This window comes from Apodemus sylvaticus, chromosome 20 (assembly GCF_947179515.1).
Source record: "Apodemus sylvaticus chromosome 20, mApoSyl1.1, whole genome shotgun sequence".
NCBI classification, from domain to species: domain Eukaryota; kingdom Metazoa; phylum Chordata; class Mammalia; order Rodentia; family Muridae; genus Apodemus; species Apodemus sylvaticus.
The window spans coordinates 38,556,758-38,700,936 of NC_067491.1; positions in this window are offsets into that span (position 1 = coordinate 38,556,758).

Here is a 144,179-nt window from a genome sequence, read left to right on the forward strand (position 1 = left end):
GAGGCTCGGGGGATATCATGGAAGATGGGGTAGGATGAATGCAAGAACCAGACACTGGGGAGGAGTGCCGAGAAACACTGTCTTCCAGACATGCCATGGCCTTTGCACTGTTGCACTTTGAGCTCATAGCAGCTGTGGCTGCCTCTACAAGCACCACATAAAATATGGAGGTCAGCATTCCGTCAGGACACCCCACCCCTCCTATCAGCCATTAATGGCCACTGAAGGAGGACGAGCTATTTTTCTTCAGTGTTATGGCTACTTGTAAGTATCCCAGCTCCAATAAATACGCACACACATGTACTCATGTAAGCAACCCCAGGAAAACTCAGTGCAGCAAACAAAGGAACAAGCAATCAAATACATACGCAAGAAAGTTGAAGAGGGACTTGAGAAAGAAGAGGGAGTCCAGAAGGAATGTCAATAAGAGAGGGTACGCTAAATATGACCAGATCAAATTATATACATATGTGTATGACATTACCAAAGAATATTTAGAAAAAAATTAATAAGTAAACCCCCAAAACAGAGTTAGCAGAGACAGAAATTAAAGCTTATGTCTCTTTAAGTTCAGGGGTGATATGGCTCCATATATTTTAATGAGCAGCTATTATGCTTCACCCATGGCTAAACTCCTCTCTCCTCTCTCCTGCTTACCCTTTAACAATGTCATCTTCACAGCCCTTCCAGCACCATTTTCAGGGTGGAAGGGAGTGTGTAACAAAATGCAGAGGCATCCAAACTTTCCAATCTGTCCCAATTCATCCTCTGAAAGCTTAGTACAGAGGGAATAATGAGAAAAGAAAAAAAAAAAACAGTCATTACAAACAATGGTGACAGCACATTGTGGTCTTTTAGCTAATGTCACCGACCTCATCAGTTTGACCGATTCAGGGTCGACTGAGAGTTGGATGCATCACCATCAAGGGTGCATCCCTTGAATACTCAGATTAAAACTCAAATTGGTTTTGAGATTCAGAATTATTTTGATATTGGATATTTTCACGGTTAATGACACCGAAAGACCTCACTGTATAAATGCTTTGACCTCAGAAAGTTGGTGAGCTGCAGACAGAGATTACCTGTGTGTCCTTATTACTTCTGGCTGTCTGATGGAGAAAGCAGATGATTGACCTCTGCGATGGAGGACATTTCAGTGAGAACACAGCCATTAGATGCTTCATGGAGATTCTCTGATGGGGCAGCCCAAGTTTACCAAAGACGATGTTTTCTTCAGGATCTTCAGGGAGGCACCGTGTATAAGCACCTTTCTTTGGAAATACTTTCAAATATGCCCAAAGAAGGGCATATTTGGGGACACTTTCTTGTGGGACAAAGGCAGCGAGGAGCCAGTTTGGGAAGACTATTTTAGGTCCAGAGATCGTGCCAGCCAGAGGCTCACAAACACATCACTTGCCATTATGCAGAATGAAACAAATTCACATCACTGCCTGTGTGTCCTCTGACAGCACTGTGTTTCTTGTCTGCACCAGAGTTTCTGTAGGCTGGAAACCTTCCAGAGGGAATTACTGAATTCAGGTCATTCCTTATGTCCTTGGTTTCCTAGGTGTGTGTGTGTGTGTGTGTGTGTCTGTGTGTGTCTGTGAGTGTCTGTGTGTCTGTGTGTACATGTGTGTGTGTGTCTGTGTGTGTGTTCATGTGTACACACGCTTAAGGAGGCCATAGGAGCCATCCACCTTTTAAATTTTGAGGTAGTCCTGAAACTCACCTACTAGGCTAGTCTGGCTGGCCAGCGAACCTCCAGACAGCCCCCAGTCTCCAGATCGCCTGCACTGGGATTATAGGTGTCCTCTACACTCCCCCCTTTTCAATAAAGGTTTTGAAGATCAAATGCATGTTCTTATGCATGTAAGGCAATCGTTTGAGTTGTTTCTCCAGCCTCCAGATAGTTTGATACTCATTTCATTGCAAGTGCTTTACAAACGACTGCATTATGAACTAGGTTTTGCAGTATTTGTTCTAAAAACAATGGCTGCCAAGCTGTTCTTTAACCTTAGACCTGCAGAAGTGCTATCAGGCCCAATACACACATTCATTTGTCCCCTGCCCTATGAGTATATGTGTATTTGTGTATATGCATATATGTGTGTTTGTATATATGTATATGTCTGTATTTGTATATGTATGTGTGTTTGTTTATGTAAGTGTGTATGTTTGTGTGTTGTATTATGTGTGGGTATGTTAGTGTATATGTTGTGAGAGTGTGTATGTGTGTATTTGTGTGTGTTTGTATGTGTGTTGTATATATGTGTATGTGTATATATGTTGCTGGAAATATTAAAAAGATCCACAAGTTCCTGCAGACCAGCCCCTACACCCAGCTACTCTCCGCCTTGTAGATCTCACTGCCTCTGCCCCTGGGCTAGCCCCAGCAGGAATGGATTGTGGTTCAGCCATCCAATCCCTGTGGTCAGTAGTCACAAATACCCTTAACCAAGTAAATCAAAACTCTAGATGCTTATAATTAATCAGTCAGATTTATATATCAATAAATTCTCAATCCACAAGATGCCCACACAATAATTTCAGAGCCAATTGAAAATGATACGAGCTGTCCATGTAGATTAGATAAGTTATCCCTATATGATATTGCAGCTACCTGTGGCTATTTAAAGCCACACAGAATCTGAATCATCCTGTTTGTCCTCCATTTTTCTCCTTCTCCTCTGTCTGTCCCTGTTTTTGAAGTCCCTAGCTCTGCTTCCCTTTCCCCTGTCTAATCATGGGCTTCTTGTTGTATTAATATTTAAAGTGATTGGACAGGGAAAATTCTTCTACATATGTATGTGTATTTGTGTAATGTGTATATGTGTGTTGTATGTATATGTGTTTGTGTGTGTTGTATGTATATGTATATATGTATTTGTGTGCATATGTGTATGTGTGTTGTATGTATGTGTGTTTGTGTATATATGTTTGTGTGTGTTGTGAGCATGTCTGTATGTGTGTATGTGGGTGTGTATGTTTGTGTGTGTTGTGAGCATGTCTGTATGTGTGTATGTGGCTGTGTATGTTTGTGTGTGTTGTATGTATGTATATATGGGTGTATGTTTGTGTGGATGTTTATATGTGTGTTATGAGTGTGTGTGTGTGTGTGTGTGTGTGTGTATACACCTCAGTAAAAGGATCAGGAACTTGGTGATAATGAGTCTGGAAACCAAGAGCTATAACAAGTGAGACTCCTCACTGGTGCCTTTGTCCCAGTTCCTTTGGCTCTTGACAGCCTTTCAAGTGGCAAGCATGTCTCCAGGGAGATCTCTCAACCAAGAGTTTGAGAAACAGCACATTTGGAAGTCCTGGCCTGCAAGAACGAATTGAGCTCATTACTTGGTTGATTGGCCAGTATCTTTGTTCTGTTGGTAAATGGCATCAGTGAATAAGGAAAAGAAAACAAGTTTTCAGATCAGAAATTTGACTCAGTTCAAAACACATTGCGCTGGCTGTCGTGTTCCTTGAGTTCTGGTAAACTGGGATGGGGGGCCACTGACCCTGGTGTCTATGTATAGGGGTACATGTAGTACAACTGGGGGGGGGGGCGAGGGATGTGTCACTGTGCAGCTGGGCATCTGGAGGGGGGGAAATTCATCCAGCTGTTGCCGAACAAGAGTAGGGCCTAATTCATGCATAATTCATGGAGTTATGCATGTCCATGCATAATATCAGACATGCATGTCTCAGAGGGAACAAACAGTCACTTTCCACCTCAGTCTTTCTCTGGAGCACAGAGTGAAAGGCCTCTTTGTCCTTTTGTGTACCTAGACAGTGAGCCTGGAACTAGGTTTACAGGTAGGGCCATGAGAATGACCCTGGCTCCCCCTGGGACCCCCTCTCTGACCAGTGTGGAAGGGAAACATATTGACTCCTATGTGCACAAAGAATTGGTCTGATTTTTAACTCAAGTCCATGGGAAGCGTAAGCCTGCTTAATTTCTCTTAGGATTTAATGTACCACGAGGTTAGAAAAAAAATGTATCTTAAGCTTTTTCATCTCATCTCTTTCTGTTCAATCTTCCTCAGCCATCCCTGCCAAGAGGAAATTAATTTCCTGCATTGCTAAGGGGGAGTTTAGCTTGCAAGCTAAACCTGACTTTGCTTCCTATCTTTTAAACTCCATTTCCCTCGAATCTTCCAAAGAAGAAATTCTGTAATGAGCAGGGTGTAAGCCAAGGTTTTAAACCTCAACTGCAGTGGTTTTTCTTTTTGTTTTGTTTTCTTTTGTTTTTGCAGTGAATCACTGAGCTGGGTGGTGAGGGGTTTAAGAGCCAGTGAAAGAAAACCAAAGTGTTTATACAATAAAACAAACATCAATACCACTGAAATAAGGTTACTAAGCCAATGAGGTAACATACCCTTCCATCCAGCCCCTTTTCTAGAATAGTGTCTCTCTTTGTTGTTTTTAGTTATAAGATGCCTGTGGCAGAGATGAGCCTGTTACATTGTAATTCAGATCTTTGTGGTAGTGGCTGGTCCGGGACTGAAAAATAAGTAACATATGTATCCAGGACTCCTCCCTGGAACTAAGAAGTCAGCCTTACAATACTGCAACTGATAGAAAACTAAATCCTGATACTCCTGTTGTCGTCTTCTCCTTCCATGATTTTGGTTTTGTTTTGGCTTTTTCTTCCTTAAGATGGAGGCCATACATAGTCTCTTCTCTGTCCTGGGACACTTCTCAGCATCTCTGTAGTAAGTCATCTTCTCTCTGTTTAAATCCTGTTTGAATGGAGTCACTTGCTAGGAAATGAGTCTCAGGCAACGCCTTCCAAAACCCCTCAAACCTGGTATGGTTTTGCTTTCCTCACTGGACTGGCAGAACCTTGACTCACTGAGGGGGGACAGGCAGGGGTGTAGAGGCCAGGGTGACTCCCATCTCTTGCTTGCCTTTCAGTCACTGAGGTCTTGGGTGGATCGCTTAGCCTCTCTGATATTACTGTTTCCTTTGTAGTGTTGTTTTAAGAGCTAGACACCACAAGTGTGAATTAGCAAGCACAATAGTGGCCTTTAGACTCTAAAAATAGCGGTTACAACATGAAAAGTGCCCCTGAGAGTGGGAAAGTGTGACAGAACCCGGGGTTTCTGGGTCGTCTCTTTCATCCCTCTTCATCTCTCTTCTTTCATCTCGCAGTCTCTCTTCTTAACCCACTCTCCTTTTCTTTCCAGTCCGTGGGGTCAAGCTCCGAGACCCTCACATACTAGACAAGCGATCTGCTGAGCTGCATTCCCTTGTTTTCTCTTTTAATCTTTCTGTCCCCTTTCCCTTTCTGTTTATTTTTCCGTTGGAAGTCCAGATATTCACCCATCTGATTACTAGGAAACAGTTACAGGGTTAGCAGAAAACTCCCTTTAAAGGAGCCACGTTCAGGTCGTGGCTCCTGTGTGGAGATCAGAGAACAATTTTTTGAGGTCTGTTCTTCCCTTCCACCAAGAACCATCTGCTGAAACATCTCGCCTGCTCCATAGAACTTTTGAGTACACTTTCTCGCTGGAATAGTTTTCTTCATCCTTTCAAAGCCATTCTATTGTGAGGTCCAGGACTTTCCCTATGACCCCCCTGTCTCAGGTTGAGAGTCCCAGGGAGTGAGAGGTAAAGATGTGCACATGTGTTTAACTGAGGAGTGTCGTGGGAAGCCAAGCTATTGAGCAAGTGCCAAGACGGAACTAAAGATAGTCTGATTAATGTCTCAACCCATGTCCTACACAAACCTCTGCAAACCGAAATACCTATCAGAGTTGTCCTGAAAGAGGGCAAGGAGGTCTAACCTTCCACCCTCTGCCTCCAGGAGGTCTTGCATCCAGGACTGGGCAGCTCCGTTCTGCCAAGGGCAAGTTCTATACGGAGGCTTACCTGATAGGAACCAGCAGTGTTAACTCTGGGCATCTGGACGAACCAGGGTTTTAAGTGGAAGTATCTGACTCCTGTCCAGGGTTCCTGGCATTCTTCACCTTATCCTTCTCCTTCTCTTCTCCTCTCCTCCTCCTCCTCCTCCTCGTCGTCTTCCTCCTCCCCTTCCTCCTCCTCTTCCCCTTCCTCCTCCTGCTTCTCTGACTCCTCTTCTTCCTCCTTCCATTTTACTTTTTGCGAACTTTTTAATTGAAAGTAGATTCTCCTCACATACAATATGCCCCTATCACAATTTCCTCTCCCTCTGCTTCTACCAGTTCTCCCTTTCACCTCATTTTCCCAGATTTCCCACTCCCACTAATTTCCTCTTCAGAAAAGAGTGGGGCCTCCTAGAGACAACAGTCAGACAGGATAAACCAAGACACAATAAGACAAAGGGAAAGCTCTTTGTCTTACTATTGAGACTTGACAAGGTAACCCCATAGGGTTGAAAAAAAGAGTCTCAAGAGCAGGCAGAAGAGTCAGAGATGGCTCCGGTCCCAGTCTTAGGAGTCAACTGAACAAGAACATGAAGCTAACATCTATACCATATACACAAGGGCTCTTACAGGCCCTGTGCTTGCGGTCGGTCTCTGTGAGCTCATGCGAACCCTGCTTAGCTGATACTGTGAGCCGTGTTCTCCTGGTGTCCTCCATCCCCTCGGACTCCTCTGTCTTTTCTCCCATCTTCCATGGGGCTCTCTGATCTCTGAGGAAAGAGACCCAGTGGAGACCTCCATGAGACTCTCTCCTGATAAGTTCTGCCTGGGCACATGCTTGCTCAATTTTATTTTATTTTTATTTGTTTTTACCTTTAAGCTTGCCTTTAACTCCATCAGTTTAGTAACTGAACATTGAGTTCCTTACTCATTCGAGGATTCAACTGTAGGACTCAGAAGAGGGCAAGCGTCACCCATCTTAGAGCTGTTGGCTTCTCTGATTTGGGCAAAACATTCCTGAGCCACAGTGGCAGAAAGTGATACTAAGGTTGTACTAATTACAGTCTGCTTCCTGGTGGCCAAGGAGGTGCCAAGTTCCACAATTTGCAGCTCAGGTTTTTTGGTTGGTGCATCTTAAAGCCCTTGTTAGGCTGATTCTGGGGAACACATCCACTAATCTTTGTAATACAATAGGGCTCTGATACAAAAGACTTGCTCTGTCAGCACCACATCCTCTTGCAAAGGTCTGATGTGCTAAAGCCAGGAGCCATGAAATTCAGGATTTTTAAGGGCTGGATTGAATACATTTAAAAAAGAACAAGAGGAGAGATAAGAATTGAAAATTTTACCCTGCCCTGTTTTGTTTATCATTCAAAAGAGGATGGTAACTTACCTGATCTTTATTTATTTATTTATTTATTTATTTATTTATTTATTTATTTGTCAAGTTGAAAATGTTTTTTGAAGCTTTTTCAGATATTTATTTATTTATTTATTTATTTATTTATTTGTCAAGTTGAAAATGTTTTTTGAAGCTTTTTCAGATCTAGGTCCCAAACTGGGGTTCCTACCATCCAGCAATGTGTGTCTAGGGTCTTGTGAAATACCTGATCTCTCTTTCATGCCTTGGGTTCCTGTGACACTGAAAGTCCTGTATGTGTTTTCTTTTAAAATTAACAAACAAAAAACAACCAAAACCACTCCCTTATTTTTATTTCTGTGGTGGCTATACACACATGATTGAAGGTGCCCAAGGAAGCCGTGGAATCAGCTCCTTCTGGCGTTGGAATCACAGACAGTTGAGCGGCCCTAGTCAGTGCTGGCAACTGAGCTCAGATTCTCTTCTAGTGTGGTAGACACTCTTAACTGCCAAGCCTCTCCAGCATCCCTATGAGTGCTCTTCAAACTTTTTTATTTAATTTAATTAATTTGCTTATTTAGCTACCACTAAAGTCAGGTCAAGTGACTTAAGTTCAGAGTGGGAGAAAATATGTATTCAGTGATTTGACATCAGGTTCTAAGAATGTATTGAGAGAAAAATTAAATACTCACTCATGATCGTTTCTGTATCATGGGACGTACTTCTTTTTTCCCTACGGGAAACAATTTGCTTAATAATCCCAACCATATACTTGTATTAAAGGATACATTTTTTTTGTATTGCTATGATGTTCTGGGCTCTTACCAATGCTGGAGTCCATCTATGTAGGATTTCCTGGGACAAACACTCTACTACTGAGCTATAGGCAGCACTGGAGCCGACATCTTATAATTGTCCCTATCAGCAATTTCTTCCAGATGTAAACTGGAGACCATAGGTGAAAGAATTAGTCTTGGTCTTCATGGTATGGAATTACCATCCTGTAGACAGAATAAAGAGCTAGTGGGTAGGTGGAGGACAGGCAATGTCTAAGTACCTGTTTCTGCTTTTAAGTTTCTAACTCTTAAAAAAAGTGTTAAACTTCGCAATGTTTGACTGCACAGCCCCCATTTCATTTACCAAAATACCCTTCTCATGAATGTTCTTTTCCGTTACCACAAACTGAGTTCCTGCATCTGTAATTAAATAAAGATCACAACTAAAGATATATGCAAATTACTTTTTCTTTCTTCCTCCTGTCCCCAAGAGATAGGATTTTTCTGTGTGGCCCTGGCTGTCCTAGAACTCACTCTGTAGCCTGGCTATCTTGGAATTCACAGAGATCTACCTGCCTCTGTCTCCCAAGTGCTAGACTAAAGGCATGCACCACCGTTGCCCATCGCAAATTACGTTGTCAAGTGTGTGGGTTGTCCTGGGATGAACACTCTGTTTCTCTGTCTTTAGATCTTTAAGCAATGTTAGGATTGTCTTGATTGTTATGAACACTGTTTCCGAGAGTCCACTAAGTGTAAATTCACACCATCTGGACAGATTTTTTGTAATCTCAGAAGCTAAGCAGAAGCTAAACAGGGTCTAGCCTGATTAGAACTTGGAGGACAGAATCCACTAGTTCGTACTAATATAAGCAAATGTGTTAATACATAAAGAGTTAAGGACAATCCCTCCTTTCAGTAGAATGTCCCATGCTACAATGAGAAGGAAACTCAGGGAAAGCATCAATGGGTACAGCAGCAAGAAGCTACAAAACCTTGATGAGCAATGGGGTACCTAGTTACAAAGTTTCTCTTCACACCTGGATGAACCCATTACAAAGTAAAACATAGCTAGTTTGCAGTAGATAGTCTGCAGAAGTCGCTTTACTGTTAACAACATCGGGACAAGACATTACTTACTTCCTCATAAAACCACAAGGAGAACATAATGTCACTTTTGCTACTGCTCTTGTGTAAAGAGCACAGTGTGTATCTAAAGGGCAACTTCAGATAAAACCCGGTGAAGGGAAGTCTATAATAGCTGGAAGTCTTCACAAACTTCAGTGTGTGGCCAGTTCCGTGATCCCATCCCTTGAGAAGGAGAATCTGGAAGAACAGGAGTTCAAGGCTAGCCTGTCTGAAGCATGGCAGCAGTAGTAGTAGTAGCAGCAGCAGCAGCGGCAGCAGCAGCAGCAGCAGCAGCAGTAGCAGTAGCAGCAGCAGCAGCAGCAGCAGCAGCAGCAGCAGCAGCAGCAACAACAACAACAACAAAACCCTCTAAATAACCCCCCCCCCAAATAATGTATCACTAAAAATCAACAACAAAAAATGTTTCCAGATTGAAGAAAATGAAAAAGACAAGAGGCATAGGTACAGTATATGATGTGGATAGGACAATTAACAAAAGCTGAATGTAACCAATGGATTACTGATACATTAATATTACATTTCCTAATTTTACTGACTACAGTTATGTAAGATAGTTCTTTTTATGTAAGATTGTTATTTTTAGTATTTCAGGTTTTGCTTTCTAAACTCTATTTTCAAGTGCTCTGAGAGCAGTGGCTCTCAACCTTCCTAATGCTGAGACCCTTCAATACAGTTCCTCACGGTATGGTGACACCCCCCCCCCAAAGCCATAAAATTATTTTCGTTGCTACTTCATAACTGTAATTTTGTTACTGTTATGAATTGTAAGTATCTCATATGCAGGATATCTGATAAGCAACTCTGTGAAAGAGTCTTTTGACTCCCTAACTGCTGGTCTAGAGAAAGAAAAAAATACCTATTCATTTCCCTATCCAGGGAGATAAATAGGTAATAATGAAGGAAATTATATTAAAATATAATATCTTTACATATTATTACAATTTTCCTTTAATTATAAAATTAATTGTACTATTAATTAATGTAATTGTACAATCAAATAGAAACTTTATAACAATGATCTCACTCTACTCACTTTGGGAGAAATAACTGCTACTTATTCATATATTGCAAAAAAAATAAAATGAAAGTAGTGAAAGTAATTCATAGAGTTGTAGTTTTATTTATGATATTTTAAAGTTTATTTTTAACTTACTTAAAGATAATCAACCTCCTCACCACCAAAAGCTGAGTCTGTTACTCCGACTGTTAGCTCACTAAATGCAATAGAGACAGCTTTGAGGTAAGGCCTTTGTAAATGCCAGAGTTCTAAGGCTCTCATTTACATAAAAATCATAATGAGATTCTGTTAAGTAAATTCTTATTGACCTGGTCCAGAGTGAGACCTGAACATCAATCTCCCCATTTTCCCACTTCTCCGGATGTCACACATTGGCTTAGAACTCTCTGTGTCTCAGCCCCCACTGGCCTTGAACTTTTAATTCTTCTACCTAAAACCCCTGGTGCCAGGATTGGAGGTGATGTGTTTATAAGGAGAGGCACAGTGTTTCTAATGTTCCCGGGACTCTCTTGCACTGGACCCCATACTGAAGACACCAATGTTAACGGTTTTCTGACTTGCTTTGTGGGCTTGTAATGTTTTATTGCAATATCTAGTCTTGTATATCTGTTTATACGTTGTCTGTACAAAGCCCACTAGTTGCCACAGATTCCACCAGTTTTATTTATTTGTTTGTTTATTTATTCATTTTTTAACAGGGATGTCTACAGACCCCTTGTCTAGAATAGCTACAAGCACAGCATCAGGACTCAGGGTGTCTGAATTTGTATGCTGACATGGCTGTACATCTGGTGTGGGTTAAGGAGCCTCTTTGGATCGGTTTCTTGTTGGAAGAGAGGAGAGTAACAGCCCGCCTTTCTCACAGCTGAAGGTTTCGTTTCTTTTAGTTGTTAGTGTTATTGATTATTCCAGAGAATACTTATTAAGTAGTTATTGCACTAAGTGATAGGTCTTTTCTGTCTTAGTATTAGATATTAAGTAGGTTTCTGGCTTAACTGATCTCAACGCTTCAAAACGATGGGCTACCTACATTATGATATCATCATGCATATGTATTGTTGAATATTGTTTATGTTCGACCACCACCCTAACTTCCCCCACACTCGTCCCTTTCCTCTCTCAAAATAGTTCCCCTTCAAATCACATGTCTAAGTGTACAAATACTATATTTAATACGTTATAGTATATCATATATTAAATAGAAATGTAACCATGTACTGTGTATTTAAATCTTGATCCTTCATATAAGAGAACCTCAGAATTTCCTAAGACTGTTTTCTTGTCTCTCAAGAATTCAGTGATGTGTGAAATGTTTCAACTCACATCAATAGTTAGCTCAGTTGTGAATCAAACCATATTCTGAGACTTTGAATAGCCTCAGATCACCCTTTGTCATCAGGGACTTGAGAAATTAAAGAAGCCACTTCTGAAGACAGCCAGAACAGTAAAGCTCATTTATAAATGATTCAAGTCAAGAATTTTTAATATCCTTTTTTTTATGATCTAGAGCAACTCTGACCCCAGATTAAGACCATTCTGAGTTTGAGCTCCCTGTCCCTCTCTGTAAAAACCATGTCATCCAAAAGGCCATGATTAGCAAGTGTGAGACACTTAATTGTTTTCTTTCGTTGTTGCTGTTCTGTTCTAGTTCACAGGAAGCCTCAAAGTCACAATGAGGACTTTGCAATAAACAAGACAGGTGGAAAACCACTGGAAGGATTCAAACCAAGGAGGGCCATGGTCTTCATTAAGCTTATTCACGTTTGTTTTTAAATTTTAGCGTCACTGAAAGGAGATCGGGACAAATGTTCTTTGATGTGTGAGCTCTTCTGTGAAGCACCCATGAGAGCTCACCTGAGCAATGTGAGAAAGTAATGTCGCATGAAGGTTTGTTTCTCTCTGATACTGTTACATTGAAACCTAAGCCTCACAGTAAAGACATTTGATAGTGGAGGCTTTCAGTGTTAATTAGATCGTAAAGGCAGAAATGTGTGGGAGGAATGCTCTTATAAAGATGTGTGAGGGGGATCCTCTTGCTTTTCCTGCCATTTGAAGCACCAGTGAGATGGCGGTAGCCATTGGTCAGGAAATGGAACATTTCCAAACATGACTGTTGGTGACTCCGTTTTGGTCTTGGCAGCCTCTAGGACCGGGAGATAACAGTTTGTGGTGATGGTGATAAGCGTCCTCCTCCTCCTCTGTGGTGTTCTGTGTTAACATGACTGATGGACTAACCCAGGGAGGTGTTGAGGGTTTGGGGAAAGTCAGCCTGTGATATGAAGCTGTGTTTAGTGTGGTCTGGAGCAATAATGCTTTATTGGTTGCAGTGCTTGGCTTTAACTGTCAACTCAGCAGAACCTATAATCAATAGAGATGAGAGTCCCAATGAGAAAGTACCATGGTGGCCTGTGGACATGTCTGGAGGCAGGGGGATTGATTCTCTTAAGTTAACCGATGTGAGAGGATGTAGCCATTTATAGGTGGCACCCTTCCCAAGGCAGGGGACCCTGACTGCATCTGAATGGGGAAATAGAGCTGAGAGCAAGCAGGTGAACCTACAAGCATTTATATCTTTCTGGTCTTGGCTGTGGATGTGTTGTGACTAGTTGTTTGAAGATCCAGCCCTAACTTCCCCACAGTGGTAGACTGTAATCTGGAATTATAAACTGAAATAACTCCTAAATTTAATTTGTCAGAGTATTTTGTCATAGCAGGAGAAATAAAGTGAGAGCATTAATAGTAACTCAGCTGTTGAGCCTACAACAACAGTTCCTTTGCTTTCTAAGAGTGAAAGCAATTGGATTGGAAATGTTCCTAAGAATCTTGATGGAGCCGTGGAAACACCAAGAATGTGCAGGACCAGCTGCTCCGTGTAGGGTCTTGTCTTTTGTACACGGTGAGTCCAGAATTCAGATGTGAATCCGATAAGTTATAAACTTAGAGGAACCCACCGCCCCAGCTGCACTGAGGTACAAGAGACAAAATCAGGAGGCAATAGCTTCATGAGCAAGGCCAATGAAGCCTTCTGGTAGCCTGTTGATGGTTTGCTACAAGTTCTACTGAAATGTGAGCTGTCACTGTCCTGGAAATAGGTGGCATCCTCAGGATGAATAAGCACAAGGTAAAAAATAAATAAATAAATAAACTATTGAAGTGTTTTAAATATTCTGCACCACTCAAGAGATTACCCAAATCGGACTATACTGAGTCAAATGACCACCCATGTTGAGAGTGGATAGACCCTGGGGTACCATTGTCATAAGAAGAGCAGCAACACTAATTTAAAACAAGAAAGGAAAATTGACCTAAATATAAGAACTAACTAGCTTCCTAAGTAAAATAAAATGAAACCATCTCCTAAGAACAACAGGGAGCATTTACATAAGAAAAATCAAATTCTGTCTGTTCCACTGATTCCAAGAAAAGCCCAGAACTGATATATTTTTGTCATAAAGAAAAAAAAATCTGTTATGTTGATATTCCTATTTAACACTTTTTGTTGCTTCTGAGACAGACCTCGATATGCAGCCCAGGCTGGAACGTGTATTCTTATGTCACAGCCTCTTAAGAACCAGGACTGGAGCTTTGTCATATCACACCTGCCATTTAGAATTTTAAAAAATGTTATAAATATAATCAAGCACGTGCAAAGCAGAAAACAATAATGCCCAAAGTATTGGTTCCTTTAAAAACTGAATAATATGTCATGTGTTTCAAACTAGCCCTATTTTACGTTCTCAACCCAAAGAAGACGAATACCTGTTCAGCATTTATCATTATATATGTACATATTGAAATAACATACATCATTGGTTCACAATGGATACAACTAATGTGCCAACTCTTTTATTCATAATTTGAGATAGCTTCTCATTATCACTGGGTGGTCTGGAAATTTTGCCTGGAACTTGCTTTGATCTTTACCTTTTTTTAAAAAAAAAAATTAGGTATATTCTTTATTTACATTTCAAATATTGTCCCCTTTCCTGGTTCCTCCTCCCCTGAAAATCCCATAAGCCATCTCCCCTTCCCCAATCAACCCTCCTCCACGTCCCTGTCCCTGGTATTCCTCTACACTACAGCATCAAGTCTTTCCAGGACCAAGGGCCTCTCCTCCCTTTGATGTCCAACAAGGCCATCCTCTGCTGCCTATGCATCTGGAGCCACGGGTAACATTGTGTGTGGTATCTGGTTGATGATTTTTGTCCCTGGGAGCTCTGGGAGTACTAGGTGACTCATACTGTTGTTCCTCCTGTGGCACTGCAAACCCCTTCAGTTCCTTGGGTCCTTTCTCTAGTACCTCCCCCATTGGGGGCCCTGTGCTCATCTCAGTGGCTGGCTGAGAATGTCCCCTTCTGTATTTGTCATGCACTAGGAGAGTCTCCCAGGTGATAGCTATATCTGGCTCTGGTCAGCCAGCACTGCGGGCATCCATAATAGTGTCTGGGGTTTGCAACTGAATATAGGATGCATCCCTGGGTGAGGTAGTCTCTGGTTGGTCTTTCCCTCAGACTCTGCTCAAACTTTTGTCTCTGTATCTCCTTCTGTGGGTATTTTTCCCCCTTTCTACAAAGAATGCAAGGATCCATACTCTGTTCTTCTTCCTTCTTGGGCATCATTTGATATGTGAATTGTCTCTTGGGTATTCCAAGCTTCTAGGCTAATATCCACTTATCAATGAGTGTATGTTTGTGTTGGGTTACCTCACTCAGGATGATGTTCTCCAGTTCCATCCATTTGTCTAAGAATTTCATGAATTCATTGTTTTTTTTTTATCCAATATATTTTTTATTTACATTTCAAATGATTTCCCCTTTTCTGGCCTCCCACTCCCCGAAAGTCCCATAAGCCCTCTTCCCTCCCCCTGTTCTCCCATCTACCCCTTCCCACTTCCCTGTTCTGGTTTTGCCCTATACTGCTACACTGAGTCTTTCCAGCACCAGGGGCCACTCCTCCGTTCTTCTTGTACATCATTTGATGTGTGGATTCATAAAATTACAAAGTTTCTGTAAGGCAAAGGACACCATCAAAAGGACAAATTGGCAACCAACAAATTGGGAAAGGATCTTCACCAACCCTACATCAGATAGAGGGCTAATATCAAATACATACAAAGAACTCAAGAAGTTAGACCTCAGAAAGCCAAATAACCCTATTAAAAATGGGGTACAGAGCTAAACAAAGAATTTTCACCCGAAGAACTTTGAATGGCTGAGAAGCATCTTAAAAATGTTCAATTTCATTAGTCATTAGGGAAATGCAAATCAAAACAACCCTGAGATTTCACCTTACACCAGTCAGAATGGCTAAGATTAAAAATTCAGGAGACAGCAGGTGTTGGCGAAGATGTGGAGAAAGAGAACACTCATCCACTGCTGGTGGGGTTGCAAATTGGTACAACCACTCTGTAAATCAGTCTGGCGGTTCCTCAGAAAACTGGGCACCTCACTTCCGGAGGATCCTGCTATACCACTCCTGGGCATATACCCAGAGGATTCTCCAGCAGGTAATAAGGATACATGCTCCACTATGTTCATAGCAGCCCCATTTATAATAGCCAGAAGCTGGAAAGAACCCAGGTATCTCTCAACAGAAGAATGGATGCAAAAAATGTGGTATATATACACAATGAAGTACTATTCAGCCATTAGAAACAATGAATTCATGAAATTCTTAGACAAATGAATGGAGCTGGAGAACATCATACTAAGTGAGGTAACCTAGTCTCAAAAGACTAATTATGGTATGCACTCACTAATAAGTGGATATTAGCCTAGAATTCATTGTTTTTAATTGCTTAATAGTACTCCATTGTGTATATATACACCACATTTTCTGTATCCATTCCTCTGTTAAGGGACATCTGTCTTCCTCTTAATTGCTGGGATTAAGGGCATATGCTACCATACCTAGCTTCAATGCATATGTTTCAATGAGAAAGATGCCCTCACCTGGAAATGGAAATGCATGTAGAACTAGTGGATTTTCTGTGAAGAGTACCACTCCGGTGATACCTGTGGGAAACAAATGGACGTTAACACTGTTGATGTTGTAAGAAAGCAAGCGTCCCTGACATGGTCTCATCTCCACGTCTGTTTTCTTTTTTCTGGGGAATGAATGGAAAGCCCCTGTGTGTGTACGCAGCTCTGTCTAGGGCTAGTGCAGAGCCAGGGTCTGGATTATGTGTACAGTTGCTCACGTGGCTCCTCTTTCACGCGTGGGCATCAGGTAGGTCACTCTGGCATGTCCTGTTCCTTTCCTCTCATGAGCCATGCTTTTGATGCACTGGTGTACACCCCATGGCACCAGTTGACTCTTCCCTTGGTTAAGCGAGCCTGTTATCTTGTTTTCTGTCACTAGGACACTTCGGGCAATAGCTTATGTTTATTTATTTATTTATTTATTTATTTATTTATTTATTTATTTATTTATTTTTTACTTTTTATTTTTATTTATTTTTTTTATTCGATATAATTTATTTACATTTCAAATGATTTCCTCTTTTCTAGCCCCCCCACTCCCCGAAAGTCCCGTAAGCCCCCTTCTCTTCCCCTGTCCTCCCACCCACCCCTTCCCACTTCCCCGTTCTGGTTTTGCTGAATACTGTTTCACTGAGTCTTTCCAGAACCAGGGGTCACTCCTCCTTTCTTCTTGTACCTCATTTGATGTGTGGATTATGTTTTGGGTATTCCAGTTTTCTAGGTTAATATCCACTTATTAGTGAGTGCATACCATGATTCACCTTTTGAGTCTGGGTTACCTCACTTAGTATGATATTCTCTAGCTCCATCCATTTGCCTAAGAATTTCATGAATTCATTGTTTCTAATGGCTGAATAGTACTCCATTGTGTAGATATACCACATTTTTTGCATCCACTCTTCTGTTGAGGGATACCTGGGTTCTTTCCAGCATCTGGCAATTATAAATAGGGCTGCTATGAACATAGTAGAACATGTATCCTTATTACATGGTGGGGAGTCTTCTGGGTATATGCCCAGGAGTGGTATAGCAGGATCTTCTGGAAGTGAGGTGCCCAGTTTTCGGAGGAACCGCCAGACTGATTTCCAGAGTGGTTGTACCAATTTGCAACCCCACCAGCAGTGGAGGAGTGTTCCTCTTTCTTCACACCCTCTCCAACACCTGCTGTCTCCTGAATTTTTAATCTTAGCCATTCTGACTGGTGTAAGATGAAATCTTAGGGTTGTTTTGATTTGCATTTCCCTAATGACTAATGAAGTTGAGCATTTTTTAAGATGCTTCTCCACCATCCGAAGTTCTTCAGGTGAGAATTCTTTAACTCTGTACCCCATTTTTTAATAGGGTTGTTTGGTTTTCTGGAGTCTAACTTCTTGAGTTCTTTATATATATTGGATATTAGCCCTCTATCTGATGTAGGGTTGGTGAAGATCTTTTCCCAATTTGTTGGTTGTCGATTTGTCCTCTTGATGGTGTCCTTTGCCTTACAGAAACTTTGTAATTTTATGAGGTCCCATTTGTCAATTCTTGCTCTTAGAGCATACGCTATTGGTGTTCTGTTCAGAAACTTTCTCCCTGTACCGATGTCCTCAAGGGTCTTCCCCAGTTTCTTTTCTATTAGCTTCAGAGTGTCTGGCTTTATGTGGAGGTCCTTGATCGATTTGGATTTGAGCTTAGTACAAGGAGACAAGGATGGATCAATTCGCATTCTTCTGCATGCTGACCTCCAGTTGAACCAGCACCATTTGTTGAAAAGGCTATCTTTTTTCCATTGGATGTTTTCAGCCTCTTTGTCGAGGATCAAGTGGCCATAGGTGTGTGGGTTCATTTCTGGATCTTCAATCCTGTTCCATTGTTCCTCCTGCCTGTCACTGTACCAATACCATGCAGTTTTTAACACTATTGCTCTGTAATATTGCTTGAGGTCAGGGATACTGATTCCCCCATAGCTTATGTTTATTGAAGGTTGAATGCTTGCTCTATTCTGTAGGTGGATTTTGTTGCAATTTAGCATTGATACTAAGCCTGTGAAGTAGGCATTGTCTCGATTTTGAAGATGGGATAATTGACACATGGAGTGATCAATTGCCTTATCCAAGAGTTTAAACCATGTGGTTTAAACCACATGACCCTAGCATAACTGACTTTGGAATCCAAACTCCTAGGCGTGATGACCTAATGTCCCCTGCACATAGAAGTCATTGACCGCACACTCACGTCACCAACAATAAACGTCTACCTGGCTTTAAAGGAATTACCTTCCCCTCTTTCCTCCCCTCCCTTATTCATTCACCCTGCTTTCTCCTCTGTCCCTTCCTCTTTGTCCCCAACTTATGCATGCTATATAGCCCAGGATACACCCTATCCTCCTGTCCTTGAGACCGAGATGGTAGTTATGTTTTTGTGTTTTTGTTTTAAGCAGGGTCTCCCCTTTGTGCATACTGACAAGAAACTCACTTTGTACTTCAGGCTTGTCTCAAAGTCAAAGCAATCCTCCTGCCTCAGCTTCCACTATGTTGGGATTACAGGCTCATTTCGCAATTGCTACCAATCATGCAGCACACTCCAGCTGATATGAGGCCCCCAACACATATACAGCAAAGGACTGCTGGGTCTGAGTTTAATCAGAGATGATGCACCTAACCCTCAAGAGACTGGAGGCCCAAGGGAGTTTAGAGGTCTGGTGGGGTAGGCATTGGATGTTGGGGACATCCTCATGGAGACAGGGGGTAGGAAGGAGATATGGGATGTGGAACAGTCAGAGGATGGACCAGGAGGGGAATAAAATCTGGAGTGTAAATAGATAGATAGATAGATAGATAGATAGATAGATAGATAGATAGATAGATAGATAAAAGATTTTTTTTTTTTTTTACAAAAAAAAGGACTCCCATTTTCTTTGCTTTGTGATGTTGAGACAGAGTCTTGCGTGTAGAGCAGGCTGATGTTGAACTCACAAGAGCCTAGGTGTCTGTGCTCTCGATGCTGAGGATCCCATCATGCCAGAGAACAGATGGGCCGCTTCTGTTTCCCTTTTTATCACCTGTTGACATTTGATCTTTCATGTCAAGTGTTCAAGCGCTCCTCGGTAAACCTCCACCTGTTTCTCAGCACCAGCTGTGAGTCAGAACAGTACAGAGAAGGAGAGGAAACTGGTCTTGACGTACGTTTCTTCTGCTTCGCTTTTAGTCTGTTTATTGCATATTTTGTATGCCGGGATGCTCACATGATGCAGAGTGTGTGCAGATATCACAGGGAAACTTACAAGGGTCACTTCTCCCCTTCTAGCCTACAGGTTTTGGGAATTGGACTCCGGTCATCAGCCTTGGCAGCTAGTACTTTACCCACTCAGGCAACTTACCAGCCTCATTTTTATTTATTTATTTATTTTAAAAAATAGGCTTTCTGTCACTTGGGTCTGGTGTAACAGTTGATCTCAGTTGTCAACTTGATGAGATTTGGAATCACCTGGGAGACGAACCTCTGGGCATGCCTTGATTACGTAGAGACCTGCCCACTGGGAGTGGCACCATTCTCTCTGTTAGAGTCTTGGATTGCAGGAAATAAGCTGAGCACAGACATTCGCCTCTCTCTTTGATTATGAATGTAGTGTGACCAGTTTCCTGCTGTCAGGACTTCCCAACCATGGTGAATATACTTCAAATGCCCAAATGAGCTTTGTTTTCTTTATACTGTCTTTCTCAAAGACTTTTATCATTGCAACAAGAATGCAGCTAATATCCGTGGTACTTAATACAGAGTCCAGGCTGGCCTCACATTCCCAGAAATCCTCCTGCCTCAGTGCTCATATTACAGGGGTTTATTTATAGAAAGTTGTCCCTGTCCCGGAAGAATGCTGTATCAACATCACACACACACACATACACACACACACACACACACACATACACACACACACACACTATTGTAATTCAGCATTCTTTGATTGTAGTTATGTGGTAACCAGAGTTTGAATAGAGCTAAGCACGTGATTGACGCCATATGTATGCACCAGCCTTGTGGTTTATATTCCTTGAAAAACCTAGATCCTGGAGATGTTTTTCTGTTTGCTGCTGTTTTCTTGCACTGCTGGGCCTTGATTTTCTCTCTAAAATGTGTATAACCCTTGTCTCTACTTTCCACTTTTTATCGGGGACATGGTCTCAGTCAGTTGTCTGGGTAGGCCTTACACTCATGAGCCCCCTTCTCCTTCTGCCTCACAGCCTTCTTCCAGACCTGGCTTTTCTTTCTTTCTTTTCATAAGATAGAATTATCTCATAAAGACAAGCAGGAAGAGAAAAATGAGAAAGCTGGTCAGGAAGGACAGGGATCCTGGCTAGAAGCATGGATGTGAACCAAACCTTGGAAGAACTGTCCTGGAGAGCGGGATCTCTGGTAGGGAGAGCAGGAGTGTGGGGGGTGCAGAGGGGAGCGTGCGGGGGTAGGGGGGTGGGAGGGAGGGGGAGGGGGGCTGGGTCCTTGAAGAAAGGATATAAGCCTTTCCATGTCCAGCTCAGCATGGTGGCAATGGGTTTGCGGGCAGCAATTCTTTAAGTATCTTCTGCCAGAAAGGCTTTTAGAACGTTGAAAAGGTCAAAGGTCAAGTGATTCTTCCTGAGGGTTCATATCCAAGGATGGAGTCAGCCTCAGCAAATGCTTCTTGAAGGTCAGCCATCTCCAGCACTGGCTTGCCACTAGCTTAACGCAACATGATTTTGCAATTTATTTCAGAGGTGTGCATTAAAGGAACCAAATTTGTAGATTAAGAAACACTGTAGTGAGGCTAAGGGCCTTGTGGAGGATTAAAGAGATAGTCTTTAGTGGGTCTGGATCCAAATCCTCAATGCTCTCCCTGACCATTGATGCCTCTGGGGCTGACGTTCTGAAGGTGCTGTTCCTCTGGGTCTGGTCCTGTCCTGTGATTCACTGAAAAAGAAAATGCCACAGTATGTGGCCAGGGTGATGACATAGACTGGCTTCTATCTGCCAAATGTCAGGAAGCCAGTCGAAGGTAACTCCCCAAAGAGGCAACCTGGCATGGCTCCAGAGGATTAGGGGATGAGTTTGAACCAGTAGAGAGAGAGAGTTCAGTTCCCAGCTAGCTAGTCACAATGTTCCCGAGGGCTTGTGTCTCTTCTCACTGCTGTTCTTGGTGTTCAGAGGCAGCGCACCTTCAGCTATGATGACTTTATGTGGTTTACCAGAAGTCAAGCACAGAGCTAGTTTGACAACCATTGCTCCCTTATGGATAATTTTTCAGTTGAGTTAGGTCTGACCCAGGCTAAACTGAAGCATCCTTGAGAGGCGTTGAAGTGTCCACGGGTGTACGTCTGTGACATTAGGAATTGTACTGACAGTAGCCGTGGCAGCTTAGAGGTGCACCTGTGTACAGCACTCACCACAAAGACACCCACAATGAAGCTTAACGCACAACTCCATGGGATGCTATTGAGGTTGGCTCGCTGGACAGGCATATGGAAGAAAGTGGTAAATTCCAGGGTGACCAAGGCTGACACAAGAACAGAGCTGTATTACAGCAGGTTATCATGGCTGACTGCTCAGCCAGTAAGGATTGGAGAGCACCCCGAAGCAGCTGAGACCAACAACGCTAACTCTCTGTAGATGCAGACCATTAGGCTTGCAAAACTGTCTGCATCAGTCCCAAATCTGACACTGTGTCCCATCTGAAAATCCCATGTAGAGACAGAATCACGAAGCGGGCATAGAGGAGAATGCCTTTAATTGCAGCACTCAAGACCTAGACAGATCTCTCTGGACTGTGGGATAACTCCTTTTACAGGTAAACTTCCTTCCTTCCTTCCTTCCTTCCTTCCTTCCTTCCTTCCTTCCTTCTTTCCTTCCTTCCTTTTTTCCTTTATCCTTATATTCTCTCTTTCTCTTTCTCTCTGCTTCCTTTCATTTATTTACTTATGATTGATGGATTGATTTTATAAAGGGAGTTGGACAAGCACAGAGCTTTGTGAGGTGTTGAAATGCCTATAGTAATAGTAATTACTATACTATTACTATAAGATGGGGTCTATCCTATTTTCATACATACATTAATGAGTTTTGATGTATTCAATACCTATTATCTTCTCTTTCCCTCTCTTTCCCTTCTCAACTAGACTTCCTTTATTTTTCTATCTTTTTTATTTCTGAGACCCAATGAATTTCATTTGGGCTGCCTATAGGTACATAGGTGAGGGGTTATTCACAGGGCTCCTTACCAGTAGCCATACCTGTACAGTGACTGTACCTCTGAAAAATGTCTCTCTTTCCCCATCTGTTAGAGAGAGATGGGGCTATCTCCTCTCCATGGTAGGAAATAGCTGAGCCCAGTCTTGTTCAGTTCTTGTGTAAAGTGTCACAGCTGTTGTGTAAAGGGTTTGTCATGGCTAGAAGACAGCATACTGTGCCACTATATACCCCTTCCTCTGCTCTGATGTCTTTTGTGTTCTTCTGCTATGTTGTCTAAACTTTGCAGGGGTTGAGAGAAGGCCCCCATTGAGGCTAAATGTTCATCAGTTACACATCGCCATCACTTTGGCCAGTTAGGGGGTCTCTGTAGTCATTACTCTGCAAAAAGAAGCTCTAGGACCAAAGCCGAGATCAGTGTTAATCTGTGGGAATAAACACCATTATTCAGAAGGGAATCTGATAAGAATATCAAGGCCACTTAGCAAAAATCACAGCGGTTTCTTCCCCACTAGGGCCAGTGACCTCCCTAGGCAAGGGCTTTTGACCAGGTTTACAGTACTAGATGAGAATTTCCTTCTGCGATACAGACTTCAAATCAAACAGGAACGCAGCTGGTTGGTCACGCTCACAGTAGATGGTCACTATCGCACTAGCGGGCATATTTTGTCAGGCTGGTCAATAGTGTACCACGCAAGGTCGACAGCTGAGTGGGGCTGTTGATAGCAATTCTCCTGAGGAGGCTGAATACACAACAGGTTTCAGGATTGAGAGCTAGCTCTGGAAGAAGCTTCCAGCTCAATTCCAGCTTTGTCCAGCAACCAGAGTGAAGCAACACTATTATTTTCCCCATTGCTTTGACAGGCAAAGCAGGGAAGAGTCGCTGAATAGTTGCCCATGTCTCACAGGTGGCACAGGGTTCCTGCTCGTGGAATCTGGTCCTAGAATGTCCTATGAAGACAGCACATGCTTGGCCTTGCCTTGATAGAGGAAAAGGAATACATGTTTCCAGAAGGAAATGCAGATTCAGATCGAGACCCATCCTTATTTCCTGTTGGACTTTAGAAAATGTTAGCCTCACCAGTCACCAGCTCTTTATGCAGTACCCTCTGGGCTAACTTATGAGCTGCTCAAATTTATGATAAACATGGAGCATCAATCCCCCCTCGTAGGAAGCTCACATCAGAGGCAATAATTATTATTGCTTAATTCTGACTGCAGTAAGCACTATGGACTAGAGGTAGCACTAGTCTAGAGGGCTGGGCAGCACTGCATTTAAATTACTTCCTATTTTAAAAGATGGAAGTTAAAACTCCCCTTTGCTCTTTGGGTATGTGGTGTGTGTGTGTGTGTGTGTGTGTGGTTTGTTGTTGTTGGTGGTGTGTATGTGTGTATGGTGTGTATGTGTGGTGTACACATGTGTTCATGCATGTGGAGGTCAGAAGTCAGCATTGGGTGTTGCCCTAAGAAGTTCTTCACATCATTGTTATTTTGTATGTTTGTGTGCTATTTGTCTGTACATGTGTGTGGGTGGTGCTTTTGCTCATGTGTGCATGTGGTGGTGGTGGGGGCAGAGGTTGATGTTGCCATGTCTTCCTCAGTTGCTTCTTGACCTTATTTTTTGAGATAGGATCTCTTACTGAACCCAAAGCTTATTTTTTTAGTTAGACTGACTGACACACAAGCCCTGAGATCCACCTCTCTGCATTCTCTAGCACTGGACTTCCAGGTATGTGCCAATATGCCTGGGTTTCTACATAGAAACACTGGGGATCAAAACTTACACCCTCTTGCTTGCATAAGAAACAGAATTTACCAACTCATCTCATCACACTGTCCTCCGCCTTATTTTTTGAGACAGGCTTTCTCATTGAAGCTAGAACTCACCAGCTGAATGGAATGATGCCCCTATGTGCTCCGACAACCTCCCTGTGCCTTCCCATCACCAGGCTCAAAGAACGTACATACGTACATACTATGCTACCACACCGGGTTCCTTATGTCGGCTTTGGGATCTGAACTGACATACTCAAGTTTTCAAAGCAAGCATTTTATGGACTAAGCCATTTTTCAGTCTCTGAGTTATGTGTACTGGCTGGTTTTGTTTGTCAACTTGACACAGGCTGGAGATATCACAGAGAAAGGAGCTTCATTTGGGGAAGTGCCTCCATGAGATCCAGCTGTGGGGCATTTTCTCAGTTAGTGATCAAGTGGGGAGGGCCTCTTGTGGGTGGTACCACCTTTAGGCTGGTGCTCTTGGGTTCTATAAGAGAGCAGGCTGAGCAAGCCAGGGGAAGCAAGCCAGCAAGGAACATCCCTCCATGACCTTTGCATCAGCTCCTGCTTCCTGACCTGCTTGAGTTCCAGTCCTGACTTCCTTTAGTGATGAACTGCAACGTGGAAGTGTAAGCTCAATAAACCCTTTCCTCCCCAACTTGCTTCTTGGTCATGATGTTTGTGCAGGAATAGGAACCCTGACTAAGACATTATGCTTCTTGAATCTTGTAATTGTCAGCATAAAATGAATACCACAGAGCATGAGCTATAAAAAATATGTACGGGCATTTTTATGTATTATGGACCTCTCTGGGGAATGCTAATATCTCTGGTAATCTGTTTCAAATCAGTTTTTGTTTTATTATAGGGACTTCTGTTACTTTTTAAGAGGTAGAGCATAATAACTGTCCTCCCTCCTTCTCTCCCCTCCTTCCTTTCCTCTCTTTCTCCCTCCTTCCTTCCCTCCCTCCCTCCCTCCCTCCCTCCCTCCCTCCCTCCCTCCCTTCCTTCCTTCCTTCCTTCCTTCCTTCCTTCCTTCCTTCCTTCCTTCCTTCCTTCCTTCCCTCCTTCCCCAGATAGGAAGGAGGTAACCTCCTTCTCCTTACCTGTTGGCCTGTCATGAAAGAAACCAAGTCTACCTTTTAAAAGCTTTGCTGTTTCATATCTTCTGACGGTATACTTGCACAGTAGCCAAGAATGTTTTCAACATATAGATTGAAAAATAGAGATAAGAGAGAGAAAAAATCTCATATGATCTTTTTTATATTTTACATATTAAAAAATAAAGCAAACCCCACTTCTCATCTGACTATACATTTAAAACAAGGATTTAAGTTACTGTGGCCATTAAGAGTGTCCGAGAAGGCAGTAAGATTTATGTATCTGTATCTTAAGTTTCGTGTTCATAATCTTCGGCTGACCTAAATGCTTTTTGTTTTTAATTTTCTTGAAGGTGACCTCATTTTATTTTAATGGTACTTAAGAAAAAAAAAACAAAAACAAAACAGAAAACCCTCAAGTCATTTCTGTAATGTGGAGTTCATTCCCGTGTCTTCAGCAAGGAAAACACAAGTTCAATTTCTTGGAAATGTAGACTTTTTTACACTTGTGTGTTATTGCTTTAATCATGAGGTAAATGAAACTCCTTGTACACTTAAGTGGACAGGATTCAGCTTTTCAAATCACGGTTCTGTTAATCTCTCCAGCGAGGCACTCTGCTGAACTCTACCGTACTTACAGGTCCTGGGGAAAGCAGCACAATGCAGGATAAAAGTAGGGGACATTCATCTGGACACTTGACTGTTTATTGCAGTAATCTTAAACTGCGAGTTTATGAGGGCATTCTAGAGTTTTGCTCAAGCCTAACTGTGCCTGTCTGTCTCCATCTCTGTCTGGAAGTATGGCTTTTCCAAGACATCTTTTATACGTTTCTTTGGGATCCTTTCCTTATTTTTAATTTCTGTTTCAAATCCTAGATTTCTTGTGTGTGTGTGTGTGTGTGTGTGTGTGTGCTGAGGCTGCTGTTGTTGTGTAGGGATGTTGTGTGTGGTGTATGAGCACAAGTGTGTGAGGGTGTGTATGCTTATGTGTAGAGGTCCAATATCTCTATTGGCCTCCACCTTTGGCTTGAGACGAGGTCTCTTACTGAACCTTGAAGCTGGTTGATCTCACTAGTACCCAGGGAGCTCATGGGATCTGCTAATCATAGTCCTCTACTACTAGAATCAAAGGCATCCAAGGCCAGGCCTAGCTTCTTTTTTCTTTTTAATAATTAGTTTTTGTTTTTTGTGCACTGGTATTTTGCTTACATGTATGTCTGTGTGAGGGTGTCAGAGCCCCTCAAACTGGACTTGCAGATAGTTGCGAGCTACCATCTGGGTACTGGGAATTAAATCTCTAGAAGAGCAGGTGGTGCTCCTAACCACTGAGCCATCTCTCCAGCCATTCCCCACGCCCCCACACCCCTTTTAGAACTTTGACCCTAGGAATTTGAACTCAGATTCTCTTTCTTTCATGCCATGCCCATTGGTTCATTGCAGTTCTATTCCCAGATTCCTGGGTATCCTTTACACAGAAGAAAAACTCTGATCTATGGAAAGAATTCATTTTGAGTGAGACCATCTCAGTTTTAAAGATTTTAAAGTCGCTGGGTCCTTAGGTTAAAGGTAAGAAGAAGGAAATGCTTAAACAACCCCAGGAGGACTCCCAGAACCATGCAGCAGACACACATACTTGCCACCAAGCCTGCTGGCTTGCATTGGATGCTCGGAGCCCACAGGAACACAGAAGGAGAGAATGGACGCCCACACATTGTCTTCTGCCCTCCGCAGTGCCTGTGTGTACCTTCTTTTAGGTACATACGCATGCCTTCTGATTAGTATCCCAGAGGCTCCAGGGTTTCCTTGGTTGATTTGCTTCTCCCTTCTTCCTGGTCCATTCTGATGGCTGACTTAGGAGAAGAATAGGGAGCTGCTCTCAGTCAACAGTAAGGACAAGGAACTGACATGTCTTCCCTTGGAAGTCCTCCTCAGACGCTTTCCTTCCCACTGCCTGTGAGCATTGTCCCCTTCCTGCTGCTGGGGCTTCCTGGAGGCTTGGTCTGTGAGTCTGAGTCATTTCCCAGTCACCAGATTCAGCCGTGCTAGGGAAGAGCATGGCCTCACTGACTGATGAGCGAGTCTGCGCGCCTTCGTCGACATCACCCGGAAGGTCTGCGTTGAACAATTGTCTGGAAGCCAGAAGGCCCCAGACTGTTTGGTTTTGTGCTCTCTGGGGCCACTTTATCACCCCACAGAATATGGTTGCAGCCTATAGTGGGCATCTCGGATAGCCAGGGAGCAGGAGAGGCAGCCTCAGTGTCAAGGGCAGGAAGTTCAGAGCATCCGTTCTATTTAAATGGGAAATTTAAAACTTTCAGCAGAAAGCTATATGGTCGTGTTTGCTATCATATGCCAAAGAGGGTACATTTCAGTGGTGAAATAAAGAAACTTCAAAGAGATTTTGCACTTGCGATAGATCCTCAGTCTCTCCCTCTCCATCTCCCACTTCCTCCATCCTTCCCTCTTTCTCTCCTCCCCCTTCTTCCCCCACCCTCCAATCTGCCCAATTTCCCACTCCCCTGCTGCTTGGGATATTTCAGTGGGAAAGTTGAGAAAAAACATCTCAGGACAATGTTTTCCATGCATGAGGTCATGACCCATGAGAGGCTTGTGAAAATAAATGTAGTAGGGTCACAGACAACATTAAAACAAAACAAAACAAAAAAGCAATAGAACATCTGGGTTGCAGCAAAATTCATTATTTATTAGGGTTGGTGCTAAAAACCTGTTTCAAAGTTGACGCCCTATGGAGGAAACCATGGTAACCTCTCTGCATACACAGAACAATAATGAGAAAGAAATACTAAAATCGACTAACAGAAATAGTGTATAATAACGGATATTAGCCAATCTGATGATAAACAGAAGCCATGAATAGCATCCTTAACGACTGAAATATGTTATGGACACATACATGAAATTATCAAATAGGTAAAATTTTATTTTTTAAAAAAACTAAAGGCATAACTACCATTCCTCACTTCGTAATATTATTATTTTTTTTTCCTTGAAGTGGCTTTCAAGTTCCTCAGGTGATAAATACCTTTTAGAATAAAATTAGTTCAGCAGGGGGTAATGTGTATGTAAGTGTGTATGTATGCATGTGTGTGTGTGTACATATGTGTGCATGTGAGTACATATGAAAATGTTTAATCTGATTCCTTATGGAAAGGAAAACATCTTGCTAGGAAATGCGATCTTTGGCCCTGATTCTTTATTTCCATCCCTGTTGGTTACATGGTTACATTTGGTTACATTACAGTTTACGAAGTCTATAGTATGAAATTGCTTGGCTGGCGGATCCGGCTGCCTGCTTCCCTTTGCAGATGCGCAGTGTGACTGGTTTCAGCCTGTATATCTGACACCCCCCACCCAGCAGTATGGCTTAGGTTGGAATCATCTGTTTCTCTGACCTTTGCCTTTATTGATTTGTTTTCTTTCCTCCTATTTTTAATGTCGCCTTGGAGATTAAAGTCATTTTTCTTCTGCAACAGTGAACAGTGACTTCACTCTGAGGAAATAGAAATTTTGATAAGGAAAAAAGGGACGCTGGCTCTGTTATGTTTTATGGTTGTGTTTTGCTTTGAATAAATCTTTTCAGAGATCAGTGATATACACGCACTATGTCTCTTACAAACAAAAGTTATTTAGAAGTAAAAGTAATCTAAATATTAGCTAATATTTATGGAACACTTACTATGTAGCTACAACTATTCAAAGTACTCTATTTTTCTTTTTATTTAAAATTGGTTTTTATTAATGGCGGATATAAGGCCTCAAACCTTAATCCCCACACTCAGGAGACAGAGGCAGGCAGAGCTCCGTGGATTTGAATCCAGATTGATCTACATAGTGAGCTCCAGGACAGCTAGGCCTAAATAGTGATACTCTGTCTCAAAAAAGTTTTAATTGCATTTATCAATGTATTGTGTTCATGCATGTCTCCATGTGTGGACCCATGTGTGCTTCAATGCACATATGGAGGTCTGCATACACCTTGTAGTAGTTCATTTCTCTCCCTCTACCGTGTGGGTCCTGAGGACCCAACTCAGCAGGAAGGCATCCATACACTGAATGTCTCTCCAGTCCTCACAGCAATCTCCTATGACACACATCGCTGTTACTACCATTTATCTAAAACTAAAACTGACAATCACAGAGGTAGAATAATTTTCTGAAAATGTCTCAAGTCCTAGGATGCAAGCTGACAGAGATATGGCTTAACTCTGCCATCCCTATTTCTTGACTTCACTGAGTCTTTGATATCAGCATACACTGCTGCTTCCCTCGTAGACTAAAGACATACAGGTAACAGAGAGCATTTCTCAGAGTGCCTCGTGCATGCTCTCATACAATTCCACAAATATCCATTCGCCTACCATGCGCTGAGGTCTAAAGGAGATGCTGGGAGAACAGTGATTAGTAGAGATAATGTGTGAAGTAAGACATATAAAGGCAAAAGTCTCCTGGCTCATCAATTGCAGCCAAGGTCGGGTGTGAACTCTGCAGGTGCTTAGGACAGGGACGAGAGAGCAAGCACACTCTGTGGCATCCATCTTAGGAGCTTCCACAACAGCAGCACGTTCTGCACATCGCAGGAACTGGGTTTGCTGCCAGCAGCCCATAAATCCTGGACATCATTCCTTAAAAGAACTATGAACACGGTGGAATTGTACAGTCAATTCACTTAACTTTGTGATTGCTCTTATGCGGGTTGTAAGTTAGTGAACTTTAAAGTAAGGTCCTAGTACAGTGTCGGGGGAGCTTACACAGTGGCTGCAGCCCCGAAGTCTGTGGTCCTAGAAGGGAAGCATCCCAGTCTATCTCTGTCTCTGTCACTCTTGTGTCCTTTCTGTCTCTTTCTGCCTGTCTCTGTCTCCTTCTGTCTCTGCCTCTCTGTTTCTCTCTGCCTCTCTGCATGTCTCTGTCTGTCTCTGTCTCTGTCTGTCTGTCTGTCTGTCTCTGTCTCTCTCTGTCTCCAGATCTTATGGATCCCATATGTATCCCAGGGTGACTTTGAACTCCTGATCCTCCCATTCTTACCTTTTACATGTTGGGATTACAGATTACAGACATGTGCCACAACATTGACATTTTATTTGGTCTTGGAGATCAAATTCAGGCCTTGAGGCAAGCTAAGCCAGTACCAACTGAGACACCTCCCAGCCATCCATTTTTCCTCTTTGTATCATAGAACGTACACAGCCTCGTCTCTGGTTCCTCGTGACCTACCATTCGGTGATGTGCAGGCATGGAGACAGGACCCGCCAACCCGTTCACTCCTAGACAATCAGCTTCTACAAGAAGGCTGCCAAGCTGGTATAAAGCCTGAAGAGAGGCAGAGACTGTGGCTTTACACATCACCTGCCTCAGGTCAAGAGCCATCTGCCACCTCTTTAGTAACCATGTGGCTTTCAATAACTTGCCAGATCCATGCACTATTTTTTAAATCTTTACAGTATTGTGTGTGTGTGTGTATACATGTATATATATATAATACAAAGAATACTGCAATAATTATCTATATGCTCAATTTCCAGCTCAAAAACAAAACACACAAACAGAATCCCCAATGTATATTGGTGTCTGATTCCCTTTCTCTCCAACAGAAGACTCATGCAAAATTGTTATTTTTTTATCTCCTTCTCTAATATCCTCCAATTGTTATTGCATTTTTGTTCATATGTTTGGCATTGTTTTGCAAAAAGTACATAAATTATATTATACTAACATCTTCTGTCACCTGTGTTTCCCATGTACTGTTCTGGTTGGGTGATTTATTTACCTTTGGATTGGTGTTTACTCATCCTTAAAATGAGTACAGTGGGCATACTGCAGGAGGTTGCTGTGAAGATCTTAAAATATTCTGGGCACATGGTATTTTGCATACCAAAGATACTTGAGAGAGTGTCAGATCCCCAGTGCAAGAGTGTGCTACCTCCATCAACTGAGAGGAAACCACCTCTTGGCTTGATCAGTTTTGACATCTGAATTATGTTTGTTACTAAACACCTTCATTGCTATCAAGATGGCCTCCTAAAGGACAGGCAAGCTGCTAATAAACCTTAACATCTAACATTCCAGAGACACTGCTTTACCCAGTGAGTCCCAAATTCCTAACCGGAATTTGATTTCTAAATATGAAAACTACGAGTGCAGTGTTCGAATGTGCTTCCCCCCCACCACACACACACACCACGCAGAGAACTGTCTGAATATTCTACATTAATCAACTCAGATGAAGTTATCACAAGGACATACAAAAATGGTCACGTGGGCTGTCATTTTCCAGTCTATTCACCCCACACTCTTGTATGCAATGTGTTACTTCTGCTATTTTGTATTTAATTGCCTCCACTAAAGCAAACATATTGTAGAATTGCTGTTTGTCTTCCAAGTATTTGAATCACGCATTGCTTTCATTGAGGAGGCCTTAGTTTTTTTCTGGAATCCTAACAAATTTCAATCAATCATTCACACTATAAAAATCTGGTTGTTTAGAAGTCTTTGAATAATGAGCTTGAGTCTTAGGTTTCTCTAACACCCAGCCTCATGCTGGCTGAAGGCTTGCCCACACAGTGTCAAAACACAAGGCAATAAACTTATCCCAGTAAAAATGGCTGTCAACTTGAAAGTAGAGAATGAAGAAAAAGCCAAACTGGTTTTTGCTCTTGGAACAGGATAAACAACTGATTTACTAATAAAATATTTTCCTTTTCCCCCCCCCTCTCTCTCTCTCTCTCTCTCTCTCTCTCTCTCTCTCTCTCTCTCTCTTTCTATTTCTTGGATAAATGTCAGCATGATCATAGAGAACATAAATGTTTGCTTACAGTAAACACCATTGAAAAAAGAAATCTCCACAGTCACAGTTGTGGTGTAGTAAAATGTGTTGAATTCCTTCCTAACAGCAAAGCGCTCCCGGGAGGGACCCAGCTGGTTCTCCAAAGGTTTATTATTTTCCAATTGAACTTGACTTCCTCGTAAAAGGCAGCACCAAGACTCAATTAGAAATACAGTGGATGGCAGTTGTGCATAAATCTGATTAATAACCTATCTCAAAGTTCTGCTTCTACCAGCTGATTAAGGAGGATGAGGTTGGCCATCTCATAAAACGGAGCTGGTGGGCCTCTAAATTATATGCACGGGAAGAGGAGCTCACAGCCCCAAGGCAATGCTGTGAACATCAGCAGGTTCTGTCCTAGAAACAAGTTCAGAGCAAGGCAGATATCGTGAAACTCATGAAGCATTTGAAAAGAGTTATGATGCTAAAGCTTTTAAGCTTGTTATAATTCTCATTCTCCGTTTGCAATCATGATGACCATGTGTAACTTCTGAGATGTTAAGAGTGCCTTCTGTATTTTTGCCAGATTGTACTCTGTTAAAGTTAAACGTATTTATTTCACGTGTATAGGTGTATTATCTATGTGTGTCTCAGTATCTGAACCTCTGAAACTGGAGTTATAGACAGTTTTGTGAGTTGCCATGAGGATGCTGGGAATCGAACCCAGGTCCTCCGGAAGAGTGGCCAGTGCTCTTGACTGCCAAGTAGTCTCTCCAGCTCCCAGACATTTCTCAAAGGTGGGAAGACCTATATACAATCAGGCAATGCATTTGAACTAAATATGTTCAGTAAAACTTAGTGCACATCGATTAGCTTCATTCTAAGGCCTCAGGCAGCTACTGAAATGATGCCTAATAACTGAACGGTGGACCCTCCTTGCCCACTGGCTACCGCTGGCAACCCCATCGTTGGCTGCCTTCGGGAAGTTCAGATGGAATCATCATCCACATGTCAGAGATGTCTCAGACTTTAGATCAGTGATTGTGGATGGATTCTTGGCACTAGCTACCAAAACAGTTACTCTGGCTTTCTGAAAAGCTAGCATCTTTTTTGTTTGTTTGCTTGTTTGTTTGTTTTAATTTATTATTTTTTTTCCTATTCACTTTACATCCCATTCACTGCCCCCTCCCCCAGTCCTGTTTCGGGAAATATTTACAAAGGATACTGCCAACTCTCCTGTCCCACCAGGCCTCTGCACCATGTCAGGGCAAGGTCCTGTTCGGCACTGTTTTTGCTGCCGCCAAGTCATTCTCTTCCAGCTAGCTCACAGCATCTCAGCTGTGTTCCCTCTCTGCCATTGGTGGACCCACACTCCAGTAACCAAGTAAAGCAAAACCCTTAAAGCTTAATTAACCAATCAGATTTATGTATCAGTAACGTCACAATTTACAAGACACCAATACAATAATTTAAGATAATGATAAAAGCTTTATCCCACTATTTCTAACCTTATAAAATCTTAGCTATTTTGGCTATTAGATGTCACACAGGTCCACATCTGAAGCCATCTCTGTTCCTTCTCCTCCTCCTGCAACTTCTGTCCCCTCAACTCCTAGCTCCACCTCCATTTTCCTGTCCAATCACAGGCCTTCCACTGCCCTAATATGATTGGACATGGACAATCCTGCAGCATGGTCTCAGTCATCCCCTCCCACAATCCTTCCCTCACCCCCCCTTTCCTTCTCTTCTCAGCAAATGAGGACCCCTTCCCCCCCACCCCCCACCTTGACACTTCAAGTCTCTGGGAGGCTCTTCCTCTCTCACTGAGGCCAGACAAGGCAGCCCAGCTAGAACATATCCCACGTACAGGCAACAGCTTCTGGGATTGTCCCCAATACAGTTGTTCAGGACCACATGAAGACCAAGTTTCACATCTGCTACGCGTGATGAGTGCAGAGTCCTAGGTCCAGCCTGAGTATGCTCTTTGGTTGGTGGTTCAGACTCTGAGAGACCCAAGGGTCCAGGTTAGTTGACTCTGTTGGTCTTCCTGTGGTGTTCCTATCCCCTTCAGGGCTGCAATCCTTCCTCTTATTCTCCCATAAGAGTCCCCAAGCTCCATCCATTCTTTGGCTGTGGATGTCTGCATCTGTCTGAGACAGCTGCGAGGTGGAGCCTCTCAAAGGTCAACATGCTCCTGCCTGCAAGCATAACAGAATAAGTATCATTAGTAGTGTCAGGAACTGGTGCTTGCCTATGGGATGGGTCTCATGTTGGGCCCGTTACTGGTTGTCCATTCCCTCAGTCTCTGATCCATCCCTGTGCCTACACTCTTTGTAGAAAGGATAAATTTGGGGGTTGGAAGTGTGGTGGGTGGGTTGTTTTCTCTACTGCTCCATAGGGGTTCCTGACTGGCTATAGGAGGTGGCCTCTTCAGGTTCCATATCCCCATTGTAGTGAGTCACAGTTAAAGTCACCTGTATTGACTCTTGGGTACCTCTTTTATCTTAGGTCTCTGTCTCATCCTGGAGATGCTCCTGACCTCCTCACCCCTGTCAGCTTCAGATTTCCAATCATTTTCATGGCCATCTAGCTATCTCTCCTGTCCTCCACACCTGATCCTGAATTTCTCATTCCCCTCCCGCATATCCACTCCCTTCCAGTTCCTCCCTCCATCTGCTTTATGACTATTTTATTTCCCCTTCTAAGTGAGATTCAATCTTCCTCAGTTGGGCCTTCCTTGCTGTTTAGCTTCTTTGGGTCTGTGGAATGTAACATGGTACTTTTATATGCTACCATCTTAACCACATTTGCTATTACTTTTGATAGTTGGAAGCTCCTATTTTTCATGGCTTGCACACAGAGCCGCTCACCTGACACAGTCATGTGGGTAATAAAAATAACTGTGCTCACTGTCACTGTGACAAATACCCAGGAAACTCAAGGAGGAAGGAGGTCTCAGTCACTGTTTTTGCTTATAGCTTTGCATTGCGGTGTAGTGATAAGCTTTTATGGTTGGCGTATGTGACAGGGGAAGACACTCATGTCATCATAGTCAAGGGTGGGGAGAGAGAGAGAGAGAGAGAGAGAGAGAGAGAGAGAGAGAGAGAGAGAGAGAGAGAGTCCAGATGTAGTGGTACATCCTTATAATGCCAACACTTGGGAGGCTGAGGCAAGAGTATTCCACAATTAGGGATTTATGTACAAAACAAAACAACAAAGCAAAATAGAGAAGATGGCTCAACAGTTGCGAATGCTTACTGCTCTTGCAGAGGACCCAAGTTCAGTTCCCAGGACCCACATTAAGTGGCTCACAACTGCATATAACTTTAGTTCCAAGACGTTACACTCCTGTGGTTTCCATGAACATTTTCACTCTCATACATAGCCCCCCCCATACTTAAATATAATTAATCTTTAAAAGAATTAAAAAATAGAAACAAAACAAAATACTCACAAAAATCAAGAAACACTTCTCCCCAAACCACCAATAAAACCAAGGAGAGGGAAGGGACTGGAGTTCTAGAGTCCCTTGCACATGTCTTCATGACCTAACTTCCTCCCACTAGGCATTGCCTTTTAAAGTGTCTACCACTTCTCAACAGCACCAGAGGCTAGGACCGATAATTAATTTTATTTTATGAGTGTGGGTGTTTAGCTTGCATGTATACTTGTATAGCATCTGAATGCCCGGTGCTCTTGGAGATCAGAAGAGGGTACCAGATCCCCTAGGGCTAAGGGACAGATGGTTGTAAATAACCATGTAGATGGTGGGAATCAAACCTGTGTGCTCTGAAGTATCAGACAGTGCTTTGAACCAAAGAATAATATCTCTGATCCAGTAATTAAAAATTTAACTAGTGGGCCTTTGGGGGACAGTTATAATATAGTACCGTATAAGCTGAAATACACACAGGTATTACACTCATCAATAGAAAGGGACTAGGGAGATGGCTCAGTCAGTAAAAAGCTTGCTGTGAAAGCAGAGGGACTCAAATTTGGGAACCCCAGCACCCAACTAAAGCATGGGTACGGCTGGAGAATGGTGGGGTAGAGTGAACTCCCAGGAGCTCAGTGGCCTGTTAGGCTGAAATAGTGGGCTCCAGGTTCGACAGGAGACCCTGTCTCAAAAAGTATGGTGGGAGTTGGGAAAGATGGCTCAACTCAGCAAGTTACGAGCAGTTGTTCGTTTTGCAAAGGACCCATGTTCAATCTTTGACATCTACATGGTGGTTCACAACTGTCTATAATGGTAGTTCCAGGGGATTGAATGTCTTTTCCTGAACTCAGCTGGCCATAAGCACACACATGGTGCCCAGACATACATGAGAGCACATCACTCCTGCTTATAACATAAAATAAGTAGCTCTAAAAAAAGTGAAGTGGGAGAGATCAAGGAAGACACCAGATGTGAGCCCCTGGCCTCTACACGCATGCTTACGCATGCACACATTTGTCTGTGAACACAGCGCTTACACATACACAAAACAATCAGTGGAAAAGCTTCAATAATTACGTGCCCTTCTAAACTTCCTGTGTAAACACTAACGTTAGTGTTAGATTAATATTAGTGTGGTGAGAATATAGTGTAACATTAATCTTTCCGTAGGATAGAAATCTATGGGAAAGTACAATAAATGGATCTTTATTTACTTTATTTACTGTATGTAGTGTGATTTAAATCAAAGACACAGAACTGAAATCTTGCTTCTTTAGAAGATTATTTACCAAGAGTCGTTTGTGTAGTATCTATGTGGTTCTCATCTTATAACCTATGCTTGGTGGGCAATGCCTTTCTCCACCTCACTTTATCATCTTGTGGTTCTTGGTCCTTGTGCCTAAGAATTCAAAGAATTCAATGACTTGGTATATCCCCTAGATTGTCTTCTTGTTTGCTTTAATTATTATTGTTGCATGTACATGTATGTACATATAGATATATCAGTATAGCCTGCTAAGTCCACTTAGTGTTACTAATCTCTCTCTCTCTTTCATCTATTATCTATCTGCATGTGCTTGAGTATATGTGCACACATGTATGAATGTGCATGTATGTGTGGTTTTAGAACTGACCATTGGTATTAGATAATCAAATCATCTCTGGGGAAGGGTCTGCCTCATCTAGAGTTTTCTTTAATGTAGTTTCCCTAGTGTTGATATTATCTATCTCTGTGTGTGCGTATGGGTGTGTGTGTGTGTGTGTGTGTGTGTGTGTGACAAACACTTCCTCACTCGTGATGATAAGTCACTTTCACTTAGTCCCCTGAGTCAGCAGTGGATCCTGCAACGCCCTTTCCACTGACTTCACATTGCACTCTCTCACACTCACTGCTGTCTGTTCTCACACTCACTGCTGTCTGTTGGTGTCCTTTCCCTCTGGTTGGCTAATCTCCTTTCTCAATTATCCATTTCTGTCGAAATCATGTGGCTTAGTCTCTGGCAGACCAGAAAACATTCAGCACAACTGCATATTTTGCTCTCTCTGTGAACTGAATAACTTGTTCAGCAGCCACTCCCTGACAGACATCAAACATCTTGATCAGAGTGTGCGTCTGTGTGTCTGAAATTTACACAGTGATTTGAGGACCAAAGAGCTGGTGATAAAGTTTGAACTTTACACAATTATTTACAGCTAATAGGCCATGCTAATTAAAATATGAACCATGCTGTAAAGGTACTGGTAGTACTTAACTGAGCCATGGTGACTGAGATTCCTGTATATCAAAACCACACAAAATAAGACCTGCCTATACTTGGAGTCTTAAGCCAAGAGATGAAAAATACAGTGATCACTGTCAATCAAGGAAACCTAGAGACATCCACTTCTTCCTATCAGAAGTACTTAGGTCTCAATTTTGAAATAAATTTTAAAATGTGATTTCATTGTGTTTTGCCAGTGTGGAACATGACAAATCTTGTCACCCCTCTTTAGAATTAGTGAATGTAGATATTAATCAAAATCACAATGAACTTCATCTCCTAGGACCACATTTGAGCAGTGCACTATTGCTCTTGATAAAACTGATCTTGCGTGAGCTTATAAAACTGCCTCTTGTTCATCCAATTCTGCTTAATGTTGCATAAAAAATAGACATTGAACTCATAAATTGCACAAATATCAGTGTTCGGATGCAGGAGTAATACTCTTGTCTGGATTCTGTATACGGAGCTATAACTGCACACACAGCTCTTCTGTAGTGCTTGCTTGTGAATATGCATTTATTACATCTAGGGACAACTTGAGCATAATATAAACTTTTATTAGCTTATGCATGATTTCCATTGAGGGAAACACTAGGCGAATGTAGAAAACTGCACCCAGGTGAACCACACTGCATATGAAGACATGAAGTCTAGCCTCCCCAAGGTCTACCCTCTCTGTCATTTCCCCATGTGCATCATGAGGCACACTTGTAGGGATAAATTTTTTGCAACTTACTTTTAATTAGGGTTCAACCTCTCTTCTCGCCCATCCCCTAACAGAGGTAGTGGAAGAGAAAATTTATTAGGATAAAGGGAAAGTATACCTGTTAGCAATAGTTCTTTTGGGGGTGAGCTCTGTCTTCTTTCTCAGCAGTTCAGTCCTGTAGTAAACACCAAATGTGATTCAGCAGCTGCAGACCAGTCCTCAAGGCAGGCAGATACTAGACATGAACCAGCAGCTACAGTCCAGCCCTTTCAGCAAGCGGACACCAGGCACAAACCTGGTTCATCCTGAAGAAACCATCAGGCTTGCCTACAGCCTAAAGTTAGGTCACAGAAGCAGCAAGCTGCTATAGGAATCTCACGAGCAGTTCTTGGGTGAGTTTCTCTCAATGGCAGCGTTACCACAAGTTGAGCTCTACAACTCTATTTCAGGCGAACCAATACATAGGCGTCTTTAGTGAAGAATAGCAAGGCAGAGCAAACCAAACCAATGCTCAGTGTTCATCCCCACTGTCTGTGGGGTCATATTTATAGTCCTTCATCAAACTTCCACTCACATGCTTGCTGTATCCAAACATTCTTTCACCTGTGTCTGCTTCAGGAAAACGGTCTTTCACGTATTGGCTTTAGCAAAATATCATTTGCCCCAGCAAAACGACATTTGGCATAACTAACTTTCCAAAGAAACTAGAAGTTTTCATTTCCTCATCCACATCTAGAATGACAATTGTCTGTGGAGTCACACATCACTTGTCTTCTACCATTTCATACTAAAAGCCAGTCTTCCCGATACCCATTTCTAAGTCAATTGTAATATAGATGTACTTATCAACTACTGAAGACAGAAAAACTTTGTTATTGATCTTTTCAGGTTCCCATCTCTTCCTGTTATACATTGTCAACAATGGTGCACTCCAACTTCATAAAGCTTGTAGTTTTCATTGTGCATGCACAGTGCCTTTTTTAAAAATATCCATGTTTGTAAACTAATTCAAATATAGAATACGCATAGAACTTTTTCTCTCCCAAGATAAAATTTGCTACTACAAAGTTACTTAAAGTTTGAGTGGCACAGTGCATTACATAATGTTGCTTTTCAGAGCCAAGTTGAGTTAAGAGGATGGCGACTTGTTGTGACCTCTGGAACAGACCTGGCAGTCAAGGTCACTTGACTGTCTTGTGAGAAAATCAGAAGTGCTTGAGGGGATTTTTAGCTTCTGAAGGCTCAGGTTTTACCTGTCTTGCTTTGAATTTCCCATACCAGAATCTTAAAACCCAAACCAGTTCTTAAACATTCTTTCCAGCCAGCTCGAGGGCTTGTCAGCACATACAGTGATGAATTTCTGCTTCAGAATGTTTAGGGAAAGACCTAACCATGTATATTTCCATTAAGTTCCCAGGCGATGCCAGGGCCAACTTGTCTACCAGGCTCAGGATCTACAATCCACTTCATTCTTAGTGGACTATACGAATAGTTTGTTTTAGTCTCTTTTCAATTAATTTTCATACTTGATGCGTTATAGTGAATGTACAGAGTCTAACTAGTACCGTATTTATCTTTAAGCCTGTGAAACTTAAAAATATGTTGTTATTTTCTTAAAAAAACAAACAAACAAGGAAAGGAAATATGAAGTCACAAATGGCCCAGGTCCCTGAAAGTCTGTTGAGGGTCTGGCTGGTTGTGCAGAAGACTCAGCTGGGACTACTTTTAGGGATTTGATTGTTGCTTTGAACTGCTTCCATTCTATGCTGGTTTGTCTCAGAAGAAACAAAGTTTTCAGGCCTTCCTTCCAAGAGAAAGGAAGCCAACAATCTAAGGTAAGTTTGTGGGGAGAGATGGCAAGCAACGAATGGCCAGGATGGTTCGTGTGGTGTGGTTCCTCTGGTCTTATTCTGATATAAGCTATAAATTGAAATTTGCATGATTTGTGCCTGCACAATTTTATTTTTTTACGTTTTATTTCTTTATTAGATATATTCTTTATTTACATTTTAAATGATTTCCCTTTTCCTGGTTCTCCCCTCCCTGAAAGTCCCATAAGCATTCTTCCCTCCCCCTGTTCCCCAATCAATCCCCCCCTCCCAATTATCTGTCCTGGTAATCCTCTACGTTGCTGCTTCAAGCCTTTCAAGGACCAGGGCCCTCTCCTTCCTTCTTCTTGGACATCATTTGATATATGAATTGTGTCTTGGGTACTCCCAGTTTCTGGCTATTATAAATAGGGCACCACTTATCAGTGAGCGCATACCATGTGTGTTATTTTGTGACTGGGTTACCTCACTTAGGATGATATTTTCCATAGCCACACATTTGCCTAAGAATTTCATGAATTCATTGTTTTTAATAGCTGAGTAATATTCCATAGTGTAAATATACCATATTTTCTGAATCCATTCCTCTGTTGAGGGACATCTGAGTTCTTTCCAGCTTCTGGCTATTATAAATAGGACTGCTATGAACATAGTGGAGCATGTGTCCTTATTACATGATGGAGAATCCTCTGGGTATATGCCCAGTAGTGGTATAGTGGGGTCCTGCAGTAGTATGATGCCCACTTTTCTGAGGAACCGCTAGATTAATTTCCAGAGTGGTTGTATCAGCTTGCAATCCCACTGGCAGTGGAGGAGAATTCCTCTTTCTCCACATCCTCCCCAACACCTGTTATCTCCTGAGTTTTTGATCATAGCCATTCTGACTGGTGTGTAGTGAAATCTCAGGGTTGTTTTAATTTGCATTTCCCTGATGACTAAGGATGCTGAACATTTCTTTTGGTGCTTCTCATCCTTTTGATATATCTCAAGTGAAAATTAAAAACCCCATTTTTTAATAGGGTTATATGGCTCTCTGGAGTCTAACTTCTTTAGTTCTTTTTATATATTGGATATTAGCCCTCTGTCAGATGTAGGGTTGATAAAGATCTTTTTCCAATTTGTTGCTTGCTGTTTTGTCCTATTGACCATGTCCTTCACCTTACAGAAACTTTGTAATTTTATGAGGTTCCATTTGCCAATTCTTGATCTTAGAGCATAAGCTATTGGTGTCTGTTTAGGAAATTTTCCCCTGTGCCCATGTCCTCAAGGCTCTTCCCCAGTTTTTTTTCTATTAGTTTCAGAGTGTCTGGTTTTATGTGGAGGTCCTTGATCCACTTGGAGTTGAACTTAGTACAAGGAGATAAGGATAGATTGATTTGCATTCTTCTGCATGCTGACCTCCAGTTGAACCAGCACCATTTGTTGAAAAGTCTATCTTTTTTCCACTGGATGGTTTTATCTTTGTCAAAGATTAAGTGACCATAGGTGTGTGGGTTCATTTCTGGGTCTTCAATTCTATTCCATTGATCTACCTGCCTGCCACTGTACCAATACCATGCAGTTTTAAACACTATTGCTCTGTAGTACTGTTTGAGGTCCAAGATACCCTAGAAATTCTTTTACTGTTGAGAATAGTTATAGCTATCTTGGGTTTTTTGTTATTCCAGATGAATTTGAGAATTGCTCTTTCTAACTCTATGAAGAATTGAGTTGGGATTTTGATGGGGAGTGCATTGAGTCTATATATTGCATTTGGCAAGATGACCATTTTTACTATATTAATCCTGCAAATCCATGAGCATTGAAGATTTTTTCTATCTTCTGAGGTCTTCAATTTCTTCTACAGAGATTTGAAGTTCTTGTCATATAGATCTTTTCCACTTGTTTGGTTAGAGTCACACCAAGATACTTTATATTGTTTGTGGCTATTGTGAAGGGTGTCATTTCTTTCATTTCTTTCTCAGCCTGTTTATCGCTTGAGTATAGGAAGGCTACTGATTTGCTTGAGTTAATTTTTTATCTGGCCACTTTGCTGAAGTTGTTTATCAGCTTTAGGTGTTCTCTGGTGAAGTTTTCTGGGTCGCTTAAGTATACTATCGTATCTGTATCATGTGAAAATAGCAATAATTAGACGTCTTCCTTTCCAATTTGTATCCCTTTGACCTCCTTTTGTTGTCTAATTGCTCTAGCTAGAACTTCAGGTACTATATTGAATAAATATGAAGAGAGAGGGCAGCCTTGTCTACTCCCTGATTTTAGTGGGATTGCTTCAAGTTTCTGTCCATTTAGTTTGATGTTGGCTACCGGTTTGCTATATATTGCTTTTACTATGCTTAGGTATGGGACTTGAATTCCTGTTCTTTCCAAGACCTTTAACATGAAAGGATGCTAAGGTTTGTCAAATACTTTTCAGCATCTAATGACATGACCATGTGCGTGTGTGTGTGTGTGTGTGTGTGTGCGCGCGCGCGCGTGTGTGTTTGGCATGGTCACAGCCATGGCATGTATGTGGAAGTCAGAGGACACCTTTGTAGAGTCAGTTTTCTCCCTCTATTAGGTCAGACCCAAGGATTAACTCAGGTCAACCTTGGAGGCAAGCACTTTTACTCCCTGGGCCACCTTGCTGGCACTAACAATGTCTTTATAAATAAGTGTGAAATATAAGCATCATCTCCAGGGTGGGCTCCTGGCTTGCTTTCATTTGTTCTCTCTATTTCTTCTTTGGATTCTGAAATAAATGGAAACATGACAGCTTTGCTTGTTTCATAGTCCACCTCTCTTCCATTAGTGGTTGCATGAAGTTAGGAGAGTTGAGAGTGCTCAGTTGCCCATGGAAGGCAGAATAGATAACTTATTGGGTAACCGAGAAAGGGGGATATGAGGGAGGGAGGCAGATGGCTGGTGCCTCTCAAAAAGACTCTTGGAAGGAAGGTGAATAAAAACCCTGTGCAGGCAGAAGGAGACCCCCGGCTCCTCCTATCTGGGTCCTTCCACAGTGAGCTTTGACAATCTTTCCCTGGGAGCCCAAAAGGACTTCTTTTGAATACACAATTTCGCGCTGAGTGGGGAAATGTACAAGTCCTACCAGCTGAATTCTTCTAACAACTTGCTTTAGGGCATCCTTAGTTTCTATTAACGCTGCTAGTTGTGCAAAGAGTCACAGGGGTGGGGTGGGGGCATGGGGAATGGTTGACATCTCATCAATCGTCTCATATGCAAGAACCCTGGGCCTGAAGAAATGCAACGCGCCTGCTGTCAGAGGCTGTTGTGTTGGCAGGAGTGTGGAGAGCAGGCTGTGAGGGGCTGTTGTTGTTAGAGCAGTCATTGAAAACGGAGCTGACACTTCACCCAGGGCAGCGGAGATTAGCTTTGGTGATGGTGATTAGAACAATCCTGCAATGTCAATGCGCAAATGTCACCGTAAGTTCCTAGGCTCACTTACCCTGAACTTGGTACATTTGAAAATTCTGTTTAATTTTGTTGCATGCATTAGATAGTTCTCCAGTCTCATTTTCTGACTCTTTGGGGGGCCAGGGGAACTAAGTCAGTTAAAAAAAATTAAGAACTATGTGTGAAGCTATTTTATTTGTTCAAATAATAATTGGTATACAAAACCAAAATAGAATACCTTCTCACAGGTAGACACTTTGCCCTCCCATACCCTCTGAGCTTCAACGGGTTCATATTGCTGTATAACAATGTTTATTCTTTCTATCCTGGAGAATGAAGGAAAGTTCACGAGACTCAGTAAATAAACAGACTTCTTGTCTGGAAAAGCTAAAACACACAACATTCCCAAGGCACCCCTGCCTCAACCCCCAGGAAAGTTGCTAGGAACAGACTGCTGAGGCCAGACATGTAGACTAGTCTATGACTGGTTGAGCTTCCTGTCTGTCATTCATATGGAGCTCTCTGATTGGTAGAGCTTTCTGTCTATCACTCACATTGAGCTCAAGGCTTGCGGGGTTTTGGGTGTTGTCACCCACGTTGCTTGTGAATGGTCCTTGCTTCTGTAAGTTACTGCTTGCCCAATGTTCCTGTGTGTATAGCCAGTAAACTCTTGGGTTCACCCATTGGACTTTGATGCGATGATTGCTTAAGTCTGTCTTCACTTCCTTACCTGGGATTATTTCCCTATCCAGTAAACAGACATTTGTGCCATGTCTCCCCAGAAAATATTTCACAAAATAATGAGAACATCAGTCACATTTCTGCCCAAAGCCCTGGCCTCTTCTAATGGCGCTCCCTGAAATGCTTTTCCCCAGGTCAGTTTATGGCTTGCCTGTGTACCTGTCCCCCCCCCCCGCCCCCCCTTTTTGAGAGTTCTCTCAAGCATCGCCCTCTCTAGGATGCTTTCCAATGACCATCTAGCACTGCGACCTTAGACTCTGCTCTCCAGCGCATCTCACCTCCTGACGGTCTGTACACGAACTCATTTGTTACCAGTGGGTCTGCGAGCTCTCAGGAATGCAGACATAATACGTGTTTTATTCTTTCTGAAATTCCAGGCCGAGAAGAATCACTCACTAGCGGGTACTCACTGAATACAGGTAGGATACAGGAATTCACACCCCATTTAGAAACATTGGAACGTGTTATATACACACTTTTATAATTATGCAAGGCTAATCCATGCAGACATATGTCATAGGACATCTTGCCATTTAACACTAAAAGTTTTGTTTTAGTTTGATTTTGTTTCTGGAGATAGAACTTGCTTTTTGCCTCATCCAATAGGGAGTGCGGCAGTGACTTTTCTTTTGCTATGATCAAAATGTCTGGCAGAGACAGCTTGAGGGAGGGAAAGGTCTATTTTGGCTCCAGACATTAGGCCATCAGGGGAGGAAGGCACAGTGGCAGGAATGGTAGGCACTGTCTGTGGTGACAGGAGGCACAAAGCCTTTGATCCACTGACCTACTTCTGACATCCAGGAACTCACCTTCTAAAGGTTCTGTAGCCTTCCAAGACAGTGACCCGGCTGAGGAGCAAAAGGTGAGCACTCTAATGTGTGGGGGGACATTTTATATTCTAACCAGAGTCCCTAACGTATTTGGTTCTATAGCCAAAATAATAAATGGCAGAACAGGGGCGAGCAAGTGAGTAGCTTACAACAGAATGGACAGTCTGGAAACACCAAGGGCTGGTGGCCATGGGAGGCTGGTCTGACTTCTCAGCAGGGGCTTGAGTCAGGAGGCTCTGGGGCATGGTGGGACCTGTATTGGGCAGCACGCCTCTGACCAGCTGCATTCTGCAACAGATGCCAGTTGACATTGGCAAGCTATGGCCAGGCAAGAGGCAAGCTGAGAGAACTGAAGGGCTTTCCTTTCTACTGTGTGTGTTCCCACTAAGGACTTCTGTCAGTCTGGTCCTCTAGGAAGCCGACAGTCCAGGAAGCCCAGTGAGGCAGGCTGCGAGATCAGAACAACAAAGATGAAGAATTCATAGGTCTGGAATGACAAATAGGAGACTATCCAGAGCCGATAGCGTTTGTACTGATTCTGCTCCACCGCTCCACATTTGGCTGCCTTCCTGGGCTTAACCAGACAGTTCCAAAGCAAAAACCATTCACAGTAGGTGGGAACACATGAGCAGACACTGTGTTCAGTGACAGCTGCTAAGGGCACCAGTGTTCAGGGCCCTTCTAGACACTGAAAGTACCAGGAAGCGGCAATAACTGAAAAGCTTTAATGGTACAAGTTGATCACATCCTTCAGGGTACGGCAACCAGAACTATCCCTCCTACCCTTCCGTTCTTCCTCTTCCTCCTCCTCCTCCTTTTCCTACCTGCCTCACCCACCCCAACTCTCTCACATCACTAATGATAGAACCCAGGGCCTGGCACATACCCAGCAAGTGTTATATCACTGAACTTCACCTTTAGTCCTAATAGGTATCTTTAAAGTATGATTCGGATCTCTGCATCCTGTTGGTGGATGGAGTCTCTCTAATGGTGATAATGCTAGTCTCCTGTCTATGATTACAGCATAGTGTCATTAGGAATCTTTTCCTTGACCCACCCCACCATCATGTTTCTTTCTATCCTAGGTCTCTGGGCCGCCTAACCTCTGGTTCCTGACCCTCCAAGTAGCATCAGAGATGGGCTTCCACTCCTGGCCTGGGTCTCAAGTCAATGGCTGGCCACTCCTGCAATGTCTATACCACCTTTACCCTAGCACAGCCAAACATAAGGTGGAACTTGGGAGTTCTGTGGATGAGGGAAAAGGATTATAGGAGTCAGGTCAAGGACACCACAAGAAAACGCACAGACTCAACTAAACTGGGCTCAGAGGGCCTCACAGTGTCTGAATCGACCATCAGGGTGTCTGCACGGTCTGACTTAGGCCTTCTGCACATATATCATGGTTGTGTAGCTTAGTTTTCTTGCAGGACTCCTACCAGTGGGAGCCAGGGCTGTCTCTGACTCTTTTGTCTGCCTTTGGAACCCCTTTACTCCTACTGGGTTACTTTGTCCAGCCTTAATATGAGAGAAGGTGCCTAGTTTTATTGCAAGTTGATATACCATGTTTGGTTGGTATGCCTGGGAGGCTTGCCCTTTTCTGAAGGGAAATGGAAGACGGAGTGGATCTGGTGAGGAGGGGAAGTGGAGCAGAAGGGACCAGGAGGAGAGGAAGGGAAAGGAAACTGGTCAGGATATAATGTATGAGAGAATAATAAATATAAACTAAAACAGTTGGATATCGAGTTGGATAACTCTGCGATTGAATACACACTCTGATTGCTACTTAGCCTCGGGAACTAGGACTAGATGTCCTGAGCCAATATGTTGGTAGCCACATGTGGCTACTTAAATTTACATTTGCATAATCCCAAGTCAGAAGATCTCAGTTCATTTTGCTCTTGCTATGGGTAGAGAGCTCAGTATGCGGGGTGACTGAGTGGCCACCATATCCAGCAGCACAGATGTAGAACACTCTTGTTGTTGGAAGTCCTAGTCAACATTGCTGGGCTAGGTACTAGAACTCTGAACTTGCTTGACAGACGTGCTTAAGGAATGATCTTCTCTGGGTGTAATATAACTTAGTACACATAACGTTTCTAATAACCTGCAGGGCCCAGTGTTGGGACCCCACAAATTAATGCTATGGTAACAGCAAAGCCAGTGGCAGATGCAGCGGTGTGATTCTGATATGCCAGATCCCCTGTAGGTGTTCCCAGCACCAGAGTTATGCAAGTCTATTTATCAAAGCAGTCAAGGCTGCCAGGCTATAAAAAAACGATCACGTAACAGTTACCCGATAAGCACTGTGTGCCACTGAGCCAGGAGGGTTTTCAGTGCTCTTACTGGGGGCTGACCAGCAGCTCTATACAACGCAAGCAAGTCATAGCTGTCTGTGGCTGAAAACATGGTTCTATCCTGAGACATACCTGCTTTCCCAATCTTCTGAAAGTGATTTTTAATGCATTTTAATGCCTTTTGGGGGGGTTGGGGAGAATTTTCTGTCAACATATTCTTTTCATGGAGTCTGACTTTGTGTCTCGATATTTGTAACAACAACAACAACAACAACAACAACAACAACAACAACAACAACACAGCTCTAAATTCCAAATCCAAACCTGTATTTCCAATCTTCCACACGGAGACTAGGCATATTATTTCCCCTCTATCTTCTGTGCATTCCATCAATGACCAGTTTGAGTCACATCTTAATGGAATTGTATGGGTATCCCATAGTCTGACCTACAGAGCATGCAGGGGATTTAGAATTTCTAGAAAGGGTGTTTCACTCCTGATGGGTGGTATGGAAAATACTGATCAGATACCAGACAAAACTTAAATCTCCCACTTTTCTCTTTGTGATGGCTGATCACATATCCATGAAGACGGAACTTCAACGGAGGGATTACCTCCTTCAGATTGGGTTGTTGGTAGATTCGTAGAAACATTTTCTTGATGGTTGACTCAGAGTACCCAGTCCACCATGGGCATTGCCACTCCTGGGCAGGTAGTTCTGGGATATATATGAAAGCAGGAGCTAGAAGGAGCTAGCTAGTAAGTAGCATTCCTCCTCGGGTTCAGCCCATGGCTTCCCATGAAGAGGGTGTTCATTATAACCACAGGAAAGGTTTTGACATCTCTATATGTACTGGCTGGTTTTGTGTCAACTTGACACAGGCTGGAGTTATCGCAGAGAAAGGAGCTTCAGTTGGGGAAGTGCCTCCATGAGATCCAGCTGTGGGGCATTTTCTCATTTAGTGATCAAGGGGGGAGGGCCCCTTGTGGGTGGTGCCATCCCTGGGCTGGTAGTCTTGGGTTCTATAAGAGAGCAGGCTGAGCAAGCCAGGGGAAGCAAGCCAGTAAGAAACATCCCTCCATGGCCTCTGCATCAGCTCCTGCTTCCTGACCTGCGTGAGTTCCAGTCCTGACTTCCTTTGGTGATGAAGAGCTGTGTGGAAGTGTAAGCTGAATAAACCCTTTCCTCCCCAACTTGCTTCTTGGTCATGATGTTTGTGCAGGAATAGAAACCCTCCCTAAGACACCATATTTTAAATGCTCAGTTTCTTTCTGACTGTCCGTAAGCAACCTTCCATCTTGCTTAGGGCACTCGTGCCATCCCAGTTCATTTAAAACATAATCGAAGTGCTAGGATATGCTCTTTACTGTCTTCAGAGAACTTTCTCCTCTCTGCAGTTGTTTGTTCTTCTGTTAGTTTTCTCTGTCCTCCTATTGGTCAAATTCACACATACCAATAGTCCTTTGAGGCTTGTCCATTCTAGTTGAAACTTTAATCCAAATGGTCGTAAAAATACAGAAGTGCAAATGTGAAGGTGTAGGTCCCAGGGGATGTGTCTCTCACTTCCATGCAAGTCTAATGGCGTGAGATTGAGCCACAGAACCCAAAGTGTTAGGAAAGAACAGAATCCTAAAAGCTGATATCAACATTCATAAAAATGCAAACACACACACACACACACACACACACACACGATGATGATGATGATGATGATGATGATGATGATGATAGTAATAATAATAATAAAATTAAAAAATAAACACAGGTATATGCTCTCCCTAGTCAAGTACCCAGACAGTGTGAATTCTATGTGTAGATTTATTTCCTCCCCTGCACATGGGTCTCTGGGCCTCTGGGTATCAGGGGAAAGAGCATGAACTGCCATGTGAAAGACGTCATGTACCCAAGCAGGCAAGCACGAAAATCATGGCTTTAAGTACAGACACATACAAGCCTCAGGCAGAATACTAACCTCTGGTAACGTACACCACCTCCAATACGACGCTAGGTATTATTTTTGGCCACCGGTGTTATTTGGTTTTAGCATACAAACTTTTAAACATTCACGAAAGCAAAGCTTACTCGTTATTTAACCATTTAAGAAAAAAATTAAAAAGCGAGAATTCGTGCTTCCTGCCAACTCTAGCTCTAAATATTTCCTCTTAGGAACTCCCGAATATAGTGCTCGTTTGTTAAGAATGGCATCTGTGTGTGTCTCTCTCTGTGAGCATTTGTGTGTGAAATGACATTGAACCAGTTTGTTTGCTTTTTATTTCATTTCACACTCTATTTTAGCCATCACCCCTACATTTTATATGACTGCATGGTATTTCATTGTACAAATATGCTACAATTCATTAAAAAAATTCAAATGTTTATTTTAATTTACAAATACAAATAACGCTATGTATCTCACAGATATATTTCTTTGTATTCTTACCAGAATTTTGAAAAAAATAAATTCCTAAATAGAATTATTAGGCCAAAGAGAGTGCCTAGTTTAGATTTTAGGATAGTTTAGTATAGTTTATAGATTATTTAGCGAAGAAGAATTTGCAATTGGATATATATATCCAATTGAATACACACACACACACACACACACACACACCTGATAGCTCTCTACTCTAACTCATTTAACTTTAGCATGGTTACTAGTGCACTTGGTTATTTTTACTGAGCATTTCTATTGTTCTGAGGACTGTCTGAGTTTATAATCTGCATTATTGTTTATGCGGGGGGATTGTGTTTCCCACATTTGTTGATGTTTCGTACAGCATCTTGAAGATAATAACTTTTTAAAGTACAAGGTTTTAATGACACTTGGTCCAAGTTTCCTCATCAGTGTGTGTGTGTGTGTGTGTGTGTGTGTGTGTGTGTACTGCATGTGACTAAATGCACCTTAGCAAGAGAGGCTATTTTAACTTCTGTCTTTCAGGGCAAACAGAACCCTACCCAGAGGTGAGACATGTTCCTAGTCAGGACAGTGGTAATTCTCCATTCTCCCTTACTCCCGCAGCCCTGTTGCTGGAAGAAATGAGAGTCAGAATGGACAAAGCCAGCAGGGACTGCGGATGCTGCCCGTATCCGCAACAAGCACCAACCCTGAGTACCATCCACAGAAGTCAATTGGGAACAATTTGTTGTGCTGAGTGAGGTCAGTTCCAACCCTGGCCGATGAGATGAGCCCGTTATCAGTGCCGTCAAGTGGCTCAGACAAGTGAATCAGACATCGTTAGCATTTACCTTTGAAGACAAGATGGTTAGCCGATAAACGCTGAAGATTTATTTGGATGCCTGTTTTTTCTTTTCCTCTCTACATGTTTATATGCATTATTTTGTCCTATACCAGAGAAGATTGTGTGGCACTCTAATGAGATTTGAGCGTCAGCTGACCCAGTTCTTTGTCCCGATGTCTGGCAGGGGGAGCTGCTTATTTACACGGTGGCTAGCTGCATGGTCCTTTTACATCTGTCATTTAACCCAGCTCGAGTTCTCCGTTACCCAAATAAAAATGAATCACCTCGGGCATCCGTGTGGGATTGCAGCCTTTGAAGTATGGTGTTAAACTGGCTGCCTCAGCATCTGTGGAGATCAGCTCACTCCATCACCTAGAATTCTAATCCTGCATTTGGAGGCTTAGCTGCCCAGTGATGGGGGAAATGGGAGGGAAAACAAGACTGATCAAAGAATCTGTAGGGCTGCGGAAGAAACTTCTGTGTCTTTGTTTCTTTTCTTCTCTCTGTCTAAACAGGTATCTCATTTATCTGAAAAGTTAATGTTGTTTTCTTTTGTTTTTAAGCTGCCTGTAAGGTAAACTTAACACATCACATCACAAATTTTATACAAGTAAGGCACACTTTTCAGTGGAAGATATTGATGTCCATATTTTAAAATTCCTACATGGGATCCCGTTAAGAGCAAAAGGTAAAAATGTTAATAACAAAACAGAGGAGGAAGAAGCCTGAGAATAAATTGCAGGAGGAGAACACAAAGGGACTCAGGTCATTGTTGCAGCCTAACCCAGAAGCCAGAAGATCTAAAAGAAAAATAGCAAACGCCACCGCATCGACTGGAACACACCGTGGGGCAGAACAAAATGGCTGTCTTATGAAAGGCATTTTTCATTTTTAAGGAGGACGCGCCTGTGTGTTCACAATGACAAAGTACAGAAGAGGAATGGGTCATTCACACTGACAGGTCCTTTCCTGTTGGGCTGATATGATGCTAATTCTTGGGTTGGAGTTTGTCTCACAAACAGTTTTAAAGGAAGAAACAGAAAGGCCAATCTTTCATAAATGGAACGCTGAGTTTGGAATCCACACACCTCGGTTCTGCCTATGGCTCTGTCTCTCTGAGTGAATTAATTAAATTTCCTAATCTTCAGTTCCAGAACTAGAAGTAGAAGGTATGGTTACCTCACAGGGTTCTAGTTACCTGTAACATAGGGTATTTTTATGATTAATGATTGATGTAAGGGAACCCAGCTCACTAGGGATGGTTCCAACTCTAGGCGGGTAGTCCTGGGATGTATAAGAAAGCAGGTTGAACAAGCCAGTAAGCAGCATTTCTCCATGGCTTCTGTGTCAATTCCTGCCTCGAGGTGCCTGCCTTGAGTGCCTGTTCTGATGGCCATCCATGATGGACTGTAAACTATGAGCTGAAAGAAACTCTTTCTTTTCCAAGTTGGTTTTGGTTGCGGTGTTTTCTTACAGCATAAAAAACTAAGGAAGTCTTGAAACATCTCCGAGGAGAAGGTGAACTCCTGTTGTCGTTTTAGAAATGTGACCCCCACCCTCCCTGGGAGCACCAATAAGAGAGAGGGAAATGATGTCAGAGACCCTGGAGAGGAAGGCTTCTCCAGCTGCTGATGCTGGGTGGGGGGAAGCAGAACTTGCTGCAGTGTCTTTTGAGGATGCCCAGAGGTGCCTTGCAGAGCCATCTGCCCCAGATGGTGTCTTTCAGAGCCTTCTTCTCGAGGGATAAAGCACAGTCGATGGTTTCCATCCCAAACCAGGCTCAGTGAACACATGAACATTGGTTCCAACGTGTGTTTAAATTGTGCAGACATTCCCACACCAGACATTCCCAACAATGTCCGAAACCGAGTGTCAGGGATGAGGTGAAGAACTGTCAGCTTCCACCTGCTCCAGCCTCTCAAAGCTGCAGGGAACTGGCTATGGTAGGACCACATACAGTTCAGTTCTAGCCCCAGAGCCCATGCTAGAAACGCTGAGTGTGGTGGTGGCCTGTTATCCCACCACCAAGGGGAAATTCTCCTCTTGACACTCCTGGGAGGGGAGGGGCGTTCTCTGGTCAACCAGCCTTGGCTACTCGGTGAGATTCGTGAGATCCATAGTGGGTGACTCCGTTTCCAAAAACAAACAGCTGGAGTGCGCACCTTTAATTCCAGCACCAAGGAGGCAGCGACAGGGGAATCTCTGTAAGTTCAAGGCCAGCCTGGTTTGCATAAGCAGCTCTGGGCCAAAGAGATGCATAGTGTGATGAGAACCTGGCTCAAAAAACAAATTCCCAAACAAACAAAAAACAACAGATAGTACCCAAAGAAGGAATCTGAGTTTTTTCTTCTAACCTGAGCATGTACCTGTATCTGCTCACACACACACACACACACACACACACACACACACACACACACACACACACACAAGTACACACCCATAGCGATTGCTGCTGTGGTTATTCCAGACTGAAAGGAATTTCAAGTCTGAACTGTGTACTGAAGAAATGACATAGTTAAACATTAAAAATTAAAACAATCACTTTTTTTTCTTGTTTACAGGGAATACGTTTTATTCCCAAATCCACGTGCATGTCCTGTTGCCATAAGAGAAGATTCTTCAGTAGACAGAAAATGCTGGGAGACCTTCAATCTGGCCATTCCGAGCAGTGTGAACTTGAAATTACTTTCCATTTGCTGAGGTCCCGTTTCTTAATTTCCCAAAATGGGGATCAATAGCGCCCTTCTCATACGGCCCTTGAACATAAATGGCACAATGAATGCAGCCCCATGGCTAACATCTTGAGAAATGGGCACTCATAACAATAATTGTTAGCAATCGATCAAAGATGGCGCCAGCCCTGTGGAGAGGCCCGCTGCTGTTGTCAGGGGCTGGGGGCTTCAGTTGTCAGGGCCAGGCCACAGGGAGAACAAAAAGCAACAGCTGGCTGGAGTGAGTAGGGGAGCTTTTGCAGACCCCCGGGGGACTGCAGATGATATGGGACAATCCGAGCCATGTTGGGAGTTGGAGTCAGAGATGACATAGAGGCCAGGGGGTCAAGTGTGTAACTTCTGGTCAAAATTTAGAGGGCAGACGCTCTGAAGCTGCAGTTCTAATCCTTGTCAGGGGTCAAAGGCAGGGAAACCTCCATGCCTGCAGATGTGGACCCCCCCCCCCCCAGAGGCCTCCTTGTCAGAAAGCTTATCATATATTCCCTGTCACTCTGCCAACAAAGAGATGATGTGTCAGGTGTGGGCAGCCAGCTGTCCGAGGATCAAAGGAATGTAGCCTTGCAAATGAGCGTATCATGAGAGAATGAACTGAAGTAGATAAAGTGAGGGCAGTGAGCTAGTGTGTTCTCACTCCAAGAATTATTTAGTACCCCTGACCCTCCACAATGTGTGTGTATGTGTGTGTGTGTGTGTGTGTGTGTGTGTGTGCTCCTGAGTGTGTGTGCCTGCACTCACCCATATGTGTGTATATGGATACTAGAAGCTGGTGTCAATCACTCTTCACATTTATTACTATTATTACTATTTATTATTACAGAGGCTGAGACTCTTACCGGCCTAGTAGACTAGGTTGGTGGCCATCCAGCCTAAAGATCCAGACTGTCTGATTCCCCAGGGCTGGTTTACAGGTGCTTGTAAGGAAGGACTCCTGATTTTTACATGGATGTTGGGATCTGAACTCAATACTTTACCCACTGAGCCATGTCTCTGTCCTAACATTCTTGCCCATAATTCAGGCATAACTCATTTGTTTTGTTTTGTTTTCCTGGTTTCCTTTTGCTTTCTTGGATCTTTCTGCCCTAGCATGATATCTTTAAACTTGTAAAGTGATCAGATTTAAAATAAGCTCCCTTAGCCTTATTCTTCTAAAGGGGCTGTGTCCGAAAATGCTTTATATTGTTCCTTGATCTACTGATTCTTTTTCCAGCTATTCAACCATCCAGGATCAGTTATCATTTAACTGGAAAACGTTGACTGTGTTTCTTTGCCATTCTTTTCTAAAAGGGCTGTCTGCGGGCAACATGATAACATGCATAATAAGGATTTGCAGAGTACACATTCAACACAGGGACCAGGGAGGCCTCTCTAGTAGTTTCCCTGGAATTTTACAAACTGTTACATACCTTGTTAACATTTCATGGATTTCAATTTTATGGATTTTTTCCATATGCTTAATTACTTAATTTCTTTATATCTTTTGCCCACATGCTAATTAAATTAAACTGGGTTCTATTTCCTTTTCTTCTTTCTTTGTCTCTTCCTGTCTGTCTGTCTTTGTCTCCCTGTCTCTGTCTCTTTGTCTCTCTGTCTCTCTCTGTCTCTGTCTCTTCCTCTCTCTCTGTTTCTCTCTCTCTCTCTCTTCTCTCCATATGCTCTCAAGATGGGCTCTAAACACAATCTTCCCACTTCAGCCTCTACAGAGCTGAGATTACAGATCTAACTGAACTAGTTTTGCCGTTATATTTCAAACATTCTTTATCCAGGGACAGGTCTCCTTATCCCAGGGACAGGCCTGCTGCTGACTAATTGGTTTCTAGCGATTTTCTTCACATTTTCATGGTTTTGTTTGTTTTTGTTTTCCATCCCACAACAAGATTTTTGTAGAAAAAAAAAAGCTCACATTTTTGTTAGGTTCAATTCACTACCTGTTCTCCCTTTTCTTTCTGAGACAGCATCTGGTCTCACTAAGTAGAACAGGCTGGCCTTGGGATGTAATCCCCTTGCCTCCACTTTTTGAAAGCTGGGTTTGCAGGAGAGTGTTGACATGTCTGGCTCCAGATGCTTGGTTTGCTTTCACTGTTGTCTATGAGTTTTTCTTTTGGCTTCACACCTGGCAACTCTTTGTCTACACCAAGATCTTGAAGTTTCTCTGCTATGCATCTACCTGAAGGTTGGACAAGCTCTTGTTTTACACTCACATTTATTAAGTATTTCAAGTTAATCCTTAGGCATGAGAGTTAGGCAATGGTCTAAATTCCCACCCATGGGTGTTGAGTCTCTCCAGTACCCTTGTGGAGAACAATGTCTTTGATTCAGAAGCCTTCCTGAGTAGCTCAGCCAACGAGCCGGGGACTTTCTTTTCAAGGTTCTCTTTCTTGCTTCTCTTGTTTGTTCTATTGATCTGTGTGCTTTTGCTCAGTCAGTACCAGTCTTGATTATCTTTGCCTTATGACATCTTAAAATCAGATTATTCTTCTGATTTGAATCTTCTTTTTAAAATTGGTTTCTTATACCATTCTATATAAAATTTAGAGAAAAAAAATCTTGCCTACATCTATAAAGCTGTCACTTGGATTTCATGAATACATGAGATCCGTCCTTGGTTTGGGAGGACTGACATCCTTACTATACCCAATCAGGTAGTGCCTAAGCCGTGTCTCTCCGTCTAATTGGATCTTCTCTGACAGTCTTCCTCAGCATTTTGCTTTTCAGTATGTGAGTTGTGCACATCCCACTATGTTGTTTTTAATAGATTGGAAATGATGTTACAATTTTAATCTTGGCGTTCATGAATCACATATGTGGTCACCATTAAGTTCTTTTTGTGTGCATTTTTTGTGGCCTGCCAACTTGCAAAGACCACGTACAACTTCTGGGAGTACAGTTCCATTTGGTTTTGGATTCTAGATTGAATAGGATTATCTATACACACACACAAAAATAATGCTCTCTGGAAACTCAGGATGTTTTCTTCTCTCTTTGTGACTCATCTGTTTTATATATTTTAAATTAAACATTTCCTCAGTGCAGGCTTAGAATGATATGAGACAGTTACTCTTTTTCTGTAACCATCAAATGTATTTTAGAGAACTCAAGAGTAATATTTTGCTTCTCTTAAAATGTAAGTTTTTCCCCCCAACACTTCAAGGTCTACATTTTATCATTTCTTTTCTGTTTGGAGACTTTTCTCAAGACACTCTTTTACAGAAGGCTATCTGCTGGCAATTTTTCTTAGAATTTTCTGAGGCTCTCTTGATTTCCCACCCTTCATTCCTTAAGGATATGTTGACTAGCTATGTGATTCTGCGTCGGTCATTTTTCGACACTTGAAAGTCACTTGAAAAGTATTACATTATGTCCCCCTTTTATTGGGTCTCCATTTTTATCTTCAGGAAGAAAAGATTTTAGTACAGAGAAGCAGTTTGTTTTGCAAAGAAAAACAAAATGTTCACCCCAAAGAGAAATTGGAATGGGTTGCTGTGAAGCCCCTGGGATCCACCCTGTGGGTTTTTTGCATTACAGATTTTTTTTTAAGTTTTCATGAATATTTATGAGTTGGGGGGAAAGTCCCAAATCATGGTGAAACAGATCTTTCAGTGTAAATTTCATCAGATGATTCTCCAGAAAAGAAAAACAGAGGGGTGTGGAGCGGGGGGGGGGGGGGGGTTAGGGATACAAAACCACGTTGTAAATGACATGATATTCTTCTGTCTTGAGGATCTATGCCCTTAGTGGCAATTGGGAAAGTCTCTGGTGCCTTAGTTTCTGAAACAGCAGGAACAACCTACCCAAAGTTTCAAGAATGCTTAACCACAAGGAATTTCAATCCAACACTATTGATTTCTGGTTTGTATATGCATGAGTATTTTGTCTGTGTGTTTGTACATGTACCACTTGAATTCCTTTTGCTCTGGGAAGTCAGAGGTCAGATCTCATGAAACTGGAGTTGCTAGTGTTTGAGAACCAGCATATGGGTGCTGGGACCCAAACCTGGGTACTCTGCAAGAGAGCACATGCTCTTAACTGGTGGGCTGTCTCTCCAGCTCCATGTCATATACATACAGATACAGATACATCATATAATCATATACATCTATATCTATATCTACTACATGCACACACACGCATATATAAATATATGTATATTTACACACACACACACACACACACACACACACACATATATATATATATATATATATAAACAATCCAGGACCTCCCATGCATCTCTTTTCTCTTACAGGTAAAGTGTTGCTTCTTACACTGCTTTCTTTATTTGTGTCTGTGTTTACATACTTAAGAAGTATGAGTAATTTACCTTGATGTGGATTTGCCTTTAGACTATTTCAGATTAACACAGCCTTGAAACCTTGTGTCTTTTGCAAATTTCAGAAGTTTGTATGTTTTTATCCATTCTATTTGGTGCTTTTTCATCCCCAAACTCTCTTCTCTCCTTCGAGCATTTTACTCGTGAAAATATTAGGTCACGGGTCTAGTCTCACAGACCTCTGAGATTCCGTTTGTTTCTCCAACCTAGTACACTTTGTTATTTGTGGGGTTTCTGATTACTCTCATTCCATTCACTTTTTTTTTTTAAAAAAAAATAGATATGCATCAAACAGACAAAAGGAAAGTATTTCAAGTATTAATCTTTTTAATGAATAAAATTAAGAGACATATGCTTTATTGAAGAAGTCAGCCCAGTACATCTTGCCAATGGATTAGATAGGTTTTGAAACTGTTGGTTTACAGAGGACCTACTGTGACTCACAGAAAGCTGTAATACACTCTTATCTCAACCTACACAATGGAATGGGTGTTACTGTCATTGCCCTTTCACGAATAAATAAGATGGTTGTGTAGGGGGCATGCTTGCAATCCCAGCACTCCAGAGGCTGAGGCAGGAGGATGGTGAGTTTACGGGTAGCCTGTGCTACACAGAGGGACCCTATCTCAAAAATCAAATCAACAGTGAAAGGAAGACACGAACCCTATAAAAAGGAATAGCTTGCTAAAAACACACAGGTAGTTACAGAGATGCAAGACTTTGGAAATGCAGGGACCCTTGATGTCCTGACGCAAATGTGTCCAACTACGGGAAGGCTCTCTGAATAGAGGCCCTGATAGCAACCATAGCTAGGAAGCTATGGCCAGTTCATTCCAAAATCAGCTTTGCCTTAAGAACCCAGGACCCTTACACAAAGTCCCTTAGACTTCCATGGAGCCTCTGACATAACCTTCCCTTCTTTCCTTTCCCTTCTTCTCTCCTTTACTGGAGATCATGCATGAGTCACCATGGTGACTCTCTCAGCCTTTCCTGGTTTCCTCCTTCATGATCTCCAATGGGCATTTCCCCAACCTCCAAATCCTTAACTGCTCAGTGCCACCCTGGCTTCTATTTCCTTGACGACCCAAGGCAACGGGGCTTAAGAATGAGGAGGTTCACTGCCCCTCCATATGCTGAAGAAGGAACAAAGTCTTTTTGTGGGATGTCTTGGCATTGCACTGAGACGATCAAATAAAATGTGGGAAGATTTTATAATCTCTTTAATTGAATGTAAATGATGTTTGTCCTTACAATTTAAAGTTCATACAGCATGACTTGCCCTGGGCTCTGCCTCTGCCCAGCCAGTGGCCCAGGTGTTAGTTCATTTCAAATTTACATTTAATCTCTGAGTGCTTTCTTGTGAAAAGTTCAGATTGATCACTTTCATTCTTTACCACATTGACCAGAGCACTGAATGTATCAGGCATGTGAGTGACATTATGCCTGTAAGCTTTTTAGTTTTTATTTTTAAATCCAAACACCCTGGGATTTGGCAATAGCTGTAAAGAAATGGGTGTAATTTGCACACCAGCAATTATTCCATTCATCACCATCCCAATTTTCTAAATTGTCTTTAAACAAGGGTGTGGTAAGTCCTTGGAGAACTGCAAAGAGGCTACTCAACCAGTCCTACCTGATTGCCTTGGAGGTAACTGAAGATTGCCAGTTATCACCTGGATTGCCTCAGCTGGGACAAGGGCCTGAGTGTGGGAAGATCCTTTCTTTGGGGCCACAAAAACTGGTTTTAGTGAACCACCTAGATATTCACAGTAGCTAAAGCCAAGGGGTTCCATTGTTGTTAAACACACTAGTACAATGAGAAGTGTTGGGTGCAGGTCAGACTTCATCAAGATTCCAAGAACTTTAAAAAGATATTTTAAAGGCAGTAAGAGAGAAAAGTATCCACTAAGAGTTGATGGCACCTTGTTAATGTGTGACAGAAATGAGCAAGAGTTCTCCAATCCCCCTGCGCTTTCATCTTTATCATCAAAACACAATAAATTTGAAAACACAGAACTTAGATACTCCCCTTCCAAAGGGGAAGTGAAGCCTGAGATTGGTCAGCCGATAAGAATGCCTGTGATGATTATATGAGCTCCAGTCTGGAAGAATCCCATTCCAGCTTCATGACCGGTAAACTTTGATTATCAGAAGTACGTTATTGCTCTAAGTGCCTATAAAGCTGGACGTTGTTATCTACATTTTTCTTTCCTGGTGGAATACTTGAGACACACAGACTTTGACTAGCTTGCCCTTGGCACAGGCCACACGGCTCAGGAGCCTTCCTGAGAAGGTGCATAGTTCATGGCAGAAGCATAGACTTGCTGCTGAGGTTAGAATCATGGAACCAGAATACACATTTGAATAAGATCTACATGTGTGTTTTGTGCCTACTGTAGTCTTCAAAGTTCTGCTCTGGTGCTCAATGGCCAGATGCCCAAGTGGAGTAGTGTAGGAGCCTAACTGGAGGTCTCCAGATCGCCACAGAGGAGAGGGCCAATAGGCAAACAGTGTGTTTTTCAAAAGTTATGTCTCAAGGAATCAAGAGAACAAACACCTGTGCACTTGATACCAAATCCTTGCAAACTGTAGATCAGAGTTTTCAAAGATGACTGTGGCAAACCAGTGTAGGTTCACAAAGAAAATATTTGTCCATATGATATCTGCTTTAGATTGCCGAAAACACATCAGCAAAAAGCCACAGCTATAGTCCACATGCATGTCAGCATCAGGAATGAAGCTAAGTCCAGGCTCCCATGCCTTATCTGTGGAGAACATGAGTGCATCAGGAGAGCTGCCGCATAACTGAATAGCTTCATCCTATCGTGACTGAAACTGGGAAGCCAGGGCGGGCGAGCTTCTGTTGGGTGATTGGTTGACCCATCCATTCTTTCATAAACCACAGATTCCACACTCTTCTATGTGCACCAAAGAATAAAACGAGATCATGGTTTCCTAGAACTTCATAATTAAATCAGCACAGATAATGTTTGATGTTATATCAAAATAAAGCCTGGTGTTGTGACTCAAGGGGCTGAGGCAGGAGGATTATTGTGAGTTAGAGGCCAGTTGAGCTGCAGAGTAAGATCCAGTCTCAAAAACAAATAAAACACAATACAACAAACCAGAAAGAGACATACATATTGCCTGAACTAGGAAGGGAAGTCTTGTTATGATGCTGACGTTAGATACTGACCAGAAGCAGCGCTGAGGTTATCTGATGCAAGGGCATTCTAGATGAAGGGTCAGGCAGACAGTTAGGTCCTGAAGCTAGGGATGAATTTGCTGTATTAACAACTCAGAAGGAAGTAGTTGAAGTCTTGGAGGTTTCAGTGAGTGAAACTCAGTGCAGGATTTGGATTTGGAACTTGTGACCCGATTTATAATTTTGAAACGACATGGGTTTCCATATGAAGAAATGCATTACGATGGAGGATGATGTTCAGTTCATAAAAACCTTCAGGTAAGGGTTTAATGATTAAATCCATGCAGACAGCTTACCTAAGGGATTGCATGGTAAAACTGGATTCATAAGGAAACAGGAAGTTGTTCCACAAAATTTAAAAGGATATAAGCAGAGGTCTGAGGTTAGATCACTACCAATCAAAGTCCTATAGGATAAATATGGATTAAGAATAAAAAACATAATTAACTATATCTGGAAAAGATAGATGCTACTGAACTGTGTGGCCAGTATGAGACAATAAAATGGATTTTAAAATTGAATGGAATTTTGGAATTCATTCAGAAAGGCTGAAGATCCCTAAACTTGAGGTTGTATCAGGATCACTTTGAAGATGAAGTCAGAAGATTGCTAAGCCATTCAAGAACAAGACTTGAGAACAATGTCCTTGGGAGACTTCAAGCTCAACAGAGCAGTAACAGTGACCAGCACAGATGGAGGAATGGTTGCATCTTAGATACAATAATTCAATTACACTAAACAGCTAACTGTATACCAGGCACGACTTTTGTTCTTGATTATCCTCCTAAGTTGGTTTTATCCTTACAATACTTCAAGAAGAGTATTCAGGTATGATTCCTAGTATACAGATGAGAAAACAGGACAAAATGACAGTGGATACATTTAGCAAGTGTCTGAATCTGAACTCAACCCTGGTCATTGCTAGGCCACTTATTTTTATTTTTGCACCACAGTGCCTCTCAAAGATATTGTAATGAGATGAAGGCAGAGTGAACGTATTCTACTTGAATAGACTTCGTGCGTCCTATGATGGCATAACACACACACACACACACACACACACACACACACACACATGTTTCTATGACATTTTCATCTTTAAATTCTTTGACTTAACTACTGTAAATCTCATGAGTCATCTCTACTACATATTTTCCCCAGTGCTATGATCAAATGTCTGTTGACAAAGGAGAAAGAGTTAGGTATTAGGGTAAAGACTATCATGGTGGTGAACGTATCCCATGGGCGGTTCTTAACTGTGGCAAAACAGAAGCATAATACTACTCCCCCACATTTGCATGGACAGAGCTGGACAACAAAGTAGAAACTTAGGGGCTGAGAGATTGAATTCCATTTAGGGCATGCCTGAGGTTTCCAACTTATATTCACCCGGAGAATATAAGTTTACACTGAGAAGTTTACACTGAAGCTTAGAAGAGAGTCTGGGGCCAGCCAAATGCTTTTATAGATAAGGGTGGTAGTTAAATCTATGAGACTGTGAAGGTTATCCTGGGAAAACGGGAAGAGACATGGCGCAGTTAGATTGCCCAAAGGGATGCTTGGTGCTGAGTTAAGGCAAAGTCATGTTGACCTCAAGGTATCTGGGTTTAGTTAGAACAGTCTGCTCTAACATGTTTCTTCTTGGATTCAGGAAATTAGTTTAGGAGATAACAAGTTGTTTTACTAGGAGGGGAAGTGACTCAAAGATCTAATCCCTAACTGATTGTCCAAGACAGTCCTTGTGCTCTGTGAGGAACTTGGGGAGTCCAAGTACTTATTGGTTATCAACGGTTTTTGCAGTTATAATGAAACCTGTGTAACTATTCAAGAATGTACCTCTTTCCTCAGTAAACAACATTACAGAGTCTTTTCTGTTACAAGTGGATTCAGAAATCTCTGCAGACCTGACTGTTAGAAGAATTTTCTGGGTACCAAGGAGCGCTACTGCCTCTGTGGCTTCTTTAAAGCCCCTAGCAAAGTGTAAATTATCCCCCAAGATACAAGGCTAACACTGTCTTGCCCTTGGGAGTAGTCTTACCCTGGAGAAGTGTCACTTGGGAGACATCAAATTCCCTGACCTTGCCCACACATGACAGCTTGTGAGAACTCCTGAGGCACTAGAGATTAGGAAAGAAAACATCATCAAACAGCTCTCCAGTCTGCCTCTGCCACCTCCTGTGCCTTGAGCCACTGAGCAGATGGGGCTGCAGCATTTGTTAGGAGCCCGGGATGAAGTCAGGAGCACATCCTCATTCTCACAAAGAGCCGAATCCCCAGGATCTGAGAATCAATATCCCTCAATATCCCGCCAACATCCTCTTCCTGTGTGATGCATCTATGCTCACCCGCTGATTTTATACTGTATCTCTTTCATCCCCTGTCTTATGTTGCCCTCCTGCTGTGCTAGAAGCGTCTGTCTGTGTCCTTCCTAACAAGTTGTACACATGGTCAGAGCATGGAAAATGACAATTCCCTTCTAGGGGTGATCCTTCCCCAGGGTTCCTCTTTCCGAAATGATCCAAGGGGTCAGTGGGATCCCTCAACATGGAGCCCCTCTGTGGGGAGCTGACTGCATCTACCCACCCAGCTGGGAACTCCTGCAGCCTTTGTCAAACTCTGAACTGTACAAGGGAGGAGACAACTGTCACAGTCATGATTAGTAAGAAATGCAAAGAGCAATATGAGACAGTTCAATTGAAACATTCCCCTCAGTGAACCAGGCCTCTGACTTCCCAAATATAGCCACACAGTGTTCATTCTCCAAGTCCACATTCAGACTCCTTCTGCCTTGGAGTAACAGGAACCCTCTGGGTTTTGGAAGGCTGCTGTTCAGATTGCAGGATCCATTCCTGGCTAGGAGTCTTGGGTTCCCCCACTCCAGGCCTGCTGTCACAGACTTTTCCTGGGGTTACAAAAGATACATGTCTACTTACCCCAGAAAGGGAACTTGCAACAGACCAGAGTACCAGTTGCAGGATTGTGCAATGTGGTGAATCAGTGAAATTTCTATTGGGGATACTGATAAGGATTAAGGATAACTCAAATGTGGCAGCATCACTAGAAAAGTCGACCCCAATGTGGAAGACACCTCCCCCAAACTGAAAGCCTGGAGCTTCCTACACAAGTGGGAGGTAGCTTCAGTCTCTCTCTCTCTCTCTCTCTCTCTCTCTCTCTCTCTCTCTCTCTCTCTCCTCTCTCCATGTCTCTGTCTTTGTTTCTTTCTCTGTCTCTCTTTTTTTCTCTCTGTCTCTCTTTCTCGCGGTCTCTGTCTCTGTCTCTGTCTCTGTCTTTCTCTCCACTTTCGCAATACAAAGTCTTCTGTCTTCACTCCAGCATTTCTTTACTCCTTTTTCTACTGCTGTGTAGGTGCCTTCAAGGATCTTTCAAGTTTTTGTTCTCCTGGACTTGTGACCTCTGGTTTAGTTCCTTCCAAAATGCCTTCTTCCTTCCTGGAGGAAATGTATCAATTGGAAAAGACTGTTGCAATTTGGAAAAAAAAATACCATACTCCTAGATCATAACTTCAGAAGAATCGTAACACCCCATTTTCGACTTGTCACTATGAACAGCTTTGTGGCCTCTTCAAGAGGTGGCATTGACATGGGCAATAGAGTGACTGTGTCCTGGAGAGGTAAGATGACATGGTCTAAGATATGGGTGTCTGGGGACAAAAGAGCAACTCATAAGAGTGTGATGGTTAACACTGTCAACTTTTGACAGAATCTGGGATCATCCAGCGGACAAATGAATGAGTTAGTTGAGTGTTCATCTGTCTCCATTTCCTGATAGAAGATGCAAAGGGACCAGGTGCCTGCTACCATGACTTTGCTGCAATGATGCTCTGTGCCTTCAAACTGTGAGCCTGAAAACTGTGAGCCTGCGTAGACCATTCCATTAAGATGTTGTTGTTAGGCAGTTTGTCATAGCAACAACAACAAAAAAGAAACAAACATAGTTTCTGCTACCAGGCTGAGGAGATGCTCACAGTTAGATATTCAAGCTTACAGGGACAGTGAGAGACCCAGGAAGGATCAGTTGGGCATCTAACAAATCTGGAGCTTTGGAGGACAAGTCTGTTCTAAAGACTTGGGGCATGGGAGTGGAAAGGAAACCGGAATGACATTGAGGGTGGGATGTCCCAGGAACCAAAAAGGAGAAAGACAAGGTCTGTGGATAGTGGTGCCGTGAAGGTCAAACTAGGAGGGGTTAGGAAATTTTCAGTAATAGATGTGATCCTAGTCATTTAGTCCAAGAGCCGATGGCCATTGAAGAGGACTGATGCAAGGCTCTGAAATCTTCCTGGGATCTCTTGCTTCTCAGCTTCCTCACTGGGCAGCAATGGGGTTGTGTGGAAAGATATTAGAAAGCATATATATATATATATATATATATATATATATATATGTGTGTGTGTGTGTGTGTGTGTGTGTGTGTGTGTGTGTGTGTGTGTGAGTGTGTGTGTGTATACATATATATATGCACATGTATATACAATATAGTATGTATATATAATAGTAAAGACAACGTACATTCTATGTGTGAAGGTAAGACTAGATAGATTTTTTTTAAAAAATCCAGAAGCCAGCCCTACCTGACAGCACTATAAAAAGGCCACTGTATAGTGGGGAATTGGGATGCTCCTCAAAGTCCTACATATTAAAGACTTGGTCCTGGTCCCCAGCATCATTTGGAGATGGTGAAACTGTTAGGAGACAGAAGTCTATGAAGTTAGGACACTTCAAAGGGGACACTGTGACTCTTGAATTTTGACTCTCTGTTTCCTGTCTGCCACAAGATGAGCAGTGTTCTTTGCCACAAGTTCCCACCAAAAGTGCCAGCCCAGGTCCGGAGGCCAAGTGGCTGAAGACCAAAACTATTGAAATTGTGAGTCAAAGTAAAGTAAACCTTTTCTTTTTTTTTTCCTTTTCTATTTTCTTCTTCTTTTGCTTTTTAAAGATGTCACTAGGTAAAAATTCAATTCACCATCTTTGTGGATAGATATTTAGATGGAGAGATAGAAAGGGTAGATGGGTGACAGTTAAATTCAGGTATCAGGTTGGCTTGATTATATTTGCTTAAATATTCCAGATGCTTTTGTGAATTTGACTTTCAGATGAAATTAATGTTTAACAGGTAAAGCAAATTAACCTCCATGTCACAGGTGAGATTCATCTAATCACCTCCATAGAAAAATAGTGACCTCTGCCATGCAAGAATGGATTCAGATACAGGCTGGCATAGGTCTGGAGCTGCAGCTTTTCCTGGAGAGCACAGCCCATTGACCCACCTGACTATGAACTCACTGCTGAGCTTCTACATCAGCGAGGATCTGTTCCTTAACATTCTCTATCTCTCCTTCTTGCTCTTTCTTCTCCTAGTTTCTTTTGATTTCCTTTTCTTCCTCCCTCTTTCTCCCCCTCACATCTATTCATCTCTGTATCTACATTTGTCTGTCTGCAGCAGACTTCTTCATATATATAAATAAATATATTTATGTATATATTATATGGATATATAATAGTGCTTGCATGTATATATCCATATCAGCTCATGTTTAATATATGTTAAAAGTATAATATATATTTTACATCATATATATTATAATATATGTATTAAATTTGTGTATATTGTGTTTATATCCATTTATATCATAGATAGTAGATAATATAAAATACAATATGCATTATACATAGAGAGATAGGTGAAAAAGAGATAGAGAGAGGGAGACAGAGAGAGAGAGAGAGAGAGAGAGAGCTCACGTAGCCCTGGCAGGCTTTAAATTCAGTATGTAGTTCTGAATGACCTTGAACTCATGATCCATCCACCTCCAGCTCCAGAATGCTATTAGAGCATGCACTACCAAGTCCTATGCTATGTGGAGCTGGAGATTGAACCAGCGTTTCCTAAATGCTAGACACACACTATGCCTACAGGCTAGTCCCCAAGGTGTTTGAAGACTTAAAGAATGTGCTTTCTGTCCAGTTCTTAAAAGACTAGCCACACTTGAGTATTTGGGCTGCTGAAAGAAAGCTCCCAACTGAGGAATTAATTCAAGCACACACACACACACACACACACACACACACAGGAATGTCACTGCTGTTCTGAAACATACTTTTTCTTTCTTTCTTCTTTTTGCTTTATGTTTGAATAATAATTACTCATCTTCTGGAAGCGTCCCTGAAGACTGCTTCGATACAGCAGCAGTCATCACCACTCTGTCTCTACCCCTGGTAGAGAGGAGAGTGTCCGGTGATGTGGAGATCAGCCTCTGTTACAGTAGTAATGAAGAATGGCCAGAGATGCTCCCAGAGGGCTCCTGTACCTTGCCTGGCATAATTGGCAGGATATAAGTGCTGTTAAAAAATGCCCCGTTGCCTTCATCTTTATAAAGCTTCCAAATTCACCACAGAACAGAAAATTGAACCCATGTGATGAACTAAAAAGGCAAAAGAGCCAGCTTTCTGCATTTCCAGGAACAAAGCAAGAGGAAGGACAACGGAAGTGGTGGAAGGACCCTTGCATGGGGCATTTTTTTTTCTGTTATTCTTCTCACCCCAGACTAACCCCTCTGTTGGGTCCATATAACCATATACTGCAAAAAAGAATGAAACCATACATGCTGCAGCCACAACCCAAATGATGGGGCAACCATTACTTGCAGGAAAGTATAATTGCACAGGGCACATAGGAACTACACAGCTTTCTCTTCTGCTGGCAACCTCATGCCCAGCTACAACATGACCGACTATCAGGTTTGTATCCACAACACCTGGTGTACCAAAACTAATCTTTTAAGGCAATATTTATTTACAAGTCAGGTGGTGTTTCTACCTTTCCATTTTTAGTACTTTGTTCTCCTTGGAACTATTTGAGGCATAATCCCTAAAAAGATAGGAAAACACAGAATTTTGCAAACCATCAAAAGAATTAAGGATGATGAGCAAGTGAGTCCTCACTATGGTAAGACTTGTATGCATTTATGAAAATAACTTTACATATTCTGTTATTGGTTTGACATCTTGTTTATAGCATTTTTAGGACCCCTTTCTTGTCTTTCCAAAGCATGGGTCGGATGTGGCAATTTGAGGTCTCACTTTCACATTTGATTGTAAGAAGACCCCAGTGAAAGCAACAACAGTCCAAATGCTGATTGACAGATAAACAACATGTGATGGACATACAGTGGGATGTTATTCAGCCTTAAAGAGGAGGGGCATTCAGACACGTGGTAACATGAGTGAACCTTGAAGACATTGCTCTATGGGAAATAAAAGGATAATTAGCTTGTGATCTATTCATGTGAAGCATCAGGTGCTGGCAAATTCACAAAGATGAAAATTAGGACTTGAGTATATCCATAAAAATTGAACGGATGAGCCTGGTGTGGTGACTCACACCATAAACTCAAGAGACTGAGACACAATTGTCTTGAGTTTGTGGCCAGCCTGCGCTATACAGCAAGTTCCACAGCAGTTGAGACAGTGTGAGTCTGTCTCAAAGCCAACCCACCATCTACCACCAACCAAAAACAACAATCAAAATGAAAACTAAAAGGGAAGAGTTGAGTCAGTCAGCGGTTTTTTTTAATGGTGGGTAGTATGGAGATGCAAGCTCATATCCCAGATGATGCACTGTGTTTTGGAAGGATGTGAACATTTAGTGAGTCAGGCCTTGCAGGGGTTGGGGATCAGGTGAGCACTGGAGTTATACAACCTGGCCTTATTTCCCATCCATTCTTTTTACCCTGATGGAGATGCAGTATGACTAGCTGCCTTTAACTCCTGCAGCCATGCTTTTTCTTCTACAGTGGACTGGAGCTTTTCAAACTACTAGTCAAAACAATCCCGTCCATCCTGAGTTGTTTCTTGCCAGCAACCTTGGTCACAGAAATGAGAAAGTCAGTGATACAAATGGGAACTGAGCTTCTGTCCAGGATGAAGACGTCTCAAGATATACAGTAATGAAAACTACACATCAGTGTGTGTATATTTAATGCCAAGGAACAGAACCCCAAAAGGTGTTTAGGGGTAAGTTATGTTGTGCATATTTTATCACACTTTAGAAAGTTTCCTACTTACCCAAAGCAATCAGACAGGTAAAGGATCTGTGTCGTGTCTTGAACCATTCAGGTTGGGAGACAGCAGCTACCTATTCCAAACTCTCCTAGGCATCTCTGTGGAGATGCCCTTCCAGGAAGATTTCAGAGTTCAGATAATGTCAGTGAGCAACCAAGGACTGATGACAATTAATTACCTTGAGTTCCTTCTCCAAGCCCACCCAGATACTGAACTGGCATAGCCTGTCAGCATGTTTACTGCAGCTTCACGAGAAGCCCAGGGCCTCCTGGGTAAGGAAGCACTCTTGGACTTCTGACCATCAGAAACGATGAAGCAATGCCTTCTTTAAAGATCTCAAAGTCATCTGTTGAAATAGACATGAAATATATGAATACGTATGAATGACTTCACACATTCATACTCATGGTGAATAGCAAAACCAAAATAATACAGAAGGATTATAGTTGTCAAGAACAAACTTCCTCCTACACAACAATTAGGGAAGTACTAGCTGATGGGTAAAGAAAAATGTCTGCATTCTCACCCTGTGTGTATTCCTCCTTTGTATTTTAGTTCTGTAACACATGGCTACCTCCTCTCAGCTTCCACATGGCCCCCTTCCCAATATTGCATTGTGTGGGAATGGTTATCTTTAAAGAACACCAGAATATTGTTCTGATTTAAAGGCATACATGGTCCATGCTTCAACCTTATACAGGGATTTTTTTTAAGTCTTTCGGCCAAACATACAGAATCTAGGAAGTTCACAAAGCAACGCCTTCAACCTATCTCTTTTCTCTTCTTGAACTTCCTGTCTATCTTTACCACAATGATGGTGAGATCCTTGCATGCCTCTGAGGAGCTTACAGCAAGAATGACCACAACCAGGAAAACATGTCAGCACTCACCAATGTCCTATAAAGGCTGTACCAGGACTTGCCTATAAATGGCACATGGCAGGTAAGGGTTGGAGATCTGGTCAACCCAGGAAGTACCTATCTGAGGAATCATTTAGCTGTGCTGGAATAATTCAAGCAACTGATAAAACATTGTATTATATCATGTCTTGAGAGAGATGTGAGGTGGGAGAGGGGAAACTTTTAGAGAACACCTGTGCAATAAAATTCCAAAAAAATGAAGTAAGTCATACATATTGTGCTCTGTAAACAAACATCAGCTAGTGATGAGTAAACACCGAATATGGCTACTCCTATAAACCATAGGAGTAGTGGTAATAGTGGTTGGTAGTCACATTTTTGTTTGAGTTTTTGTTTTGTTTTATTTTATTTTTCTAGATAAGGTTTCTCTGCATAGTGCTGACTGTCCTGGAACTCACTCTGTAGACCAGGCTGGTCTTGAACTTAAATATCCACTCGCCTCTGCCTCCTGAGTACCAGGACTAAAGGCATAGGTTGCCACCACCCTGCTGGGACTGCATTCTTAAGGTAAGATATCAGAAGGGCCTGGCATGTGACAGGATTTCCTATGTTTGTTACTATGCACTCCATCAATTGGAAATGTATCATGTACATGAGAAACCCATCCTATGCTGATATCTCACCTTCTTATGGTTTTTCAAAGCAGCATAAAGGAAGAAATAACAGATAAAGGTCTTAGATCTCCCATCCTTTGTTTTCAAGGTCTCTTTGGGCTTCCATTGTGTCATCATTAAAATGGGGTCATTCTATCCATGATGTCTAGATAGGACCAGATGATCCATTGAATTGTCTTCCAATATTAAAGGCTATAATTCCATGGGCTGAGTCTTGTTGTCCACAGGGTACCACTAGGCCGTTCCCAGGGAGTCATATTCAGATCACTACAGGACAAATGAAGCGGGGTTTCCATGGCCATATTCCACATCCAACCCACAATCCAAAATAAAAGTCAAGAACATGAATGAGTTTAATATTGGTCAGTAGCTTTGCAAACATCCACAGTTAGGGTTTTGTTTTTGGTTTTGTTTTTGTTTTTTTTCCAGATATATTCTTCTGTCAGCAGGAAGGTAAGACTCCAAAGGGCTGAGAAACGTGTTCATTGGGAGAGCAGGCTAGAAGACTGTCTAGGCAAGAGGGACGTTTACATAAAACTGGTCTGCAGTACACGCATGGGCATCGTGAAAACCCTTCAAGGCTCAGCTCTGTGCCTCCGCTGCCTTGGTGGCCCCTGACAGCAAATGAAGCAAGCCTTTCCTCAGACAATCTTCTGGGAAAGTGAAATAGCCAGTAATTGCTTTTTTCTTTTCTTTCTTTCTTTTTTTTTTTTTCCAAAAAGAGTTTTTCCATTTCTCATCAATTGGAAGAATCCTTGCACAAGAGTGCTCAACCTAGGTCTTTGTGTAGATCTTGAAGTACAATTTGGTAGTGGCTTGGGATTCACAGCCTCCCTAGGGAGCAGTGAAACAATTTGCTAGAAGTTTCTTACCCCCATCCCCTGACCTTAAACCCTCAGAAGAAATGAAAAGCTGTCTTTCAGAACAGAAAGATTAGGAACCCCTGCTGCAGTATGCTACTGTGTCTTTAAGGCTTCCATGGAAATGAAAGCTAGGTCAAAGCTATTAAGGGAGTGGAGAGGCACTTTCCTCAGAAAAACTGAGGATAACAGAAGACAAAATACAAAATCTTTTGCTGACAAAATACTAGCTTTTGGCTTTCTGGCTTACGTTTACTTATGGGATCTTGGAGAAAATATTTTAATTTGTGTATGAGAATAGCTCATTACTGAAAGAAAAGGGAAAATTTTTGCTTTGAAGATGGGCCCCCTGTCGTTTACACATTGTGCAAACTTATCCCTCTCTTCCAGCAATTATCTCTACCCTCTCTCAGTTCACAGAGAACCATCAGGAAGCCTGCAAGAAAGCCACTCTACTAGACTTGATTCCAACCTTGGAAAGTAGGAAGAGAAAACAGAAGCAAGTCAGTTTAAATTTCTTTAAATGCAGCCTGCAACTCACAGCCCGTTTATTTTTACATTAACATGCAACCAGCCTTTGGTTGGCTTCCTGGACACTGGGAGTGTTCATCAGACATCCACTAAAGCTTTCCTGGAGCTTTGCAAAGTAAACTAGAAGTGGTGCAATGATTCCCCCAGATTCAAGGTGTCTGCTCTCATCTAGGTGCACTCTGGACACTAGGCAGCACTTAGTTCTATAGACAAAGGAGAAGTATTAGAAACGTTTTTATTTCAGGCCTCCTATAGGGACAAGAAGTAATTTCTTTTGAATTATCCATTTCAGCATAGGACAGTCACAGCTGGGCAGGGATTTGGCCCAATACTTTGTAAGGTTTATGCTCTCATCTGTGGCTGTCAGATTAGCATTTCATACTAAATCAATAGACCATCGTTATTGAGACACTGGGCTGCTTTAGCTTCCAGAAGATTCTGAAAGTAATCTTTGCTAAGGCTCTAGAGTCTCCCCCATGCCTCAGCCAAGTCTAATATCCTTTAAGGAAACACTATTCAAACTTAGCAGCTGCTCAAGTGAAAAAAGTCTAGACTTTCTGTGAGGCAGTAAGTCACAGAAGGTAACTATACAGGCCTTGGAGACTGCTCAGGTGAACAGTCTCTACAGGGACACTATTCCCACCACTGACACACTGGGTATTCTCAGGCTGTCCTTGGGGCTTCAGTTTTATCCTCCGAGGAGTGAGAACCCACCCCAAATGTCAGGGAGCACAGGAAAATAGAGGAGATGCAGATACGATGCTTCAAACAATGGGCACATAACAGGCACTCAATAGCTATGTGAATTATATACTCTTCCAAAAATGTATGTATTTCCATTAAGGGCAGGAAGAGTCCATCAGCCTGGATTCAGGCAACGCTTGCAGTTTGACACTGACTCCTGTTTGCTTTCTCTTGTTATACTGGGCTCTGGTTTCAGAGGTTCTCTCTGTTCTTCCTCACAACAATTCTGCCCCATTTTGTTGTTGTCGTTGTTGTTAAATCCATACCATCTCTAGTCCTTCTGGACTTCTGAATGCCAGACATCAATTTAAAATATCAGGTCTTGATTTAAGGTCTTTATGTAAGCTAATAATTTTGAGATATTTTGCAAATAATTTACAAAAGAAAGGTTGTAGTTTTTGTTTTAATTTAGTTTCTCTTCCCTGCCCCCATCCCCACTCCCCCCACCCCAGGAGGATTAGAGGATTGGTAATGTTAATATATGTGTTGGGTAAGATGATATACATAGGTAGGTGCAGCATTTGCTCTCATGTGAATCATGGCTAAAGTGTTAATCTGGATAACTCATGACGGGAGTCTGAGAAGTATGTTGAGTATAGAGAACTATGGGCTGATTCAAGGACTAGGGCTTTGTGGTATTGATGCTGTGCTTAATGACAACACTATCAAGTTGATAAGCATGGCATTAAAGTCCAAGTGTTACTGTCCTGACAGTTCCCAGGGACACTGTCAATAAAGTCATGATAAACTGGATCGGTCAAATCTCACAGGCACATCTGGTTTGATGGAGACAGATACACCTGCTGAACATTCCAAACAGGGAAAGCCAAAGGCTACAGAACAAAACTAGGTAATGTAAGGAAAATAGATGACAGGTGCCCTGTATTATTTTCCATTAATTACTATCTTGGAGACAGGTGACACCAGCAATTAGGTAATGGTAGAGGGCAAGAGGATTCCAGTTCTACATGCATCTCTCTTGTGAATCCACTAGGTTTTTAAAAAGTCTTTCACTTTAAGAACCCTAGATGCCTAAGAACTTGATCTCACCTTCCTTTCCAAGTTGATTTCAATGGTCTTCTGAGAAATCTCTAAAGTAATTTAAATACCACAAAGCAATTTAAAACCCACTCCAATGCAAGGCATTAGAAGGAGTCCTGGGGAAATGCAGGCAGTGAGATTCATCTGAGGAACTGGTGATGCGGAGTGATAAAGCAGAAATGTTGCTCTGATAGTTAAAGGCCTAGCCTGGTAGGGTAGGCTAACTACTCCACCATTTTCTAATTAAGGTAAGGCCTGCCACACGCAGGGATTTACAGTTGGTTTCTTAAACTTGAGCAACAGCCTCCCATAGGGAGGCCATAGGCTTTAGTGGGGATAATACGACAGTGGTTTTGCTATTTGTACATAAAATGTCTGTCTATCCAATTGATTGTGTTTATGAGCATAGATTGCTGATGCCTTCAGTTTGGGGAAGAAAAGCTTCATTTTGCAGAGCTGTGGTAGCTGCAGAGACCCAGAACTAGTCAGAGTCTTGAGAATGAGAGATGGTTGGCTGCCCAGCCTTAAGTGGAGTACCCAGAGCACCCCCTCCAAGTCTCAGGTAATGCAGAGAGGAGGCGGACAGAACATAACAGCCAGAGGGAGGAGTGAGTGCTGAGCAGCTGACTTTCAGGCCCTTACACTCAAATTATGGCTGGCTGTGAAATGGCCTGTACAATGTCCAGCTTTGAAATGGCCTGTCGCTATCCTGTCAGATAGGAAAGAGGAGCTTCCAATGTCCAACTCCTCCATGAGGATTTATAGGCATTTGTTAGGGGAAGGAGAGATATAGTCTTCCATTCTACAGCTAATGGTAAGGTGCACATGCTCATAAAAAAACAAACAAGCAAACAAAAAACTTCTTCTATAAGAAACCCTAACGAAACTCATTGGCTCACCAAAATCAAGCAAAGCAATGAATGCAGAGAGGAGAGTAGTTGGGAAGTGGAAGGGGATATGGGGGGGTGGGAAGGAGGAAGAGAGCGTAGTGCGTGTATAAAATTGTCAGAATAAAACTCATTATTAGGTGCAATAATGTTGCTAGTAAAAACGCTTTTTAAAATGAGGCAGATGAGAAGCTCTTGGTGCCAGCTCTACTTGGGCGGTTTGCATTAAAGACATTTTGAAATGCAGATGTCAGAGTCTAGCTCAGAGCAATTGTATGGAACGTTCTGGATTTATGACCTAAGCTTTTGTATGTTCTAATGGGCATGTGACCCCCCAAATTTCAGCTGGCAGTGTAAATCACTGAAGACTAGGGACTAGGTAGGTCTTTCTGCCTGGCATTCATTTGTTTGTTTGTTTGCTTGCCTGTTTCATATATCTATTTCCAAATTTATTCATCTATGTATCTATCTATGTATCTATCTATCTATCAATCATCCACAAGGAAAGAGTATTCTGAAGATGGCTTACAAAGAGTGCCTAAGAAGGTGGGAGAGAAAAAGAAAAGAAAAGGAAAAAAACCCTCCAGAACCAATCAAATTTCAAGCAAGACTGTGAATAGACTGGAGACAGCATGAATACAAACACAGCCATGATGGGTATAGACTTGGGAGGGAAGCTGAGATGAACAGGATGGCATCTAAATGACTCCACATCTGTACAAACCTCGGGGTAATGGTCAGCACTGTACTTTCTCTGAACATTTAACCTTAGCACTGAACCAAAGCCCAGCTGCAGCAAAATGTCAGTCAGATGGAATGAGGACCCCACGTATTTCTTAAGAGTTTTGTTGCTATAGTTGGTTGGTTTGCTTTGTTGACTTGTTTAACTTCTCTGTGAGGTACTTTATAGGCTTTTTGTATATTTATGAAAGTATAGATCTAACTTCTAGAAAACACACACACACACACACACACACCACTTTGTTTGAGACCTAGGTTACAAGTTCTATGGAAGAGTTAGGGGAAGGATTGAAGGAACTGAAGGGAATGGAAATCCCATAGGAAGACCAACAGTATCAACTAACCTAGACCCCTTAAAGATCCCAGACTAAGCCACCAACCATAGAGCAAAAATGAGCTGGTCTGTGGCCCCCTGACACATATTTAGTAGAGGACTGCCTTGTCTGGCCTCAGTGGGAGAGGATGTGCCTAATCCTGTAGACTTTATACACAAAGAAGTGGGATGCTAGGAGAGGGTTGAGGTGGAAGTGGGGTATGTGTGTGTGTGTGGGGGGGGAGGGGTTGAGGGGTGGGTGGGTAGGGGAGCACACTCTCAGAGGCAAACAGGAGGGGGAGGAGGTAAAGAATTCTGGGAGGGTAAACCAGGGGCAACATTTGGAATGTAAATAAATAACATAATTTATTTTTTTAAAAAAGACAAAAACTAAAGGAAGAACAAATCAAAGCTTCTGTTCATCATGGAAACTGTTATCATCATTGGTGTTGTTGTTCTAACATAGAGACCTGCAGGCAGAAGGAAGTAAATAGCTGGGTGTGGTAGCAAATGCTAATAATATTAGTACCTGGGAGGAAGAGGTAGGATGATTACAAAAAAAGGTAAACCTGGGCTACACAATGAGATCTTGGATCAGAAAAGTAATGTGTATGGGAACTATAAGGAGGGAGGAATGGTTGGGAATAGTGTTTTGTGGGGATATATTTTCTTTCTGCAGCAAGGTCACTTCTGTGTCTCAAAAATGAACATTCTTTTTTCCTAAATACTTTGGGCCACTTGATATCGTCTCATGTTTTATTATTCCATTAAATGGTGATATATCATGTGCATCTGTCCTTACAACTTTGCAGCAGCCAAAGGGGCACATGCCAGTTCATGGTTGCTGCCTGCGTTTCTAACAGTATCTGCATTTTTAAATTTTAACAAATAACATTACAGCATAGAACTTTTGATTTGGAAAATAAAACCATTTCTGTTCTAATAGAAAATGGAAACTCGATTTTTGGTGTTCTATTTTAATTTGGATTTTCACCAGCCAGTGATTTTAATCAAGAGTGAAATCTGCGTTCTTGTTTAGCTTTAGCGTCTCAAATCTAAAATAGGAAAATCACAGCTTCAGTAACAGAATTGAGAATGAGGTCCTGGCATCTTTCTTAAAAGGAATTTGGATAAAGCCTCTCAGTAAATGCTCACAAATTGCTCACACCGTATGTCTAAGTAGACACAAACAGGCTTAGAAAACCTGGTTGGATTCAATGCAGTCATTAGGTATGTGAAAAATGGCCGGAGCTTCTTCTTGAATGTATTCTTAAAAATGCATTTATTTTATGCATATGAGTACTTTACCTGCATGCATGCATATGCACTACATGTGTGCCTAGTGTCTGAAGAGGCCAGAAGAGGGCATTGGATTTCTGGGGCTGAGGTTAGAGATGGTTGTGAGCTGCCATGGGGTGCTAGCTATTGAACTCAAGTAATCAGGAATTGCAGCAAATGCTTTGAGCCATCTCTTTAGTCACTCCTTCATGAAATTTGTATCAACTTATTTGTTCCAAGGTAGTGAAGGAGTTGGGAGATGAAGGTTATGAATAAAGAGATTGTGTGCTTGGAGTCTATGAAGAACTGATAGAACCATGGGAGGGGCCTGCTGCACTCATGGGGTCTCAGTTATAACTTCTAAGATTCTGAGCCCAATTTGGAAGTTTGAAATCTGCAGACCACTCTCATTGCAAGTAGGGTGGGCTATGGACCATTCCAAGGAGTCTTTTGAGTTTGTCTGCCAACATTAAAAACAAAACAAAACAAAACAAAAAAAACTGAAAAACTCTTGCAAAGTATACTGCCCTGAGGTTTATCCAAACACAAGGAAAGTCTTTAAGGTTAGCAGTGATTTATAGGTCATCAGAGGTAACTGTCCTCTCACTTACAGAAGAGACTCTCACTTCTTTGGAAGTATTAACAAGGAAACAAATCTTTCCTTTAAGTTGCCTCTTACCAGGTGTTTGGTCACAGCCACAGAATAGTAACTGACATTGCTCAGACATGATGTGATCACAGCAGGCTTCCTTACACAGGGAAGATGTATTAAATAGCTGAGGGTTACAATATAAGAATTAAAAAACAGCTGATGGCTTGGAAGAAGGGATGGGGCATAATCCAAGGGATGTAGGCCGCCTCTGATCAAGAAGACAGTCAAGAAAGAAGACTCTCTTTTTGAGTCTCTGGAAATCATGAACTCCGCCAACAGTGACTGTTACCCAGTGGGACCCAGAACTTCCAGAACTGTAATAATAAGTTTGTGTCATCTTAAGTAATTAAATTCGAAGTCATTTTCACAGCAGCAACAATTAACTAATAATAGAAACTAATATGGCACCTTATTCTTCTTGAGTTGACCGAGATGATGTATAAAATGGAGATGAAAGACATCTCTAAATAAATATTGAAATATGGGCTCTAACTCTAGCAGCATGTAGAAATTACCCTTTAGAATGCTTCCTCTTGCACTGTTGTCTAGTGTTGGCCTTGATCCTCCAATTGAAGGAGTCCTGCAGGATCCCAAGAGCATCCTGCCTTCCATGGAAACCTTCAGGGGCCCCAAAACTAACCAGCTTGGTACCCTGCCCAAGCACCCATCCTAGTTGGATTTGCCCACCACCCCAGCTGGGTCTGGGACAAAGACTGCAAAGTGGGGTCTGCCTGAGGCACAGCCAATAGAGTAGGGTACCCTTACCTCCATTGTTTGGCCCATGGCTCCCCCAACCTTCCTGAGAAGTCCTACCGCTATCAGGATCATCCAGCCAAAACACTCAGGGAAAAACAGGCGCTTAAAGGACAGCATAAGAACACAATCCACAAGACCCAGGCCATATGGCACCACCCTGCTATCCCACTATTATAAAGATAATATGGGCCTTTAAAGAGGACATGAGTAAATCCCTTAAGGAAATTCAGACATATAAATTCAAACAGCTAGAGACATTAAAAGAGAAAACAGATAAATATAAAGAAATACAGGAAAATGCAATCAAACAGGTGAAGGATATGAATGAAATTGTCCAGGACCTGAAAAGGAAAATGGAAGACATGAAGAAAACACAAACTGAGGCAATTTGGAGATAGAAAGCCTAGGAAAGTGAATATGATCTACAGACATAAATTACCAACAGAATACAGGAAGTAGAGGAGAGAATCTCAGGTGTAGAAGATAGGATAGAAGAAATCAATTCCTCAGTCACAGAAAATGGAAAATCTAAAAAGGTCGTGACACAAAACATCCAGGAAATTTGTGACATTATAAAAAGACCAAACTTAAGAATTATAGGAATAGTAAAAGAAAATCCCCAGCCCGAAGATCCAGAAAACAACTTCAACAGAATCATAGAAGAAAATTTCCCTAAGCTAAAGAAAGACATACTTATAAAGGTACAAGAAGCTTACAGAACATAGTGGAGCATATATCCTTATTACATGTTGGGGAATCCTCTGGGTATATCCCCAGGAGTGGTATAGCAGGATCTTTCGGAAGTGACATGCCAAGTTTTCTGAGGAACCGCCAGACTGATTTCCAGAGTGGTTGTACCAATTTGCAACCCCACCAGCAGTGGAGCAGTGTTCCTCTTTCTCCACATCCTTGCCAACACCTTCTGTCTCCTGAGTTTTTAATTTTAGCCATTCTGACTGGTGTAAGGTGAAATCTCAGGGTTGTTTTGATTTGCATTTCCCTGATGACTAGTGAAGTTGAGCATTTTTAAAGATGTTTCTCTGCCATCCGAAGTTCTTCAGGTGAGAATTCTTTGTTTAACTCTGTACCCCATTTTTTAATAGGGTTATTTGGTTTTCTGGGGTCTAACTTCTTGAGTTCTTTGTATATATTGGATATTAGCCCACTATCTGATGTAGGGTTGGTGAAGATCTTTTCCCAATTTGTCGGTTGCCGATTTGTCCTTTTGATGGTGTCCTTTGCTTTACAGAAACTGTAATTTTATGAGGTCCCATTTGTCAATTCTTGATCTTAGAGCATACGCTATTGGGATATATGCTCCACTATGTTCATAGCAGCCCTATTTATAATAGCCAGAAGCTGGAAAGAACCTAGGTATCCCTCAACAGAAGAATGGATGCAAAAAATATGGTATATATACACAACGGAGTATTATTCAGCCATTAGAAACAATCAATTCATGAAATTTTTAGGCAAATGAGCTGGAGAACATCATACTAAGTGAGGTAACCCAGTCTCAAAAGATCAATCATGGTATGCACTAATAAGTGGATATTACCCTGGAAAACTGGAATACCCAAAACATAATCCACACATCAAATGAGGTACAAGAAGAACGGAGGAGTGGCTCCTGGTTCTGGAAAGACTCAGTGTAGCAGTATAAGGCAAAACCAGAACAGAGAAGTGGGAAGGGGTGGGTGGGAGAACAGGGGGAGGGAAGAGGGCTTATGTGACTTTCGGGAGTGGGGGACCAGAAAAGGGAAAATCGTTTGAAATGTAAATAAAAAATATCAAATATATATATATAAAGAAACTTACAGAATATCAAACAGATTGGCCCAGAAAAGAAAATCCTCCTGCCACATAATAATCAAAACACTAAATATACAGAACAAAGAAAGAATATTAAAAGCTGCAAGAGAAAACGGCCAACTAACATATAAAGGCAGACCTATCAGAACTACACCCAACTTCTCATCTGAGTCTCTCAAAACTCTAAGTACCTGGGAACGTGTATCACAAATCCTAAAAACTAGATATCAACTCAGAGTACTATACCTAGCAAAACTTTCAATCAGCATAAGTGGAGAAACCAAGATATTATACGATGAAGCCAAATTATTGTGTGAACTATCAAAAGGCATCCCACACTATTGCTGGCTAGCCATTGGCTGGCGGCCTCGGTCTGTCTCCAGCCCAGTTGGCCGAAAACACAACCTTTCCTTTTAGCCAGGGTCTATCACACCCGCACTGAGTTCCCGTGGCTGACTGTTGCCATGCTAGTCCTGCACTTCCAAATTTCTGTGGAAGGAAGGTTGGGGTGTACTCTTGTATACCATACTCAGCTGCTGTACCATTCTCTGGAATCCAATTGAGTCACTGTGTGAAGGAAAATACCACACAATCTTAGTTTAGAATTAACAGGTAACATAATAACTGGGTACAGGACCTAGAATCCTAATTTTGTAAGCTATTCTATGCTATAAATCCTCTGGTGGTGGATCTGCAGCCTCCAGTTTCCTACATTCTGTCTGCCTCCTTTCTCCCACTCTCTGAAAAGGAAGTTCCTTTTTCCTGCCTCCCCTCTTCCCTTCCTGACCCAGAAGTTCCACTTTCTCACCCAGTGATTGGTCCCTTGAAATCTATATTCATTAGGGAAAGGTTTTGCCACACCACATTCAAACAATACCTCTCCACTAAGCCAGCCCTACAGAGGATACTAGAAAACTCCAACCCAATGAGGCTAATTATACTCAAGTAAACATAAGAAATAAATAATTTCACACCATTAAAATCAATAGAGGAGAAACATGTTTGAAAACACACACTACCACAACCAATATCAAAATAACAGCAAGTAACAATCATTGGTCATTAAATATCTCTCAACATCACTAGTCTTAATTCCCTAGTAAAAAAGACACAGTCTTATGGAATAGATGTGTAAACAGAAGACATCATTCTTCTGTATATAAGAAACACATCTCAGTAACAAAGAAAGTAATTATCTCAGCATAAAGGGCTAGAAAATGGTTTTCCAAGAAAATGGACCCAAGAAACAAACTGGACTAACAGTTCTAACATCTAATAGAATGAACTTTCAACTGAAAATAATCAAAAGAGACAGGGAAAGAGACTTCATACTCATCAAAGGAAAAATCCACCAAGAGGACATCTCAATTTGAAACATCTATGGCCCAAATGCAAGAGCACCCACATTGTAAAAGAAGCATTACTAAAGCTTAAATACAAGGAAATTAAATAACCCCATGTGTCTTATCAGATCACCATGGATTAAGGCTGGATTTCAGCAACAGAAACAACAGAAAGCCTCTATATTGATGGAAACTGAACAGCTCTCTACTTAATGATCACTGGGTCAGGAAATAAAGAAAGAAAAAATCAATGACTTTCTAGAATTCAGTGAAAATGAGGGTAAAACATACCCAAACTTATAGGACACTGTGAAAGCAGTGCTAAGAGAAAAGTTCCAAGCACTGATTGTCCTCATAAAGAAACTGAAGAATTCTCATACTAAGGAATTAAAAGTACATCTAAAGGTTCTAAGGGAAAAAAGAAGCAAACATATCCAGGAGGTGTTGGCATCAGGAAGTAATCAAACTCAGTGCTGAAATAAATCAATTTAAAACAGAGAGAATGATACAAAGAATCAGCGAAACCAAGAGCTGGCTCTTTGAGAATACCAACAAGATAGATAAACCCTTAGCCACAATAACTAAAAGGGAGAGAGAGAGAGAGAGAGAGAGAGAGAGAGAGAGAGAGAGAGAGACCAAATTAACAAAGTCAGAAATAAGAAGGGAGATACAACAATGGATACTGAGGAAATGTAAAGAATCATTAGATATTACTTCAAAAGCCTGTACTCCACAAAATCAGAAAATCTAATTGAAATAGATGATTTTCTAGACAGACAATAATTACCAAAGCTAAATGAAGATCAGGTAAACTACCTGAATACTCTTATAAACACTAAGGAAATAGAAGCAATCATTAAAAGTCTCCCAATGAGAAAAGGTCCTGGCCAGATGGTTTTAGTGCAGAATTCTACTAGACTTTAAAAGAAGAGCTAATACCAATACTTCTCAAATCATTCAAAAGAAAAAAAGAAAGAAAGAAAGAAAGAAAGAAAGGAAAAAAGAAAGAAAGAAAGAAAGAAAGAAAGAAAGAAAGAAAGAAAGAAAGGAGGAAAAGAAAAGAAAAGAAGGAACACTGCCAAACTTATTCTATGAGGCTACAGTCACCTTGGTTCCTAAACCACACATAGACTCAACAAAGAAAGAATATTTCAGACCAATTTCTCTTATGAACATTGATGCAAAAATACTCAACAAAACACTTGCAAAATGGATCCAAGAACACATCAACGATATCATCCTCCATGATCAAGTAGGTTTCATCTCAGGGAAGCAGGGGTGGTTCAATATATGAAATTTCATCAACATAATCCACCAGATAAAGAAACTGAAAGAAAAAAATCACATGGTCACCTCACTAGGTGCTGTAAAAGCATTTGGCAGAACCCAACACTCCTTCATGTTAAAAGTCTTGGAGAATTCGGGGACACAATAGGTATATGTAAACATAATATAGTCAATAGCTAATAGCCAGCATCAAATTAAATGGAGAGAAACTTAAAGCAATTCCACTAAAACAGGGACAAGAAAAGCTGTCTACTCTCTCCACATCTTTTTCAATATAGTACTTAAAGTTCTAGCTAGAACAGTAAGAAAACTAAAGGAAGTCAAGGGGATATAAATTGGAAAGGAAGAATTTCAAGCATCACTACTCACAAATGATATGATAGGGTATGTAAGTGACCCCAACAATTCTACCAGAGAAATCCTACAGCTAATAAACACCATTAGCAAAGTGGCTGGACAAAAAATTAACTCCACACAATCAGTAACCCTCTTCTACACAAGTGATAAATGGGCTGAGAAAGATGTTAGGGAAACAGTACCCTTCACAATAGCCTCAAATAATATCAAATACCTGGTGTAACTCTAACCAAACAAGTGAAAGACTTTTATGATAAGAACCTCAAGTCTCTGAAGAAAGAAATTGAGGTGATATCAGAAAGTGGAAAGATCTCACTTGCTCATGGATAAGTAGTATTAACATAGTGAAAATAGCCTTCTTACCAAAAGCAATCTACAGACTCAATGCAATTCCCATCAAAATTCCAACGCAATTCCTTCATACGTCTTAAAAGAACAATACTCAAATTCATACAGAATAACAAAAACACAGGATAGCTAAAATGATCCTAAACAATAAAAGAACTTCTGAAGGTATCACTATCCCTGACTTGAAACTTTACTACAGAGCAACAGTAATAAAAAACTACATGAAACAGACAGGTGGACCAAAGGAATTGAATCAAAGACCCGGAAATAAACCTACATACATATAAACACTTCATATTTGACAAAGAAACAAAACCATACAATGAAAAAGGGAGAGCATCTTCAACAAATGGTGCTGGTCCAACCCGATGTCTTCATGTGGAAGAATATAATAGATCCATATCTATCACCCTGGGCAAAACTCAATTCCAAATAGATCCAAGACCTCAACATAAAACCAGACACATTAAAATAATGGAAAGTGGGGACGTAACATTGAACTCATCAGTACAGGAGACAACTTCATGAACAGAACACTAATGGCTCAGACACTCAGGTAGAATTAATAAATGAGACCTCAACAAAGTAAAAAGCTTCTATAAGTATAAGACACTATCAACAGAACAAAGCAACAGCCTACAGATTGGGAAAATATCTTCACTAATCCTACATCTGACAGAGGGCTAATATCCAAAATATATAAAGAATTTAAGAAGTTAGACAACAACAATCCAAATAACCCAATTAAAAATGGTGTACAGAGCAGAAAATTCTCAACAGAGGAGTCTTGGATGGTCAAGAAGCACCTAAAGAAATGTTCACTATCCTTAGTGATCATGGAAATCCAAATCAAAACAACACTGAGATTCCACCTCACACCCGTCAGAATGGCTAAGATCAAAAACTCAGAGGACAAAATATGCTGGCAAAGATGTGGAACAAGGGGAATAATCCTCCACTGTGAGTGAGAGTGTGAACTGGCTCAACCACTCTGGAAATCAATGTATTGGTCTCTCAGAAGGTTGGGAATAGTTCTATCTCAAGACCCAGCTATACAGCTCCTTGGCATATACCCAAAGATGCTCTATCATCTTACAAGGAAATTTGCTCAACTATGTTCATAGCAGCTTTATTCATAATATCCAGAAACTGGAAACAACCTATATGTCTCACAATTGAAAATGTGGCTTATCTACACAATGGAATGCTACTTAGCTATTAAAAACAAGAACATCACGAATTTCTCAGGTAAACATCTGGAATGAGAAACTATCATCCTGAGTGAGGTAACCCAGACACAATGGACACTCATTGTATGTACTCACTTATAAGTGGATATTAGCCATAAAGTACAAGATAGCCATGTTATAATCAACAGACCCAAAGAAGCCAAATAACCAGGAAGGCACAAGGGAGGATGTTTGAATCTTTCTCAGAAAAAGAAACAACATGAATATCAGAGGTCGATAGAAGGAGGGAACTGGTTGGAAGATGGGGGAGAGGGGAGGGTACAGGCTGGGGGAAAGATCATATATAGGGAGAACAGAGAAGAGAGAAGGGAGATCGGCTGGATGGGGCAGCAATCTCTAAGACATGTCGGAGATCTGGGATAGGGAGAGTTTTCCTAGGAAAGAGAAAAAACATTCAAATCCTGCTACACAGCTTCCAAGAGAAAAGACAGAAAGTCCCAGTAGACTACTTGAACCTTGCCTATATTGATGGTAAAATGGCGGTAATGATGTTTGCTTAATGTAGGGATAGTGCAAATGTGAAGGGTCTCTAGACATCTTAGTTCTCATTTCTTAAACTCCCCTGTCCCTGTCTCTCCATTCCTTCTGGAACTACCTTTCCCTGGTCTGGTGACTTCCAGAGAATTCTTTTATTTATTTATTTATTTATTTATTTATTTATTTATTTATTTATTTATTTTTATTGATATATTTTTTATTTACATTGCAAATAATTTCCCCTTTTCTGGGTCCCCACTCCCCACAAGTCCCATAAGCCCTCTTCCGTCCCCCTATTCTTCCATCCACCCCTTCCTACTTCCCTGTTCTGGAATTCCCCTATACTCTTGCACTGAGTCTTTCCAGAACCAGGGGCCACTCCTCCATTCTTTTTGGACATCATTTAATTTGTGGGTTATGTCCTGGGTATTCAAAGTTTCTAGGCTAATATCCACTTATCAGTGAGTGCATACCATGATTGATCTTTTGAGACTGGGTTACCTCACTTAGTATGATGTTCTCCAGCTCCATCCATTTGTCTAAGAATTTCATGAATTCATTGTTTCTAATGACTGAATAGTACTCCATTGTGTAAATATACCACATTTTTTGTATCCATTCCTCTGTTGAAGGACACCTAGGTTCTTTCCAGCTTTTGGCTACTACAAATAGGGCTGCTATGAACATAGTGGAGCATGTGTCCTTATTGCATGCTGAAGAATCCTCTGGATATATGCCCAGTAGTGGTATAACAGGGTCCTCAGGAAGTGACATGCCCAGTTTTCTGAGGAAACGCCAGACTGATTTCCAAAGTGGTTGCACCATCTTGCAATCCCACCAGCAGTGGAGGAGTGTTCCTCTTTCTCCACATCCTCGCCAACACCTGCTGTCTCCTAAGTTTTTGACCTTAGCCATTCTGACTGGTGTGAGGTGAAATCTCGGGGTTGTTTTGATTTGCATTTCCCTAATTATTAATGATGTTGAACATTTCTTAAGGTGTTTCTCAGCTCTCCGAAGTTGTCATGTGAAAATTCTTTGTTTAGCTCCGTACCAGAGAATTCTATTTTGCTACAACATTTTACAGGAGACTAGAAATTCAGAGTAGTCAGGAGACTGGGTTTTGAGCGATTTCATCAGTTCTTTCTAACTACCCCCTTTCTCTCCTTCACAAACAAATGGCATTCACTAGCACTGGCAACTTTACCTTTTACTTCTATTGGGGGCAGATTGTCTAGAGACTGCTGGTAGCACATGGTGGTGAATTGTAGAATTCCATTTGGAAGAGAGGTGTGCTTTTCAACATTACCCTAACATTGAGATGTTTACAAAGGACGAGGATCAGCTTTACACATCTCACCTATACTTCTCCATGAATCCTCCCAGCACCAGGCCGTGAGACACCTACATTTGCATGCAGGAAAACTGAGCCACATATTGGCTAAGTGCATCAGCTGAAAACTCACAAGGTTCGTAAGTGGCAACGGGAAGGTTCGAACCCTAACACAACTGGTTTTGACATCTACGCTGTCTACCGCTTTTACAGCTTGCTTACCTCCTTCTGTCAGGAGCTCACTCTGAAGCAAGTCCAGGGGTGAACGATCTCCATTTTACACACAGATCAAATGGAAATGCGCCACAAAGAACGCTTGACACCGGCATTGAGTCGAAGTCGCTGGAGCCTGACACTGTTTTCAAATATTCACACCACAAGCGTGACTGCTCTGTGTGGGCAGGTGGTGGTCTGTCTGATCTGCTTTCTAAGTAGCAGCGTTAGCATCAGACTGCCAACTTCCTGGTGGTAACTCACCTTGACAGACAACAGTCGCAAGATTCCCAAGGGTGGCCAGGTTGTCAAGCCTGCTTTCTTAGAAGGAGGAAGCATTCCCACCTCCAGCAGACAAGGTGGACAGTTCCCTGGCTGTGCGGCTGATAGCACTGTTTTGACTAAGCATACCTGCATTTCTCCTTCCGGAACCAGACTTTAAGATTAGTCCCCACAAAAGACTACAGTTCCCATCCACCCCCTCTTCTTTGAATGGTGATAAAGGAGAGGTCAAGTCTTGAGGGTTCTCTGTCTCCTCTACAGGCTCCCACAGGACCCAGAGCCAGCCCCCCACGCCCCCACCCCTGCCTCCTCTTTCTGGTTGCCTGCCACTCAGACACATGGGTTTCTTTCTCTTACACCAGCTTCTTTTTTGGCCAGCGGTAAACACACTGACCTTTTGAAATATGGAAAGAAAAAGCGCTTTGAAATCAAGCTGGCTCCAACTGCGTTCAGACAGCCTCATCTGAAGGCCAGAACAAAGAGGAGCATAGTTTTCAAGCTGTCTTCGTAATTACACTAAGCAGTTATCATTCAGGCCCCAGTCTGAGCATTAGCCCCACCAACGGGAGGGCAGGACGGGTACATAGGCCACTTTGTTGCAAAGCCCTCCAGCGAAAGATCCCATGTGGTCCGGACTGTGTTCCAGGACTCTGAGCTCTTTCCTTTCTTCCTTTCCCCATTAAACCCCTCAACTCCTCTTGGCAGAGGCCCCTAGGTGAGGTAAGTGCCAATTAGCAAGAAGAAAAAGCTTGATGTGTTCCAGGTTTATGGCTCGGAGCTGGCTTCTCTCGCAAACATCCCGGCTCTGGTCCCGGAGCAGGGGTGGGCAGAGAGCAAGGATCCTAAGTCTGGCTCAGATCTCATTCATTTTTTTTTTGCTTCTTCTCACCATTCCCCTCCCCCACTCCCCAAAATCATTCCATTCTACGGGTTTTTCCAACTTGAAGTGATGTAAGCAAACACAGCAGAAAGCAAGCCACAGCAAAAAGGTAATCACACTGAAGTAATCATGGCAGAAGACTCTAAGACTGGGCTGTTGAAAGAAAAAAAATAGTGACTTTTTTTTTCCTTCTTTTGAAATAAATATGGCCAGAATTCAGAACGAGTAGGTGGATGAGCGCATCTATCTAATTTAAAGGATTGTTAAAGCCTTTGTGGAAGCTTCAAATTTGAATCGGTTCATTTTTTTTTTTCCTGTGCCAGAAGTGGCCCTTTTATTCTTATCACCGTCGTTAGAGGGTTACCACATCCGTATGTGGAGAAACGGGCCACTGCGACCTGCAGCTAACATCCGGGAGCCCTTAACAACCAAGAGGCTTAGCAACAAAGGCATGAAGAAGCAGAGATACAGCCAGAAAGTTTCCTCTCATCATCGATTCCCCTCCACCCTTCAGTGTTTTCAGAGAACAAGAGGAGTGGCAGATGCGTATTAAGATACCTGCACCCAGCACACAGCACCACCACATTTTAAGGCATTGTTCTGCGGTGTAGTTTCAGTCTCATGATTTGGATTTTTGTTTGCCGGGGAACAAAGCCTGGCTTCTCTTCCCCGTCGGAAAGAGGTGGCTCTCTTTTCCGGAAGCACCATCCTGGAGTCCCTATGCCCACGATCGCGATCGCTGACCCAGAACTTGCTCTCTGCCACCTTCTTGCTGTCCGCAACATTTGCTGACATTTGCTCTGCACGGAGAGGTGAAAATACCCAACTAATCGAATCGTCTGTTTTGCACAATGGCAAGCAATTGTATCCCTTTGCTCTATTAAAACTGTATAGATTGATTGCTCTTTGAAAGAAAATCGGGCTCTAACCGCACAGCCTTTTCAAATAGAGGGAGCGGCAGAGTGATCCCTTCTCCCGCACCAAGTCCTACTCTATTAATGGAGGTAGGGGCACAGAGAGAATGTGTTTCCCAGACTCCTCTGCATTGGGTGGTGTTGTAACACATGGAATGTGGGCCAAAGTAATGTATACAACTTGTAAGACTTGTCCCCTAAACCCTTCAGCAATACTGATTGAAGAAGTAATAAGTCCTCGAATGACAAACGTGAGGCCAGCAGACTTTGTCCTTTGTCCCTTCCTTCTGCCTTGGCTAAACCGTTTGACTACCTAAAGCTAGCCCCCAAGGTCTATTCCCAGATAAGGCCACTGACTCATTCCTGAAACTCACCACCAAGGTCCAGCAATCAAAATTCATTATTTAGCTACACTAACTAACCTGTCCAACCAGGACTTACCAACTAACTCCCTCTAGCACAGACATATCCCTTTTTTCCTTAAAAAAAAACCCAACTTGTACAAAAATACCTGCTGCCTGCTATCCACCTTTGCTCAATCCAGATGCAGTCTCCCATCCCCCAACCCCCATCCCCAATCTCCCATTTCCTACCTCCACCCCTACATTTGCCCATCTTGAGCAACAAATTTCTTTCATGCTGAGAATTTGGTGTCTGGGCATGTTCTGTTTCAACTCTGAGGGCCACCACACTCTTTCACCTTAATTACGCTCAGTACATCTTTTCAGTCAGATGTAGAGGACCAGATAGAGAAAGCCCTGAGGTTGGGTGCTAGAATTTTGAATGTCATAAAGGAAGTTCTGGCCCAGGGGTCTCCTCTAACCCCTGGCTACCTTGCCCTAGGACACATATTTGTTATGAAATAGTCATTTTCCAAAGATTCTACTTTCTGCTAGCCACTTTCTTCACAGTTCCTGGGTCTGCTGGTGTGAGAAATAGCATATGGCAAAAACGGTGGCACGTCACTTCTTATATCCACCTGTACATGACGGTAGCATCTCTCTGGGAACACTCCTTCTTCTCTCTGTGGGAAGGCCATAGGGCTGCAGTCTATGGAGATGTCCATGTGGTAAGGGAGAGCTGCCTAGAGTCAGGTAAGCAATCGTGGAAAAGAATTATCTAACCTTAACTGCTCTAGTAGACACTGTGAGTGCACTTCAGGAGGTACTGACCCCTACTCAAATCTGCTGAGCTGCTCCTGGATTCTTGACTTCAGAAGCTGAGAAATGTTTCCATATTTAAATCACTAAATTTGGGGGACAATTTGCTACACAGGAGTAGATACATACACCATAAGAACTAAACTTCTGTTGCTTTACAGTTCAAGCATTAGGACTACCTGTTACAGCTCCTAATACATCCCGATGCACACACTGTGGGGCAATGTATTCTACAAGCTATGTGCATCACTGAAAAGCACTCTGAGCCTCTAGGGGCAGAGACTTTGTTCTTCTTGCCTTCTTACTGGGGGCCTATCTTAGCATCTTGCTGAGAACACAGGGGTTGAAAAACATGTGAAAATGAAGATCTGAGACCATAAAAGCCACGGTGTGCTTCTTTAATAAACCCAACATAGTGAGCATACCCTTTTTCATCTGAGAAAACATGTTTCAATTTATTTATTTTTACTTTATGTCTGTGAATAATTTGCTTACATGTTATGTCTATGTGATATGTGCATACCCAGTGCCCTCGGAGGTCAGAAAGAATGTTGAATCCCCTAGAACTGGTTGGTAGTGATGGTGGGTACTCTTAACCTATGAGCTAACTCTTTAGACCTTCACCTGAGAAAGTTTTACATGACTCCAGCTATGAAGACATATAAAATAGACATATAAATCAAACACATGCTAATAATAAATCATAAATAAATTTATTTTAAAACAAAATTTTGATATACATATAATCTTACTGTTTATTAAAGATGAAAGCAAATCTCTATGCTAATGAGATGCATATTTTTATTTATTTTTTGCACAAAGAATTAAATTGCAGCTGAATATTTGTTACAGGATGACATAGTATATCTCCCTTGTGTTTCTCAGAGTTGATTAATATTTCTATTTTATAATCATCAATGTGGAGAATGGCACTGCATACATTTACAGTACAAAATGGCAGATGTATGTTTAGGAACTTTTCATAAAATGTTGACAATTCCTAATCCTAAATTAGAATAGATTTAATTTCTTTTTCCAAAACTCTAGTCAGCAGCTAAAACAGCAGTTTTTAAAATTACTGTTTAAAAACATTTTCCATGCAATATATTTTGAACATATTCTTCCCTACCCAAACTCCTTCAAGGTCCTCTCTACCCCTGTACCCACTCAGCTGAATGTTCTCATTTACTCTTTCCTTCCTCCCTCCTTCCCTCCCCTCTCCCCCTCCCTCTCCCCTCCCTCTTTCCCCGTCCCCTCTATCCCTCCCTCCCTCCCCCATCTCTCCCTCCTTCCCTCCTTCCCTCCTTCCCTCCTTCCCCCTTCCCTTCTTCCTTCCTTCCTTCCTTCCTTCCTTCCTTCCTTCCTTCCTTCCTTCCTTCCTTTCTTTTTGGTGGGTCCAGCAAACTTTATTGATGGTATTCAAGAGAGTAGGGCTCCCTAGGACCCTCCCATTATTGTGGGGGTACGGGATGGAAACTGTGAAGGAGATTCTCAGTATTGGGGGCCAAGTTGGGACAGGGACTCCTCAGCAACCGAGGGCCTCTCTCTTGCTCTCTTGCTAGGGTGAGCAGTCCAGGGCCTTTTAGTCCTTGGAGGCCATGTAGGCCATGAGGTCAACCACACTGCTGCTGTAGCCGTATTCTTGTTATACCAGGAAATGAGCTTTACAAAGTCGTCATTGAGAGCAATGCCAGCCCCAGCATCAAAGGTAGAAAAGTGGGAATTACTGTTAAAATCACAGGAGATAACCTGGTCCTCAGTGTAGCCCAGGATGCCCTTTAGTGGGCCCTTGGATGCCTGCTTCACCACCTCCTTGATATCCTCATACTTGGCAGGTTTCTCCAGGCAGCACGTCAGATCCATGACAGATATATTGGAGGAAGGAACACAGAAGGCTCTGCCAGTAGCTTCCTGTTCAGCTCTGGGATGACCTTGCCCACAGCCTTGGCAGCACCTGTGGATGCCAGGATGATGTTTTGGGCATCCACCACATGGCCATCACACCACAGCTTTCCAGAGGGACTATCTCCAGTCTTCTGAGAGGCAGTGATGGCATGGCCTGTGGTCCGTGATGACAAAGTTTTTAGGGATGACCTAGGCCAGGGGGCTCAGCAATTGGTGGTGAAGGAAGCATTACTGACTATCTTGAGTAAGTTGTCATACTTTTTGTGGTTCACACCCATCACAAACATGAGGGCAGCGGCAGAAGGGATGGAGATGATAACCCTTTTGGCCCCACCCTTCAAGTGAACCTTCAAGAGGACTGGCCTTCTCCATGGTGGTGAAGATGTCAGTAGATGCAGCAACATACCCAGCACCAACATCACCCCATTTGATGTTAGCGGGATCTCACTCCTGGAAGATGGCGATGGGCTTCCCATTGATGACAAGCTTCCCATTCTCAGCTTTGACTGTGCCGTTGAATTTGCTGTGGTTGGAGTCATAGTGGAACATGTAGACCACATAGTCGAGGTCAATGCAGGGTTCATTGATGGCTACAATATTCACTTTACCAGATGGAGATGAGATGGCAGCCCTGGTAACCGGGTGCCTATTATGGCCAACCCCATTCACTCCGACCTTCATTATCATGTCTAAGGGGATGAAGCTGGCACTGCACAAGAAGCTGTCTCTGCAACAGGAAGGAGCAGAGAACCTCTCTTCTCCCTTTCTAAAATAACAAAACCAAAACCAAACAAAAACATACACAACAAAAATAAAAAATATCAAAACAGACTAGCAAACTAAAAACCCAAACAAATTAAAACAACATGCGTACAAAAAAATAGAGTCTGTTTTGTGTTGACGAACTACTCCTGGGCATATTGCCTGCCCTGGAATATGGTTGATACACTCAATGATTCTCCATTGGAGAAAACTGGTTTTCCCTTTCTTGGCAGGTATCAATTGCAAATAGTTTCTTGCCTAGGGGTTGGACTTTGTGTTCACTTTCTCTTGTCAGTGACAGGATTTTCAAACAGTAATTTTTAAAACATTCTATTTCAATATGATTCAAATGCACTAATTTAATACTTCTGGGCTAAGGAACGATGGTAGGAAGATACCATCCTTTTTTTTTTTTTTTCTGTTACTGAACCATGTTTCTATAATATGTGCAGTAAAACCACTGCAATTTATAACATATAATAGTCTTGAATGTGAGGTGATCAGACACTATTCCCTGGTGTTACACAGTTAGAGGGCAGGCACACTACAAAGTGTGCTTGTTATACCTTCAAAACCAAGGCTTCTTAAAGTCATGCTCTGTGACATGGGTGTGACATGAGTAAGGACAGACAGAAACACCTCAGATTAATTATGCATTTGATTTTGAAGTAATTTTTGGTCATTGTACACTATTCAGAAATAGTCTATTGTTGCCATTTTTTCTTAATTCTCACCTTCAGTTTTGTGACCTTCATGTGTGGCTGTAAATATAGTTAGAAGCTGTGAGTTACAGTGGGAATGTGAGCAGGTAATTTCAGGCTGGACTGTCTACATTGTAGAGAGAGTCTAGGATTATATTATTAGCAAGCTCATGAATTGCAATATGCCCAAAATTCAGGGAAAGAGGAAAATCTCAGACATCATTTGTGTTTCAGATTATCATGAACCAAGTTTTTTTTTTTTAATTGCTACAAGTGCTAATTTAGGCAACCCACAGACAGCACCCTGATGTAGGGTGTGCTGTAAGGCAGGAGGATGACAAAATTGGAGGTCAACATGGACCACAGAGTGGGACTATAGTTCAGAAAAGAAAAAAGAAAACATGCCACTCTTCTGATTTTAGCCAAGAGAATAATGGCCAGTAAAGTCTCGTCCCTTGTTACAGAGCAAGCTAGTGGCAGAGCCTGTCTTCTGTTTCTGGATTTGCAAGCTCTTAGGTTCTCCAAGTTGCCCATGATACTAAATTGTCATCTCACTTTAATTCTCCAAAGAGACATAGCACAGCTGCCAAGCCATGGAAGTGCTACTAAATGGACGGACTATTCGACAAGGACAGAAATGGATAACTGGGTCAGTCCAGAGAGATCCGACTTGAAAGATGTTATCTACTAAGGTTGTAAAATCCTGAAGGACATGTGTTTATTCGTCCGTGCTGCCTGCTAAGCACCATCGGGATGGGGACCCTTAGGCTTGTCAGAGATCACGTAGGAGAGGATGCACGCCATTTTCAGATGATTGTCTGCACTCCCTCTGTCTGCGTTCCAGTTGTATAGAGGCAAGGCTTCTTAGCAGTCAGATTCAGACGGAGCAGTCAACAGGATGCATGGCCTCCCTGATCCCTGGCAAAACCCTACATAACTAATTCTTTCCAGTGCTGGTAAATTAGAGTTAGCCTCAAAGAGATCAATAATAAGCCAGAGAGACACAGGAATGGACAGTGATCTCAGCACCGGCTTCTCCTACCCATTGTATTTGTGCCTGGGTTTCATGTTGATGCATGTAGTGGGCACTCTGGGCATGCATTTACTGTACATGCCTGTTCCTGAGTGTTTGAATCAGCCTTTGGGGAAGGATTTACAGGGAATGTTGCTAGGGTGCTAAGGGGAGATTTCTCATGACTTTGATTGTTTGTCGAAATGAACATTTTTGAAACTTGAGTTCCAGGCTGACATACTCTTGGTGGCATAGAAATGTGTCTTGGAAAGAAACTGTGGCACACACACAGACACACAGACACACACACACACACACAGACACACACACACAGACACACATACACACATACATACACACCCCAAATCCTCATGTTTTCTATGAGTCCAACATACACTTCTCCCATTGTCACAGTAAGATAGAGCTGAAATCCATTAAGGTTAAAACACACACACACACACACACACACACACACATACACATACACACACACACAGAATGTTTTTTATAAATCCAACATACATTCCTCTCATTGTAGAGTAAGATAGATCTGAAATTCATTAAGGTTAATACAGGCACTGTTTTAATTTTCTCTTCCATTTCCTAGAATGAAAGGCTTAACAAATAAAACTTTGTGGTAAACTTGTGAGGCTGGTATAATAAATGCAAAAACGGTTTTGAAAAGATTGTTTAAATAAAAACAAATTCTTATTTATTTATTTATTTGTTTATGTGTTGCCTGTGTGCCCTGGCATGCAGGAGTTGTTTGGCTTGGGTACCTTTACCTACTGAGCTTTTTCTACATTACTGAGTAGACCCTCTAAGATGTAATTAGAACATGGAATAAGATCGTGAATTCTTACCCTTGAAAATAGGAACGAATGCTTTATGGGTCAGTAATGTCATGTACTTAGTAGAGTGTTGGCTTAAAATAATCAAGCCTTAGGCTGATCCCAGCACTGCATAAACCCAGCTTGTATTTAACACCAGCCCTCTAGGTGGTGAGGCAGAGGTTCAAAGGCAGAGGTTCCTTGGCTACATAGAGAGTTGGAGGCCAGCCTGGGCTACATGAGACCATCTTTCAGATGCTCCACAACGGGAAACATGCACGTTTATGCTTGTTTCCCTCCAGTCATTCTGAGCTAATGAGGACTTCCTAAAGAAACAAAGAACATACCGATACAACCTGCAGGCCCGTCCAGCTGTGACCCGCAAAATCAATCTCTCGGCATTAATCCAAAACACTTAGGCTTTTCCATGAAAGACTTTCCTTTCCTTATTTTTAATTTTATAATAGCCAGTGAGTGTCTCCTTTCATAAATATATTCAGGGTCTAGGATAACACAGAGCTCTGTGAAATGGCCTTCTCAGGGTTGCTCAGTGAGTGAAGGGACAGCCTTGAGGAGTCCATATGACCCCTGACACTTGCCCTTGTGTCCCACAGTATGTCTCTTCAGCATCCTTTCATTCTCCCATAGCCAAAGCAGGGATGAGAGAGTTGAATTAAAAAAAAATCAGACTTCTATTTGGGGAGAAAAAAAGCAAAACTCCAAATTTTTTACTTCTATTTTCTCTTTGAGCCACCTCACCCTCCAGCACGGCTGAGTGTTGATCCTGGTTTGGGACTTTTTGCATTCGTTTTCTAGATTTGTTTATCATCCTTTGGTAACTCTATGCCCTAGTTAATGTCCCATAACTCCACTTTGTAAGCATCAGAAGCCGGATTTGATTTAAGCTGATGCACTCCCATATCCTGCTTGTCACTGTAGGAAGACTGGTAACCATCCCAGGAGGACTATGCCCGAGGAAATGGGCAAAAGTTACATATTCCAAGTAATTGAGATGGAATATCAAGGATGGTCATCAATCTTTCTTCAGAAATAATGAATTTTCCCAAATATCCTAGACATATTGCCCTATGGACAGTGTTTTTGGCTATGGTACATTTTAGAATCTCTCTCTATTTCTTCTCTTCTTTCTTCTTCCTTTATCTTCCTCTTTTTTTTCTTTCTTAAGATGAGGTTTAAGTATGCAGCCCCAGTTGGCTTAGAACCCATTATGTAGACCAGGTTGGCCTTGAATTCAAAGATATCTGCCTGTATCTATCCTCAAGTGCTTGGATTAAAAGGCATGCAACATCATGCCTGATTGGCTCCTCCTTTTCCTCTTATCCCTCCTCCTCCTCTTTTTCTTGTCCTTCTTCCAATACTTCTGATTCTCCTTCTTTTTTCCTCTCTTTTAAAGACAAAGTTTGCCTATGTGACTCAGGCTAGCCTGAAAGTTGTGACCTTCCAGCCTTTACCTCCCAGGAGCTGCAGTGAGAGGCACAAACCATCCATACTTCTTAAAGAGGGAAAGTCTGTATAACAATACAGTATGGGTCCATTCATGTTTGGAAAAAGATAGTTACAACAGCAAGAAGAAAATGATTGCTGAAAAAACAGAAGAGATATCAAGTGGGTAATGACTCATTTAAAGAGGCGTGAATAGGACCTTAGTGTTAAGTTGGGTTTTAAAATTTTACTATAAGATGGGTATTTAATGTTACCTTGTGCCCCTTCTACTACTTTAGCTAACTTACAGGCATTCTGTCTTAGTGAAATGGGTTCAAAAGTAGGTAGGATTACATGGATTCTTAACTACTATCCAGCATATTATTTTGTACCATACCTGATTTTCGTTCATTCCTTTAGTTTACATGAGCTAGTGGTGTTGATGTCGAATCCTAACCCATGCCTTACTGAGTGTGTAGCCAGGGTACTAGTGACTGTCAGAACCTACGATTCTTTGTCAGATTCCTTTCTCTGTTTCCAAATTTGATTGTCATTTGAGAACAACTGAAAGTGCCAAGAATCGATTTAACACTCTCTACCCAAAGGATGGAATCCCTCATTCGGTTACTGGTAGAGTTGGTGTGATGTTTGTTGGGTGGGTTTGCATTGGAATATATCACTATGCTAACTCTCCAACAATACTCAACTCCAACTGCCTGCCCTTTCTTAACCACTCCCTCTTTTCTGCTTATTTTCTTATCTATTGTGGTATCACCTCTTGAATTATTTGAGTCAGTGTCTTGAACCTATCAAGCTCCTTCTGTGAGCTTGTTCACACACTGGACAAAAGATCTATGTGGAGAGTTACTTCACAAAATGATTGGAACTGTGTTAGATCTCCACAAAAGCTTTACTGGAGCATGCAGAAGCAAGTCACACGATGTAGGGATGAGTACAGGGATGGAGGAGGTAGTCATCAGCCAGAAGTAGGCCAGATTAAGTATGCAAAATCAGAGTTGTCATTGTATTTGGCTGTATGACCCATAGATGCTTCAAAGATTCACTTGGAGACATCCCAAGGTTCACTTAAATTTTGTGTCCTAGGAAATGCTTCTTAGATGCCACTTCTGGTAAAGAACATCTCTGTTCATCTGTTTTCCCAAGTTGGAAACATTCTATCTCCATGGAAACCCTTGGAGCGAATGTGCAGATTGGCCAGTGACCTACAATAGAGTATTGCATGGAGAGATGAATAAGGACAATTAGATTTCTTTTCTTTGCAGTTTCACACAGAAAATGACTGAGAAAATGAAGCAATTGTGTGGGCATTAAAATAATAGGATGGTATTGGAATTCTTGAGAACTCATGAACAATGACAGAAAGGAAGATACAAAAAGAGTGAATAATGGGTATTACATTTATTTATTTTGAGGGCACACACACATGCACACACCATGGAACATGCCACATATGTGAAGATAGAGGACAGCTTAGAGAGGGTTGCTTCCCTCTTTCTGCTATGTGGGACCTGGGGCCTGGCCTTTGATTCTGAGGCTTCATCTCAAGTGCTTTTACCAAGTGGAATCATTTTACTGACTCGGGAATAAAAATTTTAAGTTGGAAAAAGATGGGAAGAAGTTGCAACATACAAAGGAAGCTAGCAAATGGTGATGAAGATGAGAAGCAGGTGTGGGGCCCGTATGGAAGGCTGCAACATCTGTATGAAGTTTTTGGAGGCCTCGCTCCTCTGTGATCTCTCTTCTTTTGGTGGCTGGTGATTCAGCTTTCTTTACATAAACATCTTTCAACCAAGGAGTACTTTGCATATGTGCCCTAACAGCAACCTGTCATTTTCACACTTAACAATAGTAATAGAACCACATGGCTCCTGCCCTCTGGCCCCCATCCAATGCCATGCTGATACCTGATCTACCTAAAGGGCGAATTTAGTTGGGGAACTAAAATGGTTCTTTCATCACTCAGATACAACTCTACAGCCCTTTTCAAGAGCTCACTCATCTCCAGTCTAGCCATTACGCTGTTGGATGTTCTGCCCTCCCTGACTGATGGAACCTGAGCATCTTCAATGTATGTGTACGCCTTTCACTTTGTACCCATTCCTTCTTTTCTCTTTGGCTGACATTTGCACTCCCTCCTTCATAGGATGTAGTCCTACTATGGTATTGTTGTCCCGAATAAACCCCAGCATCATTCCAGAAGATCCAGAACTTCGCTTGGATGTTTTGTTTTGTTGTTTTTCCTGTTCCTTTCCAAACAGAGCTGAGATGGTCTAGCCTTGTTCACCTCAGTGGCAGGGGCAGTGATTATGCTCTTGAAGGGACTTCTTGTTTTACTTTCTTGACGTTTGTCTGTATTTCTCAAAATATGCTCTAACGTATCACAGTCTGAGAAGGTCTGTGGATAAGAGAGCCTCCTGTTCTTCCAGATCACAATTTACTTCCTATCATCTTCACAGTCACCTGTAACTCCAAGTCCAGGGGATCTGATGCCTCCCTTTAGACTTCATGGGCACCTACACACACACACACACACACACACACACACACTTGGCCATGAGATGTGCAGAACTGTTCTTATTGTAAACAGAGAATCAACTAAAAGCACTTTCACCTTTTCAATGCTGGGTATCGTCTTTTAGTCTATTTTGTACAATTGCTAACTCTACACAGCAAAAGTAAGATTCAAACAAAAACAAACAAAAACTCCCAACTGACTGAGCACAGGGTCCTCAATGGAAGAGCTAGAGAAAGGACCCAAAGAGCTGAAGACATTTGCAGCCCCATAAGACGAACAACAATATGTACTAACCAGTACCCCCAGAGCTCCCAAAAACTAAACCACCAACCAAAGAGTACACATGGAGGGACCCATGACTCAAGCTACATAGGTAGTAGAGGATGGCCTTGTTGGACATCAGTGGGAGGAGAGGCCCTTGGTCCGGTGAAGGCTCGATGCCACAATGTAGGGGAATGAACAACAGGGAAGCAGGAGCGGGTGGGTTAGTGATAGGGTTTTTTTTGGAGGGGAAATGAGGAAAGGGGATAACATTTTAAATGCAAATAAAGAAAATACCTTAAAAAACAAATAAACAAACAAACAAAACCTCAGCTGCTTCCAAGCCATAGGTCACCTCAAGTCTCCACTTAGGCCGCAGAGAGTGACTAATTAAGAAATTGTGGCAGACCCTAAAGACAAGACAGGGAACATTTCACATTCAAACCACAGCATAGCCCCAGGCCTTGGTGCAAGAGAAGTATTATATAAAACAAACAAACAAACAAACCATTGTCTTTTGTGGATTGAAAGCAGTTATGGCCCAGAGAAGCTCCGCATGCTCTACCACAGGGCAGAAATGTAGCTAGCTTCATTTGTAGGAAGCCCACTGGCTTCCTTAAGAGGAGATCAAGGAAGAACTGGCTGTGCTCGGCCATTTCTTTGCAGAAACCCTTGGCGTGGGCTGGAAAATGTCAAATGTAGATTTGATTAAGTCCAACTGTAAATCCCTAAGGCAAGTGTGTATCCACGGTCCTAATGTAATTATCGGAGCCACCTCTGTCTGCTACTTTCAAAAAGGCAGAGTTAGTACCCCATCATGAATACTAACTCCTACAAGAGGAGTTAATTCATCACATTTAATTCATCACACCCCAAGTGGATAGCACCTACAAAGCTCAATCAGATTGGCTCCTCCTGAAAACTGAAGCATTAAATTAAGCAGCAGAAATAGCACAACTTCCTTCTGATATTCTGAAGATCCCGGGCAAAGTGTGGGTGCTAAAGACAACGGTAGAGATCAAATTTCTGTTGCCTCTGCAGGTTGCAAGGCTCTGAACATTTCCAATCCTTCCTTGAGATGATACCTATCCCATTCTAGTTAACCCATTTGAATTCTTGGAGGCAGTGATCGATAAGAGTCTTCAGACTGAGGGATTTAGGAGATGAAAGGGAAAAAGTGATGTTCCCTGCATCCCTACACTGGGATAGTGGGCATATAGGGAGCATGAGTGTAGTTCAAATTAAACCAAATGCTGCAGCCTCACTGGAGCAGATGAGATTTCACCACTGCACTCTCAGAGGGAAGAAGAGGATGCGGTGTCTACACCCAAGTTAACCACAAGCCAAAGCTCTCTTTGTTCTGTGAAAATCACAATGTATTTCTTCTTCTTCTTCTTCTTCTTCTTCTTCTTCTTCTTCTTCTTCTTCTTCTTCTTCTTCTTCTTCTTCTTCTTCTTCTTCTTCTTCCTTCTCTCTTCTTCTTCCTCATTCCTTCTTTCTTCCTGCGTTAAAATGTATTCTTGCCCCTATTTAAGGACTGATTGGAACCAAGATCACAAGGACCAAACTTCCAGGAGAAAGATGGCTGTACTGTGAAATTCAAGCAGAGAGAAATGGAACAGCAATGTTTGACCTCACCCAGTAGTGGCTTCTAAACATGCTCAGCATAGTTCAGAGAGAGAACCTGAGAGAGGTCTATCTGGTGAGATGCTAAGTCACCAAACTTTTGAATTTTGCTTATCACCCTTCACAGACATGATTCATATTTTCAAACTCAATGAGCGTCCTCCAGTTTGACCAACAAGGTTAGAGTATTGGGAATGGTTTCCGTGTGACCCTAGAACCAAACTCCTATTTTGGGAACTTTTGGAATTGTCTCTATCCAGATATCCAGAGGTTAGAATAGTCTTTGTTGGAGACTCTGAAGGAGGCTCACCATAGCAGAAAGACCATGTCCCAGCTGAGAATCATCCAGGACAGAGATAGGGGAGGGAAGGGAATGGTTTCACCAGGGTTTGACTCTTCTATCCTGGAAATGGCAATGGTGTTGTGGCTCAGTTCTGGTAGCATCTGTCACAGGGATGCCAGGCTTAAATATCACAGTGCTCTTTCATGAACAAATTATATTAAAAGTAGTTTCTCCCTTGCCTTAAAAGCAACCATCGTCTGTCTCCTTCTGCCTGTGTGTGAAACCTAAACTCATAGACATTCCTTCTGGCTTGCCTTCATCTGGTCTTCCATCTTTTTACCATCCTATCCTGTAGACCAAGGACTGTCAAACGTCTTTTCTATAAAAAGCCAAATTGTAAATATTTGAATCTCGGGGGCCATGTGTTCTCTGTCACCACTATTCAGTCCTGCTGTGTCAGAACAAAAGCCGTCATGAACAATATGTAAGTTAAAGAACATGGTCGGGCTTCAATAAAATTTTATTTACAAGAACAAGGTAGCGGGCTGCATTTGATTTGTCCCGAGGCTGTAGTTGGCCAACTTAACTTTTATTTTAGATGGACCAAATGTGTTTCTTTTTCATACTCATTTCTCTTGCCCTGTAGGCTTTTGGGTTTTTTTTTTCTTTCTCTAAACCCAAGTTGCTTAATTAATTAAAACTCATTAGTTACTGAAAGATTATTGTGTGCCAGATGCTGTCCTGGGATCTAAAGACAAAACAGTGAAAAATAAGCTTTCTATTATGATGGAATTTAGGTTCTAGAAGGAGGAAGAGGACAGTGGAAACACACATTCTGGGTGAAGAGGGATGAAAACAGGATGTCTGTGGAGGTAGAAAGCTGTTTTAAGTAGAAGACTAAAGTCACATTGATGAATGGCTTAGTGGCAGTGATAAAAATCAAGAACAAGTTCAATCTGTAATAGATATGGGGATAACGGAAGTAGTCAAGGCAGACAGAACAGGAAGTGCAAGGCACCTGAGGTAGAACCTCTTTGGCTGTGGGGTGCAGTGAAAAGATGCTGGCATTGTTGGAGGACTCTGAATGGGTGTGGGATGAGATGGAAATTGTAGCATTGAGCAAGATTTGCTAGAGCCTGGTCAGTTTTATTCAGAATAAGATTGGAAGCATTGAAAAGTAGAGAGAAAAAGAATGAAACATATTCATTGTGCGTGAATGGGAACTCTGGTGGCTATAGGTACCATAGGAAGGGTAGGGTCAATATGGCGGGACATGGCAACGTTTACAAATGCTAACTAGGGTCCTAAAGCAGAGGGATTAAGACACCACACTGTGATGACATTTGAAGGCATGGTGGAACAATGGAAGTAAAAGAATACATACTAAAGAGCAGCACCAAGGGTTTAGAAGGAGAGGCTTCCCACTAATTAAGGCAGTGAGGGCTAACGGACAAACAGTAGGTAGCAATAGGCTAATTTTATTTTATTATTTATTTTTTATCATGTTAAGCTAGAGATGCTATTTGGGCTTTGCTCAGTGAAATGCTGAACAGTTGGGTAAGTGGGCCTTGAAGTTCACTGGAACAAGTCAAAGGTACAGATAGACATTTGAGACCTCTCTGTAATGGGCACTTATGATTATGAGGTGACGTGGGGCTTCCTAGAAAGAATTGAGAAGAGGAGTGGTTGGGAAGGCAGCATTCAGATAATTTCACTGTAAGCAGATTTTAAAAGACAAAACAAAAAAAAAAGCAAGCAAACAAACAAACAAAAAAACAAAAAGGAAGAAAGCTTAGTGAAGCAAAGTGCCCTCCAGTCACTAAGGGAAGTTTCTTTAGAAGGAGGAACTGACTAGCTGTGTGGAATTTTGCAAACATATTGAGCAAGCTGAAGACTGAGCCATGACACAGATCTGGCAACATGGGGGCCATGTTGACTTTTCCCACGGTGGTCCAAGGAGCAGTGAAGAGGGAAAACTACAGAGGCTGTATAAAACAGGTCATGGAAAACCCAAACATTTCCTTTCTTCTCCTAGGATCCAGAGATACTTGATAATACTTATGGTGGTTAATCTTCATTTTCAACTTGATTTAGAATTACCCAGGAGACACCTCAAGGCTAGTCTCTGAAGGTGTTTCCAGAATGGCTTCTTCAAGGAGACAAGAGCCATCCTGAATGTTGGTGGCATCATCCCATCAGCTGGATTTCTAGGATAAAGAGTCTCTCTGCTTCCTGACTGCAGACTCTCAGCCCACACTGGCATTCCCTCCTGACACATGATGTATCGTCAAACTGTGATCTAAATAAACCCTACTTCCTTGAACAACTTGGGTCAGATATTTCATCATAGCAACAAGAAAAGTGACTAGTTCAGCCTTCCACAATTTTTATTATTGGTTTATATTTTCCTAGTCTCAACAACTCTGTGACCAATCCCGAGGCTGTGCCAGATCATCTGCTCATCAACCTTTATGTAGCAAAATGCTAGATATTTAGTAAATGCTGCCTGAATGCTTATAAAATGAATATAACATTGAAATATAAGAAGATTTTCCACAGATGAATATGACTGCCGTAAAGATTAGGGATGCCAATAATAATAAGAATCATCTTTTTTTAAAAAACAAGAACAAAGTTACCAATATTTCAAATAAATAAAAAAATTCATAGTGTAAAAGACAACTGGTATGTCAGACATAATGTATTAAGATGTAACTCTAGTATAGCTCTGAAGTTAAGTACATCCTTAAAGTGCCTGGTAAACAGAATCAGTCATAAGCAGAATTTTAGACAGTTGGGGGAGAAAGAACACTGTATGCTATTGTACACTTTTGTGACACTACTCATATTTGTGTTTATATCCTGATTTTGTATTTCTGCAGTGCTGAGGATCAAACTTAGGTCTTTTGGGTATGTCAAGAAAACAGTCTCCCATTGAGTTAGATAGTCTCACCTTAACTGGAATATCTCATTCCTACCTGTAATTTATAGATACACTATTCAGCATAGAACATGGTGAGATTGCTCAGTGGCGAGAGTCCGATCCTGCTGAAGATGATGGTGAGGCTCCAGCAGTGCTAGAAGGCATCTCTTCCTTCCGTAAACCATGTGTACTTAGCATAAACTTCCATAAGATTTGTTCTGCTTCTTCTTTTAGAACTTCCAATATTATAAACTCGCTTTTGTTCTAAGAAACCCCTCCAATTGATATTTTCCCTTGTGTTGGTTTGAAAGAGAACGGCTTCCCATGAGCTCATAGGTTCAAATACGTAGTATCCAGTTGGTAGAACAGTTTGGAAAGGACTAGTAGGTGTGCCCTTGTTGGAGGTAAGTCACTGGAGCCTGACTTTCAGGTTGCAAAAGCCCATGTCAATCCTGGTTAGCCCTCTTTGCCTCATACTTTTAGATCAAGATGTAAGCTCTCAGCTACTGCTTCATCACTATGCCTGCCTGCCTGCTGCCATGATTTTTTACCCTGATGTCTATGGACAACCCCTGAAACTGTGAGCCTCAATACTCACTCCCTGTGAGTCCCAATTAACTCTTTCTTCTGTAAATGGTCTTTGTCATGATGTTTGTCATAGTAACTGAAACACCCCCTTTAAGACCACAATTTAGTCTTAATTCCCTGAAATCAGATTCACTGTAGTGAGTTACTTTGGGGTTACATTGATTGGGTCAGTTTTTGTTGTTGTCGTTGTTGAAGTGACTCTTTAGTCCTTTGAACTGTGGCTATTAAGCATAGAAGCACAAATTAGCACATGATTAATCAAGAGGCTTTCTGGTTATATCCCTTAATTCAATCAACATTGAGACACTATGTCCAGAAATCAAATGATAATTTTTCAAAGGTCCATTTCAAAAGCCAAGCAGCTTCATTATAGAGGACAAAAACCACAATCAATTCTTCTGTCTCTAAGTAACAGCCAGTTAGCACAGTTAGTGGCTAGAACTTAGTCATCCAGGTGACATTTTATTTATTCAATATGAGAAAAGGCCTGTAGAAGTGTTTGGTGAGTCATTTCATAAGACCAAAGCCAAGCAAAACTACAGCACTCTTGTTGGATATAATTTCCTCGGTGTGAGGTGTCTCTTGGGAGACTTGACATACAGGTGTAGTCAAACTTTGGCATGAAAAGTAAGTCATGAGTTTTAGGCAATGGCCCTTGATGTCTTAAACATGTGATAGCACAGCCAGATCTAGCAATATTCTCTGAAAGAAGCCAAAAATAGATGCAAAAGACGAAATTAGGTGGAGGTAATTGCCTTTTTTTTTTTTTTTTTTTTTTTTTTTTTTTTGCTAGCCAAGGATCCCAAGAAGGCAAAATCTTGTTCTTTATATAAAGGACATAGTTTCATTTCTATTTTACAGAGAAATAACCTTTCAGAAAACCACTCCTAAAAATTGTACTACTATGCCTTTTGAGTTTCCTATTTTGTGGGTCATAGATTTAACAGGCTGTAATGCTATTTAAACATGGTAGATACTTAATGCACCATGAAAAAAGCCCTTAAGCTATGGGAAATTACAAAAATATCTCAATGCCAGGGTCACAAAAGTGAACATTCTTAACATGAACTTCAAAGGTAAAATGAAATTACATTTCCTGTAGGTTCCTGAGGGTCTATTGACCAGTGACCATGGACACCAGTGATTTCCCCCATAGTCCTATTAGAGATTGTATTCAAACCAGCCAGCAAGCCACTTCTCAGTAGTAATGGTTCTGGAACCGCAGATTTTGGTAAGTTGGTAATACCAGGAACTTCATTAATGATTCAGCCAAGAACTTCCAATCACAAGATTGTCTTTTTTTTCTTCGCATAGATTAATCACCTGACTCATAGTAGAGTTTTCTGGTGCCATCAATTTCAGAATGGTAACAGATTGTTTAGTTAATAGACATTGATCTGAAGATACGGTTTCTCAGCAAAGCACTCAAGTGGCCAATACACAGCATCATTATCAATTTGATAAGCTAGTTCAGATCAATGGATATTTTAAAATGGGTATCTAATAATTACAATTATATAGTTTTTTATTTTGGTATTTTGAAAAATACTCAAAGCTATATAGAAGGGAATAAAAAGCCATGGTCTTAGTGCCCAGAGGGAAGGGAGTCTCACTGTTATACCCAAGGAAGGACAAATTCATGAAACTCTACTTGGCAGAAAATTGGAAATGAATGTTTGTTGAACTCAATAGGAGAGGGGAAGATCTTTCTCAAGGTTGTAGTGATTGATACACTCTATGTTAAAATAGACTGGACATTGACTTATGTGGCATTGTGGGGATGTTAGAGATTGTCAAGTTCAGCATGATTTTCAAGCACGGCTTTGTTTATAAGCATTCCTGGGGACAGAGATGGCAGGTGACGTGTTTTCTGCAGCCAGTAGTCTCACTGTCGACTCTATGCTGTGTATGAAAGCTTTGAGCAATTATCACCCCCCCCCCCCAACTGCCCACATCCTCTACATGGTTGAGAAGTGTTCTCATTCCTTTTATTTCCCTGCTATTTGGTTTCCTCTTCCCCCCTTTTCTCAGCAGTCTTCAAACTGGCAGTGTACTAAAGCTCTGAAAGGTGCTTTAGGTAAGTGATTGACACGAAGGCTTGCCAATCGAGAGACCTGGATTTTATTCTCAGGTCTAACTTAACTGTGCCCTTTAGGCGACTTAAGATAACGCCAGACTTAAAATGTTTCATCCATAAAACAGAGATGCTGATAACTACTTTCTCATTAACTGCCATACTGATCGGGCTAAAACACTGAACAGGAGACAGATTGAACCGTAGACGTTATTATTTAAAGAAACCTAATTTGAATAAGGAAACACAAGAAACGGTACAGTTTCTTTCATAGAAATGGTATTTGTAAAAGCGTAAAACGTCCAGTAATACACACATGGCAAAATTAGGTCAAGATGATAATGACAGGTAGATTGGGGGGTGCTGACATAAATAGTAAAGCGCTTGCCTTGCAAGTGAGATAACCCCAACATCCACATAGATTCACAGAGCATGTGACTACAATCTCGGCGAGGATGCACGGAGACAGGCTGGTCTCTGGAGTACTTTGGCTAGCTAGGGTAGCCAAATCAGTGAGCTCTAGATTCAGAAACAGATCTCGTCATAAATAAATAAATAAATAAATAAATAAATAAATAAATAAATAAATAAATAAATGTGGTGAATGTCACTTAAGTAAGACATGGGATGCCATTCAGCCTCTGCTTTTATATGTGCACACATTTATTTATACACACACACACACACACACACACACACATATATATATATATATATATATATATATATATATATATATATATATATCCAGAAAAGACCAACCTAGAAACACAACATGTCATTAACCTAACATTTGAAAGTTGTGGATTCCTACTCTACATTTGTTCTCAGAGAGAGGAGCTGAGAGTGTCTAGCCTCGGTAAGCTGAGGCTGTGTGGTATGTGTCAATTAAACCTACAAAGTAGAGCAAAGAATAGTCTCCATCAGGGTTTGAAACTTTGCAATAGATGAAAAGGCAGGGACATTTAATCAGCTTACACGGGCGGCTTTCTCTTCCCTGCTTTTAGAAGGGGGACTCTCGCTTTATTCTGGCTATTTCCTGAGGGGAGCCCTTCTCCCTCCCTTCAGTATTCAGGCTAATTACAAATGGTGAGGTGGTTTCCAGGCTGAATAAGAAATCAAAAGAGAGGAGGTGGAGGGACTGGTGTGGATTTCATAGAAAAAAAAATATAATTTAAGAAAAAAGTATGTTCTCTGAGGGGGGAAATGAGAGAATTGGGTCACTGAGTTGGAGCCAGGAAAAAGCCGGCACGAGTGGAAATTGGAGCGGGGGAAACTATTTCATGTTAACACATCCAAAGGCTGAACAGCCCAGCCCGGGGGCGCTCCCCTCCCAGAGAGCGCAGGGCCCCAAAGACCTCTAGACAGTTCTGTGGCATATTCGTGCACTAATCAGTGCTATTCAGCCTGTCCCACACGTGGTCACTTACGAGGTGCCCTGCAAAACACGAGGGCCACATAGCAACAATTATAATCAAACCCACCACAGTTCTCCCTCTGGCTTTTGAAATCTGAAGCTTCAAAAAGCAGACAGCCTTCCAAGGGCAAGCCAGTGCTTTTTCCTCCAGATCTTCTTTCCCTCCCTTCCTCCTTTTTTCCCTCCCTCCCTCCCTCTCTCCTTCCTTCTGTCCTTTTCCGCTAACCCTGGCGTTTTAGATCCATGCCTGTGACAGTTATATATCAATAGATACAGAATGCACACTGCCTAAAGCAAATATATAAATGGCTTAAAGGGCAGGCAAAAGTGTCATGCGTCAGTAGACATTAGCTGAGGTGAGACTGTGCTGGTGTGACCAGAATAAAGACATCTCAGTTAGAGTCAATATCTCGGAATTGGTGGCGTGGCGTGGCATACACAGTCCCTTAATGAATTCCCAGCATATGTGAAAGGACCCGGTAGCCATCTATACAGTCTAGAATCTTAAAACCCTTTCTTCAGGCTTTAAGTGAGAACTGTTTAGCTGTTTCCTCACCTAAATTTCAGTTGACAACCAAGTACAAGTCACTGAATTAAATTCTGAAAATGGAGGTTTTAAAAAAAAGAAGGATCAGTTATTTCCCTTTGCTTGTAAGGCAGATATGCTGCCCTGGAGTAGGCACAGAGGTAGACCTGGAGTGTGTGTTTAGTGTATCATTGAGAAGGCACTGCTGTCTTCCTGGAGCCTCTGGCTGTAGAGCCCTTTACCTTTTTGATACATGCCTTGAGCAATGTAGCAGGCTACAGAGAACTGGGAAGAAGGAAGTTTTGTTTCACTGTGTTCCTCTGGTGAATCCCAGATGTTAACGACTTGCTAAATTGTGACCGTTTAGATTCAGCATGGTTTTCCAGCTCAGTATACAACACTCACAGTTTTAGAGAGTTTGTGGCCACAAACTCTAATTCCATGTGACAATCTTATAAAGACTTTTAGAACATGCTCATTCCTGGGCTTAATTTGTGACCAGTTACATAAAGTTATGTAAATCTGGGGTTGGGACACTAAACTCAGAGGTGCCAAAAATCTGTCCAGTTTCCTCTGGTTGATGGTCTGTTTTTATGTTACAGTTAATGGCTTAAAAATAAGAGCAGATTTTAAAGATTTTGGATGTCAGGAGTTCGGGCAGACTTTCAGCCCTCTGTGACATCAGTTCATGTCATTTGGTTGCATTCATTTGGGGTGAAGGTTCAGTAGGGCCTTGCTCACAGGACAGGCACCCAGTGACCCTGGATATGACCCTCTGGCATCTGCTCATAGCCAATGAGAACTTCCTTGTGGTATTATGGAGTTAGTCAGACTTCTTAGAGAGCAGCAGGGTTCTGATAGAGAGGAAGCTAGGCTTTGAGTCATAAACTAGAACTTGGAAAAACCCTTCTCTTTAAAATGCCAGTGGAAAGAAAAACAGCATTTCATGCTCCCATACATGCGTCCACTGCAAAATTCATATAAAAATATTAAAGCCCTTGGCCTGGAGATAATAAAAAATAAAAATACATAAATAAGTAAAGGCCATCTTCTTTGTGAACTAACTGTAAAAAAAGATACACATAGCAAATGATATGCAAAACAATCTAAGAACATCTTTTTATTTGTGTGTACATCTATGTCTATGTATCATTTACAAGCCTAGTGACTGGCCTGGTGCCCAGAGGCCTGAAGATGGCTTCTAATCCCCTGGAACTGGAGTTTCAGACAGTTGTGAGCTGCCATACAGATGCTGCGAAATTAAACCCTGATCTGCCGGAAGAGCAGCCAGTGCTCTTAACTGAAATACATCTCCAGTCCCTGAAGTCTTCTTTTTTTTTTTTTTTTAATTTTTTTTATTCGATATAATTTATTTACATTTCAAATGATTTCCCTTTTCTAGCCCCCCCACTCCCCGAAAGTCCCGTAAGCCCCCTTCTCTTCCCCTGTCCTCCCTCCCACCCCTTCCCAGTTCCCCGTTCTGGTTTTGCCGAATACTGTTTCACTGAGTCTTTCCAGAACCAGGGACCACTCCTTCTTTCTTCTTGTATCTCATTTGATGTGTGGATTATGTTTTGGGTATTCCAGTTTTCTAGGTTAATAGCCACTTATTAGTGAGTGCATACCATGATTCACCTTTTGAGTCTGGGTTACCTCACTTAGTATGATATTCTCTAGCTCCATCCATTTGCCTAAGAATTTCATGAATTCATTGTTTCTAATGGCTGAATAGTACTCCATTGTGTAGATATACCACATTTTTTGCATCCACTCTTCTGTTGAGGGATACCTGGGTTCTTTCCAGCATCTGGCAATTACAAATAGGGCTGCTATGAACATAGTAGAACATGTATCCTTATTACATGGTGGGGAGTCTTCTGGGTATATGCCCAGGAGTGGTATAGCAGGATCTTCTGGAAGTAAGGTGCCCAGTTTTCGGAAGAACCGCCAGACTGATTTCCAGAGTGGTTGTACCAATTTGCAACCCCACCAGCAGTGGAGGAGTGTTCCTCTTTCTCCACACCCTCTCCAACACCTGCTGTCTCCTGAATTTTTAATCTTAGCCATTCTGACTGGTGTAAGATGAAATCTTAGGGTTGTTTTGATTTGCATTTCCCTAATGACTAATGAAGTTGAGCATTTTTTAAGATGCTTCTCCGCCATCTGAAGTTCTTCAGGTGAGAATTCTTTGTTTAACTCTGTACCCCATTTTTTAATAGGGTTGTTCAATTTTCTGGAGTCTAACTTCTTGAGTTCTTTATATATATTGGATATTAGCCCTCTATCTGATGTAGGATTGGTGAAGATCTTTTCCCAATTTGTTGGTTGCCGATCTGTCCTCTTGATGGTGTCCTTTGCCTTACAGAAACTCTGTTACCTTATGAGGTCCCATTTGTCAATTCTTGCCTTTAGAGCATACGCTATTGGTGTTCTGTTCAGAAACTTTCTCCCTGTACTGATGTCCTCAAGGGTCTTCCCCAGTTTCTTTTCTATTAGCTTCAGAGTGTCTGGCTTTATGTGGAGGTCCTTGATCCATTTGGATTTGAGCTTAGTACAAGGAGACAAGGATGGATCAATTCGCATTTTGCTGGGCACTTTTATAATGCTGTTGCTATCATGAACGGACCAATGTTGATATTCTGTCACTAATGTCCACAGTTCACTTAGTCTGAATTTTTACCTATGGACCTTTCTTTGGTCTTACTGTGAACCTCAGAAACCACTTGGGTAGTCATGTTTCTTTAGCCTCTTTTTGACTTGGATGGTAATCATTTCCGTGAGTGTCATGACATTTATAGTGTTGGCAGATGATGGACAGACATTTTGCAAAATGTCTGGTGCCCTTCTTATGATTAAACTTGGCTTATGGGCTTGAGGAGAAAGGGGTAAAGTGCCATTTTTAGCATGTCACATTGATGGCATATGCCACCGGCATGGGTGTGTCACTCTTCATGTTAATTTTTGACACATGGCTAAAGGAGTGTTTCTTAGTTGTTTCCAAGATGCTGTTATTTTTAATTCCCCCCCCCTTCCAAAATTGCACATTTTGGGGAAATTCACTGGTCACATGTAACACATGGGGAATGTATGTCAGTTCCTTAGGGGTGGAGTAACTATGTAAATTGTTTAGTGATCTCATGGAAAGTTTCTGTTTTCATTCTTCCCATTCTCCATTTACTTCAGCATGAGCCCTTTGGTAATTCTCTTCCATTTCGAGTTGTAGTCTAAAACTATTTAAATTGCCCAAATTCTTTTAGCTCTGGTCACTGTTGGCCAAGTCAGCTGACACTTTATCCTGTTGATATAGTCTTTATAAAGCAAGAATGGTTTCTGTCCATAGGGGAACATTGTTTGCTTAAGTTTGTCTCAAGTACTTCTTTCCTTCTTGGCACTGTGAGATACTTCAAGCCCAGGTTGTACCATTTTTCAATATAGAGAATGACATTAGGAACCAAGACCCATGTGGTAGGTGGACTCATTCATAAGGAGATTGTGCTGAGTGAGCAAGAAAACATGTGTGTGTGTCTGTGTGTGTGTGTGTGTGTGTGTGTGTGTGTGTGTGTGTGTGTGTCTGGTCTGTTCCAATGAGTTCAGACCAAGGCTTTTTGGCTCCATGTATTTAATCAGAAGAACATCATGGTAGTTCAAGTACTTTGAGGAGGAGCTTTTTATTCTCCTGGTATAGAGAGAGAGGAGTGGACCAGGGAAAAGGCAGAACTCTTCAAAAGCATTACTTTCAAGTAGGTCCCCTAATCTTAAATTTCAAGAACTTTCCAAAGTAGTGTCAAGGACTAGCATTCAGCACTGAGCCTTCAGGGCTTTGGGGTCATTTTATATTCAAACCACAAGAACAGGTGTCTTTAAATATGTCTGTATCTAAATACCTTTATCCATCTGAAGGATCAGTTCCCACTGATGCTTCTAACTTGAATGCATTCCTATATTAGTTGATCTAACCTCCTTTGTTTACCTAACAGTGAGAAACCAAGTTCCAAGGCCCCATCATTCACTTGCTCTGTTCCATCCCTGCTTACATATAGAGTGCTATTCCAATCATTAGCTCTCTTTGCGCAGGGCACAGTGCTTGCGTATAGGGTTTTCTGACTTTGACCTTACAGATGATACTCATTTCCATAGTTGCTTAGTTTAGCATCTTTTCTTTCACACCCAACGGTTGGGGGTTGTTCTTTGCTCACATTCAGCCTTCTACCCAACCTCTAAAATGACCTGTCTTATGGTTTTTATTCCTGCACAAACATGGACCAAGAAGCAAGTTGGGGAGCAAAGGGTTTATTCAGCTTACACTTTCCACATTGCTGTTCATTACCAAAGGAAGTAAGGACTGGAACTCAAATAGGTCAGGAAGCAGGAGCTGATGCAGAGGCCATGGAGGGATGTTCCTTACTGGCTTGCTTCCCCTGGCTTGCTCAGCCTGCTAGCTTATAGAACCCAAGACTACCAGCCCAGAGATGACACCTGGCACTACCCACTAGGGGCCCTCACCCCTTGATCACTAATTGAGAAAATGCCTTACAGTTGGATCTCAGGAGGCATTTCCTCACCTGAAGCTCCTTTCTCTGTGATCACTCCAGATTGTGTCAAGTTGACACAAAACCAGCCAGTATACCACCTTTTAAGCTAGACTCACAAGGTAAATGCTACATATGTCTTCTCATGTGTAAATGGTTGATTTGAGTCTTTAGGTGTATATGCTTGGATTGGGATATCCATAGAAGGTAAGAAGCCAGCAAGAGGTCATGGAACAGTGCTCAAGGGAATGTGGGTGTATGAAGTGGGGAAGAGAAATACTGGAACAAGAGGGTTTAACGGGGTGAGGAATGGGGCGGGGGGTCATGTGGAGGAAGGAATATGGGGAGGGAGGGATAAGTAACACTGAAGACCTTTGAGAAGCCATATGGACGGTATTACTATAGAACCTCCCTAATACATAGACATGCACACATATAGGTGGAGTCTAAATAGCGTCATCCTATAACGGGGACAGTGCTCCCACCAGATGCCATAGGCTAGCACATGAAAACTCAAGTGCGAGGCACAGCTCTTCTGTTTTAAACGTATTGGTCATTGGGTTCCACGGGCACCCCTACAACATTGCAGGCCCTCATCACTGCTTGATGTTACCCTCCAGAACTTGATGGTGAGGCCCTATTGCTGAAGAGATCATGGAGCCTGAAGAAATGAAGTTGGTACTTACCTGGAAAACTTTAGCTTTAACCATGTCATAAGGTGCTGTGTGCATTACTTGGAAAGGAAAAGGATCAGCAGTACTACCCAGCTGTGAACCCTGTAAGCTCCAATAATGAGCAGCCAGACAAATGTGCCCTGTGGCATGGTAGTGGAACAATCACTTTCTGATGGAACGGAAAGCTTGCTGCATGGGCTGGAGAGATGGCTCAGCAGTTAAGAGCACTGACTGCTTTTCCAGGGGTCCAAAATTCAAATCCCAGCAACTACGTGGTGGCTCACAAGCATCTGTAACAAGATCTGACTCCCTCTTCTTAAAGAAATAAATAAAATTATTTATTATACGTAAGTACACTGTAGCTGTCTTCAGACACCCCAGAAGACTCTATTGCCAGAAGAATGTGGCAATAGGATCACCGTGTCATACTATCCCACAAAGGATAACAGTTCCCCAGGGGCACCACTAGTGCAATGATCTAGCCCTTCTGTTTTGGAATCTGAGGGCCCAAGTGTCAAATCTGAGCCATTAGAAAGGATGGTGACTTTCAACTACTCACATTTTCCATCCACCTAAGAATAGTCTCTCTTTCTCTTTTTACAAGCTGCAAAAAACAGTTTCTCTGTCACCTTTAAGAAATGTAGTTGCTCCTGAAGTAGTGGATAATGTTATGGAGGGCTGGATTCTGGTTGCCTCTGTCTCTGTCTATTTGGCAAAGGGCATAGAGACATTGGAAGTATTTCTAAAAAGTGTTCAAGAAGTCACACGATTTGAGCAAAAAGCTTTCATTAGACTCTTACTAATAGATTTAGATCTTTCCTAAGATAAACTAGATTTCAGTTCTTACTAATAGAACTGAAAGTAGAAAGAGTGGGTAAATTTATTCAAGCAGATGTCATATGGGTATTGGGAAAGAAGGTCATCCAATTAACTAATTACATCCTGCAGCTCCTTGGTGTAACACTCAGATGCAGTTGCTGTCAGAAATCTGGGCAAAGAGAGAGCAGACAACCCTAGCTTGAAATTCACTGGGTTTCTCAAATCTCAAAAGGCGCCACTCACACGTAAAGGCTATGTTATAATTAAATATTGACAAGCAATGTGTTTCTCAGAATTCTAAGACACTTTGCTTTCATCATGCTCCAGTCAACAAGGCCAAGATGCAAGGCGATGACAATATAAATTGGGCTTCCAGTCTCTGGCTATTTACTCAACGCTTTCCAATAGATAACAAGGGGGAAAAACAAACACTTATTGTATACCGACTTGGTACTAGACCTCTGGCTATACATATCACCTAAATCTTGAAAAATCCACTTGTGCATCCGGTAAGAGAAGCAGGAAAGAGTCTTGTTTCTGATATGGAAGGAAGCTTGTGAAAGTAGACCACACAACAACCACAAGCCACCTGTACCTGGGAGACATACAGTCTGCCTGCTCCGCCAACCTTCAAGCTTCGTACTCGTAACACTGCACAGCATCTGTCATTAGCTTCTGAGATTCTGAGCTGAAGTCAGGCTGTCAGGAGAAGGCAGCAGTGCTTTGCAGTAATGAGGAGCCATGCTGCTCACTGTGAGTAAAGATGAGAGTGGTGGGAGGGAGCAAAAGGTGTGGAACTGAGGACCACATCTGGCAAACTAGGTCCCTATTCAGATAGATTGACTTGAGGTCCTTGCTTAGGATATACATTTCTCTTTCTCTTGTTAAGCAGGTTCATGGGGGTGACTCTGGTAGCTCATTAGGCTGCTCCTCCTTTCTTCTGATGGTTCCACACTAGAAGGAAGCCCAGTGGGTGTTCCCAGCCTCCTTCAGAGCCACAGCATTTTCTGTCTTTGACCTATATTCCTTGGGCTGACCTCCCGAGAGGTCTCATCTCTTCAGTCAAAGGAACCCAAGAGTAGCCAGCCAGTTTATTGCCCTGCTCAAAAATCCTGACTCCTGAGTATTTACAGGCACAGGGACCAGCTTTCCAAAGCCAAGCAGAGCGCCTTTGATTTTTGTCATTGCACGGAGATGTGTGCTGAGAAGCCAAGAGAGGACTAATAAAATACCTCTCCCACTCCTCTTCTTTTTTTGTCATTTTAGAACTCCCCTACTTTAAAGTAAAAGAGCATGTGAGTCGTGAACCACAGTTTTGGGAGAATACTGGAGTAAGCTTAGCCCTCTGCACTCTTAAAGTCCAGCCAAGTCAGTCACACATTTCATCTGACCATCAACAAAATAGTGTAGGTGCTGCATCCTCAAATCTGCCATCTATCAATACTATTGTCATATCTATACAGTCGTCTATGTGCCAAACAAGGGACAAAGTCTCCAGATGGTTTTGTAGGACGTAAGTACCACTAATGTACTCATTTTATAGGCATAATAATCAGAGACTAGAAGAAGTTAGATGAACAGATTGGACACAGCAGAGCCTGCTTAGGTCGGAAGTTGGTCAGTTTCTTCAAAGGTGTCCTCAGTAACTGGTCTCATTGTTACATTGAGGACTGTTTAAAGAAAAGCCATGCAAATCAACGTCTAATTTTTTGTTTGGTAATTTCTAAGACTAGGGAGCTCTGTGAAGAAACACAAAACAAAGTAAAACTTTCCATTGTGCAGGAATTCTAGATTGGACTGGAAGGTTGGAAAGTGAGTAGAGGTCCCTTGCATTTTCCTGTTCAGCCAACATCATCTGTAACTATGTGACCCTTGTCATGACTAAGAAATTGTCTTTAGAACCATTCAGCAAACTGACACTTTCAGATTATGTGATTTTTATTCTGTTTCCATTTTTTCTATCCCTGTTCTTGTCCCGCACTATCGTCTCACCAGCAAGAACGCACACAGACACCAGGATCCTTCTGCAGCAAAGCTTTATTGCAATCTTGAAGAGAAAGACCACGAGCCCCAAAAGGGCGCTGCTTATATACCCGTTGGCGTGGTGTGTACACACCTGATTGGCTGTTCACTCATCACCCCATATCTACGCCCCGGGATGGGCAGAGACTAGGCGTGGTTCTTGCTCTTACACATGCGTACCTGACTTGTTTACCAAGAACGCCGAGCTGGCACAGCTGAAGCCGGCGCCATCTTGTAATGGCGAATACTGTCACAGCTTTCCACATGTTCTGTTTGTTTGTTTGTTTGTTTGTCTTTTCATTTATATATTCACTTTATATTCTGATCACAGCCTCCTTCCCTTCTCTCCTCCTAGCCCCACCCCCAGAAGTCCCTCCCCCTACTACCCCTCCCCTTCTCCTCAGAGAAGAGGAAGCCCCCCCCTCCTTTGGGTATGACCCTACCCTGAGACATCAATTCCGCAGCAGGACTAAGTGTATCCTCTTCCACTGAGTCCCGACCAGATAGTCCAGCTTGGGGAAGTGGATCCAATGGTAGGTAAAAAATCCAGATATAGCCTCTGCTCCACTCCAATTGTTAGGGAACCCACATGAAGAGCAAGCTGCTCGTCTACCACAAATGTGCAGGCCTAGGTCCAGCCCCTGCATGTTCCTTGGTTGGTGGTTCAGTCTCAGTGAGCCCCCATGGGCCCGGGTTAGTTGACTCCATAGGTCTTGTGGTGTCCTTGACTCCTCTGGCTAGTTTAATCTTGATGTTTGGCTGTGGGTCTCTGCATCTGTTTCCATCTGCTGCTGGATGAAGTCTCACAGATGATAGTTATGCTAGGCTCCTGTCTGCAAGCACAACAGAGTTATCATTAATTGTGTCAGGGGTTGACTCTCTCTCATTGGATGGGTCTCATTTGGTTGGCCATTCTTTCAATCTCTGCTCCATCTTTATCCCTGTACATCCTATAGGTAGGACAGATTTTGTGTCTAAGGTTTTGTAAATGGGTTGATATCACCTCCCTCCACTGGAAGTCCTGTGTGGCTACTAAAGGGGAACACTTCAGTATTCATATCCCCTGCAGCATGAAGTATCAGCTAGCATTCTCCCATAGACTCCAGGGAGCCTCCCCTGTCCCAGGTCTCTGGCTAGTCCCAGAGATGGCCCCCACCGAATTCCATTTTTCCTCACATCTCTCTCCTACCCTCTCTCCATACCTGATCTACATATTGACCCCCTTCTCACCCTCCTTTCCCACCCAGTTCCCTGCCTTCATCTGCCTCAGAAGTCTATTTTATTTCCCCTTCTGAGTGAGATTCAACTACGTTTCATTATGTCCTCTTTATTACTTAGTTTCTTTGCACCTGTGGATTATAGCACGGTCAACTTATATGTGTGGCTAATGTCCACTTATGAGTTCATACCAAGTGTGTCTTTCTGGTTCTGTGTTACTTCATTCAGATGATACTTTCTGGTTCCATTCATTTGCCTACAAATTTCATGTCTTTGTTTTTAATAGCTGCATAGTATTACAGTGTGTAGGTATACCATATTTTTTTTTTAATCTATTCTTCAGTTGAGGAACAGCTAGGTTGTTTCTAGTTTCTGGCTATTAGTAATGAAGATGTTATAAACATGGTTGAGCAAGTGTCCTTGTTGTAGAGTGGAGCATCTTTTGTAGGTATATTCCCAGGAATGGTTATAGCTGGGTCTTGGAACAGAAATATTCCCAATTTTTTGAGAAACCATCAAACTGATTTCCAAAGTGGTTTTACTAGTTTCCACTCCTATCAGCAATGGAGGCGTGTTCTCCCTTGTTCTGCATCCTCACCAGCATGCGCTATCACTTGAGGTTTTTATCTTAGCCATCCTGACAGGTATCAGAGTCCTTTTAAATTGCATTTGCCTGATGACTAAAGACTTTGAACATTTCTTTAAGTGCCTTTTCAGGCATTTAGGATTCCTTTATTGAGAATACTCTGTTTAGCTTTGTATCCCCTTATTTAATTGGTTAGCTGTGTCAAAATTTGTGAGTTCTTTATGTATTTTTGTATATCAGACCTCTCTCTGATGTAGGGTTGGTGATGATCTTTTACCATTCTGCAGGTTGTTGTTTTATCCTATTGATGGTGTCCTTAGCAGTGCAGAAGCTTCATGAAATCCCATTTATTTATTATTGGATAGTTTCTTTATTTACATTTCAAATGTTATCCCCTCTCCAGGTCTCCCCTCCAGAACCCCCTCCCCCTGCCTCTATGAAGGTGCTCCCCCACCCATGCACACACTCCTGCCTTCTCACCCTGGCATTCCCCTATACTGGGACATCAAAACCCCACAGGACTAAAGGCCGCTCCTCCCCCTGATGCCCAACAAGGCCATCCTCTGCCTCATATTTGGCCAGAGCCATGTGTCTCACCATGTGTACTCTTTGGTTGGTGGTCCAGTCCCCAGGAGCTACAGAGGTCAAGAGGAGCTACAAATGGTCAGGCTGGTTATCACTGTTGCTCCCCCGATGGGGCTGCAAACCCCCTCAGTGCTCAGTCCAATGGTTGGCTGTGAGCATCCTCCTCTGTATTTGTCAGGCTCTGGAAGAACCTCTTAGGAAACAGCCATATCAGGATCCTGTCAGCAAGCACTTCCTGACATCTGCAATAGCCAGGTTTGGCGACTGTATATGGGATGGATTCCAGGGTGGGGCTGTCTCTCGATCCTTCAGTCTCTGATCCACACTTCGTATTCATATTTACTCCTGTAAGTAATTTGTTTCCCCTTCTGAGAAGCACTGAAGCATCCACACTTTGGTCATTCTTCTTGAACTTCATATGGTCTCTGAATTGTATCTTAGGTATTCCGAGCTTTTGGACTAATATCTACTTATCAGTGAGTGCATACCAGTTGTGTTCTTTTGTGACTGGGTTACTTCACTCAGGATGATATTTTCAAGTTCCACCCATTTGCCTGGCAATTTCATAAATTCATTCCATTGTGTACGTGTACCATGTTTTCTGTATCAATTCCTCTGTTGAGGGACATCTGGGTTCTTTCCAGCTTCTGGCTGTTATAATTAAGGCTGCTATGAACCTAGTAGAGCATGTGTCCTTATTACATGTTGGAGCATCTTCTGGATATATGCCCAGGAGTGTTATAGCTAACTCCTCAGGTAGTACTATGTCCAATTTTCTGAGGAACTGCCAGACTGATTTCCACAGTGGTTGTACCAGCTTGCAATCCCTCCAGCAATGAAGGAGTGTTCCTCTTTCCCCACATCCTTGCCAGCATCTATTGTCACCTGAGTTTTTGTGCTTAGCCATTCTGACTGGTGTGAATGGATTCACTGAGGTGAAATATATAGGAGACCAGTAGCCAGCATCAAACTAAATGAAGAGAAACTTGAAGCAATCCCACAGAGACTAGACAAGGCTGCCCACTCCCTATCTATTCAATACAGTACTCGAAGTCCTAGCCAGAGCAATTAGACAACAAAAGGAGGCCAAAGGGACACAAATTGGATAGGAAGAAGTAAAAATATGACTATTTGCACATGATATGATAGTATACTTAAGTGACCCCTAAGAATTCCACCAGACAACTCCTAAGCCCGATAAACAACTTCAGCAATGTGGCTGGATATAAAATTATCTCAAACAAATCAGTAGCCTTCCTATTCTCAAAGGATAAATGGGATGAAAAAGAAATTAAGGAAATGAACCTTCACAATAGTCACAAACAATATAAAATATCTTGGCATGACTCTAAATAAACAAGTGAAAGATCTGTATGACAAGAACTTCAAGTCTCTGAAGAAAGAAATCAAAGAAGACATCAGAAGACGGTAAGATCTCTCACCCTCATGCATTGGCAGGATTAATATAGTAAAAATGGCCATCTTGCTGAAAACAATCTACAGATTCAATGCAATCCCCATCAAAATTCCAACTCCATTCTTCATAAAGTTAGAAAGAGCAATTCTCAAATTCATTTGGAATAACTAAACCCCATTTATTAATTGTTGATCTTAGCACCTGAGCTATTGGTGTTTTGTTCAGGAAGTTAGCTCTTATGCCAATGTGTTCAAGACAGTTCCCCAATTTCTCTTTTATTAGATTCAGTGGGTCTGGTTATATGTTGAGGTCTTTGATCCACTTGGAATTGAGTGTAGTGAAGAGTCTGTTTGCATTCTTCTATATGCAGACATGCAGTTAGACCAGCACCATTCATTGAAAATACTTTCTTTTTTTTTTTCCCATTCTATGACTTTGGCTTCTTTGTCAAAAATCAAGTGTCTGCAGGTGTGTGGGTTTATTTCTGGATCTTCAATTCTATTCCGCTGATCAACCTGTCTGTTTTTATGCCAACACCATGGGGTTTTGTTACAATTGCTCTATAGTACAGCTTGAAAACAGGAATGGTGTTACCTCCAGATTTTCTTTTATTGTACAGGAATATTTTAAGTATCCCAGATTTTTTTGTTTTTCCATATGAAGTTGAGAATTGCTTTTCCAAGGTCTGTAAAGAATTGTTTTAGAATTTTGATGGGAATTGCATTGAATGTGTAGATTGCTTTTGGTAAGATAGCCATTTTTATTATGTTATCCTTACCAATTCATGAGCATCAGAGTAATTTCTGTATTCTGTTAACTTCCTCTATTTCTTCCTTTAAACACTTGAAGTTCTGTCACATAGGTCTTTTACATGCCTGGCTAGTTACACCAAGATATTTTATATTATTTGTGGCTGGTGGTTAATTTCTTTCTCATTTGTATAAAGGAAGGCTAAGTTCTTTGAATCGATTTTGTATGCAACCACTTTGTTAAAGGTGTTTATCAGCCGTAGGAATTTGATGGTATAATTTTGGGGGAGTCCCATATGTATACTATTATATCATCTGCAACTAATGATGCTTTGATTTTTTCCTTTACAATTTGTATGTACTTTAGTTTTCTTATTGTTCTAACTAGAACTTCAGGTACTATGTTGACTAGATAGACAGAGAGTGAGGAGCGTTATCTTGTCCCCGATTTTAGTGGAAATGCTTTAAGTTTCTCTCCATTTAATTTGATGTTGGCTATTGACTTGCTCTATATTTCCTTTATTATATTTAAGTATGGACTTTGTGTCCCTAATCTCTCCAAGACTTATCACATGAAGTTGTGTTGGATTTTGTCAAAGGCCTTTTCAGCATCTAATGAAGTTATCATGTGTTGTATTTTTTCTTTCAAATTGTTTTTATGGTGTAATATAAAGATGGATTTTCATTGACGTGCATCCCTGGATGAACCCTATTTTATCATGGTGGATGATGTTTTTGATGTGTTCTAGGATTTGGTTGAGAGTGTTTTATTGAGTATTTGTACATAAATGTTCATAAGGGACATTGGTCTGAAATTTGCTTTCTTTGTTGAGTCTTGTGTGGTTTGGGTATCAGGGTGACTGTGTCCTCAAAAATGAGTTTTCGAATGTTCTGTCTGTTTCTATTTTGTGTAGTAGTTTAAGGAATATTGGTATTATCTTTTCTTTGAAAGTCTAGTAGAATTCTGAGGTCAAACCATCCAGCCCTGGGTTTTCTTTGGCTGGAAGACTTTTAATGATGGCTTCTATTTTCTTAGGAGTTATAGGATTATTTAAAATGTTTACCTGATCCTGATTTAACATCAGTAAGTGGTATCTATCTAGGAAACCATCCATTTTATTTCCAATTTTGTGGAGTACAGGCTTGTGTAGTAGGACCTAATGCTTCTTTGAATTTCCTTAGTGTCTGTTGTTATATTTCCCTTTCCATTTCTGATTTTCTTGACTCGGATACTGTCTCTCTACCTTTTAATTACTTTGGCTAAGGACTTGTCTATCTTTTTGATTTTCCCAAAGAATTAGCTCTTGATTTTGTTGATACTGTGTATTGTTCTCTTTGTTTCTAATATATATCAATTTCAGACCTGAGTTTGAGTATTTCCTTCCATCTAGCCATTTTGGGTGTGTTTTATTCTTTTTGTTTTAGAGCGTTCAGATGTGCTGCTAAATTACTAGTATGAGATGTCTCCAATTTCTTTATGAGGACACTTAATGCTATGAGCTTTCCTCTTTGAACTACTTCCATTGTATCCCATAAATGTGGGCATGTTTTGCCTTAGTTTTCATTGAATTTTAGAAAGTCCTTAATTACTTTATTTCTTTCCTGACCCAGTGGTCATTCAGTAGAAAGTTGTTCGGGTTCTATGAGTGTGTAGGGTCTCTGTTGTTTCTAATGTTGTTAAAATATAGCTTTATGGTCTGACAAAGGGTCATTTCAATTTTGTTCTATCTGTTTAGGCTTGCTTTGTAACCTATAGGGTCAGTTTTGGAGAAGTTGCTCAGGAGAAGGTATGCATTTTGTTTATAATAAAACCCATGGGTACCTATTATGTCCATTTAGTTTATAACGTCTGTTAGTTTCATTATTTCTCTCTTTAGTTTCTGTCTCAATGTCCTGCCCAATGGTGAGAGTGGGGTATTGAAGTCTCCCACTATTTAATGTGTAATTTAAGATTTCGTAATATTTCTTTTAATTGTGAGTGTCCTTAAATTTGGGGCATAGTTATTCAGAATTGAGATGTCATCTTGGTGAATTTTTCCTTTGATGAGTATAGTCTCCTTCCCAGTATCTTTTGATTAAATTTGATTGAAAGTCTATTTTATTAGATATTAGAATGGCTACTCCAGCTTGTTTCTTGGGTCTGTTTGCTTAGAAAACCTTTCCCACCCCTTTAAGGCAATGTCTATGTTTGTTGCTAAGGTATGTTTCTTGTACACAATAGGATGATGGATCTTGTTTTTGCATCCATTCAGTTAGCCTGTGTCTTTTTATTGGGCAATTGAGTCCATTGATGTTGACTGATATTAATGACCAACAGTTGTTAACTCCTGTTAATTTGATGTTGGTGGTGGTAGTGTGTGTGTGTTTGTGTTTGTGTGTGTTTGTGTGTGCATGTGCATGCATTTTTCATCCTTGTATTTTCTGGTGTGGGATTATTTATTTTCTGTGTTTTCTTATGTGTAGTTAGTCTCCTTCTAGTATTTTCAAAGGGGCTGGATTTGGGGGTATTGTCTAAATTTGGTTTGGTCATAGAATATTTTCTTTTCTCCATCTGTGGTAATTGAAAGTTTTGCTGTACATAGTAGTCTAGGCTGACATCTGTAATTTCTTAGAATTTATAAGACATCTGCCCAGGCCCTTCTGCCTTTTAGAGTCTGTTGAGAAGGTGTGTATAATTCTGATTGGTTTGGCTTTATATGTTATGTGGTCTTTTTCCCTTGCAGCTTTTAATAGTCTTTTGTTTTGTTTTGTTTTGTTTTGTTTTGTTTTAGTTCTCCATTTCTTTTTATTTTATTCGATGTATTCTTTTTTTTATTCGATATAATTTATTTACATTTCAAATGATTTCCCCTTTTCTAGCCCCCTCACTCCCCGAAAGTCCCGTAAGCCCCCTTCTCTTCCCCTGTCCTCCCACCCACCCCTTCCTACTTCCCCGTTCTGGTTTTGCCGAATACTGTTTCACTGAGTCTTTCCAGAACCAGGGGCCACTCCTCCTTTCTTCTTGTACCTCATTTGATGTGTGGATTATGTTTTGGGTATTTCAGTTTTCTAGGTTAATATCCACTTATTAGTGAGTGCATACCATGATTCACCTTTTGAGTCTGGGTTACCTCACTTAGTATGATGTTCTCTAGCTCCATCCATTTGCCTAAGAATTTCATGAATTCATTGTTTCTAATGGCTGAATAGTACTCCATTGTGTAGATATACCACATTTTTTGCATCCACTCTTCTGTTGAGGGATACCTGGGTTCTTTCCAGCATCTGGCAATTATAAATAGGGCTGCTATGAACATAGTAGAGCATGTATCCTTATTACATGGTGGGAGTCTTCTGGGTATATGCCCAGGAGTGGTATAGCAGGATCTTCTGGAAGTGAGGTGCCCAGTTTTCAGAGGAACCGCCAGACTGATTTCCAGAGTGGTTGTACCAATTTGCAACCCCACCAGCAGTGGAGGAGTGTTCCTCTTTCTCCACATCCTCTCCAACACTTGCTGTCTCCTGAATTTTTAGTCTTAGCCATTCTGACTGGTGTAAGATGAAATCTTAGGGTTGTTTTGATTTGCATTTCTCTAATGACTAATGAAGTTGAGCATTTTTTAAGATGCTTCTCCGCCATCCGAAGTTCTTCAGGTGAGAATTCTTTGTTTAACTCTGTACCCCATTTTTTAATAGGGTTGTTCGGTTTTCTGGAGTCTAACTTCTTGAGTTCTTTATATATATTGGATATTAGCCCTCTATCTGATGTAGGATTGGTGAAGATCTTTTCCCAATTTGTTGGTTGCCGATTTGTCCTCTTGATGGTGTCCTTTGCCTTACAGAAACTTTGTGATTTTATGAGGTCCCATTTGTCAATTCTTGCTCTTAGAGCATACGCTATTGGTGTTCTGTTCAGAAACTTTCTGGCAGGAGGATTTTCTTTTCTGGTCCAATCTATTTGGTGTTCTGTAAGCTTCTTATATGTATATAGGTATCTTTCTTTAGACTGAGGAAATTTCCTTCTATGATTTTGTTGAAAATATTTTCTGGGCCTTAAAGCTGGGAATCTTCTTTTCTTCCCTCTTCCTATTATCCTTAAGTTTAGTCTTTTCATAGTTTCTCAGATTTCTTAGATGTTTTATGTCATAAACTTTTTAGATTTAGGATTTTCTTTGACCAATGTATTGATTTCTCTAATTCTATTTTCTATGCCGGAGATTCTCTCTTCTATCTCTTGTATTCTGTTGGTGATATTTGCATCTGTAGTTTCTGTTCTCTTCCATAGGTTTTCCATCTCCAAGATTTCCTCAGTTTGTGTTTTATTTATTGTTTCTATTTCTATTTCCATTTTCTTTTTTTTTTTAGTTCAAAAAATTTTTATTAGATATATTCTTTATTTACATTTCAAGTGATTTCTGCTTTCCTGGTTCCCCCCTCCCCAAAAATCCCATAAGCCATCTTCCCTCTCCTGTTCCCCAATCAACCCCCTCCTGCTTCCCTGTCCTGGTATTCCCCTACACCGTATCCAGGCTTTCCAGGATCAGGGACCTCTCCTCCCTTTGATGTTCAACAAGACCATCTTCTGCTGCCTATGACTCTGGAGCCATGGGTAACTCTATGTGTACTCTGTGGTTTATGGTTTTTGTTCCTGGGAGCTCTGGGGGTACTGGGTGGCTCATATTGTTGTTCCTCCTATGGTGCTGCAAACCCCTTCAGCTCCTTTGGTTCTTTCTCTATCTCATCCATTGGGGACCCTGTGCTCAGTTCAATGACTGGCTGAGAATGTCCCTTTCTGTATTTGTCATGCACTAGTGAAGCCTCCCATGTGACAGCTGTATCTGACTCCATTCAGCAAGTACTTGTGGGCATTAATAATAGTGTCTGGGTTTTGTAACTGTATATGGTATAGATCACTAGCTGGATTAGTCTCTGGATGGTCTTTTCCTCAGTCTCTGCTCTACACTTTGTCTCTGGATCTCCTTCTGTGGGTATTTTGTTCCCCCTTCTAAGAAGGACCAGAGTATCTATTCTTCTTGGGCATCATTTGATATGTGAATTGTGTCTTGGGTATTCCAAGCTTCTGGGCTAATATCCACTTATCAGTGAGTGTATATCATGTGTGGTCTTTTGTGATTGATTTACCTCACTTAGGATGATAATTTCCTGTTCTACCCATTTGCCTAGGAATTTCATAAATTCATTGTTTTTAATAGCTGAGTAGTACTCCATTGTGTAAATATACCACATTTTCTGTATCCATTTGTCCGTTGAGGGACACGTGGGTTCTTTCCAGCTCCTAGTTATTATAAATAGGGATGCTATGAATATAGTGGAGTTCTTGGATAGTTTTATTCATTTCTTTCCCCTGTTTGATTGTATTTTTTTTCTGTATTTCTCTTTAAAGACCTCTAGCATCTTTATAAGATTGGATATAAGATCATCTCTTATGCTTCAGTTGTGTGAGGATACCCATGGCTTGCTATAGCAGGATAGCTGAGCTCTGATGGTGACATACTGCCCTGGTCCTTGTTGAGTGTGTTCTTACCGTGTCCTTTAGTGATCTTGTTGTCTCTGGTGTCAGGTGAATGCTCCTGATGCCAGCGGGACTCCTTGGGGAGGTAGGCGGAGTCTGACAATGGCTCTTAGGGAACAAGACATTGCTCACCTCTGCTGCTTGTGCACCAGGCCAACCTGGCAGGTTGGAGATTAGCTGGGAAGAGGTATAAATTGGATGCTTCTGGAGCACAAAAGAGACTCTTCAGGATGGCAAGATGAGCTGCGGGGACAGATGATGGAGGTCACAGGACAGAATGCAACTCAACTCTGCTGGCTCTGCTCCAGGTAGACCTGACTGGCCTAGTCTCAGTTTATTATAATTTCTAATGTGGTCATGCTTTTCAATGTCTCTGTTGTTTGGGTGTTTTTGCTTGTTTGCTTGCTTGCTTTGGTTTTTCTTTTCTTTTCTTTTTTCTTTTTTTCCTCCGTAGTAGGGATTTGGGTATACCTTTCAAATGTGTCAAGTTCTGTGTATAGCCAGTTCTATTCGTATCTGATACTGAGGACTCTAAAAAGTGCCATCTCTAGAATGGAAGTACACTTCTGCTCGGTAATCAACAGTAAAAATTCAGGCACATCCCTTCTCCCATTCTTCATCCTCAGCCCTACATGGATGCTGGATGGTCATCCAACCATGTGCCTTGACTTGGCATGCCTCTGCTCTTGCCTGTTTCTTACTGATATCTAACAGCCTGATTCAGAACTCTCCAGCCTACAACTTCACTTTCTATGGTCTACATCCATTTCTTACTGGACATGACTATGGTCAGGATTCAATTGTCCTTCTAGCTCGGTGTTTTTTTTTTGGGGGGGGGGTTGTTTTGTTTTGTTTTTTATGTTCTCATCATGGACTGTACTCTGCCTCTACTTAACTTAATGATCTCACTTTATCAGGAAGAATCCACATTTTACTCCTCTGACATTTAATTTGTCTCCTTTTTACAGAGGAAATGGCAACTGAATTAACAGTTTCAAATTGACATAGCTGGTGACTGGAGGATTAACTGATCCAGGAAAGGAGTTGGGACTTCCCAAGTGTACTTTAGTCGGCAGGACAAGCACAGCTTAAAATAAAAACCAAGTAGACATCAAACATCACTGAAGGGTATATTTTCGAAACGAACTTAAAAAATCTTTTCTCTGCCAAATGGCAGAGGCATTTTAATCCACTTTTGGAAAGGAATGCTGTTATTAGTCACAGTATTTAAAGTTGGGCTTTGACCAGGCAAAATAAGTATTAAAATCAGACTTAACATGTCTGAAGCAAATTTTTGTTTCCCTCGACCTTCTGAAACAAATCTTTCCACTCACCTTTCCTGGTGTTGTTCCCAGAGCAGCATGTTGGACGCATTAGATTAGGACATGCCTCTTCCCATACCCACTCAAACATTTGTCTGCTCTGACCAGCCATGCCTCAATAGCTCTCAGGTTTCCTCATGTCTTCCCATCTTTAATTTTTCCATGTCCTCACTTAGTTATCATGGATCTCTTGATCTACATGCCTTTAGTGTATGTGGAGATACACTAACTAGTCATCTCACCAACTTACTCAGAAACTTCAATGGCATCCTCTTGTGTACTGGGCTTAGAATAGACTCCTCCATCTGTATTTGAGCTCTTGTATGTACCACGTTACTCTTCAATATTTTTATTAGTCCTTTGAAATGTGCTTTAATCCTGTCACACACTCCTCACTCTTCCTGGACCCACTCCTGCTTCTCCATCTACCCAACATTGCATCTTATTTTTCCTTATCAAGACAAATTTTTATAACCCAAATATTCTTGAATGCATGGTTTTCCAATGGATCATGGTTAATTTACCAGGGGCTATATACATAGAGAGAATTGACTCTCCCTCTCTCAATAACTATCAATTGCTAATAGTTCCAAGGGTAGAGGTGAGATTTTGTACCTGAATCCCTTCTCTGTATTGGGGTTTGGCTTGGCTTGAGCTTCGACTGGTCTTATGCATGCTATCACAACTATCATGAGTTCCTATGTGTAGTTGTCCTGCTGTGTCCTAATGACACTCATTTCTTGTAGTCATCTGCTGCCTCTGACTCTTATACTCCTTTAGAACCCTCTTCTGCAAGGATACCTAAACCATGGGAGGAAGTCATGTGGTATGTATGTCCCATTTAGGGCTGGACATTCTGTAATTTCTTATTCTATCTGTAGCTTGGGCAGTTGTGTACCTCCGTGCTAAACAACATTTATTGCAAATAGAAGTTTCTCCGGTGTGGGTAATAGATATATTAATCTATGGTAGTGATAAATCCTTAGGAGGTAGTTTGAGTCTATGTTCACTTAACAAATTATTAATAGTAGGTTTTGCTCCAAGGCCTATATCCTATCTAGCCACGCATTATAGCCTAATAACAGTGTCAGGAATGGGTTTCATCTTGTGGAGTGGAACTTAAAGCCAATCAGGAAGTAGTTGGTTACTCCTATAATGTTGATATCACTATTACACCAGTGCACATGTCTTCCCAGAAAAGTATTTGTTGTAGCTCTCAGGGTTTGTATCAGGGTAAGATTGATTATCACTTTTATTCTTTCATAGTGTGCATAGTACTGTCAAACACTATTAAAGGGATCCAATAGTTTTTAAATCAGTACTAGCTTGGTTTCTACATGTTCTATGACTCAAGTATATGGTGTCTCCAGCAGGAGGGTTCCTGCCCTGAATTTACAGGTGTGTCTGTTACAAGCCATTGGTGCATATACTGTGAATCATCCCTAGTAGTTCGAGTGTTTCCTTGGACGTATATTGCCAACAGTCATTTCCATATGCATCTCTGATGCTTGGAAGGGCTTCTCTATTCTCATTCCTAATCTCCATTTATTAATGTACAATTATCTGACACACATATCAGCCTTGTGGCCAGGTACAGCCCTTTAATCTGATTGATGTAAAATAACTTTGGAGCAGAGTTACGATGCCTAATTTCTGTTGTCTGTTTTCACTGGATTTGGAATCACCTAGGAAACACACATCTGGGTGTGTCTGTAAGGATGCTTTCATAAAGGTTTCACTGAGGGAGGAAGATCCAGCCTAAGTATAGGTGGCACCAGTCGTGGGATGGGTTTCTGTAGTGAACCAAAAGGCAAACTCAAGCTTAGCCCAGTACTGAGCTCTCCTCTCTCTAATGGCAGACGCAATGTCACCAAGCATGCAGTGCTTGTTGTGCCTTATCTTCCTGGCCATGATAGACTGCACTCTCCAACTGTGAGCTAAAATAAATCTCTTTTTAAAGTTGCTTCTGTCCAATATTTTGTCATGTTATGGAAGAAAGTAATACAATAGGAATGTCCACTGGTTTTCATAGAATCATATACAGTGCAGTGCATGCATAAAAATGGGCCCAACAATTATGCCACCTACTGACATTGCAGCCCACTTAATTTTGTATGTGTACACTCTACTCCATGGTGCTCAAATCAAGACCAAATTACATAATGATTCATATCATATTAAATAATATGTGTGTGTGTGTTGTGTGTGTGTTTCTATTGTATTTTGCATTGTAACAGCGGGACACTAAAACTCCAATTGACATCCATTGGCTTACTCTTCCTAGCTCCCATAGAGAACCTCTGATGATCCTTGTAATACATTTTTGGTCAGTACTAATGACCCTGAATAGATTACAATTCAACATATTTTCAACAAAAGAATGCTGAATGTCTCCCTGTGTTATTTATGTAGAAAACAGAAAAGATGTGCACTTCCCCTCCAGAAGGTCACAGTCTAAAGTGTAACAAAGCTATGAGGCTATAAAATCATCAACATCAGAGAGGCGACATGAGGGCAGGGCACGTGGGCAAGGCCTCCTGGGCAAAGCACAGGAAGGAATTAACATTGTGAGGCAGTAAAGTGATAGAGAATACAGGTTTAACAGCTGGGGTGGGGTGGAAATTGGGTCTAGGACTTATCAGGGTGATAAGGGGTCAAAGGGCAGACAGAGGTGTGCTGTTTCCCTTCTTGCTATGCACACATTCTAGCAACATTCCCTGCCTTTGGCTTCAGGGAAATCTGAAATGTCTGATATTCTTAGAACCCCATTACTTCCCTTTTCTGCACAAAGCCCATTGTGGTTTAGACAGTGAGTGTGGACCACACAGACAGCACAATGGCTGGCCCAGCACACAGCATAGTTTGCTATTACCCTGTTGAGCCCCACTGCTACTGCTCACTGGAATCCTGAGGCTCTTGGAATATCATGCACTCCAACAGGGCACAGTGAGGGACAGGGAAAAAATACTAAGCTTCACAATGTCTTTGCTCATGTGCACGCACCACTGTTCCATGAAACTTCACTTACAGAATAAAGATTCGAAAATACAATCACCAAGACCACACCAGCAGGCAGAGCTTAAGCAGAGTCTGTTGTCCATCGTGTGAGTTGTAAGTTGTATGCCCACAAAGCTGCCCTACACAGAACATTCAGAAAGATGAGCATCAAAGGTCAAAGGTGAGCATCACAGGTCAGAGGTGAGTCATTCCTGGACTCACTTAGAAACTTTCACTCATCCTGAACAACCTTATTCAAAAACTTCAATTCCAAAACTTTCCACTCAATCAGGCTGTATGAAGCAGAGGAAGAAAAGCTATAAGCCATTTTTTCCAAGCTGTTTCAGACTCCATTGACCTGCTCTGGTCTTAATAACTGTGCTCAACATCATTAGTCATTAGGGAAATGCAGATCAAAACAACCCTGAGATTTCACCTTACACCATTCAGAATGGCTAAGGTCAAAAACTCAGGAGACAGCAGGTGTTGGCGAGGATGTGGAGAAAGAGGAACACTCCTCCACTGCTGGTGGGGCTGTAAGATGGTACAACCACTTTGGAAATCAGTCTGGCGGTTCCTCAGAAAACTGGACATGACACTTCCAGAGGACCCTGCTATACCTCTCCTGGGCATATACCCAAAGGATTCCCCGGCATGCAACAAAGACACATGCTCCATTATGTTCATAGCAGCCTTATTTATACTAGCCAGAAGCTGGAAAGAACCCAGATGTCCCTCAAAGGAGGAATGGATAGAGAAAATGTGGTATATTTACACAATGGAATACTACTCAGCAATTAGAAACAATGAATTCACAAAATTTTTAGGCAAATGGTTTGATCTGGAAAATATCATCCTAAGTGAGGTAACCCAATCACAAAAGAATACACATGGAATGCAATCTTTGATAAGTGGATACTAATTAGCCCAGAAGCTCTGAATACCCAAGGCACAAATTGCATAACAAATGACTCCCATGAAGAAGTATGGAGATGGTCCTGATCCTGGAAAGGATTGATCTAGCATTGGAAGGGAATATAAGGACAGAGAAAAAGGAGGGGGGTGATTGGAGAAGGGATGGAGAGAAGAAGGTTTATGGGACATATGGGGAGGGGGGGATCCGGGAAAGGGGAAATCATTTGGAATGTAAACAAAGAATATAGAAAATAAAAATATTAAAAAAAAATAACTACTTATTTTTCTAGCATCCAGCCTCACACTCACAGTCACATTTTAGAAATTGTCACATGCTTTTTAAATGATCTAATCAAGTCTATGCCTTAACATCACTTCTTCTCGTTAGGCTCAGTCTTCCAAGGTCAAAGCATGCAGAATTTCTAGTTCTCTATTTAAATGAGCAAAAGCCTAGCTGTGAGTGGTTCCTGGGCTGTTGATACTTTAATGTCATTACCTAGCAGGTGACAGTTCAGTTTGGAAAATGGTGGATTGGAAAATTATAGTATAAATGGTTCTCTTTCCAAAGGGATGTAAATGACCTGTAGAAGGGAGAAGGAATTATTCTTTACTTCAAATCACTTTTGTCAGTGACTTCAGAAATATCATCAACTCTGCTTCATTATGGATTAAGACTGTATATTACACTCACTGGCCATTCATTACCTTGTCTGTTATGACAACAGAGGCTTTCTTTATTTTTAATTATTTTTTACTTTTTAACTTCTCTCATATATTACAAACTGACTTCAGTTTCCCCTCCCTCCCATTCCCTTAGTGCCTCCCCCACCTCTCTCTCCCAGATCCACCTCCCTTCAGAAAAGAACAGGCCTCTCAGGGACATCAAGTAAACATGGCATAACAAGCTACAATGAGACCAGGTGCATATTCTCACATCATGGCTGGACAAAGCAACCCAGTAGGCGGGGAGGGGCTTCATATGCAGGCAAAAGAGTCAGAGACATCCCCTGCTCCCACTCGTAGGAATCTCAGCACAAGTTACTCAGCCATAACTTATGGAGAGGACTCGGGTCAGACCTCTAAAAGCTTTCTCATCTCTGTGACCCCCAATGAGTCCTGGCGGTCAGTTGATCCTGTGGGCCATGTTCTTTTGGTGTTCCTGATCACCATGCTTCCTCCTATCCTTTCTGCCCCTCCATGGAAATACTTGCTGAACTCCTCCTAATATTTGGCTGTGGGATTCTGTATCTGCTCACATGAGTTGATGGATGAAGTCTCTCTGGCCCCTCTAATGATGATTATGCTAGCCAACAGTCCCAGGACCCAACAAAGGCTTTCTTAAAGTTTTTTCATGAGTCAGCTATAGTATCAGCCTGGGAGACTACATCAGTAGACAAGACACAATCTGGTCTCAAGGAATATTCAGGAAGAGGATCATAAGCAAATAGATAAGAACTATAACTGAGTTTCCTGCATTTGGGGAACATGTGGATGAATATAAGGGATGAGACTCTCACCCTGGGGACCCCCCCCCCCTTTGTGGTTGTAGTAACTCCCCTGAAAGGTAATTAGGTTAATGCACAGATAATCATCCTGCTCACTAAGTCTCAAATTTTAGAGAATCTTCTGATTTTATAACCTTGAAAATAACTTGTTCTCTGCCTGCCTCCCTCCTTTCCTCCCCCTTGCCTCTTTCTTTCCTTCTTCCCCTCTCCCCTTTCTCTTTCTAACCAGAGTTTCACACATGATAAACACATACTATTGTACTTTCTACCTGTACAAAAATCAGCATTGCTAGCTTCTATATTCCTAGTGAGAACAAACGGCCTCCGGCCTACATGCCTCGCTCATTTTGTTTGATGTAATATCCTCTCGATCCATCTGGTAACACATTCAAAGCACCATTTGGTAACACATTCAAAGAAACACATTACTTATTTTCATTCTTTATAGAAACAATGTGAGGTTCTGTCGTGATCCTCAGTAGACACAGCTGTCATACATAGGGTTGGACTGGATTCTTGTCATTACTATGAAGATCTGATCCCACAATGATGGTCAGCAAATATTTCTATGGAAACATTTTTCTGAATTAGAAAGGGGATGTATATGAGTATATAATAATACAGTTAAAAGATAATATGTATGTAATAATATTAAAAACAAGATAATTAGACCTTTATTTCACTTTCAATTTATTTTCAAGAAAAAACCTTAAAGATCTAAGCATTTAGTAACATTTTAAGATCTACATACCTAGTAGTATTTTAAAGAATTACATTAAAATATTGAAATTGATATTTTTGAGTTAGCATTTTATTAGAGAACACAATCTAATTTATAAATCTGAGCCATGAAGGGCTCAGTAGATAATTATAATCTTGAAGGCGTTTCAAATGCACCTTAATGGGCCTCTATCAGCCAACCAACTAGAGGCCATGTTTAAATTTTTAAACGGCACATTAAATAATTAAACAGCATAACAAATTATGTTTTGGGTAACTGTCACAAGCTAATTTTTTGAGTACTCTCAAAAAAGAAAAAAAAAAGTATATATAAATGGTTCATTAGAGATTCTCTGAAGCCCAAACACTAATGCTAGGCATCTGACACTCCCAGAAGAGACAAAGCTCAAGTTCTGTACTGGAAATAGATTTAATAGAATCTCAACCAGAGACTGTGGCTGAAATCTTTGAGGACACACCCCAAACATTTTCAGACTTCCATGGTGAACAACATGCTGACAGAACAGGTTTCCCCTTTTGTAAGAGCAGTCACTGCTTTTACAAATACCTTTGTTTAAACTGAGTCCATGATTGGAGTCCCTAACCTGCCTTGCTATAGCACGATTTCTCATGACCAGAAAACTTATCTGCCTTCATAACCTTCTTTGTTGACCCAGATTCTCTTGTCTTACCATTGGAAGAAAACTGTTAGATATTTTCCAGTGTAGCCAGCATCCGGTGTCATGGTGCATTTTTTTTTTCTTGTGATGTGTTTGATGAATTTCAAAGTTGTAGTTGTCATTCACTTCTTTCCTGTACTTCATGACTATATTCCCAATACCCTATAGTGGTTTCTCTTTCTGGGAGTTTTAAAAACACCCTTTTCCATGTAGATGTCTTCAACCCTACCCAATAAAATCATCTTTAGCTGTGATGGTCCAATAGATAAATTCCTCTAACAATACAAGACTATACTTCATATGGCATGCCTATAATTGTATGATTTTTTTTAAAGTCTTGTTTGGCTTCAGGGCAGAGTCTCATTAGTCCAGGCTGGCCTTGAACTTATGTAGCTTAGTATGACTTTTAACTCCTTATCTTCCTTTCTCCATTTCCTAGCCGAAGATTATAGGCATACCTGCAATCACCATACCTACCTAAATTTGTCTATATGTTTTAGAAGCTCTGGGCATTGTACTCAGGGACTTGTGCATGCTGGGCAATCACTCTATCAATTCAACTACCAACCCAGCCCCGCCAATTATAATTTTGATGGAATAAAATATTCTGGGGTTCTTTGTTTTAAAGTATAGCTGGCTGGAAGTATGGTCCAAGACTCCTAGAAAGAATTAAATCTAAAATGCTTCATCAACTTCTGTCTGTCCACCAGGCTTGCAGAAGCAAGCCTTAGTTAGAGCAAGACTTCAGTCAAGATCACTGCATATTCCATTGACTATCACAGCTAAGCCATCGATGTGATGGGGCAAGGACAGCAAGGTTTGAACCAAAGAGGTCAGTAGATTTGATTTTAAGTTCCAATTGTCACTAGCAGTTGCATAGTCTTGTGAGAGCCATGTCCCTTCTCCATGTTTCTATCTCTATAAAATAGCAGGGGGAACAGTCAGCCTTGCCTAATATCTCTCTTTGCTAAGTCCTTTAAAGCAGTCCTTATGCTGGCATTACTGAAAAGCATAGGTAGTAGGTCTTGTCAGCAGTTGGGGAGCTGCAGTGTTTCTCTAAGGACATGCAATATTGCCTAGACTGCTCGAGGCCCTGGATTTGATTCCCAGTACTGCAAAAATGAATGGACCAGATAACGAGTGAATAGTAACTCAAAGAACAGTAACTGAGGAGAGGACATCAGCTAAAGGATTTGCTTCCCAAGCATGAGGGTCTAAGTCTGGATGCCCAGTACCCATGTGAAAAACCAGGCTTGCCCTGGACAGCCAGCACTGAGTGGTGGCTATAGAAGAATCCTGAGGACTCCCTGGCCAGCTAATCAGTACTAGAGGTTCAGTGAGAAACACAGCAACACAGTAAAGAGGGTGTGGGTGAGGATAACAAAGCCCTTTCTTTGCTTGTTGAGGTCTACACAGTGTTCTGCATATGAAATCAGCAATATATAGTAGACACACAGCCTAGTCATGCATGGACTGACTTCTCTACAACAGCCTTGGGGAAGGGCCACATTGAAGCCCATCCTGCCTTTTGGAACTAATTATACCAATGCTTATGAGATGTCTGGTTCAAACTATCTATTCAAACCTGGGAGTGAGCCAAAAAAGCTTCCTGAGAGTCCGGCAAAGGCAAAGATAAGCTCAACAGAGTATGAAAGTCTCTAGTAAACATCTGGGACTATGTTTTTAGCTGCAAGTCTCAGTGTCTATGAATTCAAGATCTCCATAATAAACAGAGAAGTAAAATACATATCACACCAATCTGTCTTAGATGCTTCAATAAACATTAAACATAGAAAACTTTAGAGCCAGAAGGTTCAAATTTGAACTCTAATTCCATGCCAGGGGGTTATTGATGATAATGTTTTCTGTAGTGTGTTAGCATGTTATATAATTCTAAAACCTGTCTTATATGAAATTAAAATTTAAAAGCCTACACTATTCCAGACTTCTGTCATTTCTCTTTTGACTCTCCCCTAGACTAACTATATAGAGTTCTTGTAGCCTTAGAAATATCACCAGGCTTTCAAACCCGAAGTTCCATATGCAGCCCAAAGTAAACATAAATGTAAATTAGCATTTTAAATGTGACAGTTGGAAACCAGAAGACAATATACACATCAGAGTGTCTATGAAAGTATTTCTCTGGGGTCGGGGAGAAGTGTGGGTTTGGTTTTACTTCACTTCACTTTCCCTTAACAAGCTCCTTGAATTTAGAACCTCGACTTGAGTTTCAAAGGCACTCACTGCTCCCATCAGCAAAATGGCTATGATACTCATAAAAGGATTGGAGTAATGGCGACTTCAGGGGAGCAAATGGTTGTTGTGTCATGAGCTTTTCCAGATAGGAGTAGAAAGGGCACTGCTAAAGTGTGAGGTTCACCAACATTCTCTCCACAGCCCAGCTCTGTCATTATCTGAAAGTTGGGGGTTCACTGATCATCTTAGTGATGTGTGTTTGAGTGTGATCTTGGATAACTGACCTACTGGCTATTTCCTAATAAGGATGGAAAGTTGCCGAATGTGTTCCCGTTTCTCTACAAATCTGTTGTTCATTTTTGTGCCCTCTGTGTGTCATGGTTCGTGCGGGATGTCCTAGATGCAAACATCACTAGCAGCACTGCCTGTTAGGGCTACTTACTCCATCTCTTCACCCCTCTCTGTCTAGGATTGAATTTCCCTGAGCTGTTTTATGAAGATTAAAGGCCTTAGATATGCTGGGGTTTTGTCAATACCAGAAAATATTTGAGGTTGTATACTTTTCAAATGGCCCTTTCAGTCCTGGAAAATTTGTGAGACCCCCAGATACTTTTGGATTTCTGTTATCTTTTTGTCTTCATCCATTGTAACTGCTATTTATGGGGTACTTACTATGCTCCAAGCACACATAAATATTCTAAACGAAACATCTTATTTTACAGACGTCAAAATGTATAGGCAAAGATCTGATTTTAGCCAGGTGTGTTAATCAAGGTTCTCCAGAGTCACTGAACTTATGGAATGTCTCTATATATTAAGGGAATTGATCGTAATGCCTTACAATCTGTAGTCCAACTAACTCAGCAATGGGGAGTTGTGATTGGGAAGTCTAAGAATCTAGTAGTTGCTCAGTCCCATCAGACAAGATGTTTCACTGGTCGTCTGCATATGCTGGAATCCTGAAGAAGTAGGTCTCAACAGATGTGCTGACAAGTAAGTGCAAGTAGATAGGGAAGAGTTAGTCTTCCTTCTTCCAATGTCCTTCTATAGGCCTCCAGCAGTAGGTTTGACCTAGATTAAGAGTGTACCACCATACCTGGATCTGAAACCTACTTTGTTCTAGGCTGGTCTTGAACACAGAGATCTGCTTGCTTCCATCTCCTGGGTTGAAAAGCATGTACCTTATTTGGGCCTAAACATTTCATGGCTACTATGCCTCAAGATATCCATGTGAAGATCAGTGTCAGAAGCCTGTGTCTTCCAGCCTCAAGATCTTGATCACAGGTGTGCTGTTGTAGTTCATTCTAGATGTAGTCAAGTTGGCGAGCAGGAATAGCCATCATACCAGGCATGGTGGCTCAAGCCTATAATTCCAACATTGAGTAGCAGAGACAAGAGAATGGGTCACTAAATTAGGAGGTAGCGGGGACTCATTTTCCTGATGTGATGCAGGGAGCTATGTTTTACCCCAGCTCCATTTTGTAGACTCCAATGTCATCTTAGCCCACTATTAAGACCTTCATCAGCACCAACTATGGCTACCTAGGACTCTAATATTGACAATTTAAATATCTAATTTAAGATAAATTATTTCTCAAAATTGAAGGTCTTGAATGAGCCTTATTTTATGTTTAAACTGGACACGTGCTTTTAATAACGTGTGTAGCAATGCTTTGCCAGGATTCTTCCCTTGTCATTTAAAAAAAATAAAGGTCATCAATGTGTATTTAGTTGTATGAGTTCTGTGACATGGCATTCAAAAAATGTAATTCATGCTCAATTTGCTTCTAAAGCATCTGTGAAGGCTTGTTTCTGTTTAAATGAAATATGTCCATCATTTACATAGCCACCCAAGTTTCTCCTGGGACAAAAGATACCATTAAATTGAGTCTGCTGTTAATGGACAAGAGTGTCAGATTAGAAGGACAATGGCATATTCAATTCATAAATAATCAATATATAGACATGGGAAGTACTTTAGCTCCTAGGATAAGTGCTGAGGCATTTCTCTTTTCTTGCCCTTGCCCGTTGAAATGGTTAACAACTGGAATAAATGCAAATTATTCCATATAGAGTTTACTATGTCATTTTGCTTATCTTCCTCATCCTTGTGATAAAATATCTAGCAACTTAAGAGAGGAAACATTTAATTTAGCTCAAGGTTGGAAGGGATGTAATGTTGGAGAGAATGTGACATCTGAAGTCATTTACAGATATGTCGTTGAGTTTCTTCTCATTCAGGTAGACCAGAAAGCAGAGATAGGTCTGAAAGAAGGGATGAGCTATAAACATCAAGATCCTGTCTTATAGAAACTCACTTCCTCCAAGGGGGACCGACATCTCAACATTTCCACAACCTCCCAAGACAGTGCCACCACCTGGGACCAGGTGAACCAACACCAGAACCTGTTGGGAATGTTTCATATACAAACTCTAAGAGACCCTTTGCTTTCTTCCCCCAAGTGCAGACAGTTTGCCCTGACCTAGCAGGAGTCTGAAAGGCTCAGCTTCATAGCCAAAATACGCAGGGAGATGTTGTTGATGGTCTGTGGTGATGACAAGCTAACATTTCTTCATATGCCGTCAGGCAATATCTTAAGACCATTAAGGCATTCTTTTACTTAATTCCACAGAGAGGAAACAGCACCTAAGGATGTGAGGAGAGCCCAGCAGAATAAGGCAGCACAAAAAGTCACACCTATCAGAGTGTTCTCTAAGCCTTGGTGACTCTGGGTATGACAATCAAAAGTCACTTCCTTATTCTTACAGAGGAAGCGAACAGGCTATTCATGGATAATTATTAATTCAGTAGTTTCAAGACGTGTATTAAACCCTTTCTACTCAGTTTTCCTCACTTATCACTCAGAAACTGTAGAGAGGGTGTGAAAGGCAGGCACTAGCAAAACTGTGTAACAACCTTATTCTTTCCCTAGTTCCACAACTCCCACCAAACAGGATCGTGATTTATATAAACGCTTCTGGAAGTCAGATCTCAGTGTAGGGACTAGGAAGAGGGTGGGCCCTGCTTCCTTTTATATTGGTGAGAATTTCTAATGAATAGTGTTATGGGTATGGTTCAGAGTCCACAGTGTGTCCACTGAGAGTTCCACATTCTTGTGGAACAAAGAATTGGATGAGGGATGTACCAGAGTAATAGGCTAAAAGACAGGAGAATGGGAATGGGTTAGAGCAGTTCCAGAGCCAAAAACCTGCAACACCTGAGTTCAAACCCTTTACCCATCACCTCTGGTCTATAAGAGTCATGTCCTGCTGAGCTACCCAGCTCCCACATGCCGTTTTGTAATGTGTAGCAGGAGGTGGTGATGTCTCCACTTTTCCCATCCAACAGCCCCTTTCACATTAATATCAATGTCTCTTTCTCCACCCCTATTATCCTGCCATGGTAGCAGGCCATCTTTTGAGTTAATTAATAATAGAACATTACAATGGAAATGACATGTAAGAACATGAAGATGTTTGTTATTCTTTTGCCTTCTATCAACTGGATATTTCTTAAGATGCTCTGAGTTTACATGCTAGAGGGTTGGGCAAGTCCAGAAACCCTTTTAGAATGGCATAGCAATTCCAAGGTCTTTCAGAGACGTCTGTGTGATCCTCTGACTGTCTGACTAGAAACCTATGAGGAGGAAATGAATGAATAGCAAAGGAAATCTTGAGTTAACACACGTGCACACGCACGCATATATATATATATATATATATATATATATATATATATATATATATATATATATATATATATATGAGAGAGAGAGAGAGAGAGAGAGAGAGAGAGAGAGAGAGAGAGATTGAGAGAAATGGGTGGATGGAGAGAAAGAAGAAGGAGGTTAGGAATTATTACTCTTGTTCCAATTTGGAGCCTGTGTATGAGACTCAGGTGGTCAGACTCGTACAACAAGCATTTTAGCCACTGAGCCATCTTACTGAGCCAGGTGTTCATTTAGAAAAGCAAAAGCAAAACCAAAGCAAACTTTGTTTACCTTTTAGAAGTAAAAAAAAAATCATAATCTAAATGTTCAAATATAATAATAAAAATGTTAGTACAACTTTTTGTCCCCAAACCTCTAATTTTATTCCCCAATCTGAAGCATTTTCACAGCTGGTTTTGACATTTATTGACACATTTACAACACAGTGTAATACTATCATTTGGCTCTTCTTAAAATGTGTAGGCACTGGCTACCACATAACGACTTCTTTATGGCCAATGAGTCCTTTTATCTACCTCTTTCTCCATGGGACCACTGTGATTATGTAAACATTTAAGTTAAAGCACAGAGGACAGGATACAAAGGTTGATCCAGGCTAGAAAATGTAAAATGAATGATTTCTTCTTCTTCTTCTTCTTTTTTTAAATAATGTTGGCTAAAGTTGTGTTTAACGGAAATGACTGCTAAAGCAGTGAAGACGCTCCCACGTGGTGTGTGGCCCTGGCCTGGGTGGTGGCTTTGCTCCTCTCAGGTGCACCCTGACTTCAGTGTCTCAGCAGGCCACACACTGAGGGCTCTGTCAGACCAGACTTGGGGCCATTGGATGGTTCTCGCTGCTGATGGCATTCAGGCTTGCCAGAACCCCAGAGCCCATTTAACTGTTAAATACTTGTGCAAAAGACATCTGTTCAAATTGGTTTTGAAAATTTATCTTCAAAATTTTCTCACAAAAATCTAAAACTTTAGAATAAGATCTATCTATACAACGTTTAAAAATGTATAGTATCTTTAAATAATAACATTATTTATGTTGCTTCCCAAATATTACAAATAGTATAAAGTGTTTGTCGCTGTGTGTATTTTACAGCCAAACATATATTCAAAGCTGTATCTAGATCTAATATCATGGCCCTTTAAATTATTTGAGAAAAAAACACCACCTTTTATAGACGTTGATCTACCACAGCTTTGCGCCATGGCAATTTTAAGTAGAATGTAGAGATTTTTTCCATATAGCTCTCCCTTCACACATAAGCTCCCTCCTCTTTATTAACGCCTGCCACAGCTGGATCTGTTCGTACCTAATGAACATGTTCTGACACATCGCCACCCACAGCCCATAGTTTACCTTGGGTCTCACTCACTCCTAGGGTTGTGTGTTTTATGGGTTTGGATAACTCTGTAATGACGTATATCTACTACAATAGCAACACATAGCCATTTTATGGCCCTGAAAACATGCTGTGCTCGGCCTCTGAATTCATTAATTTTTCCCCACAAGATTGCCTACAATCTTCTTTAAAATTGCCTTCAGAATAGCTAATAAATTTGACATTTTTGACAACTTTTATTGACTTTTCTCTGTTGACCACAGTATTTTTACTAAGAAAAAGGTCTCTCTCTCTCTCTCTCTCTCTCTCGCTCGCTCGCTCGCTCTCTCTCTTTCTCTCTCTCTCTCTCTCTCTCTCTCTCTCTCTCTCTCTCTCTATATATATATATATATATATATATATATATATATATATATATATACTGGGATATATTTTATAGTTACAGAGCAAAATTCACTCAATTAAGAATACTCTAAAGGGAGTTATTTGATTGTATAAATATTTTAGTCTATCTAAAGATACTACCTCATGCCCTTTATTCAGAGTGCTTTCTTTTTCAAATATTTTTTCAAAGACAAAATAGAGCAAACCAATATCCTCCACTTGCAATTCCTTTTTTGGTTGTTTTTGTTGTTGTCGTTTTGTGTTTTGAGATTAAGGTTTCTCTGTGTAGCCCTGGCTGTCCTGGAACTCAATCTGTAGACCAGGCTGACCTCAAACTCAGAAATCTGCCTTCCTCTGCCTCCCAAGTGCTAGGATTACAGGCATGCACCACCATACCTGGCCTACTTGCAATTACTTTAATAATTTGCCAGATTTAGATGCTGTAGAATGGTAGGCCTTCTTAATGCTATTCCCTCATGATAGGCACCTAAGGATGACAGTCCTTGAAAAGACTCTTCTCATTGTTTAGAACATTTCAAAACACTATTATTGTGATTTCCAAATCTAATCTGTTCACCATTTAATTTATTCTCAGTTTTATTCCTTCCCAGTGTTCAGAAGAAAATTCACAACACTTTTCAGTAGAGAGCCTTATTGAGGTGCCATGCCACCTGGCAGGAACATCGACCAATGTGAAGTTCCTCTCCCAGCCTTTGAATAGGAACTCCTGAGTTGGCCATAATCCCCTCCACCTAGGGTGGAGTGCTCAGACAAAGGTGAAGCCTATTTTTCTTCAAGGACCTGAAGCTTCTTGAGAAACACTAGCCACCTGTGGAGCAACTAAACTGATTCTGCTGAGAAGTTTCTGGCCTTTTCCCCTATCTATATATATTGGGAGTTCTTCATTAAACTTTGAGACCTTAAATAGCAGGTGTTATCTTGATCTCCATCCCAGCTTCCCTTCCAGGTAACCTGTTCGATGTAACTGTAGGCAGTTACACCTTTCCATCTGAAATTTTTGTTTTGAAGAATTGTAATCTCTGTTGGTTGCCAATTTGGCCTATAAAGAGTGTCCTTTGATTTACTGAGGCTTTGCAATTTTATGAGGTCCCATTTGTCCATTGTTGATCTTAGAACATAAGCCATTGGTGTTCTGTACAGGAATTTTCCCCTGTGCCCATGTGTTTGAGGCTCTTCCACACTTTCTCTTGTATTAGTTTCAGTGTATATGGTTTTACGTGGAGGTCCTTGATCCTCTTGGACTTGAGTTTTGTACAAAGAGATAAGAATGGATCAATTTGCATTCTTCTACATGCTGACCACCAGTTGAACCAGCACCATTTGTTGAAAATGCTGTCTTT